This window comes from Coregonus lavaretus (assembly GCF_964263955.1).
Source record: "Coregonus lavaretus genome assembly, chromosome: 8".
Classification (NCBI taxonomy): Eukaryota; Metazoa; Chordata; class Actinopteri; order Salmoniformes; family Salmonidae; genus Coregonus; species Coregonus lavaretus.
This window is the reverse complement of record NC_139995.1, coordinates 17,896,681-18,040,859: the sequence shown is the minus strand read 5'-3', so window position 1 is coordinate 18,040,859 and position 144,179 is coordinate 17,896,681. Positions and strand designations below refer to the sequence as shown.

The 144,179-nt window shown below is 43.5% G+C and overlaps 3 protein-coding genes across 6 annotated transcripts; all 3 read left to right on the top strand.

Moving 5' to 3' along the window:
* Positions 1 to 55,077: 55,077 nt before the first annotated feature.
* On the top strand, positions 55,078 to 71,118 carry LOC311133139 (extracellular sulfatase Sulf-2-like; the record flags this gene model as incomplete). 2 transcript variants are annotated; one of them, XM_084166575.1, is made up of 19 exons in its annotated part: positions 55,078 to 55,252; positions 55,806 to 56,045; positions 56,147 to 56,298; positions 56,633 to 56,802; positions 60,803 to 60,953; positions 61,204 to 61,379; positions 61,545 to 61,673; positions 61,773 to 61,833; positions 61,997 to 62,122; positions 62,242 to 62,458; positions 64,732 to 64,993; positions 65,278 to 65,374; positions 65,468 to 65,622; positions 65,737 to 65,906; positions 66,058 to 66,200; positions 66,333 to 66,441; positions 66,599 to 66,632; positions 68,680 to 68,733; positions 69,417 to 71,118. In XM_084166575.1, 19 exons carry the CDS (start codon positions 55,078 to 55,080, stop codon positions 69,445 to 69,447), a joined length of 2,652 nt encoding a protein of 883 aa, XP_084022701.1. In that variant the 3' UTR covers positions 69,448 to 71,118. The 2 variants fall into 2 exon arrangements, with proteins under 2 accessions (XP_084022701.1, XP_084022700.1); XM_084166574.1 differs by having other exon boundaries at positions 64,708 to 64,993.
* Positions 71,119 to 71,980: 862 nt separating this feature from the next.
* Positions 71,981 to 127,669, top strand: LOC311133959 (rho GTPase-activating protein 39-like; the record flags this gene model as incomplete). Its single annotated transcript, XM_084167588.1, is given in 12 exon segments — positions 71,981 to 72,082; positions 72,085 to 72,128; positions 100,597 to 101,029; positions 101,291 to 101,655; positions 115,488 to 116,877; positions 119,239 to 119,878; positions 120,097 to 120,186; positions 122,755 to 122,828; positions 123,221 to 123,420; positions 124,196 to 124,287; positions 124,362 to 124,531; positions 124,760 to 127,669. Coding segments are annotated over 12 exon segments (3,795 nt in total). The 3' UTR covers positions 124,955 to 127,669.
* Positions 127,670 to 129,856: 2,187 nt separating this feature from the next.
* LOC311133604 (PHD finger protein 20-like) lies at positions 129,857 to 143,957 on the top strand. Of its 3 annotated transcripts, none has more exons than XM_084167121.1 (17): positions 129,857 to 129,989; positions 132,452 to 132,552; positions 132,758 to 132,929; positions 133,100 to 133,184; positions 133,415 to 133,491; positions 135,008 to 135,629; positions 135,863 to 135,913; positions 136,016 to 136,285; positions 136,363 to 136,572; positions 136,805 to 136,906; positions 137,735 to 137,890; positions 139,611 to 139,792; positions 140,500 to 140,599; positions 140,892 to 141,087; positions 141,200 to 141,659; positions 141,853 to 142,036; positions 142,252 to 143,957. In XM_084167121.1, exons 2-17 carry the CDS (start codon positions 132,467 to 132,469, stop codon positions 142,392 to 142,394), a joined length of 3,096 nt encoding a protein of 1,031 aa, XP_084023247.1. In that variant the 5' UTR covers positions 129,857 to 129,989; positions 132,452 to 132,466; the 3' UTR covers positions 142,395 to 143,957. The 3 variants fall into 3 exon arrangements, with proteins under 3 accessions (XP_084023247.1, XP_084023249.1, XP_084023248.1); XM_084167122.1 differs by having other exon boundaries at positions 129,871 to 129,989; positions 132,449 to 132,552; XM_084167123.1 differs by lacking the exon at positions 137,735 to 137,890.
* The last annotated feature ends 222 nt before the right edge of the window (positions 143,958 to 144,179 follow it).

Genomic DNA, 144,179 nt, shown 5'->3' with positions numbered 1-144,179 from the left:
CCCCCTGTATATAGCCTCCTTACTGTTATTTTATTTTACTTCTGCTCTTTTTTTCTCAACACTTTTTTGTTGTTGTTGTTTTATTTTACTTTTTTATTAAAAAAGAAATGCATTGTTGGTTAAGGGCTGTAAGTAAGCATTTCCCAGTAATGTCTACACCTGTTGTATTTGGCGCCTGTGGCAAATAAAATGTGATTTGATTTGATTTGATTTATGGGTGAAAAGGATCAGGCGGTAGTGAGTGCTCTCTGAGTGATGAGATAGAGGGTGCTGGTCGTGACCTGGACCTGAAATATTTATTGCTGAGACTGGATGGCTGCCTGGCTGGCTGCTGTTTACTGACTGGAGGGATGAGGGGATGGAGGGCCTTTGGTTAGCAGTGGCAAAAATCAGTGGTTAAGATATTCATTATTTATTGTGCGCTCCGCAGCTGGAGGCTGGATCTAACCCCCAGATCAACTGGCCTCTTTTCTCTACTAGACGGTGGACTGGAGGAGGCTGCTCATGTTTTGTCTACCTGTCAGCTAGCCCCTAGGCACTCCGCTAGTTCACGCACGCACGTGCACAAACACAGATGCACGCATAGGCTACATACTGTACACACATGCATGCACGTACACACACACGCGCACACACACAGTAGACATCCCATTACGTTGTATGATCTTTCTCTCTTTCTCCTCACACACTCAGAAGGAGTCTTGACCTGGAGACCAATGTGTCTCAGTGTGAATGCATAAAAGGACTTATGGACTCCACAGAGAGGGTTGCTTGTGTAGGCTATATGTAAAAGGAGAGAGTGTGCTTGGAGAGAGTTTGGTTCAAAGCTGTGCACACGTGCATTCATCTAGAATGTTCTGTAGGTTCTGCATATAGAGGCTGTAGCATTGACCGTTGTTGTACAGGACACGTCTGGTGTCTCCCAGCCAGGGGGAAGATATATTGGCAGGCCATGACACACTAACCACAGAGCCAGCCCACATGGGCACACACACACACACGCACGCACACCACACACATAGTGACAGGAGGCAGATTTCGGTGACAGTGACAAAACTCAAGGTGACATAGCTGGCTGTCTGACTCCTGCCTTTAGTGTGGCTGCACACTTTACCTCCGCTTTTCATTAGGCTGGTTGGGTCAAACATAGGCCTACCTAGAGGATGAAAGGGGTGAGGTGATGAAATGATACTCAAAGACTGAGATGCAAAGAGCATGATTCAAATTGGAGAATGATTTGGAGGATGGTGGAGGATTATGACTGTCTACACCCTGATACAACTGATCATCTAAGAACATATTTTGGATAATGTAATGAGTGAGGCCTGTAACTAGTGCTCCTGTTCCCCTCTGAGTTTCCTGTTCATCAGTATGAGCTGCTGTGAGCTGGGGCCTGTGATGAGAAGGTATCTGGAGATCACTGTTTTAATCTCAACCTGCAGCTCTACTCTCTAATGATAGTGGCTGAGATGGCCTCATTTATTTTATTTTGGGGGGAGGGGGGGTTACAGGTCAATTGTTCCTTGACTTGCACCATTCATTCTCGATGTTCATAATTCTAATGTTAGAATTTCTAATAGTAACTGTATCCACTGGCAAATTGAGAGACAGTGAGGTGATTGCCATTTAAGAGCCAACATATTTTTTGTGGCAGTGCTGCCTGCCAGCAGTAATCGTCTCTGATTCATTGAGATATTCAAGGAGCTATCATTGTTAATAGATGCAAAGCATTGAATATCTACATTCATGCACTTCTAAATGAATTTAGTAACTTTGCCCCAGAAGCGTTTAACTGCAGGGCACTCCCACATCATATGGAGGAATGTGCCTACCTGATTTATGGGACACAGTGAACAGTTGGGAGTTGGGGCCAGTTTCATCAAACAACTTTTCCTTGGTGTTAAATAGTCTGTGAACAACCTTAAAATGTATATGTTGATGGTTTGGATTATGGGATGCCAATGTCATATTTTTCCATATTCTGTTCCAGTTAAAGGGTTGTTCAGATTCCATTAGATCTGTGGACCATACCTTTTTAATGGCTATCTCAGGATATAAGCTTTCCAGAAGTTGTTTATATATTATAGAGATCAGCCCTTTCGGGAGTCCAGAAAATGTATAAATCCCATCATTTGATTGTTTAGTAGTTGGGTTACCCAAGGGACTCCACAGGCCGGCATAGCTGACCTAAGTTGTAAATATAGAAAAAAGGATTTGCCTGGTAATGTGTATGTCCTTCAAATCTTGGAATGTTCTCAAGCCATTACTGTCGGCAAGGGTAAGGATTCCACATTTAGACCATTGGGGGATGCAAAAGGCCACCCTACAGATTGCAAGGCATTATTGTGAAATATTGGAGTAAGGGCATGCCATTCTGATTCCAAGTTACACTGTTTTTCAATTTTGAGCCAAATAGAAATTGTGTGAGCTATAATATGATCAAAGCAAAGTTTACATTGTTTAAAAGGGATATATCATTGAAGACCACTTCTTCCAGGGCAATAGGAGATTTCTCTCTATACTCAGTCAGGCGGCGGAAGAATCATGTCTAAATCAATTTAGGATGGGACTAAATGCTAGTGTCTGGGAATACAAATAAAAGTTTAATATGGATAGTCATCCTACATCTTTCCCTCTTTGCAAGTTTGTTAATTTTATCCGGGCTCGCTTACCTTGCCATATACATTTTGAAACCGCACACCGCACAATGGATTTTATCCCAATAGCCAGAAGGTGGAGACAAGGGAACCATTGAACTACAGAAATTCAACCGTGGCAATATATTTATTTTCACAATAGATATTCTGTTGGTTGAAGCAACTGCATGGGATCTACTGTCCATCTACATTTACATGTACATTGTAGTCATTTAGCAGACGCTCTTATCCAGAGCGACGTATCTACTGAGATCGGATTGAATTTATTTGATAATTTGAGATGGAGCTGAATTTGTCTATGATCTTCAAAGCTTTTGGGAGGGATTGAGATAAATTGTCTAGATAAAGTAAGATATCGTCGGCATATAATGAAATGACGTGATCTGTAGAATTGAGAGATATTGGTGTATTTTCTTTTGATTGTCAAATTACTTGGGCAGGGGCTCCATAGAGAATAAAACCGCTTTGGTCCAGATGTACCAATTTGGGTAAGTAAGTTTTGTGACGGGACGACAGAATTTTAGAAAATAGTTTAATATCTGTGTTTATCAAAGATAGAGGGTGATAAATATAAAAAGCTAAATTCGTGCTGTATTTAAATTCCTTCCAAATTAACCTTTGTGAATGGCTGTGTTAATAATTTCAAGTAAAAGTGGACCTAATTGGTTACAAAATGGCCTCTTTGATTAGAGTTTTGAAGTGTCACTTTTCTGATGAACTGATGTCCAAAGAGAGAAGAGTGAGAATGTGTAAGAGAGGAAGAGATAAAGAAAATAATTTATGTGTGTTTTTATACCCTCACCGGACAGTTTATTAGGTACATCACCCAGTTCACGAAAATGGATGAGTCACGTGGCCGTGGCATGCCATATAAAACAGGCAGACAGGCATCGAGGCATTCAGTTACTGTTCGATTGAGCGTTAGAATGGGCAAAATGAGTGACCTAAGCGACTTTGAGCGTGATATGATCATCAGTGCCAGGCACGCTGGATCCAGTATCTCAGAAACGCCCTCCTGGGCTTTTCACACACAAAGGTGTCTAGGGTTTACCGAGAATGGTGCAACAAACAAAAAACATCCAGTCAGCGGCAGTCCTGTGGGCGAAAACAGCTCCTTGATGAGAGAGGTCAAAAGAGAATGGCAAGAGTCATGCAAGCTAACAGGCGGGCCACAAACAGACAAATAATAACGCAGTACAACAGTGGTGTGCAAAACGGCATCTCTGAACATACAACTTGTCGAACCATGTCATGGATGGGCTATTGCAGCAGACAACCACGCCGGGTTCCACTCCTATCAGCTAAAAAAAAAAGTAGTGGCTCCAGTGGGCACACGATCACCAATTACGGGACAATTGAGGAGTGGAAAAACAGCACCTAGTCCGACGAATTTCGGTTCCTGTTGAGTCATGCTGATGGCAGAGTCAGGATTTAGCATAAGCAGCATGAGGTGTACCACCTTCCAGTCTGCAGCAACTGTGTTATGCCATCGCGTCAGCATGGACCAACATCCCTACGGAACATTTCCGACTTGTAGAATCCATGCCCCAAAGAATTCAGGCTGTTCTGGAGGCAAAGAGGGGTCCGTCCCGGTACTAGATGGGTGTACCTAATAAACTGGCCAGTGAGTTATGTGTGTGTTTGCAGTCTTCTGTGTGTGCTGTATGTCTGGAGGCTTGTGCAATGTAATTTCAATCTGCAATCTATGTGAGCGGTGGTGCTGAAGTGTAGGTATCCTGCATTGAAATGTAATTACACCCATCCAGTCAGCCCCAAAGTGGAGACTTCAGAGTCCTGCATCTTTCACAGGACATATCAATCACTAGTGTTGCCAGTGAGATTCAAGCCTTTGATTTCAACTAGATCTCTGCTTTTGTGACGTCCTCTGACCAGTTTTGCCTTGGTGTCATGGTGTTGAATTATTTATGAAATAAACTTTAATAGTTTCACTCAAAAAAAATTCAAGAGCAGAAATCTTGAGATGCTTTTGTTGAGGCCACAAGGCACAAGCATCCTTATCATCATCCCAATTACCATCATGGTCATCATCATCCTCTGCATCACTGCCAACCCCATTTTGAACATTATGTTCCTCTCTAGCTACCCATCTTCATCATTAGTATTTCATACCTCTCTCTCTGCATCCTGACCACTGTCCCCATTAGGACAGTAGCACCAAACAAACCAGGGTCGGGGTCAATTCCACAAATTCAATTTAAATTCAATTCTCTCTCCCTGTAAATTCCATGTCATTCAATTCAAATTTCATGTCAGTCTTTGAATTTAGAGATAACTCAATTCCTCTGAATCCCAATGTTAGCCAAATTCAAATTATTAAATACCCAATTCAATATTATCCCTAACAATTCCAATTCTATTCCCTTAGGCTTTCAGGCTGACCATGCCACTGTTAATACAACCTACGTAGCTATACTGGAAATATAGGAATACAGGTTGAAATGATTAGAAACATATATTTCAGTCAATGTTTGATACTATGTGCATTAACTCCATGAACTGGGAAATGTAGAAATATTGAATTCCAAAGATTAAATGTTTTTACAATTCCAATTCCATAACTTGAAGAGTTTTTAAAATACAAATGTAATTCAACAAAATGTTACACTTCATGTGTAAATTCAAGAATTGGAATTGACCCCAACCCTGAAACAAACACACCCTCCCTCCTTCCCTCCTCCCTCCTGGGCAACAGGGAGGGACAACAATTGATGTCAGCTCTCAGATAACAGTGGTGCTAAGTGGCCCATTGATGCAATGATTAAATGAGTACAGGATGCAGTGGTGGAATTGGAACCAATATTAAAGGCGCCATGGTAAGCAACAGGGAGAAGAGAAGAAAGGTGATCATATTAGGACACTGGTGTGAGTGATGTTACTGACAGAGGCAATGAGTCCCCCATGTTTTCTAATGTTTGAGCATTTAAATGGTCATTTGGGGTGCTGCTGGGTCCAAATGATGGCATTGCTGAAACCTATATTTTAACTTCTGCTGCCTGAAGATATTGTAACATACCAAGTGAGGGTTTGTCTATTTTCATTACAACTCCATGTTATGATGACTGCAGATAAAAAGGTAAATGATGAATGAGTTCTTGTAATGATTCAGTGATTAATCATTTAGACAGCTGTAGGCCTACTTACATCTACATATCTATTTGGAAGCATTCCTGAGGGGCCCACATCTAATTCTCAGCAACTTGTAGGATTAACAAGATTGCAACTTTCATCCCAGGCTATGGACCTGTCTAAATCATTTTGACACTATTTTCTCCAATTGCTCATCATTCATTTGAGCCTGGTCTCATAGACTAGACGTAACATAGTAAATTTAAATCCGGGACATTCAAATTTGTAGGATATGTTACGTAAGACAGATGGTTACTTAAGGCAAAAATTAAAGTAGGTTGGTTGATCGGGGTGGATGAGTAGGCGTATAACGCAAATGTCTAGTAACCCAAAGGTTGCGAGTTTGAATCTCATCACGGACAACTTTAGCATTTGAGCTAATTAGCAACTTTTTAACTACTAATTACTTTTTAACTGCTTTGCAACTACTTAACCCTTTAACTTAACTCCTAAACTTAACCCTAACCTTAACCCTAATCTCTAACCCTAACCCTTAGCCTAGGTAACATGAGCCAACTAGCTAACATTAGCCACCTAACCACCTAGCTAGAATTCGTAACATATCAAACATTTTGCAAATTCATAACATATTCTACGTTTTGCAAATTCATTACATATAATATGAATTGTAATTCGTAACATATTATACGAAATGGGTGATGGACAACCACAAATTAATAGATACCATATGAAACGTAACATATCATACTAAATTGAGTGTCTCAGATTTACATAAAGAATAATACGAAATGCTATGAGACCAGGTTGTTCATTTCCATTTCTCCCTTCTCTCCTCTCTGTTGAGAGGTCCCTGCCCTAGCCTGTCCTCTCCTTCCCTGTTCCCTCCTTTCTACTCCCTCCCCGGTCCAGCCATTGTGGTGCCTAATAAGGTTTATGGAATTACAGATCTCTGAAATTTGATTTTTCACTCCACTAAAGCATGGGGATTAGTGGTTTAGTACTTGGTGCATTAGGGCCTCATTGACCTGTAACTGAACTGCTTTGGTTAAGGGCCCCCAAGGTGGACAGATCAAGGGACGGACCGATGTGGGCTCTCATCCCGTCCCACTGTCTGTCTAATCTTCTCTGTCTGATCTACGCCTCACCATTCTTGGATCTGCTTGGTTAACACGTAGGCTAGTTAGATACACTCTGATATTCTGTCTTATACATTCAAATGTCTTAGATTAGTTTGAAAACTGAGCTTCAGGTGTTTTGTTTAAAATGAATCATCATTAGGTCAAGAGATTAGGAATTCCTCCCCCTGGTTGTGTTTAATGAAGTGTGAGATCCACTCGTTAACCTTGTGATCATCAGGCCACCTGAAGCCATGTTGTGCTTCATCACAGACACTATAGTTGTTGAACTATAATTTAGCAATATCTGGGAATGGATGGAGCGATAGAGGCAAAGAGAGAGTTGGTGAGGGAGAGAGAGGAACTGAGAGACTGAGAGAGAGACAGAGGGAGAGAGAGAGTGAGGGTGGAATAGTGAGGGAAGGATTGGCATGGAGACATGATTAATTGAGCAGTCCAGTCTCAGCTCTGCTCATTGAACTCTTAATTGGGGGAGAGAAAGGGTTGTGGAATCAATAGGAGAGGAACAACATTCTACTCCACTGAAATCAATCAGGGGTGTGGTTGAGAAGGATAACATACCCAATCACAGAAACATGGCTTGAGGCCTCCTCTCAGTCAGACCTGATCACAATCAAACTGCTGAAAGACAGCTGTGTCGGGCAGTTATACTCCAAAGTCACTACACCTCTGATTACATGTAGGGGATTGTGCACTTCATTTTTTTTTATTCCTATGTGGTTTTAGTCCTGAAAATATGAGAATGTTTCTAACAATGAGATCTCACGTTGCAGTGCAGTGAGGGACAATAATTGAAGGAGAATAATATTTTTACTTGAACTACAAATATGCTTTTCTTCTCCTTCTCCCCTTCCTCGGGGTAATAACCATTTTTCCCCCTGTCACTTTGTGATGTATCATCCTTTTATCCAAATCAAGGACGAGGCCAGGTGTCGCATTTTCTCTCTGCGGTTGTCACATCGCCTTGTCACCCTCCGTACACTAAAACCGCCTCTCTCTCCTGTTATTTATATTAAAACTGTCAATCCTTTTATTTTAGTGAGACAAGGGGAAAATAAATAATTTTTAAGCTACTTTTGAAAGTGTGTTTCGGTGGATGTCTGCTAAACACTGGATTTCTGTGGGTGTCTTTGTTGGCCAAATAAAACAATACCTTTGGGTATATGGGTTTGTGTCTCCTCAACCAGACATGAGTAATATGTTTGTGTTGTGAACACCCTTTCCCTTTCCCCTGTATCTATCAGGTATGTGTTAATCTGCCTCATATCACTGCCTTTGAGAACACAGCATAGGGTGGCATATAGAATCTTGAGAGAGTTCTGTCCTTTTATCCCTCAGATGGACAGACAAACAGACAGACCGGTGCACTGCCTCTCCTCTCTTTGATGCCCATGAGTGGCTGGCATGCCCTGGCATTGAGCTCCATGGGTGCTTAGGTGGTATTCTTAGAATATCAAACACCCCCTGACACACGCAGGCACGCGCACACACACTCCCCAAAATGATACCCTTGCTTAGTGTCTGTGGTGTAAAGTGTTATCTACTTTAGGACCACAGTATTATTTTACAGAGAACAAACAATTAAATGTTTGTTGAGTCATATCATTACTGAGAGCTGTCGGTCAGAGTCCGGCATGATGAGAATAGAATGTTTGGTGCGGTGTTCAGTGTTGTCTTTTATGGAGATAAGAGGATGGTTGTGCAACATGGATGAGTGGTTTACACACTGGACGTTGACACCCAGCCAATCATAACAAAGAGCAGATAGCTTCAACACTGTCAACACGTCTTGTCTTCACAGCCAGGCACAGAACAAAGCCTTCAAATATAGAACATTTTAGACATACAGACACTTTTAGACATAGAGACAGTTTTAGAAGCAGAGACAGTTTTAAAAGAGCTTGCTGATTGAAAGAGCTTGGTGAGTTCAGAGACATTTCGGTTTCTCAGACATTTTGACAGGTGCATGACGTTAGAGTTGGTCTATTGAAAATAGTTGTTTTGTATTTGATGATATTGATAGTGAAATAGTATCTAGATATAAAGCAGATGTTTGATCCACCTCTCTGTCATCTGGGAGGGAGGAGTGGTGGTTGTGAGTGTCATCTGCTGGGAAGGAATCATAATGGGGGAAGGCATCTGTTCATGAGGAACAACAATAGAGTATGTCATCTGTTGGGGATGAGCCGTAATGGAGTAACACCCAAAAGAGCCAGAATAGAGTATTTATACCATAGTATACTATAGGCTGCTTTATGTGGTCTACACGCATCCCAGATCAGGAATATGCAGCATGAACAGAGTATAATGCATTCACTCACTTTGACATCCGAACAGGGAGACAGTTGTTTTCTAACTACCCACATGCGAAAATACTACAGTTTACTATAGAATACTACAGTACTTACTACAGAACTCTGTAGTAAACTGTAGTATACTGTACAATAATATACTACACACTGTAGCATCCCACAATCATGTGTAGTACTTACTATTGAATGTTGTAGAATACTATAGTAAATATTACAGTATTATCGGAAAAAAACACTGTAGCAAATAATACAGTAATGTCGGCAAAAACACTACAGCTGTAAAAAACACGACACTTTTTAAAATCTATAGTCAATACTACAGTATTTAATTAGCATACACCCTGCCTAATCGCCTCCCCCATATCCCAATTTCTGCCATCCATAAGTGAGAAACCTACATGCCAAGTATAGACCATATATTGTGTTCCCAACAGGTTATAGAAAAGAGCAGAAGCTCTATCTGTTCAGACTCCAGTCCTATCTACATACAGTGAGGGAAAAAAGTATTTGATCCCCTGCTGATTTTGTACGTTTTCCCACTGACAAAGACATGATCAGTCTATAATTTTAATGGTAGGTTTAATTGAACAGTGAGAGACAGAATAACAACAACAAATCCAGAAAAACGCATGTCGAAAATTTTATAAATTTATTTGCATTTTAATGAGGGAAATAAGTATTTGACCCCTCTGCAAAACATGACTTAGTACTTGGTGGCAAAACCCTTGTTGGCAATCACAGAGGTCAGACGTTTCTTGTAGTTGGCCACCAGGTTTGCACACATCTCAGGAGGGATTTTGTCCCACTCCTCCTTGCAGATCTTCTCCAAGTCATTAAGGTTTCGAGGCTGACGTTTGGCAACTCGAACCTTCAGCTCCCTCCACAGATTTTCTATCTGATTAAGGTCTGGAGACTGGCTAGGCCACTCCAGGACCTTAATGTGCCTCTTCTTGAGCCACTCCTTTGTTGCCTTGGCCGTGTGTTTTGGGTCATTGTCATGCTGGAATACCCATCCTAGACCCATTTTCAATGCCCTGGCTGAGGGAAGGAGGTTCTCACCCAAGATTTGACGGTACATGGCCCCGTCCATCGTCTCTTTGATGCGGTGAAGTTGTCCTGTACCGTAGCAGAAAAACACCCCCAAAGCATAATGTTTCCACCTCCATGTTTGACGGTGGGGATGGTGTTCTTGGGGTCATAGGCAGCATTCCTCCTCCTCCAAACACGGCGAGTTGAGTTGATGCCAAAGAGCTCGGTTTTGGTCTCATCTGACCACAACACTTTCACCCAGTTCTCCTCTGAATCATTCAGATGTTTAATTGGAAAACTTCAGACGGCCCTGTATATGTGCTTTCTTGAGCAGGGGGACCTTGCGGGCGCTGCAGGATTTCAGTCCTTCACGGCGTAGTGTGTTACCAATTGTTTTCTTGGTGACTATGGTCCCAGCTGCCTTGAGATCATTGACAAGATCCTCCTGTGTAGTTCTGGGCTGATTCCTCACCGTTCTCATGATCATTGCAACTCCACAAGGTGAGATCTTGCATGGTGCCCCAGGCCGAGGGAGATTGACAGTTCTTTTGTGTTTCTTCCATTTGCGAATAATCGCACCAACTGTTGTCACCTTCTCACCAAGCTGCTTGGCGATGGTCTTGTAGCCCATTCCATTCTTGTGTAGGTCTACAATCTTGTCCCTGAGATCCTTGGAGAGCTCTTTGGTCTTGGCCATGGTGGAGAGTTTGGAATCTGATTGATTGATTGCTTCTATGGACAGGTGTCTTTTATACAGGTAACAAACTGAGATTAGGAGCACTCCCTTTAAGAGTGTGCTCCTAATCTCAGCTCGTTACCTGTATAAAAGACACCTGGGAGCCAGAAATCTTTCTGATTGAGAGGGGGTCAAATACTTATTTCCCTCATTAAAAAGCAAATCAATTTATAACATTTTTGACATGCATTTTTCTGGATTTTGTTGTTGTTATTCTGTCTCTCAATGTTCAAATAAACCTACCATTAAAATTATAAACTGATAATTTCTTTGTCAGTGGCCAAACGTACAAAATCAGTAGGGGATCAAATACTTTTTTCCCTCACTACCTACTGGTTATGGAAAACGCTCTTTTACTATTTCCTCAAGGAAAAAGCCTCCACTTCTTTGTCAAAGATAATAAAACAAAAACACTATAGTAAATACTACAGTAATGTCTGCAAAAACACTACAGTAAATGTTACAGTATACTACAGTCCGCAAGAAAACTACAGTAAATACTACAGTATACTACAATCCCCCAAAACAGTACATTAATTCACTTACAAAAGAAGATTACAGTTTTAAAAGTGCAGTAACTGCAGTCGACTGTGGTATTTTGGACGCAGTAATTGCAGAAAAACTGCAGTGTACTGCACTCTAACTGCAGTTATACTGCAGTGTACTGCAGTTATATTGCACTCTAACTGCAATCTTTTTCGTAAGGGTTACTATAGTATGTACTACAGTTTTATTTTACTACAGTAGTTATAATATAGTTAACTGTAAATTCTACAGTGAATACTACAGTAAAGTCTGAAAAAACACTACAGTGAATACTATAGTATTTATACCATAGTATACTATAGTATTTTTTCATGTGGGGAACACCAATAATTTGATGGGTTTATTTTCAGCTCTCTATTGATGTTGTGTCTGACTCCTGATCTTCCTAATCTTCTCTTGACTTTCTGTGTTTACTTCCAGACCTTGGTCTCTGAACACTGCGAGAGAACATTTGAGAAGCATTGTTTGGAAAGGAAGGTAAGACTTGTTTACATCTTGTTATTGACTTCTATGAGTTTGTTTGTGTCTCTGTGCGTGTCTATGCGCTATATCTTTGATGTGAACATCATAAGCCTGTCAGTGGGTGGAGTGGAATCTTAACTGAGTCTGATGTTCTACTGGACTGTTGTGTAGCTGCTTACACATCTCATGGAGCAGAAATCGCATCAACTCTTATTAGTATGACATTACCATGGCTGCTGTAAAGAGACAGCTGCACAGCAGGCTACTGTCAACACCACAGCCGTGTACCATAGGGAATAGTCTATCAGCGCCAGACAGAACTCACACATTCAAACCACTTTATTCAGAGTTACATATTTCACCACAAATACTTCTCACTGTGGTTATTTTGTGTTAAACCACAGTCCACTGAATAGTGTAGGTTTGGGGTTGATTGTGTGGTCTCAGTAAGCGGTGATCGTTGGTTTTAACCACAACACAACCCCTCTGGTGGACTCATCTGTCCATCTGCCACTCACCCTGAATAAAGAAAGGATCAGGGGTGTCAGAGGGGGACAGCCCCCCAGGATTGATGTCCAACCTAAGAGTTAAAAATCATTGACTGAAACAGCAGAACCATCTGTGGTTTGGGATTCCCTCAACGCATAGATTTATACCACAAGCTGAGCTGTTATTCTGATGATGCTACCAACACTGATCACATACCTGATACATTCATAGCAACATGACACTGTGCTGTTTAAATTGACTGTAGACCTATTGGAAGACCTGTCTCTTTTCAACCGATAACGCTGAGGTAACCGATGAATCTATTCTAGTCCATATGAACAGTTTGGAAGCTGTATGAGCAGCAGTGAGCAAATGTAGCCATATGTGCACAGCTGCCTACCTCTCACAGCCTTGTAATCATTTGTAAAACTATAGCTGACATTCATTTGTCTGTCACCTACAGTACCAGTCAAGATTTGGACACACCTTCTCATTCAAGGGTTTTTCTTTATTTTGACTATTTTCTACATTGTAGGATAATAGTGAAGACATCAAAACTATGAAATAACACATATGGAATCATGTAGTAACCAAAAAAGTGTTATATATTTTATATTTGAGATTCTTCAAATAGCCACCCTTTGCCTTTATGACAGCTTTGCACACTCTTGGCATTCTCTCAACCAGCTTCACCTGGAATGCTTTTCCAACAGTCTTGAAGGAGTTCCCACATATGTTGAGCACTTGTTGGCTGCTTTTCCTTCACTCTGCCGTCCGACTCATCCCAAACCATCTCAATTGGGTTGAGGAGGCCAGGTCATCTGATGCAGCACTCCATCACTCTCCTTCTTGGTAAAATAGCCCTTACACAGCCTGAAAGTGTGTTGGGTCATTGTCCTGTTGAAAAATATATTTGATATTTGAGATTCTTCAAAGTAGCCATCCTTTGCCTTGATGACAGCTTTGCACACTCTTTTGACTGGTACTGTATATACACCTTCTACTGCCTTCATTCAGTAGTTTACGGCAGTGTCACTGAAATGCAGCTCAGGTACATTTCTGTTACCTAAAGAGTGGCCTGAAAGAAGAGGCTTAACTTTCACTTTCTGCGTGTCTGTAAAGCCGGAGAGGAATGACAGGTGAATGATGTCCCTTTGGTGAGTTATTCCGTTTGAAGCCTGATCTCCACATCAACCCCAGGGTGCACAGGCAGGCAGGCGGGCACTGTTCACCTCTCCCTTTCTTCCCCTCCTCTCTGCCAGAAGAGGCCTGTGGCAAGGCCGGATAACACTGAGAAAGAAGTCTTAAAGAAACTTTTCAAAGGAAGAGATCAGCCTCAGCCATCTCAAAACTTTAAAGTGGTTTGAGTTTTTTTTTTATCACTGTCCCTTCACAAAGCCTGATTATTTTCTGACTCGAGAAATGTGTCATCTTTACATTTCTTGCAGGTAGTTGCATAAGGTGCTTTTCATAGCTCACCACAAAGGGCCTCTTATCTCTCAGCTCCCTGAATCTGCCCGTTGTGGTGCTAGTCTTTCCTCGTAGCACATTCAGATCAGATCCCCTCTCATGTCGGAAGTAGCACTATGTCTGTTTTCTGACTGTATTTAACCAGATCACCACCACTCACCACACTGGCCTGCTTCCTCTCTCCATGCCCCTGCTCTCCTCCTGCACACTGATTAAAAGTCAAATATAAAAGTGGTCTGTTGTAGGACGGCCTAATTGATTCTTTCCAGTGGGTGCACCCAGAATGGGGTGACAGCAGGCCATACCAGGCTTTGTTAACATTGGGCCCAGTGCCCCCCTCTCAGGAAGGCATCCCAGTAAAGCCCCTGTGTGTGCCAATGTACAGGCCACACACAGAGGCACTCCTCAGTGTGCCAGCCTGCCAGCCTGCCAGCGTGGCATTATGGGACAGACAGATGGATGCAGAAGCAGCTCCTTCTCTTTGTGTCTCTAGCTCTGAGCTCTCATCAGCTGGATGTGAAGCATGAACCAGGAAGGTCTATGGGAGGGGGGCTGGCAGGTGGTTGATTTAAATGTGTTTGAGGGAGGCACTAGGCAGTTTCTTACCTTCTTACTAAATCGCTGCAATACCCACTTGCATTACCACTCATCTTACAGACACATTTCTTGAGGGACGGTGCTGAAATGTCTTACATCTGGATTCTCACAAAATTCTCCAATCCCCAACTCTCCTGCTGCTAACATCATTGCTTTAATGTTTAAATGCAGTAATGATTAACTTATATGAAGCATGAAGTGGCAGCAAATAAACCTTTGCTGCTGTGCTCTCTGGAAGCTTCAGTTTAGGGAGCCTTCCATTTGACTTCAAATGTAAGGATTATACAGTACATTGTATTGCTTTTATATAGCGGTCATTAATCATTTAATCCCGCTTTAGTAAAACATAAATCTCTTCCTATAGAAAGGCAGTTTATCTCTGTGTATGTGCCTATAAACTATGGATTTATGGCACGTGTCAAACTAATTCCATGGAGGGCCGAGTGTCTGCGGGTTTTCGCTCCTCCCTTGTACTTGATTGATTAAATAAGGTCACTAATTAGTAAAGAACTCCCCTCACCTGGTTGTCTAGGTCTTAATTGAAAGGAAAACCCAAAAACCAGCAGACACTAGGCCCTACATGGATTGAGTTTGATACCCCTGATTTATGGGCTGATTTATGGTGGCTTAAATTGGCTCCTCCACTCCCCATTTGGTTTTAGTGTTTTTTTCTTGCTCCACATGTTAGAGTGGCACACTGCATTACATGCTGTTCATTACCAGAGGACATCCTTCCGCTACGCTCCTTTTCTTCATGAATCTAATTGACCTTTAGCGCAGTGTGATACACAGTAAAAGGTGATAGGCCTCTATAATTTCACATGCTTGAATAGCTGGGTGTATGTCCTGTCCTGTGCCTGTTTTATCACCCATCTGAGCAGAGGGAATGGGGGAATGGAGAGAGCTCATAAAGAGAGGGGCAGGGAGATGGCCATTGGTCTGGTGATTACTTCATTAGGGGGATAGGGATGTGCTCTACCCTTTGATGCTGTGTTAATTAACAGGCAAGGCTGCTGATCTTCATCAAAGCTCGTCTAATTCCTATTTAATGGAATGAAGAGAGAGTGGTGATCGGAATGATATGAGGGGAATATATATTTAAAAAAATAAGACTTCATTGAATCAGCATTTATGTATTAATTTATGGCATTATGTAACTGCATTCATTACTGTAAAGGGTTATTGCCTTATGCAAGATTCATGTTTGCATTGTGTCATTACATTGCTTTGTGACAGGTAATTCTGTCTGAGAGTAGCCTAATAGAAATGTGGGCTAGCTGGAGGGCATGCTCTCTCTCTCTCTCTCTCTCTCTCTCTCTCTCTCTCTCTCTCTCTCTCTCTCTCTCTCTCTCTCTCTCAATTTCAATTCAATTCAATTTAAGGGCTTTATTGGCATGGGAAACGTATGTTAACATTGCCAAAGCAAGTGAAGTAGATTGTAAACAAAAGTGAGAGAGAGAGAGAGTTAGTGTAGCAGGATCAGGACCACAGCCACAGGGTCCTGACAGCTGTGTGTGGTTGTGACACAGGGCTAATGGATGCCTAATTAGAAATGCAGGAGTCCCACCCCAGACCTGACCTTGACATGGGCTGTGGTTACTTCTGAGCTGGGGGTGGGGGTAGTGGTGGCGGTATGAGGTGGTGGTGATGACACAACATTAGAGGGGTGAAAAGTCACTCTGATTCTTAGGATTCAGCACAAATATCTCTCTGGATCTTTCTCTGGTCTCTCTTTCTCAAGTTGTCTTCCTTCCTCAACTTCTTGTTTTTCTCTTTTTCGTGTTGACAGGTGGTTGATACTTGTGTGTGCGCATGTGTGTGACTGTGGTGCGTGTGCATGTGCACTTGGCTCCCCAATATAGATTACATGCCAAGCTCTGCAGGGAGAAACAAATGATAGCAATCAGAATGATCCAGAGGTCCACTGATGCATGATCAATCTGACCCTTCATTAAAAGCCTGCTAGGCAACCCTATGCAATATCAATACTGCAGCGCCACAGAGAGATGTCTGGGTTGGGCTATTAGGGAGGGAGGCTGCTGGCAGCCTGACTGACTGCCGTTACACTGTGGGAAGTCAGCCAGAGGATCAGTTGGACTGGAACACTTACCCTCATGTGCCAAAACACAGGTCAGGACAGACAGATGGGGTGTCTGGGCTGCTGCTGTAAGGAGGGAGGGGCTGGAGATGGACCTGTACCGTTAGAGAGGGGAACAGTGACTGTTAACTATGGGATCATATGAGTGGAGACAAAGGGTTGTGTGTTGAGTTTATGTTGCTTCACACTGTGTGTAATTGTACATTATGGACTATTAAGCTACCATTACTATGACTATGGTCTGTTAGTCACATCCCTGAGTCTGATAGGCAAATATTCAAATAGAGCATTACCAAAAACTCAGAAAAACACTGTTATTGAACCATTATTTTCGGTGGTTCGCTAGTGGGGCTAAGGAGGCATTTGTATTTATTATGGATCCCCATTAGCTGCTGCCAAGGCAGCAGCTACTCTTCCTGGGGTCCAGCTATATTAAGGCAGATATACATTTTAAAAACATTAGAATACATTCATAACAGATTTCACAACATATTAAGTGTGTGCCCTCAGGACTCTACTCTACTACCACATATCTATAACACAAAGTCCATGTGTACATGTGTGTATAGTGCATATGTTACCGTGTGTTTGTATGCATGTGTCTATGTTTGTGTTGCTTCACAGTCCCCGCTGTTCCATAAGGTGTATTTTTATCTGTTTTCTAAATCTAATTTTACTGCTGGCATGAGTTACTTGATGTTGAATAGAGTTACATGTAGTCATGGCTCTATGTAGTATTGTGCGCCTCCCATAGTCTGTTCTGGACTTGGGGACTGTGAAGAGACCACTGGTGGCATGTCTTGTGGGGTATGCATGGGTGTATGAGCTGTGTGCCAGTAGTTCAAGCAGACAGCTCGGTGCATTCAACATGTCAATACCTCTCACAAATACAAGTAGTGATGAAGTCAATCTCTCCTCCACTTTGAGCTAGGAGAGATTGACATGCATATTATTAATGTTAGCTCTCTGTGTACATCCAAGGTCCAGCCGTGCTGCCTGTTCTGAGCCAATTGCAATTTTCCTAGGTCCCTCTTTGTGGCACCTGACCACATGACTGAACAGTAGTCCAGGTGCGACAAAACTAGGGCCTGTAGGGCCTGCCTTCTTGATAGTGCTGTTAAGAATGCAGAGCAGCGCTTTATTATAGACAAACTTCTCCCCATCCTAGCTACTGTGTATCAATATGTTTTGACCATGACAGTTTACAATCCAGGGTTACTCCAATTAGTCTCCTCTACTTGCTCAATTTCCACATTATTCATTACAATATTTAGTTGAGGTTTAGGGTTTAGTGAATGATTTGTCCCAAATTAACTTATTCCTTGCCACCCATTCTGAAACTAACTGCAGCTCTTTGTTAGGTGTTGCTGTCATTTCAGTCGATGTGGTAGCTGACGTGTATAGTGTTGAGTCATCCGCATACATAGACACACTGGCTTTACTCAAAGCCAGTGGTGTGTCATTACTAAAGATTGAAAAAGTAAGGGTCCTAGACCAAGGGAATTCCTGATTTTACCTAGATTTTGTTGGAGAGGCTTCCATTAAAGAACACCCTCTGTGTTCTGTTAGACAAGTAACTCTTTATTCACAATATAGCAGGGGGTGTAAAGCCATAACACATATGTTTTTCCAGCAACAGACTATGATCGATAATGTTAAAAGCTGCAATGAAGTATAACAAAACAGCCTCCACAATATATGTATCATCAATTTCTCTCAGCCAATCATCAGTCATTTCTGTAAGTGCTGTGCTTGTTGAATGTCCTTCCCTATAAGCGTGCTGAAAGTCTGTTAAAATGTGTTTACTGTAAAATAGCATTGTATCTGGTCAAACACAATTCTTTCCAAAGGTTTACTCAGGGTTGCTAACAGGCTGATTGGTCGGCTATTTGAGCCAGTTAAGGGGGCTTTACTATTCTTAGGTAGGGGAATAACTTTTGCTTCCCTGCAGGCCTGAGGGCACACACTTTCTAGTAGGCTTAAATTGAATTGATGGCAAATAGGAGTGGCAATATCGTCCGCTATTATCCTCAGTAATTTTCCATCCAAGTTGTCAGACCCCGGTGGCTTGTCTGTCACGCTCTGACTCAGGGGACGCTTATATGTTGAGTCAGGGTGTGTATATTCCTTGTTGTGCTTGTTCTATGTATGAGGATCTAGTATGTCTAGTTCTATGTTGGCCGGTGTGGTTCCCAATTTCAGAGGCAGCTGTCGCTCGTGTCTCTGATTGGGGACCATACTTAAGCAGCCTATTGGCACTGTCTAGTTGTGGGATCTTGTTCCGGGTAAGGTTCGTTGTATGTACAACCTTAGGACTTCACGTTTAGTTTGTTTGTTGTTTTGTCGTGTGTTTATTCAGTGTAAATAAACATGTACGTATATCACGCTGCGCCTTGGTCTGACCCGTCATTAGACGAACGTGACATTGTCATTGTTGATAGACAACAATTATTTGTTCACCTCTTCCACACTTACTTTACGGAATTCAAAATTACAATGCTTGTATTTCAAAACTTGGTCAGATACACACTACCAGTCAAAAGTTTGGACACACCTACTCATTCAAGGGTTTTTCTTTATTTTTACTATTTTTTACATTGGAGAATAATAGTGAATATATCAAAACTATGAAATAACACATATGGAATCATATTGTAACCAAAAAAGTGTTAAACAAATCAAAATATATTTTAATTTGAGATTCTTCAAATAGCCACCCTTTGCCTTGATGACAGCTTTGCACACTCTTGGCATTCTCTCAACCAGCTTCATGAGGTAGTCACCTGAAATGCATTTCAATTAACAGGTGTGCCTTCTTAAAAGTTAATTTGTGGAATTTATTTCCTTCTTAATGCGTTTGAGCCAATCAGTTGTGTTGTGATAAGGTAGGGGGGGTATACAGAAGATTGTCCTATTTGGTAAAAGACCAAGTCCATATTATGGCAAGAACAGCTCAAATAAGCAAAGAGAAACGACAGTCCATTATTACTTTAAGACATGAAGGTCAGTCAATATGGAAAATGTCAAGAACTTTGAAAGTTTATTCAAGTGCAGACGCACAAACCATCAAGCACTATGATGAAACTAGCTCTCATGAGGACCGCCACAGGAATGGAAGACCCAGAGTTACCTCTGCTGCAGAGGATAAGTTAATTAGAGTTACCAGCCTCAGAAATTGCAGCCCAAATAAATGCTTCACAGGGTTCAAGTAACAGACACATCTCAACATCAACTGTTCAGAGGAGACTGCGTGAATCAGGCCTTCATGGTCGAATTGCTGCAAAGAAACCACCCCTAAAGGACACCAATAATAAGAAGAGACCTGCTTGGGCCAAGAAACACGAGCAATGGACATTAGACCGGTGGAAATGTGTCCTTTGGTCTGGAGTCCGAATTGGAGATTATTGCTTCCAACCGCCGTGTCTTTGTGAGACGTGGTGTGGGTGAACGGATGATCTCCACATGTGTATTTCCCACCATAAAGCATGGAGGAGGAGGTATTATGGTGTGGGTGTGCTTTGCTGGTGACTGTCTGTGATTTATTTAGAATTCAAGGCACACTTAACCAGCGTGGCTACCACAGTATTCTGCATCTATACTCCATCCCATCTGGTTTGGGCTTAGTGGGACTATCATTTGTTTTTCAACAGGACAATGACCCAACACACTTTCAGGCTGTGTAAGGGCTATTTTACCAAGAAGGAGAGTGATGGAGTGCTGCATCAGATGACCTGGCCTCCACAATCCTTTGACCTCAACCCAATTGAGATGGTTTGGGATGAGTCGGACGGCAGAGTGAAGGAAAAGCAGCCAACAAGTGCTCAACATATGTGGGAACTCCTTCAAGACTGTTGGAAAAGCATTCCAGGTGAAGCTGGTTGAGAGAATGCCAAGAGTGTGCAAAGCTGTCATAAAGGCAAAGGGTGGCTATTTGAAGAATCTCAAATATAAAATATATTTTGATTTGTTTAACACTTTTTTGGTTACTACATGATTCCATATGTGTTATTTCATAGTTTTGATGTCTTCACTATTATTCTATAATGTAGAAATTAGTAAAAATAAAGAAAAACCCTTGAATGAGTAGGTGTGTCCAAAGTTTTGACTGGTACTGTACTTGGATGTGTAGTGTCAGCGTTTGTTGCTGGCATGTCATTCCTAAATTTGCTAATCTTTCCAATGAAAAAATCATTAAAGTAGTTCGTAATATCAGTGGGTTTTGTGATGAATGAGCCATTTGATTCAATGAATGATGGAGCGGAGTTTGCCTTTTTGCTCCAAAGCTTTTTACTATCATTCTGTATGTAATATATCTATGTTTCATTGTGTCGTTTCTTGGAGTGGGCATGGGGTGATTGAGGTCCGTCTCTTATTCCCCTCTTTATGTTACCATCTCCCCTCCAGTCTTCACCCCCTGTGTGGTTCTGACAGGGTTTGGGGGGGTGTTTCTAAGCTAGATAATCTACCGACAAAGGCTAAGAAGGAGAGAGAGAAGGGGGGATTAGGATGGAGAAAGGGAGTGAAGAAGAAAAGAAGTGGTCTTTGCCTCTCCATTCCCCAAGGGAAAGCTTAACAGCAGATAAGACAGTCCCCACTGCGCCCATGTTCCCATTATCAGGCCCTATATGAGACAGGCAGGCTGGGCTGGGCTGAGCACTGGAACACTCTGGACCTGACAGGAGATAATCCTTGTCCCTGTGGGAAGCTGTGGTTGCTACAAGTGCCCCCCTGGGAAGAACATGGGACCCCCAAAGGACCCAGGAGAAGTTGGAGGCTAAAATAGTCCAGTATCTTTGAGAGCTCTGCCCAAACTTGTGTAATTCTGTACTGTAGCCTATTGATATATCTGTAGCCCACCGTAATTTATTATCCAGCAGCCAGTGGCTGTTTACTGAAAGGCGAAACCAATATTGTCTCATTAAGTCAAGGCCATTAGGAGGGGCCTCTCCGTGCACTAATTTGATGACAGAAGAGAAATGGGCAGTAATTAAAAGAAAACAAATGACAATATAAACCTCTCTCCTGTGGCTAGAAATAAACAAACATTAAGCAGTGGGGTCTCATGACCATCACTTATGTGGTTCTACCAGTGAGGTTCAGGCTGGGATGGTAACACTTTTTTTGGATAGTCCATCTGTAGATGCTCTACAGACTATCTACAGACTACCAGTAACATTTAAGTAACTATCTATTAACCCTAAACCTAACCTTAACCCTTATCTTAACCCTAAACTCACCCTTTCTCTAACTCTAACCTTAACCCTTACCCTAACCCTTATTCTAAACCTAACCCTAGCCCTAACCTTAGCAAGTAGTTGCTTATCAACAGATAGTTTGTTGATATTATGACCATCTGTAAAGCATCTACAGTTGGACTATCTGGACTATCCAAATAAAGTGTGACCACTGGGCTCTATCAAGCTCTCTATAATGTGGTTCCCAACAAACGTTCCCACAACTTTAGAGAACATTCCCTTCAGAGTCTCATTAAATCATTAACTAACGTTTTCATAGGAATGTTCCCATGATGGAATGTTTCTAAGATACCAGAACGTGGTTACCATGTTCTCAGAATATAAGATATTAATTTTCTAGACGTGTTAAATGAAAACATTGCAAGAACATTCACGTTTTCTGTGGGTTAGGAGAATATTCCATCAATGTCTCGCCAAACATACACAGAACATGGTTGCCATGTTCTCAGAATATAATATATTAATGTTCTAGACACATTTCATGGGAACGTTGCAAGAACATCCATGTGTCCAGTTTTCTGAGGGTTAGGAGAATATTCCATTAACGTTCCACCAAACATACACAGAACATGTGTCACGATGTCCACTGAGGCTGCCCCTCCTCCTTGTTCGGGCAGGCTTCAGCGTTCGTCGTCACTGGAGTACTAGCTACTGCCGATCTCATTCTCATCACTCCACTTGTCATGTCTTGTCAATCACACACACCTGGTGCTCATTCCCCTAATTAGTATGTGTATAAGTGTTCCCTCTGTTCCCCTTGTCTTTGTGAGTGATTGTTTATTGTGAGAGCATGTTAGCTCGGTTGAGCTACTCAACATTGTATTTATACCAAGGTGGATGTTTTCCCTTGAGCTTGTTCCTTTTGACGCTTGGGGCGTTTGATATATGTGAACGCATTAAACTCTGGACTTCGGTATTTTACCTCCTGTGCCTGACTCCTTCATTTCACCTCGTCACAACATGGTTGCCATGTTCTCAGAATACACTGCTCAAAAAAATTAAGGGAACACTTAAACAACACATCCTAGATCTGAATGAATGAAATAATCTTATTAAATACTTTTTTCTTTACATAGTTGAATGTGCTGACAACAAAATCACACAAAAATTATCAATGGAAATCAAATGTATCAAACCATGGAGGTCTGGATTTGGAGTCACCCTCAAAATTTAAGTGGAAAACCACACTACAGGCTGATCCAACTTTGATGTAATGTCCTTAAAACAAGTCAAAATGAGGCTCAGTAGTGTGTGTGGCCTCCACGTGCCTGTATGACCTCCTGGGCATGCTCCTGATGAGGTGGCGGATGGTCTCCTGAGGGATCTCCTCCCAGACCTGGACTAAAGCATCCGCCAACTCCTGGACAGTCTGTGGTGCAACGTGGCGTTGGTGGATGGAGCGAGACATGATGTCCCAGATGTGCTCAATTGGATTCAGGTCTGGGGAACGGGCGGGACAGTCCATAGCATCAATGCCTTCCTCTTGCAGGAACTGCTGACACACTCCAGCCACATGAGGTCTAGCATTGTCTTGCATTAGGAGGAACCCAGGGCCAACCGCACCAGCATATGGTCTCACAAGGGGTCTGAGGATCTCATCTCGGTACCTAATGGCAGTCAGGCTACCTCTGGCGAGCACATGGAGGGCTGTGCGGCCCCCCAAAGAAATGCCACCCCACACCATGACTGACCCACCTCCAAACCGGTCATGCTGGAAGATGTTGCAGGCAGCAGAACGTTCTCCACGGCATCTCCAGACTCTGTCACGTCTGTCACATGTGCTCAGTGTGAACCTGCTTTCATCTGTGAAGAGCACAGGGCGCCAGTGGCGAATTTGCCAATCTTGGTGTTCTCTGGCAAATGCCAAACGTCCTGCACGGTGTTGGGCTGTAAGCACAACCCCCACCTGTGGACGTCGGGCCCTCATACCACCCTCATGGAGTCTGTTTCTGACCGTTTGAGCAGACACATGCACATTTGTGGCCTGCTGGAGGTCATTTTGCAGGGCTCTGGCAGTGCTCCTCCTGCTCCTTCTTGCACAAAGGCGGAGGTAGCGGTCCTGCTGCTGGGTTGTTGCCCTCCTATGGCCTCCTCCATGTCTCCTGATGTACTGGCCTGTCTCCTGGTAGCGCCTCCATGCTCTGGACACTACGCTGACAGACACAGCAAACCTTCTTGCCACAGCTCGCATTGATGTGCCATCCTGGATGAGCTGCACTACCTGAGCCACTTGTGTGGGTTGTAGACTCCGTCTCATGCTACCACTAGAGTGAAAGCACCGCCAGCATTCAAAAGTGACCAAAACATCAGCCAGGAAGCATAGCAGAACCACTTCTTTATTTGGGGTGTCTTGCTAATTGCCTATAATTTCCACCTGTTGTCTATTCCATTTGCACAACAGCATGTGAAATGTATTGTCAATCAGTGTTACTTCCTAAGTGGACAGTTTGATTTCACAGAAGTGTGATTGACTTGGAGTTACATTGTGTTGTTTAAGTGTTCCCTTTATTTTTTTGAGCAGTGTATAATATATTAATGTAAACAGACAAGTTAAATGAGAATGTTGCAAGAAAAAAATTTGTCTTGTTACTGTTGCCGAGCCAATGAAGGCCCTGATTGGTGAACCACTGATCCATTCATAGCTCTTTGTCTGTTGGCAAGGTTAGGGATACTCACACTCACACACTGTGCTTTTAACATACAGTGTTTTCAACTTACATATTTGACATACATTAACATATATTGATAAGAATGTGAGAGTAGGGTGACTAATGTGAGAGTAGGGTCCAGAAAAAAAACCTAACCATTCCTCCCTAGGCACTTGCGTAAATCTGAAACACCTTGATAGGTGTAAGCAATTGGGTGAATGCACTCTGAAGTAAATCTCAGCTCTTTTAAAAGTACACTCAAGAAGAACTTGTATTGATCATAGTGATTCATGAGTATCATTAAAACAGGTTAACATACCTCAAAGTACAAAGAAGTACTTGCTTCATGTTTTTGTGTGTTCTCTGTTAAATGTTTGATCAGCCTACATATGTAATGTATACAATAGCAATGTATTCATACTTTGACTCTTCCACATCCATAGGATGTCCACCGCCCTCATATGACGTCTGCTAAAATGTTTTATCTGGTTCTTCAATGACAGACGGAACACACAAGGTTAACTTTGATTCTATACAAGTAAAGAACAACCAAATCCATCTTATTACATGGAATGTGCTCGGGCTTCATGATGGCAAAAAAAGTACAAGGTTCTTCAACATTTAAAGAGATTGTCAGCAGGTGTGTTTTCTCTGCAAGAGCTACTACACTTCAAAAAATTAGAAATATAATATTTAAAGAGGAGCTGGGTTGGAGAGGCCTATGCTGCCACCTACTGTAGTAACAGCAGAGGTGTAGGCATCCTGATAAATAAGAATACATCATTTTCCCTTATATCCCAGCATACAGAATTAGACGTTTTCTAATTTTGAATTGTACCTTACATGGAAAAAATACATATTGATTTCATTGTATATCCCCCCCAGGGGCAAACCTGGTGGTTTTAGATAGAATTCAAGCTATATGTGACCGACCGGCTCAAATCGGTCTTATGTAGCAACATTTTAAATTATGTTTTTTAAATTGGATAAAGGTAGAGCTACAAAATGGTATATCATACACTACGGTTTGGGAACAATGGGAACGTAATTTTGCTTTGAAAGTTGATAAAAAAAAAAAAATGTATGCATGCATGACTGTAAGTCGCTTTGGGTAAAAGCGTCTGCTAAATGGCATATTATTATTATTATTATTATTATTATTATAAACTTGTAAACTCACTTTTGAGAAAAGAACTACTATTGGAGAGCCCTTCTTTGTCTACACCCATTCAGCATCATTCACACCCTCTTAAGCTTTAGTCCCACCCATCTCTTTAAGGGTTGATCCGAGCATTGTGTACTACCTTGCTAGCTACTTCCAGACATCTGTCACGTTCGCTTATAGACGGGACGGACCAAGGCGCAGCGTGATATGCATACATGTTTATTTATACTGAATAAACACCACGACACAACAACAAATGAAACGAAACGTGAAGTCCAAGGTAGACAAACAACATACCTCACACGGAACAAGATCCCACAACCCACTAGTTCCAATAGGCTGCCTAAGTATGGTCCCCAATCAGAGACAACGAGCGACAGCTGCCTCTGATTGGGAACCACACAGGCCAACATAGATCTATACATACTAGAACGACAACATGGACAAACACAGCAAGGAAAATACACACCCTGACTCAACATACAAGCGTCCTCTGAGTCAGGGCGTGACAGTACCCCCCCCCCCCCCCCCCCCAAAGGTGCGGACTCCGACCGCACAACATAAACATAACAGGGTAGGGGCCGGGTGGGCATTCCGCCTCGGAGGCAGATCCGGCTCAGGGCGTGACGACCACTTACTCTCCGCCTCCCTGTTGCGCCCCTGGTCTGGTCTGGACCTCGGCGCGCTGCTTCCCCTCTCCTTCCTCCCACGAAGTACCAAGCCCTGTCTGGACCCTGGTGTGGGAGACCCCGAACCTGGAGAGGGGCTGACATCTGGGTCTGGACTGGAGCCGCTGACTGGAGCTGGACCGGGCACCGGTGGAGCGGACTGCACAGGCTCCGGACTGGAGCCGCTGACCGGAGCTGGACTTGGTACCGGTGGAGCGGACTGCTCTGGCTCTGGAGTGGAGCAGCTGACCGGATCTGGACTGGACCCCGGTGGAGCGGACTGCTCTGGCTCCGGAGTGGAGCAGCTGACCGGAGCTGGATCAGGCACCGGTGGAGAGGACTGCGAAGGCTCCGGTGGGTAGCCGCTGACCGGAGCTGGACTGGACCCCGGAGAAGCCGGTTTTGCTCTGGCTCCGGAGTGGAGCAGCTGACCGGAGCTGAACTGGGCACCGGTGGAGCGGACTGCTCTGGCTCCGGAGTGGAGCAGCACGGCCGTGCAGGACTGGAAACACGCACCACTGGCTTGGTGCGGGGAGCAGGAACGGGCCGTACCGGACTGGCGACGCGCACCACTGGCCTGGTGCAGGCAGCAGGAACAGGCCGGGCCGGGCTGGCGACGCGCACCACTGGCTTGGTGCGAGGGGCAGGAACAGGCCGGAACGGGCTGGCGACGCGCACCCCTGGCTTGGTGCGAGGGGCGGGAACAGGCCGGGCCGGGCTGGCGACGCGCACCACTGGTCTGGTGCGGGGAGCAGGATCAGGCCGGGCCGGGCTGGCGACGCGCACCACTGGCCTGGTGCGGGGAGCAGGCACAGGCCGGGCTGGGCTGGCGACGCGCACCACTGGCTTGGTGCGAGGGGCAGGAACAGGCCGGACCGGGCCTCCTGTAGAGCCTCCCTCTGACCGAATAACTCCTGCTCCCTCTGAACCAATAGCCCCCGTAACATGGTGGCCTCCTCTCCTAACCTGCAGATCCGCCCTGTCGCAGCCTCCTGCTGCCTCGTCGTCCACACCGTGTGCCCCCCCCAAAAAAATTTCTTGGGGTTGCCTCTCGGGTCTCCGTCGTCGGCACTCCTCTTCCCGTGAGGACTCCTCCGGGAGTTAGGGAACAGAAACTCGTCGTCGTCGTCGTCATCCTCCGACTCCTCAGTATAATACTGTTCCCACTCCTCTTCCCAAGGTCGTAGGGACCCAAACTGAAAACCAACCGGGTGCAGTGGTCGGGGCTCTTCTCTCACGCTCCCCGACCACCCCTTTAGCCCCCCCAAAAAGTTTTATTGGGGCTGCTTCTCGGGCCTCCTCCTCGGCCGGCTTCCGTGTTGCCGTTGCTCCTCTCCTGCCTGGGCATCTACCTTCGCCCATGGCCCTTTCCCCACGAATATCTCTTCCCATGACCACAATTTGCCCACCTGTGCCATGGCTATTCGCTCCTCCTGGGCACGCTGCTTGGTCCTCGTTTGGTGGGATCTTCTGTCACGTTCATTTACAGACGGGACGGACCAAGGCGCAGCGTGATATGCATACATGTTTATTTATATGAATAAACAACCGACAAAACAACAAATGAAACGAAACGTGAAGTCCAAGGTAGACAAACAACATACCTCACACGGAACAAGATCCCACAACCCACTAGTGCCAATAGGCTGCCTAAGTATGGTCCCCAATCAGAGACAACGAGCGACAGCTGCCTCTGATTGGGAAACCACACCGGCCAACATAGATCTAGAAATACTAGATTCACAACATAGAACAAAACACAGCAAGGAAAATACACACCCTGACTCAACATACAAGCGTCCTCTGAGTCAGGGCGTGACAACATCTAAGTGAGAGAAAACAGCTCACTGAACATTACTCACCCTAGCAGAGCTAGTTAGGCTGTTATGTTATCCAGAGCGTTGGTGACTGCAACTGTGCTGTCAGATTGTCTGTTCGTAAATTCACAGCGTTTCGCGTTCAGAGTGCACACTGGACGCTCTGCCCAATGAGTAGGGTTGATCCGAACGTTCTGACTTCACAACGACAGTAAAGCACCCAAGCTAACTGGCTAACATTGGCTAGCTACTTCCAGACACATAATGTGAAAACACCCCCACTCTGACCATTTTACTCGCCCTACAGAGCTGGTTGGGCTGTTTTCATGTTATCCAAAGCGTTGGTGACTGTAACTGTGCTGCTGGCAACAATTTAATTACGCTTTTTTGCTGACGTTTACTGACATCGACCATATTCAACGGGTGTTGAGCATTCGTAAATTCATCAGTTATTCTGCGCTCTGGCACACTAAGACGATAGTATTTTGTTAAGACATGTAGCAAGCTAGCTAGCTAAACAATTAACCATAATCACAACTCATGACATTACTACCCAGCATGAATCTGCAGGTAGCTAACCAACCAGGTTCAATGTTAGCTAGCTAACATTAGGCTATAACTAGCCAAGAAAATGTGTCTGAGATACGAAGAATAAGATCATACACATAATGTTAGCTAGCGAGCCAGCCAGCTAACGTTAGCTAGCTAACAGTACACTTTAATTTGAAATGAAACCACTTTCTGTCAAAATTAGAAATGTGTAATTTCTGAAAGATGTAGCTAGCTAGACTATCTTACCGTATACATCATGGTTGGATGCGTCTCATGTCGGATGCTATGGTTGCCCTTAGTTTGAAGATATAATCCGGACAGGTGTTTTCTCCATCTCCTTAGCTATCATACTCGAATTCCACTGATTTCAAAACTCGGTCCTCCAGAAAGTGGAGAGCATACACATAACGTTAGCTAGCGAGCCAGCCAGCTAACGTTAGCTAGCTAACAGTACACATTAACTTGACATTAAGTATATGCAGTTTTACTACGCGATACATTTAGAAAATAGATAGAAGCGTGCTACAGTTGAAGTCAGAAGTTTACATTCACCTTAGCCAAATAAATTTAAACTCAGTTTTTCACAATTTCTGACATTTAATCCTAGTGAAAAATCCCTGTTTAGGTCAGTTAGGATCACCACTTTATTTTAAGAATGTGAAATGTCAGAAAAATAGTTGAGAGAATGATTTATTTCCGTTTTTATTTCTTTCATCACATTTCCAGTGGGTCAGAAGTTTACATACAGTGAGGGAAAAAAATATTTGATCCCCTGCTGATTTTGTACGTTTGCCCACTGACAAAGAAATTATCAGCCTATAATTTTAATGGTAGGTTTATTTGAACAGTGAGGGACAGAATAACAACAAAAAATCCAGAGAAACGCATGTCAAAAATGTTATAAATTGATTTGCATTTTAATGAGGGAAATAAGTATTTGACCCCCTCTCAATCAGAAAGATTTCTGGCTCCCAGGTGTATTTTATACAGGTAACGAGCTGAGATTAGGAGCACACTCTTAAAGGGAGTGCTCCTAATCTCAGTTTGTTACCTGTATAAAAGACACCTGTCCACAGAAGCAATCAATCAATCAGATTCCAAACTCTCCACCATGGCCAAGACCAAAGAGCTCTCCAAGGATGTCAGGGACAAGATTGTAGACCTACACAAGGCTGGAATGGGCTACAAGACCATCGCCAAGCAGCTTGATGAGAACAGTTGGTGTGATTATTCGCAAATGGAAGAAACAGAAAAGAACTGTCAATCTCCCTCGGCCTGGGGCTCCATGCAAGATCTCACCTCGTGGAGTTGCAATGATCATGAGAACGGTGAGAAATCAGCCCAGAACTACATGGGAGGATCTTGTCAATGATCTCAAGGCAGCTGGGACCATAGTCACCAAGAAAACAATTGGTAACACACTACGCCGTGAAGGACTGAAATCCTGCAGCGCCCGCATGGTCCCCCTGCTCAAGAAAGCACATATACAGGGCCGTCTGAAGTTTGGCAATGAACATCTGAATGATTCAGAGGAGAACTGGGTGAAAGTGTTGTGGTCAGATGAGACCAAAATCGAGCTCTTTGGCATCAACTCAACTCGCCGTGTTTGGAGGAGGAGGAATGCTGCCTATGACCCCAAGAACACCATCCCCACCGTCAAACATGGAGGTGGAAACATTATGCTTTGGGGGTGTTTTTCTGCTAAGGGGACAGGACAACTTCACTGCATCAAAGAGACGATGGACGGGGCCATGTACCGTCAAATCTTGGGTGAGAACCTCCTTCCCTCAGCCAGGGCATTGAAAATGGGTCGTGGATGGGTATTCCAGCATGACAATGACCCAAAACATACGGCCAAGGCAACAAAGGAGTGGCTCAAGAAGAAGCACATTAAGGTCCTGGAGTGGCCTAGCCAGTCTCCAGACCTTAATCCCAAAGAAAATCTGTGGAGGGAGCTGAAGGTTCGAGTTGCCAAACGTCAGGCTCGAAACCTTAATGACTTGGAGAAGATCTGCAAAGAGGAGTGGGACAAAATCCCTCCTGAGATGTGTGCAAACCTGGTGGCCAACTACAAGAAACGTCTGACCTCTGTGATTGCCAACAAGGGTTTACCACCAAGTACTAAGTCATGTTTTGCAGAGGGGTCAAATACTTATTTCCCTCATTAAAATGAAAATCAATTTATAACATTTTTGACATGCGTTTTTCTGGATTTTTTTGTTGTTATTCTGTCTCTCACTGTTCAAATAAACCTACCATTAAAATTATAGACTGATCATGTCTTTGTCAGTGGGCAAACGTACAAAATCAGCAGGGAATCAAATTATTTTTTCCCTCACTGTCACTCAATTAGTATTTGATAGCATTGCCTTTAAATTGTTTAACTTGGGTCAAACGTTTCGGGTAGCCTTCCACAAGCTTCCCACTATAAGTTGGGTGAATTTTGGCCCATTCCTCCTAACAGAGCTGGTGCAACTGAGTCAGGTTTGTAGGCCTCCTTGCTCGCACACGCTTTTTCAGTTCTGCCCACAAATGTTCTATAGGATTGAGGTCTGGGCTTTGTGATAGCCACTCCAATACCTTGACTTTGTTGTCCTTAAGCCATTTTGCCACAACTTTGGAACTATGCTTGGGGTCATTGTCCATTTGGAAGACCCATTTGCGACCAAGCTTTAACTTCCTGACTGATGTCTTGAGATGTTGCTTCAATATATCCACATAATTTTCCTTCCTCATGATGCCATCTATTTTGTGAAGTGCACCAGTCCCTCCTGCAGCAAAGCACCCCCACAGCATGATGCTGCCACCCCAGTGCTTCACGGTTGGGATGGTGTTCTTCGGCTTGCAAGCAGCCCCCTTTTTCCTCCAAATATAACGGTGGTCTTTATGGGCAAACAGTTATATTTTTGTTTCATCAGACCAGAGGACATTTCTCCAAAAAGTACGATCTTTGTCCCCATGTGCAGTTGCAAACCGTAGTCTGGCTTTTTTATGGCAGTTTTGGAGCAGTGGCTTCTTCCTTGCTGAGCGGCCTGTCAGGTTATGTTGATAAAGGACTTGTTTTACTGTGGATATAGATACTTTTGTGCCTGTTTCCTCCAGCATCTTCACAAGGTCCTTGGTTATTGTTCTGGGATTGATTTGCACTTTCCACACCAATGTGTGTTCATCTCTAGGAGACAGAATGTGTCTCCTTCCTGAGCGGTATGACGGCTGCGTGGTCCCATGGGGTTTATACTTGCGTACTATTGTTTGTAAAGATGAACGTGGTACCTTCAGGCGTTTGGAAATTGCTCCCAAAGATGAACCAGACTTGTGGAGGTCTACAATTTTGGGCTGATTTCTTTTGATTTTCCCATGATGTCAAGCAAAGAGGTCCTTAGTTTGAAGGTAGGCCTTGAAATACATCCACAGGTACACCTCCAATTGACTCAAATGATGTCAATTAGCCTATCAGAAGCTTCTAAAGCCATGACATCATTTTCTGGAATTTTCCAAGCTGTTTAAAGGTACAGTCAACTTAGTGTATGTAATCTTCTGACCCACTGGAATTGTGATACAGTGAAATAAGTGAAATAATCTGTCTGTAAACAATTGTTGTCATGCACAAAGTAGATGTCCTAACTCATCTCTCGGCATGTCCAGCCCACTCATTATGTTAGTCAATCATGGCTAGCGGGAAGGTTGCTGTCTTTTTCTCTGGTTAAACCAACTAGGCTCGTAATTTAACAATTTTATTTGTATTTATAGATGGCATACAAGTTTGTTATTAAGGCACATGAAAGTTCACATGTTCGAGAAGACATTTCTGCCCAAACACGCATTTTGATTAAAAAAACATTTACGTTCAAACGGCTCTCCTGTGAAGTAGTGACCCGCGACATATGCCTAGTTTCCTGAAACGGGTCACATATTAGATCAAACCCAGACAGGAACTATTATTTGAGCAGATTACCTAAATCAAGCATTCAGCAAGTTAGACAGACAGCAATAAAAAAGGGAAATTCAAAGAACCTCCAAAGAGTCTGAAAAATGTAATCTCTACAAATATTTTACAGGAAACCTGGAGATTATTATTCCCAACTACAAAAAAAACTACATTTTTTTTCTCAAATATTGAAAAGTTATTCAAGAATTGACAAAAAATATATATTTTTTTTATGCACTGAACAGTATACTGGGTTCTAAAATCCATGATATATTGAAATTCTGATAATTCTCCTGTATCATGCTCAATTACACCAACAGAAAATACATTTAGTGACAGAATATGGAGAATGAACAGAGTGCATATTCAAGACCCGAAATGTATTTAATACGTATGTAAACGATAAACTAAAGACCTTTACCATTACAAATGTAGACATAGAGGACAGGGAAAAGATAACCCCCGACATAATTTTGGACGCTTTTAAGGCGTTTATTAAGGGAATAATAATCTCATACTCTGAAAAAGTTAAATCTGAGTTAGAAATTAAAAGGAAAAAAAAAATATCACTATCTTACAAAAAGTCCATAAAAAATCTTTACTAGGTAAAGAAGAAAATAGAATTTTCGAACTTAGGCAGGAATATGATCTTTTACTTTTGAAGAGAGCCAACAACTACAGGCTAAACTCAAATAAAGCATACTATTTAATGGCAAATAAACCTGATAAACACCTCGCAGCCCTCACAAAACGAATACCCGCCAAACCAGTTATAATTTTAAAAGATAAGTATACAAATGCTTTAATTAGAAACAATTTAATAACAATTTATAAGCTTCTATGAAAATCAATATAAATCATAATTAAATAACAGTTGGACCACTCCTACAGCCTTCTTAGACTCAACAACCCTGAAGCAACTATTAGCAGATAAAACAGAATGACTAAAAATGGAAATCCCCCCCCCCCTCCCCCCCCCCAAAAAAAAAAATTGTAGACACTGTTAAAACATTCACACAGAGAAAAGCACCAGGGATCCCATATAATTTTATTTGATATTCTGGAATAAAGTAGAGCCCCTATTTATGCAAATGACATCACTCAATTCAATGCTTCAGAGTTCCATGTATCAAACAGTTATTTCAGTTATATTAAAACCAGGAAAATCTGGAGAGTCCCCTGCAGATTACAGACACATAAATGTAATAAATTGCAACAATAAAATTATAACAAAACTCATAAGCAACAGAATAGTAAAAGTATTACTAGACTTGATACATATTAATGAAAACGGGTTTATTAAAAATAGACACTTACAAACAAATACAATAACATGTTTTAGTATAATACAATACGCAAAAAAACAATATAATAATGGCTGTTGGTGCTGAAAAGTATTTTGACCATCTTGAGTGGCCTTTTCTATTCAAAACTTGGGAAGCATTCAACTTTCCAGCTAAAATAACTAATTTCATACAAATATTATATAAATATCCTAAAGCAAAAATATATACAAATAATAAATGTATTTAGAAAGTGGTACGAGACAGGGATGTCCTCTCTCCCCCCCCCTGTTTGCACTGGCAATTGAACTTGCATAAAGAATTAGACAGGACCCAAACATAACAGGTATCAGTATTGGTAAACATGAATATAAACTAAACTTATTTGCAGACGATCTCCTGATATACCTGACTAATATTGAAAACTCAATGCCCCCTGTTAAAAATATTTTCAGAATACTCTAAAATCTCAGGATAAAAAATTAACATGGACATTTTTTTAAATAATGGCAATAGGAAAAATAAAAAATAATAACTCATGATCTACAGCAATCCTTTAAGTGGACCGCAACAAATAATAAATACTTAGGATGCTTGATAAGTGACAACAAACAACAAATATATAAAGATCACTTTATCCCATTACTCAACAACTCTAATTAAATGGCATAATCTCCCCATAAATCTTACAGGTAGAATAAACCTATTTTGAATGGCATGGCTCCCAAAGTTGTCATCTTTATATTCGGTAATACCAATTACACCACCGAAGACATTCCTTGAAAAACTATGCTCTGCCATAACAGAGTTCATATGGGCAAATAAAACTCATAGAAAAAATTGGAACATTTTACATGTCCCTAAATCTGAGGGTGGTTTTAACCTTCCAGATTTGGAATTGTATCAACATGCCACCCAAGGCTTTTACTTGCGACATATTGTAAATGCATTAAATAGGAACAATGGGTACATATCGAAGATGTGCATGCTCATCCTCAGAATATTTTCATGTTTTTGTTTTCAAAGGATGGAGCTAAGAACATTAAGAACTTCATAATTAAGAACACTACAACCATATGGAAGAAAATGAAACGTGTTCTACAAGAACCAATCTCACTCCCTAAAAACACACCCCTATGGAACAATCCTTGGATAGCGTTTCAGAATTCACTGATAAATTGGCCCACATGGAAAACTAAAGGCAAAGAAACCGTAAATGTCGTAGTAATAGAAAATACAATTGTACTCAGAAAAAGATACTCATATGATACACTACATGGCCAGAGGTATGTGGACACCTGCATGTCTCATTCCAAAATCATGGCCATTAATATGGAGCTGGTCTCCCCTTTGCTGCTATAACAGCATCCACTCTTCTGGGAAGGCTTTCCACTAGATGTTGGAACATTGCTGCGGGGACTTGCTTCCATTCAGCCACAAGAGCATTAGTGAGGCCGGGAACTGATGTTGGGCAATTAGGCCTGGTTCGCAGTCGGCATACCAATTCATCCCAAAGGTGTTCGATGTGGTTGAGGTCAGGGCTCTGTGCAGGCCAGTCAACTTCTTCCACACCGATCTCGACAAACCATTTCTGTATGGACCTCGCTTTGTGCACGGGGGCAACACAAATTTGGAAGCACAGAATCGTCTAGAACAGGGGTGTCAAACTCATTTTAGCTCAGGGGCCACATGGAGGAAAATCTATTCCCAAGTGGGCCGGACCGGAAAAATCATGGTATATATAACTTTAAAACAACAACTTCAGATTGTTTTCTTTGTTTTAATACGATCAACATACAACATAAAGCTGGAGCCTGAGGACAGTGTGTCCAAAATAGTACAAGCACAACATCACTATTAATCATAAAACACGTCAAGTTTATTTGAAAATTCTAAAGAAAAAGAACACACAAACACACAATGCCTCAGTGATTAACAGAACTGTTTCACAGATCACAGAACTATATCAGGGTGTCATTTCTCAGGCAGAAATGTAGATAAAAAATAATGAAATCCTGTTCCCCAAACAAGTGCAAGAACCACAGAGTCAAGAATAGGTTAAATATACAAATAAAATAAAATCAATTAAAAACAATAGCACATCAACATAAAAACATATAAACATAAAGCTGGAGCCTGAGGACAGTGTCCAAAAGCACAACATCACTATTACAGTTTCTCAGTCGCTTTGGTGCATTTTTCACATCATCCCTAACATGTGCAAAATAATAAGTGCATTTCTCAGAACAATTTGTACAAACTGCAATATACAATAGATATGTTTCTAAAGCTAGTCAGTCACTAAAAATCCTTAGTACATCTCTCAAAAGTAAATATTCATGCCAATGATCATGTCAGTGTCATCAGAATGATAAGTCATTGAGTCATTGTTCACGAACAAGGTTGTCAAAATGTTTAGGCATGTTGTCAATGGAACTGTGTACTTTGACAGTATTACCTGATGTAAACTTAGGCTACAGTTTGGATGACAGTTACTGTATTGAAAATGCACAAGGCTGCACTTCTATGGCATATATCAATTTCAACAGTACTATTTACATATTACTGTATGTGGGTTATTGATTGAAAGAGACTGGACAACCCAAGGGGCACAAAGGAAAAAAAACTAAATTAGAAAGAAACACAGGAAACCACCCCTAAGGCACAACTTTGCCCACAGCACTGTTCTAGTGCTGTCTCTACACATCCAGACGTTCCTGTCTGTCAGCCCACATATTCTCATCCACATCACACCGGATATTTTCCCTTCCAATGCAACGTGGAAAGAATCTTTTGGAATGCCTTATTCATCCTCTGCAGGCGTCTACTGTGGTGTCCTCACATGCTGCATCCATGGCAGCCAGCAGGGTCATCTGTGTGTGTGGCTGACGATCGTACACCTTCCACCTCCATGCTGAAAAGAACTCCTCAATTGGGTTAAGGAATGGTGAATAAGGTGGGAGGAATTCTATGAGCATCCTCGGGTGGGTCACAAACCATTGCCTTATGATGTTTGATCGATGGAAACTCACATTATCACAAATGACCACATACTTTGGCAAATCCTCTCTAAACAGACCCCTCTCATCATCAGGGATGAGAGCCCTGTAGAGAGTCTCTAAAAAGTTGAGTAGATGCTGGGTGTTGTATGGCCCTAAAAGGGGGATATGGGTTAGGACACCATGCTCCGAAATAGCAGCACACATGGTGATATTTCCTCCCCGTTGGCCTGGCAAATCCACAGTAGCTCTGTGACCGATGATATTCCGACCCCGCCTTCTGCATTTGGTCAGGTTGAAGCCAGCCTCATCCACGTATACAAAGTTGTGAGAGGGTTCACTTGATTCCAACTCCATTATACGCTATATCCCAGAACACACAGTTGAATTTGTTTTGGTAAGGAAGAGTGACATAAAATGTACATATATTGCATGTTCCTTCCACAGCAATGGAAATGTGTGCAGTTTATGCTTACTGTACTATGTAACACTATAAAATGTTGCTGTAAAGTAGTTACATAGATATATGTTTTACCTGTACATACTGGTACCGTAGCTCCTTAACTCTGTCCTCATTCCTTTGGAATGGTACACGGTACAGCTGTTTCATACTCATCTGGTTTCTATGCAGCACCCTGTCGATGGTTGAGATGCTAACCGTATGGATGTTTTCAAAGACATCGTTGTCTTCTATAATGGTCCTTTGTATTTCCCTGAGTCTCATGGCATTGTTTGCTCGGACCATGGTGCAAATAGCCTCCTCCTGTTGAGGTGTGAAAAGGCGTCCTCTGCCACCGGTTTGAGGTAATCTTGCAGTCCTATGTGTGGAAAAATGCAGTGATGCATCGCACACTTTCACATAGACAAAAACTATGCGAACACACATTTTACTGTAAAACATACAGGTGGGTGCATGTAAGGTGCAGTATGTATCTGTATAGAGTATATTTCTGTATGCTGTGAAATACAAGTGGACTACTGTAATATGAAGCATTGTAGGAAGTATACAGTATACTGCTTATATACAGTAACAGTGCACTGTACATTGGTGGACATACCTGTTCTCTCTTCGAAACGTTTGTACTATTGAGGACACGGTTGATCTCCCAATATTCGGCTGCACCCTTCGACCCGCCTCAGCCATTGTAAGGCCATGATTGACAACATGGTCTACAATAGTGGCCCTTATGTCATCAGATATGCGCCTATGTCCTCTTCTGCCTCTTCCTCTGTTTTGCCTTCCACCACGCATCCTTGCTCCTCTTCTTCCTCCTCTTGGCTGTTGACCCTGTTCGTTTCCTGGTCCATCCATTATTGGAAAATTGCAACTCTGTGTTGTGGTCTGTCTATATATGCTTGCCAATTGATTCTTCATGAGATGCACCTTTGAGCAATTTAGACAACTGGTTGATTGTTGGTTGAACTAACACTTTACATTCCTTCATGAGTGAGGGTTAATTTCACCTGCACGATTCAGCAATTTACGTTTTTGTACAAAAGGTCTAATAGAAATGTGTAAAACTATGCTTGACAGTTTATGACAAATAGTTCAACAATTTTGCATGTAATGGCTTATGCAAGGAACTAATGCCTAGATGTTTTGAGGGGTAAGACTATTCAACAGAGAACCATCTACTATATTTTGATCAACATGACATGAGCAATTGAAAATGTGCAAAAAAGCTGACACTTGTACATTATCAATTGCAATATGTACAAAAGCAATTGCAATTTGTTCAAAGGAATAAGAAATTGCTTTAATGATGTGCACAAGTGACTAGATGATTTGGAATTTGTACAAGTAGTATCAAGAATTGCACTTTTGATCTAAGAAATGCACCAAAGCGACTGAGAAAAACTGTAATCATAAAACACCTCAAGTTATTTGAAAGTTCTGAGGACAAAGAACACACAAACACACAATGCCTCAGTGATTCACAGAAGTATATCACAGATCACAGAACTATATCAGGGTGTCATTTCTCAGGCAGAAATGTAGATACAAATAATGAAATCCTGTTCCCCAAACAAGTGCAAGAACCACAGAGTCAAGAATAGGTTAAATATACAAATAAAATCAATTAAAAACAATAGCACATCAACATAAAAACATAAACATAAATCTGAAAGCGTTGCTCAAACTCCCGTAACAGTCCCGTTATTTTATCTTTGAACCGCTTCATGTCTGCCACATGTTGGGTCGCGCACACATTTTTCAGACAGGGGAAGTGAGCTGCATCACCACCGGCAAGTTGCGTCTCCCACAATGACAGCTTCAACTTGAAAGAACGTATGCTGTCATAATACTGCGTGACAACTTTGTTGCACCCTTGCAGCTGTTTGTTCAAGTTATTCAGGTGCTCTGTAACATCCACCATAAATGCAAGGTCCTGCATCCATTCTGCGGAATGAAATTCTAACACTGTTTGCCCTTTTCTTCCATGAACTGTTCAATTTCTTCTCGTAAATCAAAGAAACGCCTCAGCACAGCACCTCGGCTTAACCATCTTACCTCAGTGTGGTATGGCAGGCCATAGATGTGGTCTTTCTCTCTGAGAAGGCTGTCAAACTGACGGTGATTCAGGCTTCTGGATCGGATGAAATTAACAGTTTGGATGACCACCTTCATGACGTTATCCATCTTTAATGACTTGCAACACAAAGCCTCCTGGTGCAAAATACAGTGAAAAGTCAAAAAATCACGTCCTCCATTTGCAGATTGCACTTTCTCTCTGAACTTTGTCACAACGCCTGCTTTTTTCCCGATCATTGAGGGCGCACCATCTGTAGCCAGGCTGACAGCGCGGGACCAGTCCACTCCGACCCTGTCCAGCGCGCCGACGAGTGCGGTAAAAATATCAGCTGCTGTCATTGTATCTGTCATCGGCACCAACTCCACGAACTCCTCGGTGACGGTCAATGTGTCATCAACTCCGCGGATGAAAATGGCCAGTTGTGCAACATCTGTAATGTCCGTGCTTTCATCAATTGCAACCGAAAACGCAATAAATGACTTTACTTTTTGCTTCAACTGGCTGTCCAAATCCACTGAAAGATCGGAAATCCTGTCTGCAACTGTGTTTCTTGTCAGGCTGATATTTGCAAAAGCCTGCCGCTTTTCAGGGCACACAATCTCCACTGCCTTCATCATGCATGTTTTTACAAATTCACCCTCACTAAATGGTTTTGAAGCCACTGCGATTTCATTAGCAATGAGGTAGCTAGCTTTCACTGCAGCGTCACTGATGTCTCGGCTGTGAGTAAACACAGACTGCTGTTTCTTCAGACCCGCCAACAGTTCATTCACCTTCTCTCATCTCCGCTGTCCTTGAAAGTTGTCATATTTGTCGGCATGAAGACTCACATAGTGGCGACGAAGGTTATATTCTTTCAGCACTGCAACATGCTCTGAACACACCAAACATACAGCTTTCCCATTCAATTCCATGAAAAATAGGATGACCATTTTTCTTGGAACACTCTGCACTCTGCGTCCACTTTTCTCTTTTTTGACAGAGACATATTGGGGCAATGAGGGTGCCAAAGCACATAATGTTAAAAGTAGAAGCCGTAATAAATATCGCGGGCAAAACAAAGTAGCTCATTGGCTGCACGTGCTTGACCTACTTGCTCTGCCCCGGTATAAACAGTTTGCTTGCTTAACACAATTGCTATTGCGCCATCCAGTGGACGCAATTGGAACAGCAGTTTATTTTATTGAAAAATTGCAGCGCATTTTTATACTTAAAAAAATAAATAAAAAAAATGTTTTTTTGTTTTTTTTTCTCAAAATCAACTTGCGGGCCAGATTAAACCCGTTTGCGGGCCTGATCCGGCCCGCGGGCCGTACGTTTGACACCCCTGGTCTAGAATGTCATTGTATGCTGTAGCGTTAAGATTTCCCTTCACTGGAACTAAGGAGCCCAAACCATGAAAACAGCCCCAGACCATTATTCCTCCTCCACCAAACTTTACAGTTGGCACTATGCATTCGGGCAGGTAGCGTTCTCCTGGCATCCGCCAAACCCAGATTCTTCCGTCGGACTGCCAGATGGTTAAGCGTGATTAATCACTCCAGAGAACGTGTTTCCACTGCTCCAGAGTCCAATGGCAGCGAGCTTTACACCACTCCAGCCAACGCTTGGCATTGCGCATGGTGATCTTAGGCTTGTGTGCGGCTGCTCGGCCATGGAAACCCATTTCATGAAGCTCCCGACGAATAGTTATTGTGCTGACGATGCTTCCAGATGCAGTTTGGAACTCGGTAGTGAGTGTTGCAACCGAGGACAGACGATTTTTACACGCTACGTGCTTCAGCACTCTGCGGTCCCATTCTATGAGCTTGTGTGGCCTACCACTTCGCAGCTGAGCCGTTGTTGCGCCTAAACATTTACACTTCACAATAACAGCACTTACAGTTGACCGGGGCAGCTCTAGCAAGGCAGAAATTTGACGAAATTACTTGTTGGAAAGGTGGCATCATATGACGGTGCCACGTTGAAAGTCACTGAGCTCTTCAGTATGGGCCAATGTTCAGTACTGCCAATGTTTGTCTATAGAGATTGCATGGCTGTGTGCTCGATTTTATACACCTGTCAGCAACGGGTGTGGCTGAAATAGCCTAATCCATATCTTACTTTTGGTAAGATATTCAAAACTTTGCAGAGAGCCTTTCCAACTGACAATCTCTTAGAAAAAAATATAAACTATTAGAATCAAGACTTAAAAATGGTAGTCAAATATCGATCATCATGTCACCAGAATGAAACCCTCAAAATGTATAGCTCCTTTCCAATAAATGTGAAGGTGTCACGACTTCCGCCGAGGCTGCCCACCCTCCTGGTTCGGGCAGGCTTCGGCGTTCGTCGTCACCCGAGTACTAGCTACTGCCGATCCAATTCTCATCACTCCACTTGTCATGTCTTCTCAATCACACACCTTGTGCTCATTCCCCTAATTAGTATGCGTATAAGTGTTCCCTCTGTTCCCCTTGTCTTTGTGAGTGATTGTTTTGTTGTGAGAGCGTGTAGCTCGGTTGAGCTACATTTCACTGTGTTATTGCCAAGGTGGATGTTTTCCCTTGTACAGTTTCGTTAGACGCTTTGGGCGTTTGATTTATGTAAACGGAATAAACTCTGGACTTCTGTATTTTACTTCCTGCGCCTGACTCCTTCTTTCACACCTCGTCACACAAGGGTCTAATTCTGTTGACATGTTGATCGATGCTTGACTATCATTTTGACAAATAAAAACATTCTCGCTCTTATCCATAATCTCATCATGTTGACTAGCCTACCCACAGAGCCTACCCACACTGTTTCTGCGAGCTGTTGGCTAGAGCGCAGGTGCCAAGACCAGAGTAGGCACATTATTGAAAATGCGATGGAAACACATTAAACATTAGATTTGTATTCGGTACATGAAAAAGTACATTTTGGGTGCACTATGTCATCACGCACAGATTTTTATCTGCAACAAGTCAGTTGGGTGGAAACACACCACTGGTGGGAAAATGTGTTTATTTACTTTATGCGTATTTTTGAATATTTGCATGAAAATCTGTCGCCAATTGGATGGAAACCTAGCTACAGATAGAATGTTTCCCTAACTAATGGAAAACTGGACACTCAAACATCAGGGGAACATTACGAGTAACATTACAAAAACGTTCTCTCTCCCTAGAATTGTTAGCTGGGTTGTTACTGGTAGCAGGACAAAACCAAATGTCTAATCCGTTTAGTTTACATGTGACAAATTGTGGGGGGCTTTGCTTCTGGTAAATAAGTGCCAATAAGACGGCCCGATCACTCAGCAGGTTGTCTTGTCGACCAGCTCAGTCACTTGTTTCAGCCGTCAGCATCCGTCCCAGTGAAATAAACAATGGTGCTGCACAGTAGGACACGCCCCCCTATGTCAGCTCTCCCTTACACAACAACACAATATACTATAGCAGGGGAAAGCAGAGAGCACTCATTGACTCTTAATCAGCTAGAGTTTTACCCACCGCTAGAATAAACCCATCCAGACTGAAACAGATAAGCGTTTACAAAATACCATTTACATTTTTCATTTTCTTCATCAAGGCCCAGAGATGCGGGGGGGTTGAACCCCTCTTCGGCACAATCAAGACTCTGTTTCTGTTTTTTCTACCACCTCCATGTTCTTTTTGGCGTACCACTGGGAGCGCAGAGGGGGACTAAGTGGCCTGACCCTACCGGGTCACCTCACACAGTAGTGGCCTCTGTTGGGAAGGCCCCAAACTGCAGCGCTCACATCCCACCCTGTTACCGATAGATAAAACACTGGTCCCCAAGGGATGATGACTGAGTTCACTCCTTCTATTATTCAAAAGAATATCCCTGCAACAATATTGTTGTTGTGAGATTACTGAATTACACAAAAATAAGCACATGTAAATGTGAGAGGTGTCAAATGCAAGATTTTTTTTGTTGTTGTTGAGGTTAGGGACAATGCAGAGTGATGTCCCTCTAGAGATGTGTTGAAGTCGAGACAGGGGAAAAACATCTTGAGCAGTTGGGATCTTCTCATTTTCACTCCAGTGAGTGTGGCTAGCTAATTAGATGTATCTCTGTGCCTTTGTACTGTGTCTTGTGTGTATTGCACATTTCTAGTCCGCAGGGGTCTGTCTGAGCTCTTTGTTATTATGACTGGATCTTTTGTCTTTAGTAAGACCATCACACATTCGTCTTCTCCTCATTTATCCAACAACCCAATCATCAGGCATCTTATCTCTCCCTGTCTCATCAGATGAATAACAAAAAATATATATAATATGGATGATGGGAAGGGGGATGGTGTTTGTGTGGTGTGTGCGTGTGGTACTCACAATTCTTCTATAACAGCCAGACCACATCACCAATTCCCTTTCCTCTTCAAAAAGAAAGAAAAACAGACCCATAGCAGGATTAATGATGTGTTAAGTACTAAATGTATACACATTCATATCGCACTGTCTGTGGCTCTCTCTCAGACTGATATGGAGAGCTGTGGATGAGTGCCCCTGTGCTGCACAGAGTGATACAAGCAGGAGAAAACACTGCCTGATGTTTCCACTGACACATACATACACACACACACACACACACACACACACACACACACACACACACTGAGACTGTCTAACACATAAACATTTTCCTCAGCCATAAATCACTTATCTGTTTTTCCTTCAACCTGGCAGAGACTACTACTGTACCTGGTCCATTGTGTCTGTGTATTAAAATGGGAAAAGGTTGTGCTGATTCTGATTGTCAGGTTTTATAACAAGTACGCAGAGCTCATCAGAACTAAATTAAATATTTGCTGTGATTGTCTGCCAGACACTCTGGGCTATTTACATACTGTACTATAGGTTATTAGCACTCCTGCAGTAAAATAATTCCTTTAAAATGATGTGTGTTTTGGTACATGGGCCCTGCCCAGTGTTATTGAATGACATGTCAGGGTTATGTGCTTTGGGCTTGACTGGTGACGGTTCTCTGCATTGACTTAGTAAGGGGTCATTGTTTTAGAGGTCATTACATTAGTGTTTATTGATTGAGAAGTCATTGATTTACACAGAATTGGCATTATAATCCATCTGCAGCTGACTCGCCAGCAAGTTTTTGTATTGCAGCTTTATCTCAACACCTGACTATTATGAATAGCGTGATGTCTGGATGCCATGGCATATACTATGTGTTAATGTATGGATGTGTGAGTGGAGAATAGATTATGAATAGCAATCACTGCAACGCTCGATACAGTAGCTACACATTATCATGCAAAAGGGGGTTCCAGTTCTGTACAGTATTCAGCATCCCAATCTCCACCCATCCCCCAACACGCACTAAATCATCTTCCAAACATACTCTCTCCCCTCAGAGAAAAAGTTACTCTAACATAGAGGCAGGACGTTTCAGAATTTGCATCTGAATACCAACTTTCGATGGTAAATTCAAGGGTCCTTGGAGAGTTTTCACATTCTGTCCAGATGCAGCTTTACAATCCAATGGGAACAAAGTCACACATTCTCAAAGCCCTGCCAGGCTCAATTATGACCAAAGGAATCTGAATGATAGTGTTGCCAACAGGCTGCATTCAGGACTGGGATATGTGTTTGACATTCTTAGGTGTTTCATTAGTTTGTTTTTGCTTGTTGGGTATGATGTGGATGAGTGGAGAACTTGAGTGTCACAAATGTGAAATTAACAGTGAAGTGTTCTATTTTATTCTATTTCATTTGACTCTATTCTATTCTATTTGAAATCCTTGCAATGGGAATCTAGTTATTTTGTTTAAAAAAAACTGCCTGTAGCATACACTCATGCTTTGTACTATTCAGACAATTCCTTGAGCTCTCTCTCTCTCTCTCTGATCCCTTTTATATCTAGACAAAACCCCACAATCTTTACCATACCGTCTTCTTAATACCGCCTTTTCTTTATATCTGAAAGGTGTAGCCAGTAATAAAAACGGTACATTAAATTCCCCTCTGGACCTAGCAATCGTTGAGGTATTTTCTTAACAAATTCAGTTTACGGCTCTGTGAGAAAACCGATCCGTGAAAACGTGTCCTGGTTTTCGGACGCTCACTTGGGTCAACCAATGGCTACACTCCATTCCCTTGAGAATATCACTGGTCACTTCTCTTCGCATGTTTTGCTCCGACCGTTTGCTGTAGATAATGTCTGCTGCTACTATTATAAATCAGTTGGCGAGGACGGTTTCTAGCAAGCTATCAATGTGCATAATATCAAACAAGCAGAGCGAGGGTAGGAAAAAACAATGAAATGCCGAGAAGCGTTTTGACAGCAGATAATCTGCTCACTGCAACTTCTGAGAACACGCACACAGACACACAAGTCCGCTGCTCCTGATCTGCTGCTCCTTGTTTAATATAAACGTGCAGGGAGATGATTAGCCTATTAAGCATTTTAAAATACATTCATTTTTCCAATTATGAGTAGGCTACCATGCGTTCCGAATTTCAAATGTCAATTACGAATATAATTTCCAATTCAGTATAGGTTATGGCCAGATTCCGCCTAGGCTACTCCCACCCCTCGCGGTGCTAGCTATTCACTGGGATGTACTGTATGTATGGGGATATACCTGCAAGAAAGTGGCATTTAAGGGACTGTTTCAAAGGGAACATAAGCATTGGAATTCTGTGTGAAATAGGTCTGGTTCTCCTCATTTTCTCACATTCTCTCTTTTTAGCCCTCTCTCCCTGGGGCATTGCTTGCATGCATCAGATGGTGCTCATTGAACGTCCAAATGTATTTTATTCGTAGGAAAACTGCATTAACTCCCCTGCTAAATCTTTTGGGGATTTCTATTATGTTTAGATGTTTTTGTCCAAACTGAGAAGTTTCTGTTCAACTTGCTAGGTGTCTGTCCCTCTCACCTCTGGTGAAATCATTTGGACCCTACACTCCCCTCTGTTTCACCACAACGCCGTGTGACACAGTTCCGTTGTCATGACATTTATAATTCATCTTTATCAATAAAACATACAGCCATCATTAACATTTAATGCAAAGATGGAGTGTTCAACATTATATTTTTCAATGACCTCTACATTAGGGGGATTTCAGTATGTAACAGATTTTGGTGACGCACTTCCATTTTTAACCAAGATACAGATCGCACTGATATACAGTCACATCCAAAATTATTCACACCCTTGATAAAGATGAGCAAAAAATACTATAAAAGAAATAATACAAATACAGAGCTATATTGTATGCGCAAAACATTTGGGGAAATTATATTATTTTATACTAATACAATTTATTTTTTTGTGTCAAAATTATTGGTACCCCTAAATATATATTTTTTATAAATAAAACGAAACAAAATGTAATCTGCATTAATATTCTACTTTTTTTTAAAAAGTTAATCTAATTTTAAGGAACTGTATTGTGGCCTTTGATGGCTTCCTGTTTCACTGGGGTATAAAAATGAGGTAACACTCATGTAAAATCCCTTTGTCATCCGTCACCATGGTAAAAGGTAATGAACTCACAAATGAAAATGGACAAATTGTTGTTGATGTTCATAAATCAAGCAATGGGTACAAAATAAGTGCTAAAAAATAAATACCACTTAACACTATTAGGGCAACAATTAAGAAGCTTAAACCCACTGGAAAGTGGTAAACATGCCTGGTAGAGGTCGCATATGTATCAAATCAAATCAATTTGATTTATAAGGCATCAGCAGATGTCACAAAGTGCTATACAGAAACCCAGCCTAAAACCCCAAACAACACCAAGTCTCCAAATGTACAATTAGACGCCACCTCCGTGTTAAAACGCTATTTGGAATGGTTGCCAGAAAAAATACTATTGAGAGCAACCAACAAATGTAAATGTCTGGAATTTGCTAAACGGCATTGGCACTGGGATTGGAACCAGTGCTATGGTCAGATGAGATGAATATAGAGCTCTTTGGCCACGCAGACCAGTGGTAGGGTTGGCATCGAAAGAAGGATGCATATGCAGAAAGTACCTCATACCTAATGTAAAATATGGTGGTGGATCTTTGATGTTATGGGTCTGTTTTGCTTCCACTGCATCTTCCATTAAGACAATGACCCCAAGCACACATTAAAATCCACAAAGAAATGGTTAATTGACCACAAAATCAACATTTTGCAATGGCCATCAGACTCCGGACTTGAACCCCATTAAACACCTGTGGTTTGAATTGAAGAGGGCAGTCCATAAGCGCAGACCGAAGGATATCAAAGATTTGGAAAGATTCTGTGTGGAGGAATGGTCTAAGATCCCTCCCAATGTCTTCTCCAATCTCATTAAACAGTATAGAAAAAGGCTCAATGCCGTTATCCTCGCAAGGGGAGGATGCAAAAAGTATTAAACAGTTGTGCCAATCATTTTTAGACTTATCTGTTTTATTAATGAATTCATAATTGTCCCAAAAATGTGAGCATACAATATAGCTTAAGTATTTGTATTATTTATTTTATAAAGTATTTTCCCCCTCATCTTTATCAAGGGTGCCAATTATTTTAAAAGTGACTGTAACTTTGGATGATGGTCATTGATCGTCAATCAGGCTTACAAAAATGTGCTGTGTTTGCTCTCGCTCTCTCTCTCTCGCTCTCTCTCTCGCTCTCTCTCTCTCTCACACAAACACACACACACACACTCTTACTATTATTCTTCAGTGTTTAAGGAGGTCTGCTCAGATTAATATTTACTCATGTTGTGATTTGTGCTTCTGTCTAAATGGCAAATTTCTGCCTTGATTCGGTCTCAAATCAAATAAAGTGTTATTGGTCGCATAAACATATTTAGCAGATGTTATTGCGGGTGTGGCGAAATGCTTTTAAAGATAATTGCCCTATATGGGATTCGAACTCGCATCCATTGAACTATGGCTAACTGTTTTAGCAGACTGTGCCACCAATCAGTCATCAGACTTTTCTTTTGACTAATTGACCTGTATTTTTATATTGTCATGTATTTTTTGCATCTTGGAGATATACACAATATGTGTTATGAAAGAGATAAAAGAGAGCGACAGATAGAGGGAAAGCGAAACGAAAGAGATTGTGATTGTGTCCATGTAACTAGGGTTGCAAAATTCCCTGAAATGTATTTAAAGTTCTTGGAATTTTGCAACCCTACATGTAACTGATAAAAGCCATTAAATCCAGTCTGACTTCCTATCAGGGGAAACACTGAGGTCTCAGTAGAATAATACTGGAGAGTTTTCACTGCTCTAACTCGTCAATACGGTCACATACATGTTATCTATTGATGTATCAAGGCAGGGTGTGAAATTGAGCTGGACGTTTTCTCAACTGTGTGGATATACAGTACGCTTCCCTGACATGATAACCCAGTGTTGTTTGGATCAGCTTTTTAATACTTACTGAACAGGAGCAAACATAGTTAGACAATTAATGCTGTCCGCTACAGTGTACATATACTGTATGTCATACAGCACTAACACTCACAGTGGAGAGGAGAGGGAACCATCCATTCTTTATAGATTCTCAAAGTCCTGGCAGCAGTCAGCCAGCCATTTCTGGTGTTTGGCAACAGAGCTGTTTAATTAAGTGGCTTTTCACCAATGTTTTTGTATAGTGTTCCTTGTTGTTGCTTTGGTTTTCATCCCATGCCAGCGATGGGAGGATAAGGGAGATATGGAGAGGGGGACAGGAGGGGCAAAGAGTGGAAGAGAGAAGCAGAGGAGTTGGGAGAATATAAAACAGCAGAGCCCACCTGGTCAGAACCTCATCCATTCCTCAGAGAGAGAACAATGCCCTGAGAGACAGAGACAGAGAGGAGCTGGAATAAAAGCAGAGAAAAGGCAGCTGTGTGTGTGTGTGTTTGTGTGCATTTGTGTATGTGTGCATGATGTCTGTGGGTCCATACTTGCATGCAAAGAGGGTGGGGTGGATGCACATAATATGTGTGTGTGAGTTTGTGCTTCCGAGGGATGGGGAGGTGGATGCATGTCTGTGAGAGTGTGTATGATAGAGGAGCTTGAGTGTAAAAGAGAGAGGGTATGAGTGTGTTATAGAATCAGGACGTACACAGATAGAAGGGCCTGCTTGGATACAGTGACAGAAGGGCCTGCTTGGATACGGGTACAGTTTGGCACCTAGAGGTCTGTTTTCCATGAGGATATCCCTGGGCATCAACACTGTGATGAGGTAGGGGGGAGGAGGGTGACAGAAACAGGGTGGCCACCTTTCCTCTGGAATAGTAACATACCCAACTGACATATCTACTTTGTGTTTGCTTGAGATTTATGGATGTGGTGAAATTGTTTTATTAACAGCCCTCATTCCACGCCTTTGATTGATTTGGCTCTGTAGGTTATTTAGTTTGGATGTGAAGTGTGTGTCCACGTGTGCATGCATTTGTGTGTGTGTCTGTGTATGTGTGTGTGCTCTATTGTCCCCCTAAACAATAGCATCCCAGTGAGGTTATTGTTGTTGAGGGAGTTATCTCCCAGCAAGGGGAGACTGGGGTTGGGCTGTTGCTGTGGGCTGTTTTGTGTTCATACAGTTTCTATACTGGGAGGCATACACTCCCTGTAGATCCACAGAACACTGAGCAAACACAGGCCATTCTAACAGGGGGGAAACCTGTCAATGCTCTTAGTCAGTGGTGCTGTTGATTAATAATTTTTGTGAGGAGGCCTTGTGACACTCTTTTATACAGTGGTGTAAAGTCACTATGTACAAATGTGTTAACAAACCTCCAAACGAGCTTCAATGCCATACAACACTCCTTCAGTAGCCTCCAACTGCTCTTAAACACTAGTAAAACTAAATGCATGCTCTTCAATCGAACGCTGCTGGCACCCGCCCACCCGACTAGAATCACCACTCTCGACGGGTCTGACCTAGAGTATGTGGACAACTACAAATACCTAGGTGTCTGGTTAGACTGTAAACTCTCCTTCCAGACTCACATTAAGAATCTCCAATCCAAAGTTAAATCTAGAATCGGCTTCCTATTTCGCAACAAAGCCTCCTTCACTCATGCTGCCAAACATGCCCTCGTAAAACTGACTATCCTACCGATCCTTGACTTCGGCGATGTCATTTACAAAATAGCCTCCAACACTCTACTCAGCAAATTGGATGTAGTCTATCACAGTGCCATCCGTTTTGTCTCCAAAGCCCCATACACTACCCACCACTGTGACCTGTACGCTCTTGTTGGCTGGTCCTCACTACATGTTCGTCGTCAAACCCACTGGCTCCAGGCCATCTATAAATCACTGCTAGGCAAATCCCCGCCTTATCTTAGCTCATTGGTCACCATAGCAGCACTCACCCGTAGTCTGCGCTCCAGCAGGTATATCTCACTGGTCATTCCCAAAGCCAACACCTCCTTTGGCCGCCATTCCTTCCAGTTCTCTGCTGCCAATGACTGGAACGAATTGCAAAAATCTCTGAAGCTGGAGACTCTTATCTCCCTCACTAACTTTAAGCATTAGTTGAGCATTAGTTGTCAGAGCACCTTACCGATCACTGCACCTGTACACAGCCCATCTGAAATTAGCCCACCCAACTACCTCATCCCTATATTGTTATTTATTTGCTATTTTGCACCCCAGTATCTCTATTTGCACATAATCTCTTGCACAACTAGCATTCCAGTGTTAATACTAATTGTAATTATTTTGCACTATAGCCTATTTATTGCCTTACCTCCATAATTTGCTACATTTGCACACACTGTATATATATTTTCTGTTGTATTTTTTTGACTTTATGTTTTTTTACCCCATATGTAACTCTGTGTTGTTGTTTTTATCGCACTGCTTTGCTTTATCTTGGCCAGGTCGCAGTTGTAAATGAGAACTTGTTCTCAACTGGCTTACCTGGTTAAATAAAGGTGAAAAAAAAAAAAAAAAAAAAAAAAAACTTTGAAGTACTACTTAAGTAGTTTTTTGGAGTATCTGTACTTAACTTTACTATTTACACAACCGGTCAAAAGTTTTAGAACACCTACTCATTCAAGGGTTTTTCTTTATTTTTACTATTTTCTACATTGTAGAATCAAAGTGAAGACATCAAAACTATGAAATAACACATATGGAATCATGTAGTAACCAAAGAAGTGTTAAACAAATCAAAATCTATTTAATATTTGAGATTCTTCAAATAGCCACCCTTTGCCTTGATGACAGCTTTGCACACACTTGTCATTCTCTCAACCAGATTCACCTGGAATGCTTTTCCAACAGTCTTGAAGGAGTTCCCACATATGCTGAACACTTGTTAGCTGCTTTTCCTTCACTCTGCGGTCCGACTCATCCCAAACCATCTCAATTTGGTTGAGGTCGGGGGATTATGGAGGCCAGGTCATCTGATGCAGCACTCCATCACTCTCCTTCTTGGTAAAATAGCCCTTACACAGCGTGGAGGTGTGTTGGGTCATTGTCCTGTTGAAAATCAAATGATAGTCCCACTAATCCCAAACCAGATGAGATGGCATATCAATGCAGAATGCTGTGGTAGCCATGCTGGTTTAGTGTGCCTTGAATTCTAAATAAATCACAGACAGTGTCACCAGCAAAGCACTCCTACACCATAACACCTCCTCCTCCATGCATTACGGTGGGAAATACACATGCGGAGATCATCCGTTCACCCACACCGCGTCTCACAAAGACACAGCGGTTGGAACCAAAAATCTCTAATTTGGACTCCAGACCAAAGGACACATTTCCACCGGTCTAATGTCCATTGCTCGTGTTTCTTGGCCCAAGCAAGTCTCTTCTTATTATTGGTGTCCTTTAGTAGTGGTTTCTTTGCAGCAATTCGACCATGAAGGCCTGATTCACGCAGTCTCCTCTGAACAGTTGATGTTGAGATGTGTCTGTTACTTGAACCCTGTGAAGCATTTATTTGGGCTGCAAATTCTGAGGCTGGTAACTCTAATGAACTTATCCTCTGCAGCAGAGGTAACTCTGGGTCTTCCACTCCTGTGGCGGTCCTCATGAGAGCTAGTTTCAGCATAGTGCTTGATGGTTTTTGCGACTGCACTTGAAGAAACTTTCAAAGTTCTTGAAATGTTCCGTATTGACTGACCTTCATGTCTTAAAGTAATGATGGACTGTCGTTTCTCTTTGCTTATTTGAGCTGTTCTTGCCATAATATGAACTTGGTATTTTACCAAATAGGGCTATCTTCTGTATACCCCCCTACCTTGTCACAACACAACTGATTGGCTCAAACGCATTAAGAAGGAAAGAAATTCCACAAATTAACTTTTAACAAGGCACACCTGTTAACTGAAATGCTTTCCAGGTGACTACCTCATGAAGCTGGTTGAGAGAATGCCAATAGTGTGCAAAGCTGTCATCAAGGCAAAGCGTGGCTATTTGAAGAATCTCAAATATAAAATATATTTTGATTTGTTTAACACTTTTTTGGTTACTACATGATTCCATATGTGTTATTTCATAGTTTTGATGTCTTCACTATTATTCTACAATATAGAAAATAGTAAAAAATAAAGAAAAACCCTTGAATGATTAGGTGCTCTAAAACTTTTGACCAGTAGTGTATATGTTTGTGTAGCGGGTGATGTTGGATGGAGTCAGGCGCAGGAGAGGAAATCACAGAATAAATTGTTTATTCAAATAAACAGAGGTACGCAGCAATGCGTAATATACACCAGTGCGGTAAACGGCGCCCTGGGGAAGACAAGGCACATGGGTGAATATCCCGGCGATACACAATACAAATCTAGCTCCATCGATACACACAAGACAAGGGGGCAGAGGGAACACTTACAGGTACTGATGAGGGGATATGAACCAGGTGTGTGTAATAAACAAGACAAAACTGGAATGATGAGATGAGGAGTGGCAATGGCTAGAAGGCCGGTGACGACGAATGCCGAAGCCTGCCGGAACAAGGAGAGGAGGCAGCCTCGGAGGAAGTCGTGACAGTTTGACAACTTTTACTTTTACTCCACCACATTCCTAAAGAAAATATGTACTTTTTACTCCCCAATAAATGTTCCCTGACGCCCAGGGCAGCAAAATCATCCAATTCATGCACTTATCAATAGAACGTGCGGTCATCCCTACTGCCTCTGACCTGGTGGACTCACTAAACACAAATACTGGGTTTGTAAATTAGTGTGCCCCTGTGCTGCCTCATTTGACTTATATAAGGAATTTGATGTATAGCATTTGCTTTTACTTTGGATACTTAAGTACATTTAAAACCAGATACTATTTTACTCAAGTAGTATTTTACTGGGTGACTTTTACTTCAGTCATTTTCTATTAAGGTATCTTTACTTTTACTCAAGTATGACAATTTGGTATTTTTTCCACAACTGCTTTTACATTTGACCAGTGATTCTGAACTCAGAGACAGTGATATGTTGTTGAAGCAGTGTAATAATAATGCTAATACTATTCTTTCTCAATCTCAAAGCTGTGAGAAGAAACACCACACCATCTTTCTATTCAGGAAAGTCAAGGCAGTCTTTTATAAACATTTACAGCAAGTACATTCAATTGCTATTTCATGTACTGTGAACATATGTAATAAACAGTTTCCATGACAACCTCTGTTGGGGTTCGTTTGTAAAAGTCAGAGGTGTACTTGCATTATCAAATCAATATAAAACAAGTATACATTTAGCAAATGACGCATGAAGCTATAATTTAGAGGACATTGTACTAGCAGAGCACTGTCAGTGTGATGTCTATTGTTTTATGAGGAAACGCAGTGTGTAAAGCATCAGTGAAGTTTACTGCATCTACATCATTTTCAGATAATGCACCATCACATCACCACGTCTACGTTGTCTGAAATCAATCTTATGAGCACTTTGTTATCCTGCCCTGAAACACTTTCTCAACACACTTTTTAACTATTTGAGAGCAACAACATTCTGTATTTTGAGCTTTTTCTTTCCTCAAACATTCACCAAAACATCCCATAATGCCCTCCTGCTCAAAAGCCTCTGTCTCCTCTGGTACATCTCATCCCATCTTTAAACTCTTTCTCCTCTCCTTCACCTCCTCCCCGCTCCATCCCCCTGTTATCTCGGGTAGACGAGGGAGCATTGGCCCCTGGCCCAGGCCCATTAGCCCAAGACTGGGAGCCATGTGTTCATCAGCAGAGATCATTACACTGAGGCAATGACACCGCTCTAATGCGTCATTAATGATTGATTAACGAGAGGAGCCTAAATGGGTGCATTTATATGGAAGAACACCCTGTAATTGCTCTGCTCACATCTGCCTGTTATTTTCTTGAGTGTGTCTGTGAGAGAGAGAGAGAGAGAGAGAGAGAGAGAGAGAGAGAGAGAGAGAGAGAGAGAGAGAGAGAGAGAGAGAGAGAGAGAGAGAGAGAGAATTCACACAGAATTCACGGAGAGATATTCTTGATGACCATAGACCACAGACTTTCTCACTTGTCAATATTACATGTTTTATAATTGTCACAGCATAGCTACCAGATTGTAGCAGTTTGTATGTTATGGATCGTTTCGGTCTGGTCTCATCCTTGTCTCTGTGTCTGTCAGGGTGAGTGAGGGAGCTGTGCCAGCAGAGTGGCCCGTGCTGCAGTGAGAAGGAGGTGAAGACAGGGTAGAGCCATGGCAGGACGGGGCCTCCTTCTCCTCCTCCTGGGGGTGGTCTCCCTGGCCCAGGGCTCGTCCTTCCTCTCCGGCCAGCGCCACCGGACACATCTGCAGAGGGATCGCCAAGCCCGCAACAATGTCCGACCCAACATCATCCTCATCCTCACTGACGACCAGGACATCGAACTGGGTAAAACACAGTGTGTGTGTGTGTGTGTGTCTGTGTGGTGCTTGTTCAGTGTCTGTCAGCATGTTAGTGAGAAAGTTCATGTTAATGCTTCCTCTTGGCACCATTCTTCATTTGCCCACTCGAAGTCAAGTACCCCATGGCCAACTTCACTATTGGCATAGAGCGAGTGGCCTATGGCATCCATTGTCTGAGTGCCAAACCCTGGCCATCTCCCTACCCATTTAATCCGTTAAACTGCGTATTGGACTGGAGTGCCAGTACAATGGCCTCACTGACACCCCTTGTCCCGCTCTGATTGCTCGTGAGAATACCATTGAAAACCAGGAATTATGGTCGAGCATCTGTTTCACTAAACAATCGGCATCAGCCTGAAAAGCCTTTAGTACACATTAATTGAAATGGGCAACACTTCACAGAAAATAATTATTCTCTCTCTCTCCTACTCTCTCTCACATCCCTCACCCCCTTCCATCTTCATGCCTCTCTTCCCCCCACCCTTTCCCTCTCTCCCTCCTTCCCTTCTCTCTCTTTTACTTGTCTCTCTCTCCTCCAGGCTCAATGCAAGCCATGAATAAGACACGGCGTATCATGGAGCAGGGAGGCACCCATTTCTCTAACGCCTTCTCCACCACTCCCATGTGCTGCCCGTCGCGCTCCTCTATTCTGACAGGGAAGTACGTTCACAACCACCACACCTTCACCAACAACGAGAACTGTTCCTCACCCTCCTGGCAGGCCTACCATGAGCCTCACACCTTCGCTGTGCACCTTAACAACTCAGGTTACAGGACAGGTGTGTGTGAGCTGTGCAGCATATATATACACACACACACAGACACACACAAATTATTGCATAGAGAATCGCTTTGTACTTATCCCCACCTCTTGTCCCAGCCTTCTTTGGGAAGTACCTGAATGAGTACAATGGCTCGTATGTGCCCCCTGGCTGGAGGGAGTGGGTAGCACTGGTGAAGAACTCTCGCTTCTACAACTACACTCTGTGCAGGAACGGCGTACGGGAGAAGCATGGCAGCAACTATCCAAAGGTTCCATCCTGTTTCAGTTTTCACTCAAATATTGGAGTAGTATCCTATGATGATGAATAACCCTGATTTAATCATTAAATTCTTTAAAATGATGATAATATTGTTGTACAGTAGTATACAGTAGTAACCGTAGTAAACAGTAGTATACAGTAGTAAACAGTAGTAAACAGTAGTATACAGTAGTAAACAGATGATCTCAATCTAAATGCTGTTATAAGGCAGCCATTATGAAATGCTTTATTGCTCTATACACATTTTTCTTTCCCTTTCTGGGAGGAAGTAGCCTAATATTAGAGTTCAGAACCTTATGTACAGGTGATTCTTGCTTCCACAGGACTATCTCACAGACATCATTACCAATGACAGCATCAACTACTTCCGCTCCTCTAAGAGGATGTACCCCCACCGACCAGTGATGATGGTCCTGAGCCACGCTGCCCCTCATGGGCCGGAGGACTCAGCACCACAGTACAGCACTGCCTTCCCCAACGCCTCACAGCACATGTAAGAATATACTATACAAACACACACACAGACACACACACACTAATTTGACAGAAGATGCAGTGTGCTAGTGCACGCTGAATGTAGGGTCAGTAATGATCCTTGCTAATTGCATAATTTAGATTGGCATCGTTGAAGAGGTTCATGATAGATAGGCATCCATAGATTATGATAACACACTGTGGGTCCCAGCCTTTGTCTGCTTGGCACAGTACCCCGAAGATAAGCACTTGGTCCTGGGCTAATACCACCTCTCCCATTCGTCCTGTGAGAGACAAACAGGAAGGCAGTAATGAGTCTGTGTCTTTGGTCGATCATCCTCTCCTGTAAAAGTGAATCCCATAAGCATAATTAAAGTATTGAATAAAAGTGCTACACAGGGATTATGTTCAGCCCATGCTGTTTTTATTTTTTTATTTTTTTGTAGTCATTTAGCAGATGCTCTTATCCAGAGCGACTTACAGTTAGTGAGTGCATACATTTTCATACTGGCCCCCCGTGGGAAATGAACCCACAACCCTGGCATTGCAAGCGCCATGCTCTACCAACTGAGCTAGCTTTTTCTCAGAAATCTACACACACTCCTTCGGTGTGAGTTCATAGATTATCTTACTTTCCCTTTATGGAGGAAAAGAAAATGGCTCCCCTCTTACTTCATCCTTCCGGAAAACCCTTTTCACGTCCACATTGCAGTGACTCATCTTCATCTTCTGTTTAAATCTGTTGTCAGGGCCTTGTGCCCCAAGGCCATAGATGATTAACTTATTTCCAAGTCAAATCGATATGCTGTTAAATATGCCTTGCCTCCAAGACCTCATTAGATATTTAGCAGTGTGTTTATTTTTGAAATAATTAAGGTTCCATCTGCCCCTGAGTTAATATTGATAAAATGGTCCTCTCCATGTTAGCTGATATTGATCAGTATAGCAGCTGGTTGCCTTTTCTGTGGTTTATATGCCTCCAATTCAGCATACACAACAAGTTATGAGGTCAGTTTCAAAGGTGTGGTTGGAGCCATTTGCAAGCACTGGGAGAGCCTATTGTTGTATATGCCAATCATAAAACAACACAGGGGTTGGAACCGGTTCAGGGAAAATAACAAAACATTTAGAGGAACGGAAACAGAACCGGGAACACTTCAAGCCAAGCTTACTCTTTCACTAGTAATATGCTCTATCCGCTCTAATTGTGGAGTAAATCAATTTGATAAATGTAAAAACTATGTTGATTTGACGTGTACATTTTTTTACAAAAAGGAACTATATGAACCGTTCTTTTTTGGGGTTCGAAACGGTTCAGAACTTTATTATGCTGGTCGGAAAACTGGAACTGAACGAGAAAAATACTGGTTTTGTTCGGAACAAAACGATTGGAAAATAATTTTAGTTCCAACCCCTACATCATGAAGCCAATCACAGCTTTGTATAATCCGATTTCTATTGGAATTCATATGACAATGCAATTCAATGCAACACAGGACAATATGCAATACAACACAATGCAATACAATACAATGCAATATAACAATGCTTCCTTCACACCAGAATTTCACATTTAGGCTATTCAGCTATGCATATTAAACACTCTACCATGAATACTGTGAGCACTATTACAATGTCCTCTACCATAATAATATTCAGTGTTCATTCAAAAGATATGTCACCTCTATAGAATGTGAGCTCTAAAATGCTTTCCGTAAAGGGGGACACAGAACCACTGTTCACCCCAGCGCCTTACATTTTATAAAAAAATTTTTTTATGAAACGGAGGAAGGAGAGGAGCATCGTGGTAAAGAAAAAGTCGTAGTACATATTTCTGTTCTATTGTAATATTGTAAACAAAGGACTTCACGTATCGTTTGGTTTGTTGTTTAGATCGTGTATTCAGTACAATAAAAGTATGTACGCATATCACGCTGCGCCTTGGTCCGCTTCTTGTAACGATCGTGACAGAAGATCCCACCATAAAAGGACCAAGCAGCGTGCCAAGCAGGAGGAGTTGGCGATGTCCCAGGTGGGCGAATGGTGGTCTTGGGAGGACATATTCGCGGGCAAAGGGCCCTGGGCAAAGGTACAGGCCCTGGCAAGAGAGGAGAAACGGCACCAACCGTGCCGACGACGGACACGCGAGAGGCAACCCCAATACATTTTTTTGGGGGGGGCACACGGCATGGACGACGGGGCTGCTGGAGGCAGCTACAGGGCGCATCGGCGATTTAGGAGAGGAGGCCACCAGGTTTGGGGGGCTGGAAGGGTGGTTGGCGGAGCCTAGAGGTAGAGCAGAGCCAACTCCCCGTACTCAGGCTAGGCAGCGTGAGACTGGGCAGGTTCCGAGTTATGCGGAGCTACGTACTGTGCCGCGAGTGTTCCGGCACAGTCCTGTACGTCCTGTGCTAGCACCACGCACGTGTCGTGCTAAGGTGGGCATGCAGCCAGGACGGAGTGTGCCGGCTCAACGCTCGTGGCCTCCAGTACCCCTCCTCGGTCCCGGATATCCTGCGCCAGTGCCACGTGCTGTAGTGTCAGTACGAGTGCACAGCCCTGTATGTCCTGTGCTGATGCCTCACACAGAGTGTGTGGAAATAGGCATTCAGCCAGGACGGGTTGTGTCAGCTCTCCGTTCCAGACCTCCAGTCCGTCTCCACAGTCCAGCCCGGCCTGTTCCTGTCCCTCGCACCAAGCCTGTGGTGCGCGTCGCCAGCCTGGTCCGGCCTGTTCCTGCTCCCCGCACCAAGCCAGTGGTGCGCGTCGCCAGCCCGGTCCGGCCCGTTCCTGCTCCCCGCACCAAGCCAGTGGTGCGCGTCGCCAGCCCGGTCCGGCCTGTTCCTGCGCCCCGCACCAAGCCAGTGGTGCGCGTCGTCAGCCCGGTCCGGCCTGTTCCTGTCCCTCGCACCAAACCAGTGGTGCGCGTCGCCAGCCCGGTCCGGCCTGTTCCTGCTCCCCGCACCAAGCCAGTGGTGCGCGTCGCCAGCCCGGTCCGGCCTGTTCCTGCTCCCCGCACCAAGCCAGTGGTGCGCGTCGCCAGCCCGGTCCGGCCTGTTCCTGCTCCCCGCACCAAGCCAGTGGTGCGCGTCGCCAGCCCGGTCTGGCCCGTCCCTGCTCCCCGCACCAAGCCAGTGGTGCGCGTCGTCAGCCCGGTCCGGCCCGTCCCTGCTCCCCGCACCAAACCAGTGGTGCGCGTCGTCAGCCCGGTCCGGCCCGTTCCTGCTCCCCGCACCAAGCCAGTGGTGCGCGTCGTCAGTCCGGCACGGTCCGTGCCTGTTCCCCGCACCAAGCCAGTGGTGCGCATCGTCAGTCCGGCACGGTCCGTGCCTGTTCCACCGGTGCCTGGTCCGGCACCGGTCAGCTGCTCCACACCGGAGCCAGAGCAATCCGCTCCACCGATGTCCAGTCCAGCTCCGGCCAGCAGGGCCAGACCAGACCAGGGGCGCTACGGGGGGGGGGGGGGGGTAGAGAGAGAGTAGTGGTCACGCCCGGAGCCGGATCCGCCTCCGAGGCGGAATGCCCACCCGGCCCCTACCCTCTTGTGTTTGGTTGGCGCGGTCGCAGTCCGCGCCTTTGGGGGGGGGGGGGGGTACTGTCACGCCCTGGCTCTGGGGACTCTTAAATGTTGAGCCAGGGTGTGTAGTGTCTATGTTGTATTTTCTATGTTCATGATCTAGATTGTGTAGATCTATGTTGGCCAGGGTGGTTCCCAATCAGAAGCAGCTGATTCTCGTTGTCTCTGATTGGGGTCCATACTTAGACAGCCTGCTTGGCACTGTTTATTGTGGGATCTTGTTCCGTAAGGTTTGTTTTGGTGTTATTTAACCTAGGACTTCACGTATCGTTTGGTTTGTTGTTTTGTTCGTGTGGTGTACTAAAATAAAAGTATGTACGCATATCACGCTGCGCCTTGGTCCGCTTCTTGTAACGATCGTGACAGCTTTCTTCTTCTGAGATTATTTCCCCCATTTACTGGCTTTATCTTCAACCTCGTTTTCCATCCATTCCTTTCTCAGAACCCCGAGCTATAACTATGCTCCTAACCCAGACAAGCACTGGATCCTGCGCTACACAGGCCCCATGAAACCCATCCACATGCAGTTCACCAACATGCTGCAGCGCCGGAGGATGCAGACCCTGCTGTCTGTGGACGACTGTGTGGACAAGGTGGGTCAGACAGGCAGACTGACAGACAGATAGGTAGGAAGACAGACAGACAGACAGACAGACAGACAGACAGACAGACAGACAGGCAGGCAGGCAGGCAGGCAGGCAGGCAGGCAGGCAGGCAGGCAGGCAGGCAGGCAGGCATGCAGGCAGGCAGACAGGAAAACAGGCAGACAGGCAGGCAGAAAATAGTCTCTCATGCTCAACTAAATCTACTTCACTACCTGTCTCACTGTGTCCTCCTCCTCAGGTGTACAACATGCTGGTGGAGACAGGTGAGTTGGACAACACCTACATTGTTTACACATCAGACCACGGCTACCACATTGGTCAGTACGGCCTGGTCAAGGGCAAGTCCATGCCCTACGAGTTTGACATCCGGGTGCCCTTCTACATACGAGGCCCCAACGTGGAGGCAGGAGCCATGTGAGTGCAACTTTGGAGATTTGTACAGTACCTTTTTTAGAATATGTTTTTTCAATGGAAATGGTTAGCTTTTGGCTCTCATCTCACTGTTACTACTACTCTCTTGATAATATCTCTTATGCAGCACTCATCTCTCTCCCCACCTGCTCTTGTGTCCTTCTGCAGTAACCCTCATGTGGTGCTGAACATTGACCTGGCTCCTACACTGTTGGACATGGCCGGTGCCGATGTTCCCTCTGATATGGACGGCAAGTCCATCCTCAAACTCCTGGACACAGACAAACCTGTCAACAGGTACAGAGGGTCACAACTTAATTTGCATGGTTTGAACTTAACACAATGGACACTCCATGTCGCTTCAGGATGACTTAAAATGTCTTGCTTTTGTTGCAGGTTCCAGGTGAACAAGAAGGGGAAGATGTGGAGGGACTCCTTCCTGGTAGAGAGAGGGTCAGTATGTTACATTCATAATCAAGTCATTAATCAAGTGTAATTAAAGGGATCCAAAAATTTCAGAATTACTTCATAATTCCCCACAACCAAGTGGTCAAAGTTTGATGTATGTTTGGTCTATGTTCTATTGCTCTCATCTGAGTCCATCCTGTTCACACAGGAAGCTGCTCCACAAGAAGGCTGATGGGAAGGAGGTGGCCCAGGAGGAGAACTTCCTCCCCAAGTACCAGCGGGTTAAAGACCTGTGTCAAAGGGCAGAGTACCAGAGCTCCTGTGAACAGCCAGGACAGGTAAGAGTTCTGTACAATACCCACAGGCACACGCACGCACACACACGCGCACAAACAATTATACATTAGCAAAAATATAGCTAAATCTCTCCCCCCTTTTCCCCTCTCTATGTGTGTAGAAGTGGCAGTGTGTGGAGGACCCGTCTGGTAAACTGAGGCTGTATAAGTGTAAGGGCATAGCCAGTCTCTATGCCCCACGTATGCAGGCTCTGATGGCCAGCAGCGGGTCCCAGCAGTGGGTTGGACATGTCTCCAATGCTGGAGACAGCTGTGATTGTGGCCCCCTAGGCCCCAAAATTACACCCCTGAAGAGGAAGAGACTGCTTACCAAGAATAGTGAGTAGTCCTTTCAGTGGTTTATAGATTTACTTATTATCAAAGGCTTATAAATTGTGCTTGCAAATTATAGGACAAGTGTTTGCTGCCACCCAGTGGCAGATTAGAAAACTTTACACAAATTGTTTTTTTTTATTGAATGTTTTATTTGTATTGTATTTATTTAATAATAATAATAATATGCCATTTAGCAGACGCTTTTATCCAAAGCGACATACAGTCATGCGTACATAAATTTTTATTTGTGGTCCCGGGGATCGAACCCACTACCTTGGCGTTACAAGCGCCGTGCTCTACCAGCTGAGCTACAGAGGACCACACATAACCTTTATTTAACTAGGCAAGTCAGTTAAGAACAAATTCTTATCTACAATGACGGCCTACCAAAAGGCAAAAGGCCTCCTGCAGAGACGGGGACTGGGATTTAAAAAAGAAATATAGGACCAAACACACATCACAACAAGAGAGACAACACAACACTACATAAAGAGAGACCTAAGACAACAACATAGCATGGCAGCAACACACGACAACACAGCAAGGTAGCAACCCAACATGAAAACAACATGGTAGCAACACAACATGGCAGCAGCACAACATGGTAGCAGCACAAGACATGGTACAAACATTATGGGCACAGACAACAGCACAAAGGGCAAGAAGGTAGAGACAACAATACATCACGTGAAGCAGCCACAACTGTCAGTAAGAGTGTCCATGATTTAGTTTTTGAATGAAGAGATGGAGATAAAACTGTCCAGTTTGAGTGTTTTTTGCAGTTCGTTCCAGTCGCTAGCTGCAACGAACTGGAAAGAGGAGCGACCCAGGAATGTGTGTGCTTTGGGGACCTTTAACAGAATGTGACTGGCAGAACGGGTGTTGTATGTGGAGGATGAGGGCTGCAGTAGGTATCTTAGATAGGGGTGAGTGAGGCCTAAGAGGGTTTTGTAAATAAGCATCAACCAGTGGGTCTTGCGACCCGTATACAGAGATTACCTGTTTACAGAGGAGTATAGAGTGCAGCGACGTGTCCTATAAGGAGCATTGGTGGCAAATCTGATGGCCGAATGGTAAAGAACATCTAGCCGCTCGAGAGCATCCTTACCTGCCAATCTATAAATTATGTCTCTGTAATCTAGCATGGTTAGGATGGTCATCTGAATCAGGGTTAGTTTGGCAGCTGGGGTGAAAGAGGAGTGATTACGATAGAGGAAACCAAGTCTAGATTTAACCTTAGCCTGCAGCTTTGATATGTGCTGAGAGAAGGACAGTGTACTGTCTAGCCATACTCCCAAGTACTTGTATGAGGTGACTACCAGTGGGGAGAGGGGCATTCTTCATACCAAACCACATTACCTTTGTTTTGGAGGTGTTCAGAACAAGGTTAAGGGCAGAGAAAGCTTGTTGGACACTAAGAAAGCTTTGTTGTAGAGCGTTTAACACAAAATCCGGGGAGGTGGCCAGCTGAGTATAAGACTGTGTCATCTGCATATAAATGTATGAGAGAGCTTCCAACTGCCTGAGCTATATTGTTGATGTAAATTGAGAAGAGTGGGGGGCCTAAGATCGAGCCATGGGGTACTCCCTTGGTGACAGGCAGTGGCTGAGACAGTAGATGTTCTGACTTTATACACTGCACTCTTTGAGATAGGTAGTTAGAAAACCAGGCCAAAGACCCCCCAGAGACACCAATACTCCTTAGCCGGCCGACAAGGATAGAATGGTCTACCGTATCAAAAGCTTTGGCCAAGTCAATAAAAATAGCAGCACAACATTGCTTAGAATCAAGGGCAATGGTGACATCATTTAGGACCTTTAAGGTTGTAATGACACATCCATAACCTGAGCGGAAACCAGATTGCATACCAGAGAGAATACTATAGACATCAAGAAAGCCAGTCAGCTGAATATTGACACGTTTTTCCAACACTTTTGATAAACAGGGCAAAATAGAAATTGGCCTATAACAGTTAGGATCAGCTTGATCTCCCCCTTTAAATAAAGGATGCACCGTGGCTGCCTTCCAAGCAATGGGAACCTCCCCAGACAGGAGAGACAGGTTAAAAAGGTCAGAGACAGGCTTGGCGATGATAGGGGCTGCAACCTTAAAGAAGAAACATAATTCAATTTCAGTTTCAAGTGACCTCCTGTGAGTCATTTAAAAACAGTGACAAATGCTATGTACTTTAACACCCTCTCTCTCTTGGGTCATTGACTTTGCAATACCTTTGTAATAATAACATTGTAACTAATAACTATTGTAACCCCATCAGAGGTAAAGTCCAGTAAGAGTCTGACTAGGAACCGTTGGGCCCGGTCCATTCCCTTTGAACTGGATGGAGACCTATATGCTGTGGACCTGGAGGAGGGCTACAGGCCTGTGGGCCTCAGGAACACCAGCAGGCCTGGGGAGAAGAGGAGAGGAGCGGTCCTGCAGGAGGACGACGATGAGGAGTTCAGTGGCATGGGAGTCACAGCCAGACCCACAACCAGCAACAGCCTTACACCACCTGCTGCTCTTAAAGTCACCTACAGGTGTGTGTGTGTTGTGTGTGTGTGTGTGTGTGTGTGTGTGTGTGTCTTGTGTGTGTATGTCTGTGAATATGTGTGAATATGTGTGTTGAGTTTCCATGTTAGTGGGTCTTTGAGTAGTAGTGTGATTAATCTTTATGTTCTTGTGAAGCACAGTAGCCCTACAGTAATTCAATCTCAGGTGTTGAGAGGGTGCTGTAAGAAAGTGCTAACTGCTGTAAACTGTGGTAAATGCAGTTGTCAGGTAAAGGTGCTGATACAGTAGCTGGTGTGTGTTTACCCCACAGGTGCTCCATCCTGATGAATGACACAGTCAGGTGTGATGGAGGACTCTACAAATCCCTCCAGGCCTGGAAAGACCATAAGCTCCACATCGAGCATGAGGTACTGATCTAGTTGATCCTCAATCTGACCTGGCTGGTCTGTAGCCTTTCCTGCCATTGCGGGGGTTAACTATTTTGTATGTGTTGTGTGCAGATTGAAACCCTGCAGACGAAAATAAAGAACTTGCGTGAGGTCAAAAGTCACCTGAAGAAGGTTCGGCCTGAAGAGTGCCAGTGTAACACCCCCAGTTACCTGTCCAAGAACAAAGGGATGTTCAGACTCGATGCAGGCCGCATTCACTCACTCAAGTAATGATTGTGAGATGGTGGTGTGTATGTGCATGTGTTTGTGCGTGTGTGAGAGAGAGATCCTCACAAACCTGTGTAGCTCTCTTTATATGTCCTCTTGTGGTGTGTCCTCAGCAAAATGCCCTCTAAGCAGAAGAAGCAGTGGCTGATGAAGGAGCAGAAACGTAGGAAGAAACTCCGTAAACTGCTCAAGAGGCTCCGCAACAACGACACCTGCAGCATGCCTGGTCTCACCTGCTTCACCCACGATAACCAGCACTGGCAGACTGCCCCCTTCTGGACAAGTATGGAATGACAGAATGCAGACTAAATCAAATGCAAAACAGTAGTAACAGTTGTAGTAAAAGTAAAGAGACATGGGATTCCTGAATTTTTACCACTCTGCCATGCATCTTTTTTAAATAACTCCCTCTGTCTCTTTCCATCCCCTGCCAGTGGGTCCATTCTGTGCTTGTACCAGTGCCAACAACAACACTTACTGGTGCCTCAGGACCATCAACGACACACACAACTTCATATTCTGCGAGTTCGCCACGGGTTTCATGGAGTACTTCGATCTGAACACTGACCCATACCAGGTCGCTCTCTCTCTCTCTCTCTCACTCTCCCTCTCTCTTTTAAATCTCACAAATGAGCTATAGCCTCCTATTGTGATTTTTTTACAGTGTTTGGTAACATATCCTGTCCTCTGTTAATTTGTTTGTCTATAGTTGATAAATGGGGTTAGCACCCTGGACCGCACTGCCCTCAACCAGATGCACCAGCAGCTTATGGAACTGCGGAGCTGCAAAGGCCACAAGCAATGCAATCCAGAGACGGGTGAGTCAGAAAGACACACACACACACACATACACACAGATACACACACACATACATACATACGTACGTACATACATACGTACGTACATACATACGTACGTACATACAAACAAACCACTGCTACTTCGGTTCTTTAATAAAATGTTCTCTATTTCAGGTGGTAAAGACAGAAACTCTTTAAGTGAATACAGGTACCCTAATTTGTCAGGCTTTATGTATTTTTGTCCTTTGTTGTCTTATTGTACGTTTTTTCACCAACGACCACCAATCAGGAACACCTGTGAATAGGGCAGAATGAGAGGAAAAACACAAATACACATACAGGATACCTGTATCCGTAACAAGGATAAATAAGACTAACAATAAATCATTCAAGTTAAAGATATACAGTACGAGTCAAACGTTTGGACACACCTACTCATTCCAGGGATTTTCTTTATTTTTACTATTTTCTACATTGTAGAATAATAGTGAAGACATCAAAACTATGAAATAACACATATGAAATCATGTAGTAACCAAAAATGTGTTAAACAAACTAAAGATTCTTCAAAGTAGCCCTTTGCCTTGATGACAGCTTTGCACACTCTTGACATTCGCTCAACTAGCTTCATGAGGTACTCAACTGGAATGCATTTCAATTAACAGGTTAAAAGTTAATTTGTGTAATTTATTTCCTTCTTAATGCATCTAAGCCAATCAGTTGTGTTGTGACAAGGTAGGGTTGGTATACAGAAGATAGCCCTATTTGGTAAAAGACCAAGTCCATATTATGGCAAGAACAGCTCAAATAAGCAAAGAGAAATGACAGTCCATCATTACTTTAAGACATGAAGGTAATTCAATCCGGAAAATTTCAAGAACTTTGAACGTTTCTTCAAGTACAGTCGCAAAAACCATCAAGCGCTATGACGAAACTGGCTCTCATGAGGACCGCCACAGGAAAGGAAGACCCAGAGTTACCTCTGCTGCAGAGGTTAAGTTCATTAGAGTTACCATCCTCAGAAATAGGCAATTAACTGCACCTCAGATTGCAGCCCAAATAAATGCTTCACAGAGTTCAAGTAACAGACATATCTCAACATCAACTGTTCAGAGGAGACTGCGTGAATCAGGCCTTCATGGTCGAATTGCTGCAAAGACACCACTACTAAAGGACACTAATAAGAAGAAGAGACTTGCTTGGGTCAAGGAACACGAGCAATGGACATTAGACCGGTGGAAATCTGTCCTTTGGTCTGATGAGTCCAAATGTGCGATTTTTGGTTCCAACTGCCGTGTCTTTGTGAGACGCAGAGTAGGTGAACGGATGATCTCTGCATGTGTGGTTCCCACCGTGAAGAATGGAGGAGGAGGTGTGATGGTGTGGGGGTGTTTGCTGGTGACACTGTCAGTGATTTATATAGAATTAATGGCACATCATCATTTTTTATTTATTTTTTATTTATTTTTGTTATTTAGCAGACGCTCTTATCCAGAGCGACTTACAGGAGCAATTAGGGTTAAGTGCCTTGCTCAAGGGCACATCGACAGATTTTTCACCTAGTCGGCTCGGGGATAGACAGCATCTTGGCTATCACAGCATTCTGTAGCGATACGCCATCCCATCTGGTTTGCGCTTAATGGGACTATCATTAGTTTTTTAAAAGGACAATGACCCAAAACACACTGTTTAAGGCTGTGTAAGGGCTATTTTACCAAGAAGGGGGGTGATGGAGTGCTGCATCAGATGACCTGGCCTCCACAATCACCCGACCTCAACCCAATTGAGATGGTTTGGGATGAGTTGGACCGCAGAGTGAAGGAAAAGCAGCCAACAAGTCCTCAGCATATGTGGGAACTGTTGGAAAAGCATTCCAGGTGACTACCTCATGAAGCTGGTTGAGAGAATGCCAAGAGTGTGCAAAGCTGTCATCAAGGCAAAGGGTGGCTACTTTGAAGAATCTCAAATATAAAATACATTTTGATTTGTTAAACACTTTTTTGGTTACTACATGATTCAATATGTGTTATTTCAGAGTTTTGATGTCTTCACTATTATTCTGCACAAATTGTAATGTTGTTGATTCTATTAATGAACAACTTTTTAGCACAAGGTGAATTCTAAAATGCAAGCATGGTACTGTAGCAGCTTCTGTTCCTCATTTTGCAATGAATCCTAATTGCTTGTTTCCGCTGTTTGTATGTGTGTGTTTCCCCTGCACGTGCGTGTATGTGTCGGCTCTGTACATGCTTCAGGCCAGTTCATCGTCGAAAGAGGCCAAAAGTGAAGAAGCCCTCTTCCAAATCGCTGTGAGTTTGTCATAACCCATCTGTTCCTCTCAGTTCAGCCAACCTCCTTCATCCAGATTATCTTGCTTTGTCAGATGGCCCAGCAGCATGCTTTTCAACCTTCTCGTTCCAGGCTTTTCATGTAACTAATACTTACCTGCATTTCAGTGCCATGCCGTTAAGGTTTAGATAGACTCACTTTTCAAAGTCAGGTATTGTGGTATTGTGCTGATGAGGTGTCCTTTGTCTTTGGTATTTTCTGGTCATTTCTTGTCAGAGTCATCTTCTAGTTTTTTCTTATTAGTTGCTGGAACTACTGTTATCAGCAATGTATACTATTGAAACACTGATATATAACCTTCTATGTGTGTCCCCGAGTGGCTCAGTGGTCTAAGGCACTGCATCGCAGTGCTAGCTGTGCCACTAGAGATCCTGGTTTGAATCCAGGCTCTGTTGTAGCCGGCCGCGACCGGGAGACCCATGGGGTGGCACACAATTGGCCCAGCGTCGTCTAGGGTAGGGGAGGGAATGGAATGGCTGACAGGGATGTAGCTCAGTTGGTAGAGCATGGCATTTGCAACGCCAGGGTTGTGGGTTCGATTCCCACGGGGGGCCAGTATGAAAAAAAAATGGGGAAAAAATGTATGCACTCACTAACTGTAAGTTAGTGACTAAAATGTAAAATGTATGTGTTGTTTATACAGAGGGCAGATTTGGGAAGGATGGGTTGGTTAACAACCTGTGTCCCACAACCATCCCACCACATTGCAGTCTGCCAATAGAGGAGGACCAGAACTACTGGAGAACCTGATGACTTTGTACAGACTTCATGGGAATGTAACCTGATCTACCATTATTGTATGAGTTTATGGAGGATGCTCCTGCTCATACCCAGCAGATACCTCTGATCATCGCAAAGCAAACTGAACTATAACCTCTCTTTTTCTCTCACACACACTCATTCACTCACAGAGGAATGTCCTCCTTTTCGCACCAAAGTATGTTCATCTCCTTCCTGAGTGGTATGACCGCTGCGTGGTCCCATGGTGTTTATATCTGCATACTATTGTTTGTACAGATGAATGTGGTACCTTCAGGTGTTTGGAAATTGCTCCCAAGGATGAACCAGACTTGTGGAGGTCTACAATTATTTTTCTGAGGTCTTGGCTGATTTCTTTTGATTTTCCCATGATGTCAAGCAAAGCACTGAGTTTGAAGGTAGGCCTTGAAATACATCCACAGGTACACCTCCAATTGACTCAAATGATGTAAATTAGCCTATCAGAAGCTTCTAAAGCCATGACATCATTTTCTGAAAATGTCCAAGCTGTTTAAAGGCACAGTCAACTTAGTGTATGTAAACTTCTGACCTACTGGAATTATAAGTGAAATGATCTGTCTGTAAACAATTGTTAGAAAAATTATTTGTGTCATGCACAAAGTAGATGTCCTAACCGACTTGCCAAAATTATAGTTTGTTAACAAGAAATTTGTGGAGTGGTTGAAAAACGAGTTTTAATGACTCCAACCTAAGTGTATGTAAACTTCCGACTTCAACTGTACCTTACATTAACATTGATCAAATGTCATGCAAGGATTCTTTACACCCCCCCCAAGGATGAGACAGGAGTGAGGACGACAACACACCAGACTGTATGGGGATGGAGCTGGTTAGGACATGAAAGACACATCACATCACCACCTTGCTTATCCCCCCTAGTTCACTCCAAACCCAGGATGGGTCTTCTCTAATCACTACCCCACTCTCCTAGACAATGGTACAAACAAGACTACCAAACAAGCATCTTCACACCAGCAGAATGCTTACATTTCATTAGTGGATGTCATTTTACTCCTTTGTATTGCTAATGCAACCTGCTAGATCCAATCAGGTTAGTTTGTTCAGCTTGCTATTCATGGTGCTATGATAACATTGCGAAAAATAAAGACTTGCTGTACAGTATGTATTTGAATGTATGTTGTGCAATTAATATAAATGTTTACAATATTTTTTATAAAACAGAAAAAGAGGCAGACCTCTCTTTTGTGTTTGATATCAGTTGACAAATATTATATTTTAGATAAGAACGTAGCCTGATGAATTTTCCTAGCTCTGTATTTGTCCATTTGTCCTGTCTTGAAATCTCTCTGAATTTCTTCTCTGCTCTGTCAAACCCCACTTTAGTTAGTATTTAAGATGAGAAAGCATTTAGAAAATATTCACTGTGAAAAGAAGTCCCTGTAAAATGACTCTAAATGTACACAAGAGTAAACAAGTTACACAACGATGTAATGCATCTTGACATGCATATTCATTTATTGCCTTTATGTTTTGCTTTCTTTGTTTTGTAGCAGTGAGACTCCCATAGCAGAGTTCTGGTTGTGAATAAAGTGTTGATTGCCCTCATGTCTGTTTACTACTTTAACCTTTAACCCTGCTATGTATTGGTCAACTCTATGTTGTTGTCACTGCTACAGCTATACATTAGTGGGCTCTCAGGATGAGAGATGAGTGAGAAAGTTCTGTGCTGAGAAACTCAACCAGCAGGTGTCTCTGTTTTGCTTTCTTGTTGCTGACCCCGTCTTCCATCCAGTTCACTCTTATGACTGTGAGATGCTAATCAAAGATATACACTAGAACAAGGATGGGCAACTTTGATGTGGGTGGGGGCCTCAAAAAATCTGAACTCATCATGAGGGGCCTCATCATTTCTACACATTTTGCCATGGGATGTAGAAAACATGATGCTGTTTTAAAGCTAGTTTGCTGCAATTCTACTCATTTTGCCATGGGGCGGAGAGGGAAATGAGCAGTTTTACAGCTAATCCCCCCCCCCCCCCCCCAAACACACACACACACACACCAGTGGAGGCTACTGAGGGGAGGACGGCTCATAATAATGGCTGGAACTGAGCTATTGGAATGGAAACCATGTGTTTCATGTATTTGCTACCATTCCACATATTCCGCCCCAGCCATTCACACACACACACACACAAAGGGGTGACGGGCATCCAGTTGCCCATCCCTGCAGAACCAACAGCTAGTGGCCTGTTTATAATGTTAAGCCCTTAGGTACGCCTACATTTACAATTCCCATGTGGGGGGGCAAATGTATTTAGGACTCTCAAAACTTCAATATTAAAAACTAGCTCCACTGAAGAACTGAAAAATGAGACATAAATCTAAAGCATCAACACTGGACCAAGAATAGCCTCATAATTGTGTCGCATGTCCTGTCAGAGGTAGCTCTGTGGCCATAGCAGGATGAGCGGGAAGGGAGGAGGTGCGGCCCGGACTCCCGAGTCGGGGCGGGGGGGGGGTGATCCCCATCGTATGACTCACGTGCAGAGGCGGAGACTCCATATCGAAATCACTACAGGAGAACGGTCTCTTGTTCAGACCGTCCAACGCCGTGGGAAAATTAACAAGAATAAATCAACATTACATTAAAATTTCAAGACCAAGGCAACGCAATGTTAACAATGTGAAGAAAATGTCCGGGATAAGGTAAGATAAATTATAGGCGAAATTAAACCTAAAAGGCAACATTTATAACAGAAATAACTTTCACTCAACCAGCACCGCAGGATTTGTTTGGCAGACTATGGTATTTTGAATGTCGAGCACCAACTAACCGCACTTAAGTTTACTTGACAGACGGATAGGCTACGATTGTTTCAATGTAGCCTAGGTTCTTCAACTTAAATTGAAGTCTAGAGTTTGTACTGTCTTATCCAATATCCCTGTGAAGATGAGGAATGGTGGAGGAAAGTTGTATTGCAACGCTATGGACCTAACTTTTGTTATAGTGTATGTCTGCTGTCCTGTTTATACAGGTTAATGCTGTAAGAAATTGTCAGAGATGGATAATCATTTAGAATACTAGTTACCAATACGTTTCCCCCATGTCATCTGGTGGTTGTTTGAGAGCTATAACCGATATGAATAACATATTTCAGTATCCTATACAAGACAATTATTAGCCACTAATCTTGTTAAAAACATATTTTTTTATTTCAACATATTCACCCAACATCAAAGCATGATTGAACTTGTTCTCTATTAAGGAAGTATTTCCCATAGATGCTGTATCCTTTTTGGGAATATTTAGTTTGCCTTTTGAGTTTCCTTTAATTGCCAGTTCCCAGTATGATTCATCTTGAACTGATTCGCAAATTGGCTGTACTGGCTCTTTACTATGGTTAACAGACCAATAACCAAGGCGGAAGACAAATGTTCCGTATCCCATTTGTTGCACTGCTGTTTCACTCATGTAGGTTAGGATGGCTGGTGCAGTTAGCTTGACTTGGTTTATTCACACATGAATATTCTCTAACATCTGTCTCTATGCCTTAAGACAGATGTGCAGTTGCTCATTAAAACCCTTTAGCCTCTCTCTTCTGCTTTCATTTTGTTTCATGAAAAAGATGGTTCAATGGAAATAAGTCTTTGCCACAAGCTCAAAGAAAGTCTTAGGTGAATGTACTCGATTTTTACTTCTCAAAAAACTAATTATCAATGAACATAAATTAAATTGTGTTTATGTATTTGAATGTGTTATTGGGTGTCACTGGTTTAAAGCAAGCATTTCAGTGATGATGTGTTTAGCCAACCCCTGCAGTCTCAACAGCCTTGATGTCTCAGTTTAGAGTGGTTCAAGGGGACATTCTAGACTCTTTTGATGACTTTTATTCCCTCACTGGTGGTGGAACCCTCAGACATATGAGTCACTCCAAGGTCCTCAGGAGCAAGCTGTCTGCAAAAGATGCCATTTATATGGCCTGGAGTACTAGGGAGTAGACATCTCACAGCGCAGCAGTATTTTACCCCTCCCTGTGCAGCTGGTGGTCCTGTCCAACGTTCAGAAAATTGGTGACAGCGTGAGATGGGGAGCATCTGTGTGGTGTTGGGTTCTGCATACACACTCACTTTTCAATCCATCCCTCTCGATCTATCACACACTACACAAGGATAAATCCCCCCCATCGATACATATTGCTAAATACTGCACAATTTAAACACTTGCCCCCAATCCCCCCTTCCCCAAAACATGTGTAAATAAATTGTGCCTTGCTGTATTATATTTATGCTAAAAGGTTTATTCTATTCTACTGAGCCATTTACTTTATGTTCGTATTCATATTGTTTCTTATATCTTATTGTTGTTGCATTGTCGAGAAGGAACCTGCAAGTAAGCATTTTGTTGGAAGGTGTATACCATCTGTATGCCGTACATACGACTAATAAAACGTAAAACTTCAAACATAAGCTTCACAGGGATGTCCACTGACTCCTGGAGACTTTTGAAACTAATTAATATGGGCAATTCCATGGCAACGGAATTACGCTTTGACTGCAATAGGTATGTTTTTGGGCGTCCAGACCAAATTCACATAGAAATGTGAGTTATATATCTGTCATTGAATGCAAGTCTAAGAAGCGGTAGATTTGTTCTGTGTGTGCAATTTCTATGCTTCCTGTTCCTAAGTTTAGTTTTAGCATTTTTTACTTTTGGTTTTGTATATAATATATATATATATATATATATATATTATAAGAGGTCTGCAGAAAGAATGGGGTGTCAGCCATGTCATGGCACCCTGAGTAAAAAAACATGTATTTTGGTTATTGAACTAGACAGTGGTTTAGAGGTGCCTGGAGAAATGGTTATACTTTAATTTGGGGCCAAAAAAAATCAAATTGCCCGCCCGGCGAAGGAAAGTCGCCCTGTGTGAAAACTTATTTGAGAAACAGTGAAATACACTCTGAATTATCTAAAATTATAAATCCCATATTGTTCAATTTTCTGAGGTCTTCATTCTCAACGTCACTTTTTTTAACAGGAAAAACATCAAAATTGTATGTTCTAAGTACATAACAATGCTTAAACCACATCAGGAGACCACTTTTGAGGTCTGCGACGAATCAAATAAATTTAGATTTTTGGGAGTTGTTACCCTTTAATTCAATTGTGCAGGCACCTAGCACTATTGTTTGATTAGCTGTGTTTCTGGAGCACATGAGATGGAGTTTGCAAAATAAATGGCCACTGGATTGACGCAAATAATCATGTTATCATTCTGACAGGTACTTTGTAGCTAGTTAACATTTAATAGAGAAGGTTTTTGGGAAAGCCTTTTCCATCTACCAGAAGACGGTTAGGCCTATCATTAGAATCGTTATATATTTCCTGTTTCTTAATTGTTTGAAACCTGGATATTTTACTTCGTATTATGAGGCATGTCTTACCTTGCTTCAAAGTAGCCTATAGGCAAAATCCCACCTAGAAACCTGGAGGCAATTTTTTTAATGAAGACTTACTCATTATGCGTTCTGCTGTTCTATTGGTTTTCTTTCACCTTTCTTTCATTGTCTAGCAGCCAAATGCATTATGCTAATCATTTTTAGCAACCCATGATAGTTGTTGCGTCTTTAAATCCCACCTCTTTCTAATGGATATTTCCATCTCTGTCCATGAAACTGCTGGCATGTGTGGTGTGCATTTTAGAATGGTGTTTTTCATAAATTGCATTTTGGAATTCATGCTTAGACCTACCTCTGTGTGTACATTGCTGTGCCTAAAATGTGAAGAACTAATAGTTTATCAACATTTTAAGCTAAACATTGATATCAGTAAAATAACTAATTGGTCTACCATTAATTGTTACTTCTGTGAACTTTCCATAATTTTGTTAGAAAATATCTTAAAGATATTACAAAGCACAAGGTAAACAATTTCTCCAAATCAAAATATGTGTTGATATTAGTTGGCAGGGGTCTTTACGTCAACATTATTGTGTTTTGATGTATTTCTGATACTTTTGAAGACTTTTGCTGGTAGATGTTTTCTAAGACCCCTTTTCCATCTGTTTATCCAGAAATCAAAGCCTTTACTTATACCAAATTTTTAAGATGGAACATCCATTTTTTTTAGCAATGCCTTCATTTCCCAAAATATAGACTCTTAGCTTTAATTTGACACCCAATTGATATGCTCCTATGAACATCACATGTTGATGCTCATGGGTCCTTTTCGATGGAAATGCCCATATGTAAAGAAGTAAGAGTCAGAAAAGCCCCTTTCTATGAAATGATGTAGGTTTATTGTAGGACTGATATGGCCAAAATATCACGCTATAATTTTTTGGGGGGGCAGTTTGACTGTATTTTAAATTTGCTTTATGAGTAGTGCATGACCCTACTTTCAACACATACATTCTAAGTGATTTCAATGGGTCTTTCTCATTCTGATTGTTTTATACTGTTCAATTCAACTTTCACCCCCCCCCCCCCCCCCCCCCCACAAAACAAATCTGCATTTTCGTCAACCTCTGCATTTCCTGCACTTATTAGAGATAATTTCCACACTGCCATGTAGGGCTGCACAATATGGGCAAACAATCTAGGCCTTATTCTTAACCAAATGTTGCAATTGCCATTTGACTTGCGATTTAGGGCAAAACATTTGGGTGAACTGTTGGAATCAATGATTATTCTAATTCTATAGTTAGAATATAATAGTGGGAACTTTTGAATACAGTGTTGTTTGACATGACAACGAATGAAAATGCCAGGGAGGAGTTATTGTGACAGGGTAGGAACCAAAGTGTTGATAAGTGTTTCCTAGGGGACCCTATAATCTTTGGCTACATTGAATGTTTTCTCTTAGCTACTACATGTAGCTAACATATTTTTGCTTCGCGTATTCCTCTTTGATTTGAAGATACTGTTGCACAAACAACATGCTGATTTAGGTCTACACCATCACTGGTATTATCAGGCTGTATAGCTAATTACATTTCTCTGACTCAGTACATTTATTAGCTAGCTAGCGATTAGCATAACTATTAGCATTAGCGGCTAACATTTAGCTATGAATTAGCTAACTTGCTAAGAAAATACAAACTAGCTGTTTGCAGATGTAAGAAACACAAATTAATAGTGTAATTATAGAATGCTAGTGGATTAATATTAAGAAGCAAAGTGAAAACAGCATCATTGTCATCAACATTGTTGCATGTGCTGCATTGACCATGCAGACTGAACGCAAGCGTCTCATCATCAAGGAACAACAAGTGTGCTCCTTGAGTGACGAGGGGTGGGGCTAGGTCTGTGTGGAAAGCTGCGGAGAGAGATGACTAAAGTAATGAAGTAAACTATAAAAATGGACGTTACACACGGCTTATCACATTTAATAAACCAAACATTCAAACACCTTTTTATAGAAGGTCAATTAAAATCCGAACATCAATACCGGTATATCGTAACATACGGTATACCGCCCAGCCCTAGTTTATTGTAACAAATCCCAGATGTGTGTTCACAGAATGGGAAGAACCTGCGTCTTGGAACAGAGGAAAGTTTAACACAAAACCAGTTTGCCTCACTGTCTGCTCTTTCTGAGCTAAACATACTTCCAAAAACAACTCTCATATTGGGGTGGACCGAAATACTCCCTTATTAAAAAGCATTCTTGTTGGAGAGGGCCTAAATATAGTCTAGCTAATTAACCTTACTTGGGCTTTTTTAATTTGTAACATACTTTTAGCAGGTCAGGGTAGGATATGATTGTGAGCTGCTGAGACGCCTCACAATAGGATGTTGTCCCCCTGTTTACTCTGTAGACTCACAATGGTCTGCAGACAAAGGAGGACAGGACACTGCATTCCTCTAGCAAGGTTACCCCAGTGCAAACCAGCCTGCCAGGCCTTTTGGGACAAACGTGACAATGTGAAGGCAGGATCTCCGTCACACAATGAATGGCTTTAATGATGGATGTGTTGGATTGGGCCGTTAAGGGCTAGTGCAATGAATTATGCCTCGTTGTTCTGTGGTGCTGATGGGTTAAAACGTTAGTGAAATATCACGTTCTTTCATCCTAACACTCATTCACCCCTCTGTGATTTTCTTAGGCTTTTACCAAGGTGATGGAGCTCTATTTTTTCCATCCAAATTTGTTTGCCCCATTCCAATCCAACCTCTGACATTTGGAATCCTTCTTAGACAGGGATAAAGGGCTGGCTTAACTTTCTGACCTTAGCTGTGGTAAACATGGTTTAGTGTTTTAAGTGCTCATGCTCCTTGCATTAGGGTTACATTAAGACTACCAGTCCAAAAGCTACAGAGTATCATGATTTAGAGAGACCAGACCTTCACCTGCATCCTCAGGTTTTTAGGTAATAAAATGAAGTTTGAGATCATCACTGAGTCGCCAAAGGCACTAACTGTTGTGTTTCCTATTGTTACACATGTGTTGGAGGATGTCTTCATGTTTGATCGGAACAGCCGATTCCATTCCTCCCAGTCCTCTTTAATTCTGTGGTGATTAGATATCTGTTAATCCGATTCTCCACCCTGGACCCCTGGAGAGGACATTATCCTTCCTGGCCCTCTCCTTCTGGAGTCCCAGTGCAAACGTTAACAGTTTAACTAGCTTGTGTGTTAAGTCGTCCGCATGTTTCCCATCCGAAACAGTTTGGAACAGTGCGTGCATTAATTATGACGACATTTTGTAATAAATGTACAAAATAAATAAAAATTTGGTTTTCGGCAAGGTTTCTTTCCCGGCTGTTCGTGCACACAAAACATTTTCTCGAAGCAAGCCAAAGTTCGGAGCCTAAGTCTACGCCCCTTCATTGGTCAACAGTAGGGATTATTCAATGAAGTGTCATCATTCAATGGTTGACCACTTGTTTTCATGCACATTTTTTCACCTGAGAAATACTGCTCCAAACATCTTATTTAGAAGTACAATTGTGCAATCTCCTCGGCAAAAACGTCAAAATAAAAAACAGATTTCTTGAGTTATCTTAGATTACTTCTAACTATTTTGAGGAAGTGTATACTGGCTACGGCATCTCAAGATGAACCGAAGCATGCAGAAACTTTTAGTCTGATCCAGAACCTGCCTGTCTGCCATCAGCAGCCCATTTCCTTAGGGGGGATCACCCAGACGGATACCTCTTTCCTGTGTGACTCACTGGCCACCTCTGACCCCCCTCTCACCCCGTACCTTGGCCCTGGTTTAGACACTGGGGTTGTTATCATGTCAGCAGGAGATGGGGGACAGAGGCGGCAGGCGCAACTCAAAATGCAGTTACATACAGAGACTGTCCAACTACATAGTTAAACAGGAACATCGAACGGAAAGGGTATTGTTGGACAATCCTCCAAGCAGTTGGCTGAGGTTAACTCCTTATGGCCTTTTTTAACCTCCACCCTCAGCAGAAACCCATCTCAGCCCTAAATGTTGGTTTATGTCCTCATTTGTTACATTTCACCTCAGATAATCTGATGAGATAAAGAATGGGCAAAGAAATAACAAACATTAATCAGAGTTGCATCCAGTATGAAAAATGTATGCACAAACTAACTGTAAGTCGCTCTGGATAAGAGCATCTGCTAAATGACTAAAATGTAAAAATGTAATCGGTTCATTTATCTCCATAATTGTTTGGACAAGTGACCCCGTTATTCCTGGTATTGACAGCTGGTGTACCAGACCGACATTGAGTCCTGTATTTGGTTAACACCCTGTACTCTGTCTCTATGTCCCTCAGTCCCACATGCTCATTCTCGTCCAAAGGCCGTTTGACCTGATAGTGTTCATTTGTTTGAGGATGGGAAGAGGAATAGAGGAGGCCTGTAGGGGGTAAAGGGGGCTGCTGTTGGTCAGGCTTGCCCCCTATAAAATAGGATTTATTGTGGTTTGACCCTGCTGCTGCCTCATGTCTTAGAGAGACAGTCACTGGGCCTGTCCTGCTGGGCTATGAGGGGCCGGAAGTTCCCAGCATTACATTAGTGGGAGGAAGAGCAGGATGGTGGGCGAAGACCAAGACAAAAGCCTCCATACAGCCACCATAGAGCACTGTTTCTTCGTAGTTATTTTGGAGGCGGGGCACAAAGTAAGCCTGTGAAGGTGGCCTGCCAACATTAAAATATTCCACATCTAAACCAATAGGAAGGTCTTGTTTAATCTTGACTCGCACACATAGCGCGTTTGTTGCAGGGGCATTGGGTTGAGAGTGGGACCCTTGTATGGTTTGGGAAAGAGCATATCCTATCTGGTAATGTAAAAGTGTGAGTTGGAAATAACGTTGGAAAGCCAATCCATTTTCAAGGGCCACCTTGTCAACTCTAAAATTCCATCTTAATCCCAGGGCAGGAGAAGTGCAAACTGTTCATGTTTTGGATTATCGCAGCTGTTGAAGGAGTTCACCCCAAATCTCCTAAACATGTCCCAAGCTCCACCCACTGGACTCCGATGAAGGGTATGATTGGCTGGCGGCCCTTGTGGGAATGGTAATAGAGACAGTTCTAGTTGAATGAAGTCTGGTTGCTGATCTGACAATAGAGCCCATTGTCCATGGCCATCAGGCATTAGCATAGGGTGCAATGCATACACATTGTAATGCATATGATTGTGACTCATCGCTCAGTTTTTTATTCTTTCACAGAGACCCTCTGGGTTTATGTAGCACCAGAAACCTCTCAGAAGATAAAACAAGTTATGATACAAGTTACGATATTCTCGAACTGTTGATTTTTTTGTTATGATTTAATTTCTTAATTTTTGTTTTGTTGCAGAGACACAGGGAATTTCCCTTTCTACAGTTATGAAGAGGAACTGACAGCTATGTGTAGAGGGCAAAAGGCAAGTTGCGTAATGTCCACTTTGGGCTGGACCAATGATTTGGAACAGACAGACCCCAGCTCCAATTTTGACACACCTTATGGCTCCCAGACAGACAAACCAGACAATCAGGTTTGGAGGTGTGCAGTGTCACTCACAGGTGATACTAGAGCGATAAAGGTCACTTAATAGCAAACTGGTGTTATATTCCCTCGCCAAGGAATTTGTGCATTTTATGCTGGGGCTACCCAGTCATCATGACCCTTGTGGAGGTGACCCTGCAGGGTGGCAGCATGTACAGTATAGTACAGGCTCCTGTCCCCTCCCTGCTAGCCAGGCAGTATGTGGCCCCAGGGCTGCTGGACTGGCTGGGGCTTAAAGTGCTTTACCTATCTGATCCTCCTTGGCAACCTGCCCTCCATGCCTGCCCGCCCAAAAGCTTCCTAGTCTGAGGATTTCACGACTCCATCAATGTCACCATCACATGAGCTCCTTTCCTGGTCCCACAAGGGGAAACCCTATGCCCCAAAGGCTAGGGACAGATCCCATACTTCATTCACCTCCTCACCACAATTACCTATATCCTCAGGGCACTCCTGCAGTGGGGAAGAAGTTTAACAGGCTACTTAGCACTACAGTAGAATCAATGGCATGGAAAATAAACCCATTCACATTCTAAAAGGGCAGACAGTATGCAGCCTTCAGGGCCTGATATAAAGCACATTGCTGTTAGGCCAACAGAGGTAACGAAGCACCAGGTTTTAATCCTACCATTTATAGTGTTGCCATGAGGAGAAATGCCAATGGTTGCATACCCCCTAATCTATTGACTGGGTATTCAGTGGTGCTCACACTGGTTTATCAGGTGTTACACCTGTTGTTTACGAAGCATGTGCCAAATAACATTGGATTGATTGATTGACACATGCAACACACACACACACCCCAATTGTGCCGTGGGTTTATGTAACCCCTGCCACTGGTGGAACGGTTGGAATTAGAGGTGACAAACAATAAAGCAAAGAATGTGTGTGACAGGTGCAGGGCTGTTCTATGTCATCTGAAACATGTGCACGCTCTCCTCTCCCTCTGATTGTTCTCTCAAGCCTGGATGTGGGTTCCTGCCTGTGTCTGTCCAGTACAATGGTGACCCAATACTCTGTATCCTATTCCTAACTCAGAAATAGTGTGTCTAGTAGGCTTCGACAGTATACCGTATACCGGGGTATTTGGAAATGGCCACGGGATGGTTTTTCAATACCATTTAAACGACTTCTTTGAAGTTTGTTTTTATACGTTTGAATATTTGTAGCTACTTTTTAAGGAAATACCTGCAGTCAACTTGTGCAATATGTTAGGAGATTAAGCAGATTGCGTTCTTCATTTCACCTGTCACATGATTTTACATTATGAAGCTTATTGGTAGTCCCCAGTCACATGTACTTAGTTTACAAGCAAACAACCATGAGAGAACAGAGCCTTGTGAGTCACTCACTGTTGTGCGGCACACACCAGGTTATCTATATACTGATCTATAGTTACAGTATGGAATTCACAACTAAATGTTTGCCAGCTAGATATTTTATAATTAAGTTTACTGTCTAAAATGCTCTAAATGCTGTGCAGTTATGCATTTGTTTTGCTAACTTAGTAGCTAGTTATCTAGCTAGCTAAGTGGTTAGCTTCTTGCAATCAAGCTCCACTTGGTAACAGCAGAAAATGTCCTCCTTGATCAAGAGCCAATATTTGTTTTGTGCGTGCAGCAAACTTTGACTAGCATTTTTGAGTTACTTGTATATAATTTATGAGCTGGGATGTCTGTCCTGCAAATAGTTTGTCAAAGACTGTGTCGTGACATGTCTTTCATTATTGTGATGACTATTATTTGTCGATATAATTACCTACTATGTTTAATTGTTACTAGATTAAATTAATCATGTAACAATTAACTCATTAGGAATTTGGGGCACCACGGGAAAAGTTGTTTAACGAGTTACCGTTTCCTGAATTAACTTTAAAGATATCTAGATATCTCATCATTTAACAGTCATTTATTAATAATTTACCTCATATCAGTCTCATTCTGAAAGTCGTAGGCTCTTTAAATCTGCATGAACCCGGGTCTTACTAATCATTTCATACCACACAAATTGATTTAATCATTTATTTACTAACTAATTAAAAATGATAACACAAGATGCAAACACATACACGGTATAGGTAGGGATTAGAAACTTAATACAATGAAAACAGGTCCCTAGCGGACTAACACAATATGACACTTGTTACAAAAGATGGCGAGTTAAAGAGGGAGAGAGAGAAAAACACTTGGATACACATGGACCTACGCTCATAGTAAACCTAATACTTTGCCCAGAACTGCCGCCCGTTTGGTAAGAAGTAATGCATGTATTTACGTGTTTTTCTTCTTCGTCTCTGTTGGACCCAGGCCTTTGTGGGAAGGGTCGATTGGGCCTTCTCTTTTCGGATGGCCTTTTAGATGTAAGGCTCAGATGTAAGGCTCAGATTGTCCACAAGAGGTCACAATGTCCTTCTTAGTCGTCTGTTTACTTTCACTTGTTCTGGAAGTGGTCTTCTCAGGACAACTAATCAGCCTTGTCGATGATCCCCTGTGGGGTGATGAGAGCAGTGTACTAGACGATGGATTGAAGAGAGTAACAGGATGAAAAAATGTATGCACTCACTAACTGTAAGTCGCTCTGGATACGAGCGCCTGCTAAATGACTTAAATGTAAAATGATGGTCCCACTTAAATTCACCTTCTTAGATACAGTACTTAGATCAGCTACTCAGCCGTAACTTTGATTGTTAGTGGAGGCAAATTTGTCGTCTTCACCTCGTGTTGATTTACAGGGTCGGGACCAGAGCATATGAGCGGAGTGGAGCGGTGAGAATCTCAGCTCCTCGCTCACGGAGTTGTTCACCCCTCCACTCCCCCCGCTCAAAGCCACATCAGGCCAGTCCGCTCATTATCGCTCAGCGCTCAACGCAGTTTGCATCGCGCTCCACTCAAATCGCCCCCGCTCACTCCAAAAAAGGAACGAAATCTGCATGTATTTCACTTTTAGCTTAAACCACAGCCTTACTTTATCTCCCCGAATTTGTTGCATACAGACTCATCTCGGATTATCCATTCTGTCTTGAAACGGGGATCTAACACTGACGCTAAAATGAGATGTTAATCAGTATAGTATATTCCATAGCGAATTGACACGTTGTTTGCCAATGTTTCTGCAAAAGCAGCGATGCCCATTGGAAGTGCAGCGTGAGTGTAATCGGTGAGCAGGGATTTGATTTCTGTGACAGCAGGGAGGATCATCCCCAGGTTCCCCAGCTCCTTCTGCATTTTGTCTGTGAGGTCTGCTAGTGGTGTCAGCACACGGACAAGGTGCGTCAGCTGCGGTACTTGATTCAGGGTGATGTTAGCAACATTAGACTTGAGTTTGTTTTGCCATAACGGGTCTTTTTGGAACAACCGGATGAACGACTGAATCATCCGCCGCTGGCTGCTCCATCGAATGGCGCAGGCATTTGTGGGGCGGACACCTAATTGGTCGGTTTCCTCTGTGCTCTTGCGTACACTTTTCACCAGGTGCCCGACTTTCACTAACAGCCTATTAATGTTGTCGTGCTCGTTAACGGCGTTTTTGATCGCCAGCTGAAGCATGTGAATGGGGCATCTCAGATGTAAATTTGACAAAGTAAAGTACTGATTTATCATAGTTTCTTGGGGGGGGTGTAGCCCGGTTGAGCTGCGCTGGCGACGTGTTGCATCCCTTCGCGTTCTCCTTTACTCAGCGGTTCATAGTCCATGAAAATCATTTTAAAAAATGCTACATCCAGCTCTCTTTTTCTCTCCCTTGTTATGGTTGGGCCTTTGCCTGCAGTGAATAAACTTTTGAATTCCTCAACGCTTTTCTCTTGTTGCTGCTGCTGCTCCTCGCTCTATAAAATACAAATTCTTGGACGACACAAATTAAATTAAACAGATGGATTCTGGGTCAGGCTTGAGCATGCTTCAGACTCTTGGTGTGAGCGAGCGAAATTGGAGCGGGACATAGGGCGACGCTCCGTCCTTTTAAAAATGCCGCTCTGCGCTCTGTTCAAAATCCGTCCGCTCACGCTCCACGCTCGCTCCCGCTCCACTCCGCTCATATGCTCTGGTCGGGACCAAAATGGACAAAAGCTGCAGCTTGAGGTCCGTCTGCTCTGATAATTCTTATCTCAGTCTTTTATGCACTCTGGTAAAGAGGGGCATTTCCGTCATACTGACACGCTCTCTGAGCTACCTCGGGCTTGGCTAGTTACGAGGCAAAAGTATTATTATCACTATGATTTTGTTAGTAAGCTAAAATCACATTCCTATCTTCACGAAAACATTGTCTTCCTCCTTGATATTTTCTACACAATGTAAAGTATGTAAACCTGATATACACAGTGTAAAAGCTCTTCAAGTCACAATGTTTTCGTTATAACGCCTTTATACAATTTGTAATGACATCACAACATAGACATTAATTTTCCATATTCCATTTCTCATCATTCCCAACGTTTGGATGTTGAAATATATTGTCCCAATGTTCATTTTTGGATGTTGAAGTTTTTGGGCGGCAAAAGTCTTTGAAACAAAGGACATTCCTTTCACCATACTAGAGGGCCAGAGATACAGTTGAAGTCGGAGGTTTACATACACCTTAGCCATATACATTTAAACTCAGTTTTTCACAATTCCTGACATTTAATCCTAATAAAAAGTCCCTGTCTTAGGTCAGTTAGGATCACCACTTTATTTTAAGAATGTGATATGTCAGAATAATAGTAGAGAGAATTATTTATTTCAGCTTTTATTTCTCATCACATTCCCAGTGGGTCAGAAGTTTACATACACTGAATTAGTATTTGGTAGCGTTGCCTTTAAATTGTTTAACTTGGGTCAAACGTTTCGGGTAGCCTTCCACAAGCTTCCCAAAATAAGTGTGAATTTTGGCCCATTCCTCCTGACAGAGCTGGTGTAACTGAGTCAGGTTTGTAGGCCTCCTTGCTCGCACATGCTTTTTCAATTCTGCCGACAAATTTTCTTTAGGATTGAGGTCAGGGCTTTGTGATGGCCACTCCAATACCTTGACTTTGTTGTCCTTGAGCCATTTTGCCACAACTTTGGAAGTATGCTTGGGGTCATTGTCCATTTGGAAGACCCATTTGCGACCAAGCTTTAACTTCCTGACTGATGTCTTGAGATGTTACTTCAATATATCCACATAATTTTCCTTCCTCATGATGCCATCTATTTTGTGAAGTGCACCAGACCCTCCTGCAGCAAAGCACCCCCACAGCATGATGCTGCCAACCCTCATGCTTCACGGTTGGGATGGTGTTCTTCTGCTTGCAAGCTCCCCCTTTTTCCTCCAAACATAACAATGGTCATTATGGCCAAATAGTTATATTTTTGTTTCATCAGACCAGAGAACATTTCTCCAAAAAGTACGATGTTTGTCCCCATGTGCAGTTGCAAACCGTAGTCAGACTTTTTTATGGTGGTTTTGGAGCAGTGGCTTCTTCCTTGCTGAGCGGCCTTTCAGGTTATGTCGATATAGGACTCGTTTTACTGTGGATATAGATACTTTTGTACCTGTTTCCTCCAGCATCTTCACAAGGTCCTTTGCTGTTGTTCTGGGATTGATTTGCACTTTTCGCACCAAAGTACGTTCATCTCCTTCCTGAGTGGTATGACCGCTGCGTGGTCCCATGGTGTTTATACCTGCGTACTATTGTTTGTACAGATGAACGTGGTACCTTCAGGTGTTTGGAAATTGCTCCCAAGGATGAACCAGACTTGTGGAGGTCTACAATAATTTTTCTGAGGTCTTGGCTGATTTCTTTTGATTTTCCCATGATGTCAAGCAAAGCACTGAGTTTGAAGTTAGGCCTTGAAATACATCCACAGGTACACCTCCAATTGACTCAAATGATGTCAATTAGCCTATCAGAAGCTTCTAAAGCCATGACATCATTTTCTGAAAATTTCCAAGCTGTTTAAAGGCACAGTCAACTTAGTGTATGTAAACTTCTGACCTACTGGAATTGTGATACAGAGAATTATAAGTGAAATAATCTGTCTGTAAACAATTGTTGGAAAAATTACTTGTCATGCACAAAGTAGATGTCCTAACCGACTTGCCAAAATTATAGTTTGTTAACAAGAGATTTGTGGAGTGGTTGAAAAACGAGTTTTAATGACTCCAACCTAAGTGTATGTAAACTTCCGACTTCAGCTGTAGATTCTCCTATCTCTAATTTATGGCAGTATTAAGGTGTCAAGACTGGCACAGCCCCCCCTGTGGGTAAGAGGGTCTGGTTGTTGTCGACCATTTGCCAAGCTGATATGAGGCCTTTGATCCTCACCCAGGGAGAGTCATGACAACTGTATAAAATGTTTGCATGCTTTCGATAGCATTTAGCTAGCATTTGCTATGGGATTTTACATGTACTTGTTAGCATTGCTGAAAATAGCGCCCCTTGTATTCAGTGCCGGTATTACCGAATATCCCGGGATGGAACAAGATCGGTATGACAACCTGGATACCGCCCAAGCCTAGTGGTTAGGTGTTAGAACTTTAATCAAACATCACTCTAAATGTAATTTATGGCCATAAGCCTACACCTGACATCCATACATACATCATCTTTGTTTACTTAAGCTGGTAGCTCCTTTGTGTTCAATGCAGATATATTGATATGCTGTGTGTTCTGGGGGCCCCTAGATCTAGCACACACTGTACGCTAAAGGGGTCATGGTACAGTCTGAGTTAGACACTGCTAATTCGGGGTGTTAATGTAAAAAATCACAATCAGAAAAACGTTCTTCCACAAAATCACAGTTCAGTTATAACATAACTACCACTAACAGGTCCCGATCACACATCATCGTCATGTTGGAAAAATTTGACTAGTTTCAGAAAACTAGGCGTATGTCACGCGTCACTACTTTACAGGAGAGTCATTTGAACGTAAACTTTAAAAAAAAAATCAAAATGCAGTTTTTGGCAGAAGTGCCTTCTGGAACATGTGAACTCTCATGTACCTTAATAACAAACTTGAATGCCATCTGTAAATACGAAATAATTGTTAAATTACAAGCATAGTTGGTTTAGCCACAGAAAAAGACAGCAACCTTCCCACTAGCCATGATTGGCTGAGATTGGGTGGGCTGGACATGCCGAGAGATGAGTTCGGATTGGTCTGCCATGTAGCAGGCTTCTGTCTATAATATGAGCTGGTCAGTATGTGTAGGTAATCCTTTCTAACGTGGCTTTTTTGAGAGATATCACATAGTAGAACTGCATAAGTGTTGCTCCACTTTCTGGAGGATCGGGTTTTGAAATCAGTGGAATTAGAGTATGATGGCTAAGGAGATGGAGAAAATTCAGGCGATTGATTGCAAATATGGAGAAACGCTATCCATGTATATGGGTAAGAGAGTCTAGCTAGCTACATTTTCAGATAGCTAGCTAACATTCCATCCCTGTGTTTGTCAGTGAAGCTAGCTAACATCAAATGTTATTTGACACATGCGCCGAATACAACAGGTGTAGACCTTTACAGTGAAATGCTTACTTACCAGCCCTTAACCAACAATGCAGTTCAAGAAATAGAGTTGAGAAAATATTCAACAGTGAAGAGGCGACTCCGGGATGCTGACCTTCTAGGCAGAGTTGCAAAGAAAAAGCCATATCTCAGACTGGCAAATAAAAAGAAAAGATTAAGATGGGCAGTCTGAGATATGGCTTTTTCTTTGCAACTCTGCCTAGAAGGTCAGCATCCCGGAGTCGCCTCTTCACTGTTGACGTTGAGACTGGTGTTTTGAGGGTACTATTTAATGAAGCTGCCAGTTGAGGACCTGTGAGGCGCCTGTTTCTCAAACTAGACACTAAAATATTTGTCCTCTTGCTCAGTTGTGCAACGGGGCCTCCCGCTCCTCTTTCTATTCTGGTTAGAGCATGTTTGCGCTGTTCTGTGAATGGAGTAGTACACAGCGTTGTATGAGATTTACAGTTTCTTTGCAATTTCTCGCATGGAGTAGCCTTCATTTCTCAGAACAAGAATAGACTGACGAGTTTCAGAAGAAAGTTATTTGTTTCTGGCCATTTTGAGCCTGTAATCGAACCCACAATTGCTGATGCTCCAGATACTCGACTAGTCTCAAGAAGGCCAGTTTTATTGCTTCTTTAATCAGCACAACAGTTTTCAGCTGTGCTAACATAATTGCAAAAGGGTTTTCTAATGATCAATTAGTCTTTTTTAAATGATAAACTTGGATTAGCAAACACAACATGCCATTGGAACTCTGCACTGATGGTTGCTGATAATGGGCCTCTGTATGCCTATGTAGATATTCCATAAAAAATCTGCCGTTTCCAGCTACAATAGCCATTTACAACATTAACAATGTCTAGACTATATTTCTGATCAATTTGATGTTATTTTAATGGACAAAAAAATTGCTTTTCTTTCGAAAACAAGGACATTACTAATTGACCCCAAACTATTGAACGGTAGTGTAGGTAGGGGTAAAGTGACTATGCATAGATAATAAACAGCGAGTAGCAGCAGTGTAAAAACAAAATAAGTTACAAACAAAAACACACAAAATAGCACAGTTAGTTAGGAGCCCGTAAAACGGCAGCCACCCCCTCCGGCGCCATTATTATCTTGTTGTAGCAGGAAAGCTACAACAAGCTAAGTCAGCTTCTGAAATCACTGGCGACCGATAGATTTGCACATATTTTTGTACAGGAGTAGAGAGATGTGTTTTTTTGTTACAACTTACTCACTTTCTATCAGAGTATGCGTCTGTCTGCCCCAGTGCCTGTATTTCAGAGCGAGTGAGTCATGCACAAACGCGTCGTGGGAGACAATGCACGCAAATAGATGTAGAATTTTTTAATATTGATGTGGCAGTTGGGACATCGAGTGAGCATCGTCTCAATGTTCATTTTGGCCAAAACACTTGCAGACTCGAGTGGCCACTTGCTTAGGGGCCAAGTGTTCGGTTTGAGATTCAGCCTATGACTGCGGTACATAGAACTTCATTGCCCCCTATCGGTCCTATGCAATAGGACCACCATATGCAATAGGACCAAATTCTGCATTGAGTTCACATTACATTTTTTATTATTTTTGGTTTTAAAGGAAAACCGATAAAAAATGGCAGTTTAAACATTAAGATAAATTGTCCATTTGTTGTCACATCACTACTGCTAATGGAGCTACTGCCGAGCACAGCACACTCAGTCCATGTCTTTACAATACATTACAATGTTTTACAATATTTGGATAAGCAGGTTGCCTGGCAGCTATGTTGTATAGACTTTGAACGTAATACATAATCAAACAGAAGGCGGCCTTTGCTAGATTATAACAAATGTTATATTGAGGTGTATGCCACTGCTCGCACGGCTGGGCGGCATATAAAAGAATGATTGATGTCTTTATATTGTCTGATTCCAGCCTCCGACACATTTCCAAAGACCTCTGTAAACTGTTTTGCAAGGTGAGTAAAGAGGATTTTAACTCTGAATTTAGCTGAGTTTGTTATTTATAAAACCAGTATCTGAGGAGAAAGAATGTTTTATGTCTTAAGATAGGAAATAGCAGGTCTGTAAATACATTCAGGCCGACTTAGTTTGGCACTTGTTGCTGGCGGACGGAGTGCTAGGTTAGCTAAATGAATGGCAGCCCCTGTTTGAAACATCAGCCTGGGCCGGTCCTCAGGAGACAGGGCAGAGTCTCTCTCAGAATAACCTGTTGTTAGGCGAGGTTAGAGGTTGGTTTACGAGGGCAGTAAACGTTAAATGGCTGTTTTAAGTTGGTCACTGATGGCTTTATTCCTCTTTCCAAATGAATTTAGAAACACACAAATGCAGTTATAGCCTATTGGTTTAGATTTCTGTTCATCAGCCGTTAGCTGACTATCTGTCTTTACATCAACTTGTATGGCTCCTGTTAGCCCTGTACAGAACACTGTCTCTATAGGCTCCTGTCTGTTCACTTCATTGTGGCTGAGGTTTTTCACAATAGTTTATCTTTGAGGGAATCGATTTAAGCTATACTGGAATTTGAATTTGATTGAAAATCTAAACGAAACAATGACAGAACTGTGTTGCCCTATTTTCAGACAATGCAATGTCCACTCCTATGTTGTTCGCTGCTGGGAAAACTGTCATTTACACTTTGGGTAGTTTTAAAACAATGGAGCAGATTCCATGAGCAGAATGCTGTTGTTCTGCCTTCTGGGAAAACGCCATTCAACATCTCAAGTTATTTTGGGACAAAACTGTAAATTGTGGGTGGTGGATGAAGTTATTATTGAGAATGAGACCTCTGACACATAGTGGCTAGGAGAAACAGGATGGAGAGAGTCTACGTGTGTCTTGGTGCAACGCTCTGCTCTATCGCGTATTGTGTTTTTGTATTTGACTATTTTTAGTTATCCTAGAATAACCATGTGGTGCATAGACGTCTCCTTGACCCAGATGGGAGATAAAGAGCCAGTGTGCCTTCCATGGAGAGAGGGAATGTGTTATCAGATCTAGAGAATCATAAGCGCAAAACACCAGTATTATGAGGATATATTTTACCAATGTATCTTAAGCACTGTCTTACCTCTGGCATAGTAGGTGTATTATGTCTATGTTTCACATACAGTAGTGTCCGTTCTGATGTTTACTGTAGTCAGTGAGGTTACTGGTGTCAGTGTCCGGCTAAGTGCCTCTCTCAGTAGTATAACCAAAGCACTCTCCCAATGGACGTCTGCTTCAATTTAGAATATGTTGTCCTAAAGAAAATCAGGTGCCACTTTCATTGGTCACACGAGCACGTGTAACGAGTTCATTTCAGATCATTATGAAACATTTAGAGTAGTGTTTTTAGCTTTACTGGGGTTATGCAGACCGCATTCCAAACCATTTGTAAACATTACACTGGGCGAAAAAGGGTCAATATCAGGGGATATCTTTATCTATATATTTCCGGATATCTGACATTTTATTAGATATACTGTAAGGAGTAGTCATGCTCCAGATACCCATGTCCTTAATTTCATATACAGAGCTAGGATATTCTCTGTAATGGGACAGTTTCTACATGCATCCAATCCGGACCTCAGAAATCTCCCTGCTACCGTATGAGTCCAGGGAGATATCTGGGGTGAGACTCATGAAATATCCACTGCCCAAATTACTTTACCTGTTCAGGCGCCAGAAATCATCATGCTTCTTCACATGAAGTTGACATATCTGAGCATACATTTGCACCATATTCAGTAGTAGGCTATACAATGCATGTAAAGGCAAACGTCTTTATATTTAATCCAAGTTGCTATTTCCAAAGCACATCTCTGCTATTTCTGTAAAAAAATAATGCAGCATAGCAAATCCAGAGTTCCAATCACAACACATGTTCTGTAAAGATGCAAACGTAGGCCAATCCTTGCTAAAACATTTTTTAAAATATATTTTCACAGAAAAGAAAAGTTGCACACCCTCAATACTCCATGCCTGCCCTGTTTTGTTATGGCGGATGGATGCGATGGGTGCAGATTGGGTCGTCATCAGCGGTCACTCGCAGTCCAGACCCAACGTGATGGTAGTGTTGGTCTGTGATCCACTCCAAACTGTCAATGCATAAACCATGAATCAAAATTGTGTCAACATTGCAAGAAAATGTTGTAATTTCACATAACCATACCACAAGGTAGCTACTCTACCTGCTTCATTCATGATGAGACAACGAACTGGAAGAACCTAGCTAGCTAGCCATGTTGCTAGCTAGCTATGTTGCTAGTTAGCTAGCTAACTAAGGTAGTTAGCTAGCTTATATTAACCAGTCATACAAAATATGTCTAAACTTTTTAAAACGTTAGCTGTCACCTTGAGGCTTGATAACGGGTTAAAAAAAATACCTGAAGGGGAAGGAAAGTTCGTTATTTGGCTACTGGCTACGTTCTTGATTATAGTTGCTAAGATAAATAAATAAAACATCTCAAATTAGCTGCTCACTTATGCGTTAACTTCTTCAAGGTATTTTCTGAATAGCTTCTCACTTCGTTGTTTCTCCAGTTGTCAGTTCAACCACACACTGTTTACACACTCATTTGTGGCGCCCAAATTCAAAAAATGACAGTTGGAACTCACCAGCAGAAGATATGTGATTCTTGTTGCTAGGCTACCAGTTAGTGCTTTTAGCTTGCAGTTTGCCTGTGCCTTTATCCAGAGGGAATACAAAAATTATAGATGGTGTCTGAAAGAACGATATGGATTTAATATTTGTCCAATTATTGAGCATGTCCTCAACTCAAATAAGCATCAGAAACTGTCCTTATTTAGCATATCAAAATGCATATCAAGATCCTGATGTGGACCTCAGTCAAGAGCATATACTATGTAGACCTACTGTCAGTATTTTCCATCATGTAGAGAAAATAAGATGTTCACATAGGCCTATCTCAGGACAAATTTTATTGGTCACATACACATATTTAGCAGATGTTATTGCGGGTGTAGCGAAATGCTTGTGTTTCTAGCATCAACAGTGCAGTAGTATATAACAATTCACAACAATACACACATCTAAAAGTAAAATAATGGAATTAAGGACGAGCAGTTGGAGTGGCATTGACTAAAATACAGTAGAATAGAATACAGTATATACATATGAGATGAGTAAAGCAGTATGTAAACATTTATTAAAGTGACTAGTGTTCCATTATTAAAGTGGCCAGTGATTCCAAGTCTATGTATATAGGGCAGCAGCCTCTAAGGTGCAGGGTTGCGTAACCGGGTGGATGCCAGCTAGTGATGGCTTTTTAACAGTCTGATGGCCTTGCGATATAAGCTGTTTTTCAGTCTCTCCGTCCCAGCTTTGATGCACCTGTACTGACCTCGCCTTCTGGATGATAGCGGGGTGAACAGGCCGTGGCTCGGGTGGTTGATGTCCTTGATGATCTTTTTGGCCTTCCTGTGACATCGGGTGCTGTAGGTGTCCTGGATGGCAGGTAGTTTGCCCCCGATGATGCGTTTGGCAGAACGCACCACCCTCTGGAGAGCCCTGCGGTTGCGGGTGGTGCAGTAACCGTACCAGGTGGTGATACAGCCTGACAGGATGCTCTCAATTGTGCATCTGTAAAAGTTGTAGGGTTTTAGGGAACAAGACAAATTACGAAGAGGCGCTGTTGCGCCTTCTTCACCACACTGTCTGTGTGGGTGGACCATTTCAGATCGTCAGTGATATGTATGCAGAGGAACTTGAAGCTTTCCACCTTCTCCACTGCGGTCCCATCGACGTGGATAGGGACGTGCTCCCTCTGCTGTTTCCTGACGTCCACGATCAGCTCCTTTGTTTTGTTGACATTGAGTGAGAGGTTATTTTCCTGGCACCACTCTCCCAGGGCCATCACCTCCTCCCTGTAGGCTCTCGTCATTTTCAGAGTAATCTCAATATCATACAGTTGAAGTCAGAAGTTTACATACATTTACATTTAAACTCAGTTTTCACAATTCCTGACATTTAATCCTAGTAAAGATTTCCTGTCTTAGATCAGTTAGGATCACCACTTTATTTTAAGAATGTGAAATGTCAGAATAATAGAGATAATTATTTATTTCAGCTTTTATTTCTTTAGTCACATTCCCAGTGGGTCAGAAGTTTACATACACTCAATTAGTATTTGGTAGTGTTGCTTTTAAATTGTTTAACTTGGGTCAAATGTTTCGGGTAGCCTTCCACAAGCTTCCCACTATAAGTTGGGTGAATTTTGGCCCATTCCTTCCTGACAGAGCTGGTGTAACGGAGTCAGGTTTGTAGGCCTCCTTGCTCGCACACGCCTTTTCAGTTCTGCCCACACATTTTCTATAGAATTGATGTCAGGGCTTTGTGATGGCCACTCCAATACCTTGACTTTGTTGTCCTTAAGCCATTTTGCCACAACTTTGGAAATATGCTTGGGGTCATTGTCCATTTGGAAGACCCATTTGCGACCAAGCTTTAACTTCCTGATTGATGTTGCTTCAATATATCCACATAATTTTCCTTCCTCATGATGCCATCTATTTTGTGAATTGCACCAGTCCCTCCTGCAGCAAAGCACCCCCACAGCATGATGTTGCCACCCCCATGCTTCACGGTTGGGATGGTGTTCTTTGGCTTGCAAGCACCCCCTTTTTCCTCCTAACATAACAATGGTCATTATTGCCAAACAGTTTGATTTCCGTTTCATCAGACCAGAGGACATTTCTCCAAAAAGTACAATCTTTGTCTCCATGTGCAGTTGCAAACCGTAGTCTGGCTTTTTATATGGTGGTTTTGGAGCAGTGGCTTCTTCCTTGTTGAGCGGCCTTTCAGGTTATGTCGATATAGGACTCATTTCACTGTGGATATAGATACTTTTGTACCTGTTTCCTCCAGCATCTTCACAAGGTCCTTTGCTGTACGTTCATCTCTAGGAGACAGATCGCGTCTCCTTCCTGAGCGGTATGACGGCTATTGTTTGTACAGATGAACGTGGTACCTTCAGGCGTTTGGAACTAGCTCCCAAGGATGAACCAGACTTGTGGAGGTCTACCATTTTTGTTTTTGGAGGTCTTGGCTGATTTCTTTTGATTTTTCCCATGATGTCAAGCAAAGAGGCACTGAGTTTGAAGGTAGGCCTTGAAATACATCCACAGGTACACCTCCAATTGACTCAAATGATGTCAATTAGCCTATCAGAAGCTTCTAAAGCCATGACATAATTTTCTGGAATTTTCCAAGCTGTTTAAAGGCACAGTCAACTTAGTGTATGTAAACTTCAGACCCACTAGAATTGTGATACAGTGAATTATAAGTTAAATAATCTGTCTGTAAACAATTGTTGGAAAAATTACTTGTGTCATGCACAAAGTAGATGTCCTAACCGACTTACCAAAACTATAGTTTGTAACAAGAAATTTGTGGAGTGGTTGAAAAACAAGTTTTAATGACTCCAACCTAAGTATATGTAAACTTCCGACTTCAACTGTATATGTCTAAAAGACACATCTGGATTCAGAATTTGTCAGTATATGCTGCATATCCACAAAACTCAATATGTATTGGAAATTGTCTGTATTCTCTAGAATATCCAAAACGTGTCATGTAAAGATATCCCCTGATATGGACCCTTTTCTCCCAGTGATTTCTATTGAGTAGGCCAACTACAGTTGGGAGAACTGTGTTGTACTCACACACTTCTAACTCAGCGAATGGCTCTAGTGGAACAGATTAGTTTGACCATCAGTTCAACCCTATCTCACCAACCATTTGAAAGAGGGTCATTCTCTACTCTTCACAGTGAAGTTGAGTGGCTGGGTGATGTTACACATCACATAGTTAGATATTGGGAGGGTGTTGATCTTGTATAAGCGCTCCCAGAATACATCTTCCAAGAATTCCAAAACTGACCGCAAGGCCATCTTCCAGCTTATCAGCGGCTGTCAGCGAGATGCTGGTTCCACTTTGTGTCCTAACTACTGTTTATTTACCCTGGAGGAAAGGCCCTTATGCAACCACTGTACCCCATGCTGCTCCTACACAGCTAACTATGGCCTTCGCACATGACTTCTAACCCCTGGTGTCCTGTCAGTACGTTCACATGGTGGTGTCATATGCACGTGTTCACAACGTCTCTCCGCTGCTGCGTTTTCTCTTTCAGCTTTTTTTCTCTTTCATTACAATAATGTAATGCCAAACACGTGACTTTGACAGGGTTGAACCCAACGTGAAGTGCTCTGCTTTAATGCTGGGAATTGCCAGGGACCTCACGATACGATATTGTCATGATACTTAAGTGCCGAAACTGCAATTCTTATTGCGATTCGATGTTCCAAGCATATTGCTCACCATGTCTGCTGCAGAGGAGCACGAGAGAGCCATAAGAAAACAAATTGGCTTACTATTTAAAAAGAAGATGAAGAACAAGCTATGAAGGAAAGTTTGGAGTTTTGGTGCAGTTTTGGTGCAGGTACAACTGACTAGAGCAAAAATAATATTGTGATATTGTCAAAAATAATATTGCGATATATCGTCATAAATACTACTCTGCTTGCTGCTGTAAGGGAATGCCTCTTTGGGAGACTGTAATCAGTGAGAGGGAGGCTGAAGGGTGGGTGTGTGGGATAGGACTATTGACCCCCCCCCCCCCCCCCCCATTCTCTCTCTCTCTGGCTCTCGCTCTCGCTCTCTCTCTGGCTCTCTGGCTCTCTGTCTTTGTGTCTCTGTCTCTCTCTCTCTCCGGCTCACACACTCACTCTCGCACTCACATAATGATGTATGTGGACACTTACATACTCTCATTGCAGATGCTCAGAAGAAAACAGGGCTAAGTTACAGATTAGATACAGATTTATTCATCTCTCTTCTTGAAGAGGTTGGTCATGTTGATTACAGTCTTGAGCTGTGACATGGAATTATGTGTCGTTGTTCAGAGTGGGAGCCAGATGGTCTCCCAGCAGACAGCAGAGACACTCACACTGACACCACACAGGCAGGGATCATGTGGAGGGCCCCTGTCCCCCTGTATGTTAACCTGGCAGTGAAGAATGGAATACATACAGATCGTTTCCAGTTTCCACTGAGCTTTATGCCCAATGCAAAGGCAGTCCTGTCGACTTGGCTGGCATTCTTCTCTTCTGAGGCTATTTTGAGGTTGTGGGTGCGGGTGGCTTACTTGGCAGGATCACAAGGAACAAATGTGGGCATGTGTTGGGTACTGTGATCCGTGCCAGATACCCTGCTCCCCCTATCCACCACAGGTACCCTGGCCATGTGTCCCAACTGTAGGGAAAGGGAAAAATACACTCGGCCCATGATGATCTGGGAGTGCAGTTGAAAAAGAGAAACCCGGCTCTACGCATTTACTGGTCTGTGACCCACTGACACCGCCCCCAGTTAAAGGGGAATAAAGCAGCCCAAGAGTTAACACACACAGGAACTTTATTTACACACAGAAAAATTCAGGTACATGGGGATGTAGTGGAATGGTAGTGGTTCTGTAATGGACAGAAACAGAGGTAATGAACACACTTGACATAATGCAATAACTAATAGCACAAGTAGAGCAACAAAGCTATTAACAAAGGAAGGAAATGTCAACAAGCTCTCACCGTCTCACTGCAGAATTAAACGTTCATCCACATTCTCCAAATGTAGCATTTAGAAGTCGCTCCAAACGTCAAATTTCAAATAGTTTTGTTGCTCTGTATCAAATAGTCCTGCTGCTCTGTATTGTTCCATTTCTCCAAACGTCAAATTTCGAAGTTAAGGATTAAGTTGGTTAAGGTAAGGGTTAAGGTTTGGGATAGGGTTAAAACCAAAAATAACAAACCTGTGTCCAGGACTGGGATCGAACGCACAACCTTCTGATCCACAGTCATGGGATTACGCCCATCCACCACCCCCGTCCACAACACCCTAGCAAAACCCAAGCCTACTTGATGGTTATAGTGCTCACTGTTGCCCCTACCCGACGTCCTTAGGACGTGGATAGACATCCAATTCCGACTTCAATCTGGAATGACCTGGCTGATAAATGTATATGCTACCTGCACACATTACATAACAAAGTAAACACAGAGGCAACATACAATAGGCAATATACAACTAACTATGAAGAACAATATACACGTGTCACACAACTCACTTTGTGCACGCACAACATCCCAGTCCACAGAGATATGGAGGAGTCCAGTTGTGTTGGGCAGGGCATAGGTGTAGGAGCTTGCTGCTCTCTCCGCAACTGCTTGGAGGAGACTGAGAAGTGTGTGACCTGGAAAGTCAGAAGGGTATCCGGCACCCTTGCAACTGCCATGGCAACCAGGACTCAGTGGTGCTACGTCCAGGAAGTCAAGCAGCGGCTGGACCAGGACTGGAGCTGGGTCAGGTGGTGCATGTTGGGCAGGGGCAACCTGGGCACCCCAAATGGGGCCCAGGGCAGGTGAGGCAGTGATATGAGTGGCTGGTGACAGTGGCGTGGCCAGGTCCCCGGAGGGCAGGTCAGGGCTGGAATGGTCAGCGGAGGTAGCAGCAGGCAGGTCAGGTGCTGCTGGAGGGTCCCCTAGTTCAGAGACAGGCATGAAACCAGGGGCAGGCAGAGCCCCTGTTGCTGGAGAAGGATCACCAGGTAGCTCTGGCTGGTGATAACACGGTGAGTGCACTTGAGGCCCCCGGAAAGGCTGGGATTCTGGCTGAGGCAGCGGCTGGAGTGCAATCTCTCTCGTCGCCTGCAGTGTTGGCAGGAGCACCAAGGGCGACCAGACTGGCTGCAGTCCCGGGGGTCGACGATCCAGCCTAGGCGACCGGATTGTCTGTAGTCGCGGGTGCCGCTGGACTGGCCTGGGTGCTGCCAACAGGGCCGTGGCAGAGGAGCTGGTACCGCTGCTGGCTGAGCTGGCTCCCACACAGGTGAACACTGGACTGCAGGCTGGCAGTAGAATTGCAGGGCCACCTGTGGAGCTGGTAAGGGCGAAAGAGTATGTTATTCTGCAATATAGAGCCTGGGTGGCTGCAGAATCTCTCTGCGGCTGCCACCGGTTCACCCAACGTTGGGGCCACCCTCTTGTGTTCCAGGGACGGGGAAAGTTGAAACGGCTCAGGATGATATGTCACCGGCAGGAAATGTGTAACCACAGTCAAACCTGGGCTGGATTTTTGGATCACCCGTTGGACATATCAAATCATATTTTATTCGTCACATGCTTCGTAAACAACAGGTGTAGACTAACAGTGAAATGCTTACTTACAGCGTCTGCTAAATGACTAAAATGTAAATGTAAATGCAGAGAGAGAGAAAATAGAGAAATAATAGAAAAGTAATAACACGTGAGTCAAAGTTAGTGCAAAAAGGGTCAATGCAGATAGTCCAGGTAGCTATTTGGTTAACTATTTAACTAACTATTTAGCAGTCTTATGGCTTGGGGGTAGAAGCTGTTCAGGGTCCTGTTAGTTCAGGATTTGGTACATCGGTACCACTTGCCATGCGGTAGCAGAGAGGGCAGTCTATGACTTGAGTGGTTGGAGTCTTTGACAATTTTTAGGGCCTTCCTCTGACACCACCTTTTAGGTCCTGAATGGCAGGGAGCTCAGCCCCAGTGATGTACTGGTCGGTATGCACTACCCTCTGTAGCGCCTTGCGGTCGGATGCTGAGCAGATGCCATACCAAGCAGTGATGCAACCAGTCAAGATGCAGCTGTATAACTTTTTGAGGATCTGAGGGCCCATGCCAAATCTTTTCAGCCTCCTGAGATTCTTCTCCTATGCCCTGTCTCTACCTCCTGCCTAGTCCCCAGCCGGGTTCTCAGCCCACTATAAGGACACGACAGGCTGGCTGTGGGTCCCTCATGGATTCATTGGCACACTTGAAGCTGCTCTGCATCAGAGAACTAGATCAAAAGAGACCAAATAAGGGATTTCTCATAGGGAAACATGACCCAAATGTAGCTCCTGTAGTTTGGCCTTGTCATATGCACTCATAACATCATCATTCATCATCACACTTAGATTGATATCAGAATGAGCTATGTAGATCTGTACCACTTTTCACTTCAATTCAGTTAAGTCAGGAACCCATTTCACTCAATCTGACAGGTTGCTCCCCTTCTCAATGACACATTCCTCTGTACCCTGTCTGTGTGTATGTGGGCCAGTCTCAAACCCCTCCCCACCCCTTCCCAGCCCTCTGTGTTCTGCTGAGTTAGCTGCTAGTGTTCCTCATGCCATGCCCTGTGTGGTGCTGCTGGAGCGGATGGTGCTCTCCAGGCCTGCCGGCTGTGGTCCTAGTGTCGTACAGCGCGTGTCCACCTGTCCCTTAGTCAGATCACAGACACACAGCGCTACTCCCACTGCTCCTCAGCCCACCAGAGGGATGACATCACTGCTGAACCAGCGTTCTATAGCACTCACACACAGATGAACACGTGTTGTGGTCGCAAACATTCGCTATCCATATGGGTCGTGTAAGGGTGTTTGCTTTGTAGTCCGTTTTTGACTTTGTAAGTTGTGTACAGGTTGTTTGTTGGATAAGCATTTAACAGGGATGGTCATTTCAGTAGGATTTCCAGACTGAACAAAGTGTTTGTGTTATTAATCGCTTGAAAGCTGTTTGCCTCTTTCTTGTTACTCTCAGTCCTAACGCCACTATTTTCTGTGTCTGTTTTTTAGTCCTGATTGGGTGGAGATCCTGGAGCCACGCTCTCGGGAGCGCATGTACGTGAACCTGGCCACCGGCGAATGCGGCTGGGACCCTCCTTTAGGCGCTCCTGTTCGTCAGGCTGACGGAAACCAGTGGTGGGAGCTCTTTGACCCCCAGAGCGGCCGCTTCTACTACTACAACTCCGTGGGACGCCAGACTGTCTGGCACCGACCCCAAGGGGGCGACATAGTTCCCCTCTCCCAGCTACAGGCTATGAAGCGCTGCTCTGAGGCCAAGCGAGCCGGGGGGACTGGAGAGAGGGACAGGGAGCCTGGAGCAGGGAGCCTGGAGAGTACAGGGAGCCAGGGACGTGGCACCGCTCTTCCAGAGCACCATGGAGTGGGAAGCCTGGGAAGTACAGGCAGCCAGGGACACCGCACCCCTCGTCCAAAGCATTATGGAGTGGGGAGTACAGGCAGCCAGGGACACTGCACCCCTCGTCCAGAGCATTATGGAGCGGGGAGTACAGGCAGCCAGGGACACTGCACCCCTCGTCCAGAGCATTATGGAGCGGGGAGTACAGGCAGCCAGGGACACTGCAACCCTCGTCCAGAGCATTATGGAGCGGGGAGTACAGGCAGCCAGGGACACTGCACCCCTCGTCCAGAGCATTATGGAGCAGGGAGTACAGACAGCCAGGGACACCGCACCCCTTGTCCCGAGTATTATGGAGCGGGGAGTACAGACAGCCAGGGACACCGCGCCCCTCATCCAGAGCACCTTGGAGCAGGGAGCCTGGGGAGTACAGGCAGCCAGGGACGCCACACCCCTCTTCCAGAGCACCTTGGAGCGGGAAGCCTGGGGAGTACAGGCAGCCAGGGACGCCGCACCCCTCTTCCAGAGCACCTTGGAGCAGGGAGCCTGGGGAGTACAGGCAGCCAGGGACGCCGCACCCCTCTTCCAGAGCAGGGTAAGCCCGTCCCCAGAACCCCTGAGAACCCAAGCGAGAGAGAGACCACAGACACAGTGGTGGACAGCAGACCAGCTCAGGAAGACAACAGCTCGGACGAAAGCAAGGAGTCACTGAGGTACGTCTGATCTCTGTGTTTTACTGTTGAACCAAATGACTGTTGATAGGGAGGACGTAGTTGTATTTAACTATTAGAGGATCACGTTTCAGTAAAGAGGACATATGGTAATAGCAAAAACCTATTTGTTATCCCATTGTGGTATACTGCTTTGGGCATGAGAACTTTATTTTGACATTTGATCAGTAAGGCTACCTCAGAATCCTTTATTTTCATTCTCACTTATCTTGACATTCCACATGCACCACGTTTCCATAATTTTCTCTGTGAATCACACCGTGACCGTTTAAAGCAAATTGCTACCAAATGCGAAGACGGGTGCAGTCATAAAGTGCATGACATTCACCTCTCCCTTCACATTGGTAGAAAGGCGCCTAACAGTAAGGACCATTCAAAGACCCCGTCGTGTGCTCAGCGCTGTGGCAGAATCCAAACCAGCATCTCGACTTGAGAGGAAGATTCCAGACATACCAGCGCTATTTCCCCTGGCCCTCGGCCCCTAGTGCTGTCTCAGTGCCCCTGTGTGCTGCTCACTGCCGCTATGCTTCACTCCAGCCCCATATACGCTCATTTATTTTTCATAAAACAACACGAGGCCCCTCGCCATCAAAGACCAATGGGGGTCTCCGGTGGGGGAAGCCATACCACCGTAGTCTGAGTAGAGATGTGAAGGAGTGTTGTCTGTTCTTGGGTAATAACATGCAGAACCTCTACATTCCAGTTAGTTCTAAACAGGAGACCCTGCTGTTCTTAGAGGTGTCTGTGTCTCTTCACTTCCCCCTGGCCCCTCTGCTCTCTGCCTGGGTCCTGGGTTTCAATCCTCAGCCATGTGGAGGACCTCACTTCGCCGGGGCCAACAGGACTCTCCTACCCTCTGACCTCCGACCCTGATTGCGTAAGGTAGAAGGGGAACTAATTGCTCACCCCTTACTGTCCGAGGGCCCTGGTGGAGGTACAGCCTGCCTGACTCTTTGACATTCCATCCTTTAGAAGCGTTTACTCCCCAGGGATCTCCACCACTCTGCGGTCATCCCTAATGACTCAACGTTTCCCAGAAGTCTCCATGTCGCCCCAAAACAATGGGCATCTGTGTCTTTGGGTGGAGCTGAAGAGTCTTAAACTCTTCTGGGCTTTGCACCCCACTTAGCCATATGGTGGTTTTCACTGGTTTCTCTCTGGGCTTGTAATTAGATCTCACCATGCAATGAGGAGAGAAGCTGGAATGTGACAAACAATAAATGGATGAAAACAGAGTTGGTTTCATGTTTGGGGTTGGAGAGGAGAGGAACCGTTCGGACCTGTGCTCTTCTCCTCTTCACCTCTGTCTGGCTGATTGATCATGACTATGCTCAGCTATTAAAGGGACATTTCAAGCATTTTCAAATTCATATTCATCTCCAGCACCACCCCAACATCAACATACAGTATGCAAATGATGCGTTTCTATGTTATGGAGTAATAAAGATAGAGGAAGGTAAGTGTTTCCAATTACATCATCAACCAATTAGTAGGCCACACCTACTCATAATAGGTTAAAATCACATGATGCATACTGATGTCATTGGAAACACTTATCTTCCTCTCTTTTTGTTAATACAAAACCTAGAAACTTGCAGTTTTCACATGTTGATGTTGGGGTGGTGCTGGAGATGATGAATATGAAGTAGCATAAAAATAAAAATAAAATGTCCTACAAGAAACTATGCCAGTTCTGTAGTGAGGGAAGGCTCTGAGTGTGGTATGGCACATCTGGCATGTAGGGGTCTTTTGAAAGAGTTACACCAGATAGCCTTAGTTTGTTCAAAGACTTTTCTTGAAGAAAGTGTGGGCTCTTTTTACAAGAGCGTCATTCATTTCTATTCCAGGACAGAAGTGCATCACCTGTGGGCTGGGCATTCATGTATCCCATGCTGAACATAGGGTTTCATGACATTCAGTTATGTTCCTCTAAGTTGTGCATAATGTCTACTTCAGTTTGACCAAGTTCCCTTTTTTTACTTTGCTAATATTTGTGGTATTTCAAAGAATCTGTTCAGAAATCCATGTGTATTTCAACAGTTGATGATGACGTTTGAGGAAAAAGTGTTCAGAGGAAACTTGACAGTCAGTTGTTCCAATCTCAGTTTCCTTTTAGTTCTATAAATACATCTGAGGAGTGGTCATACAATATCTATCTGCCTGTTGGTGGTCATACAATACCTATCTGCCTGTTAGTGGTCATACAATATATATCTGCCTGTTAGTGGTCATACAATATCTATCTGCCTGTTGGTGGTCATACAATACCTATCTGCCTGTTGGTGGTCATACAATACCTATCTGCCTGTTAGTGGTCATACAATACCTATCTGCCTGTTGGTGGTCATACAATACCTATCTGCCTGTTAGTGGTCATACAATATCTATCTGCCTGTTAGTGGTCATACAATATCTATCTGCCTGTTAGTGGTCATACAATACCTATCTGCCTGTTAGTGGTCATACAATATCTATCTGCCTGTTAGTGGTCATACAATACCTATCTGCCTGTTAGTGGTCATACAATATCTATCTGCCTGTTAGTGGTCATACAATACCTATCTGCCTGTTAGTGGTCATACAATATCTATCTGCCTGTTAGTGGTCATACAATACCTATCTGCCTGTTGGTGGTCATACAATATCTATCTGCCTGTTAGTGGTCATACAATACCTATCTGCCTGTTAGTGGTCATACAATACCTATCTGCCTGTTAGTGGTCATACAATACCTATCTGCCTGTTAGTGGTCATACAATACCTATCTGCCTGTTAGTGGTCATACAATACCTATCTGCCTGTTAGTGGTCATACAATATCTATCTGCCTGTTAGTGGTCATACAATATCTATCTGCCTGTTAGTGGTCATACAATACCTATCTGCCTGTTGGTGGTCATACAATACCTATCTGCCTGTTAGTGGTCATACAATATCTATCTGCCTGTTAGTGGTCATACAATATCTATCTGCCTGTTAGTGGTCATACAATATCTATCTGCCTGTTAGTGGTCATACAATATCTATCTGCCTGTTAGTGGTCATACAATACCTATCTGCCTGTTGGTGGTCATACAATATATATCTGCCTGTTAGTGGTCATACAATACCTATCTGCCTGTTAGTGGTCATACAATATCTATCTGCCTGTTAGTGGTCATACAATATCTATCTGCCTGTTAGTGGTCATACAATATCTATCTGCCTGTTAGTGGTCATGCAATACCTAACTGCCTGTTAGTGGTCATGCAATATATATCTGCCTGTTAGTGGTCATACAATACCTATCTGCCTGTTGGTGGTCATACAATATATATCTGCCTGTTAGTGGTCATACAATACCTATCTGCCTGTTAGTGGTCATACAATATCTATCTGCCTGTTAGTGGTCATACAATACCTATCTGCCTGTTAGTGGTCATGCAATATATATCTGCCTGTTAGTGGTCATGCAATACCTATCTGCCTGTTAGTGGTCATGCAATATATATCTGCCTGTTAGTGGTCATACAATACCTATCTGCCTGTTGGTGGTCATACAATACCTATCTGCCTGTTAGTGGTCATACAATACCTATCTGCCTGTTGGTGGTCATACAATACCTATCTGCCTGTTGGTGGTCATACAATATCTATCTGCCTGTTGGTGGTCATACAATACCTATCTGCCTGTTGGTGGTCATACAATATCTATCTGCCTGTTGATGGTCATACAATACCTATCTGCCTGTTGGTGGTCATACAATACCTATCTGCCTGTTGGTGGTCATACAATATCTATCTGCCTGTTGATGGTCATACAATATCTATCTGCCTGTTAACACACCATCTGTGTTATCCTAGGCACTGTTTCATTTATTCAGCTTCCGCTCTCTCTCTCTCTCTCGCTCTCGCTCTCGCTCTCGCTCTCTCACTCTCTCTCAAGCAGAGTGTTAAATATGTTACTCTTTGGCTAACTCTTATCACATGGCCTGGGAATATCCGGGTATTCTGACCCTGTCCAGCTCATCAGAAAAATACCTTAAACTCCCCAGGTAAACATGTCCAGAAGTAATAGAGCAAGGGATTCTGATCTTTTTAAACGATAAAGAGTTTGCGATCACCTTGCTTACGACATCTGTACTGGATTGTGGATTTCACAACATATGCAGTGTTTCCGCTGCAGTCCATTTAGTTGTGGCGCTGCGCCATGGCAAGCTCATTGCCGCCACGGTAAAAAAAATATGGAACAGCCGAGGCGCACTTTGAAGATGCTAGAACAGTCCACATTTACTTTTCCTCTGCAAAATAAATGAGTAATGAATAGAAAAGTCCATAGTAGAATAGTTGATCTATTTACCTAGTCAGTTTGTTGTTGTGCGTTCTATGCGAGATGAATATTCCTCTCAAGGCACATTCAAGTTGTGAGTGCCATAGGAAGGGAAACGTGCATTCTGACAAGCAGTCAATGCACAAGAATTCATAATGCAATCACAGGGAAAACAGTTATTTTAATGCCCTTTGTTAAAAAGAGGGGGTTCCCAGCATCCCATTACAACTTTATTTATCAACTCCTAAATATGCGCAAACTGCACCATTTTAAACCCAGAGGAGCTAAATGGTTAAACACCTTACTGCTCCGCAATTCGCTGTGAGTGTATAAAGGAGAGTGGTGCTGAATATGGGTCAATTGTAGGGTAGCTTGGGGTAAAGTGCATTCCAGTTAGTTTTAAATAGGAGACCCTGCTGTTCCTAGAGGTGTCTGTGTCTCTTAACTTTCCTCTGCTCTCTGCCTGGGTCCTGGGTATCAATCCTCAGCCATGTGGAGGACTCTCCTACCCTCTGACCTCCGACCCTAATTGCGTAAGGTAGAAGGGGAAACACTGAACAGATGACCTGTGTATGTATGTGGAGTGGGTGCATGAGGGGATTCATGTGGGGTAGAAGTTGGGGTAGCTTGCCATGTAGCTTGTCCTGTAGTGTTTTGAAGTTCCATGGGACAGATGAAGTGTAGGGGAAGTGTCCTACTTGTTGAAGGCACATGACAGAGATGAGGTGACCAGGTGTGGTTCACATACGGGTCATAGCACTCCATTATCCTGTGGGCTGGCCCCATGGTTAGAATTGGCTACTAAAGGAAGAAAGGCCCTCAGTTAAGCACAAGTGTCCCTAGGGGCAACTGATCTGTGAGCTATCTCTGAGGAGGAAGTGAAGGTATGGTGAACTGAGGTACCAAATGACTAGTATGTGCCTTTTCATTAGCCACTAATGATATAGCTACACTCAAAAGACTGACAGGATTCAATCCAAGGCAGTCAGGCGAAGATCAAACACACTTTAAACTTGTTGTTCCGGATCGGTGTGCAATCACCATTGCACAATGTGTGCAATTCTACCTAGAGATTCTCATGAAATAGATATGCATTATATAGACATTTCTATGTTGACCTATAGCCCATAAACACATTATTTCTGTGTCAAGATATTGCTCATGGGATCCAGATTTCAGGCGATATTCATTACGTAGCGAAATTAATGAAGCCCTGATTCTCTTATTTTGACAAAATGCTCAACTTCTGTGACAAGAGAACCCTATGAGACTGTGTTGTGATGATAGAGAACCCTATGAGACTGTGTTGTGATGATAGAGAACCCTATGAGACTGTGTTGTGATGATAGAGAACCCTATGAGACTGTGTTGTGATGATAGAGAACCCTATGAGACTGCGTTGTGATGATAGAGAACCCTATGAGACTGTGTTGTGATGATAGAGAACCCTATGAGACTGTGTTGTGATGATAGAGAACCCTATGAGACTGTGTTGTGATGATAGAGAACCCTATGAGACTGTGTTGTGATGATAGAGAACCCTATGAGACTGTGTTGTGATGATAGAGAACCCTATGAGACTGTGTGGTGATGATAGAGAACCCTATGAGACTGCGTTGTGATGATAGAGAACCCTATGAGACTGCGTTGTGATGATAGAGAACCCTATGAGACTGTGTTGTGATGATAGAGAACCTTATGAGACTGTGTTGTGATGATAGAGAACCCTATGAGACTGTGTTGTGATGATAGAGAACCCTATGAGACTGTGTTGTGATGATAGAGAACCCTATGAGACTGCGTTGTGATGATAGAGAACCCTATGAGACTGTGTTGTGATGATAGAGAACCTTATGAGACTGTGTTGTGATGATAGAGAACCCTATGAGACTGTGTTGTGATGATAGAGAACCCTATGAGACTGTGTTGTGATGATATGAGGTCAGGAAGAAGTTAGGTTTTGAGAAGTGGAAGATTCAAACATTCCCTCCTCAGCTCTGCAAATGAAAGCAAAAGTAAATCCAACCTGGTTATCATCACATGTGCTTTACTCTATGAGTCATTGTAAATAAATCACCAGTAGATTGATTTAGGAAATGAGGAGGAGTCTGTGGTTGAAATAGTTGAGTTTAAATGAGTCACACGTTGACTGGATGTTTATAGGTCTGACACAAGCTCTAACACTTTCATCTGTCTGTGCTATCGGTGTCTGGACTAACAGCTTTAAAGACATTGGGAATAAGACTTGTTCTCTTTTTATCTCTGTGCGCCAGGCTTGGTAAGATCATTTCTTGGTTCTTGCCAGATGTTGACTTAAGTCAGACTCTTATGGTGTCGTTTTTCCAGTTAGAAAGTGTTACTTTAACTTTAAACATCTGGTTAAATGGGTCTGGGTGGCTGGTACTTGTTGTGACAATGTCCTTTCTCTCTATCCCTCTTTCTCTCTGTCACAGTTTTCACTCTCTCCCTTGTAAAGTTTAAGTTTTATGGTGTCCTCAGAAAACTAGATTACAGACCTACTGTTTTATCATTATTTTAACTAGAACAGCAAGTCCAAGCTCTATGGTATTATTTTAGACCAGCTTTAAGCATTACCATGTTACTGGACCTAGATGTCTTCATATACACATTGCTATGCTGAGACACCTTCCATTGCTCTGATGAAGGGCCAGTGCCACCATGTGCACTAGTCTCTGGCATGACAAGCACGCTGTATCAGTTGACCTAAATTATCCATTAACCTTAACTATGAGAATCAGTGAGCAATGTGAGCATGTTGTTTCTGTGGCTCCCGTGGCGCACCTCCAGATCAGTGTTAATTGAGAGGATGTGTGATTTTATTACTGTAATCCGAGGAGTGTGTTCTGATGCTGTATCTGGTTCCATATGAACACATGTAGAAGAACAGTTCAGATTCCATAGGCGTTTTTCTCTGACCCCATGCTGGGATGGTCTCTCTCTGTCACCATGTCCCACAGTCTGGAGACTAGGGGTCCCGGTGGCTGTCCCCAGCCCAACCCCAGTGCCTCCTAGCTGGGTTGGGAGACGGTGGAGGGTGGGGTAGGGTAGGGTGGTATTAGGTGGTATGTGCAGCTGGTAGACATGGTGTCTCAGAGCAGGGAGATGCATTCAGCTGTCTCATGACAGCTGGGTCTTTAACCTCAGAGGTGGCCCTGCAGGTCCCCCATCTCTCATCTCAGCCCTCTGCCACTCCTGCTTTTAAAAAATTGAGTTGTCTCTGCTATGGGGTTCCAACACTAGATGACCAAAATTATGTGGATACCTGCTCGTTGAACATCTCATTACAAAACCATGGGCATTAATATGGAGTTGGTCCCCCCTTTGCTGCTATAACAGCCCCCACTCTTCTGGGAAGGCTTTCCACTAGATGTTGGAACATTGCTGCGGGGACTTGATTCCATTCAGCCACAAGAGCATTAGTGAGGTCTGGCACTGATGTTGGGCGATTAGGCCTGGCTCGCAGTCAGCGTTCCAATTCATCCTAAAGGTGTTCAATCGGGTTGAGGTCAGGGCTCTGTACAGGCCAGTCAAGTTCTTCCACACCGATCTCGACAAACTCTTTCTGTATGGACCTCGCTTTGTGCACAAGGGCATTGTCATGCTGAAACAGGAAAGGGCCTTCCATTTTTTACATTTTAGTCATTTAGCAGACGCTCTTATCCAGAGCGACTTACAGTTAGTGAGTGTATACATTTTCATACTGGCCCCCCGTGGGAAACGAACCCACAACCCTGGCGTTGCAAGCGCCATGCTCTACCAACTGTTGCCACGAAGTTGGAAGAACAGAATCGTCTAGAATGTCATTGTATGCTGTAGCGTTACGATTTCCCTTCACTGGAACTAAGGGGCCTAGCCCGAACCATGAAAAACAGCCCCAGACCGTTATTCTTCCTCCACCAAACTTTACAGTTGGCACTATGCATTGGGGCAGGTACTGTTCTCCTGGCATCCGCCAAACCCAGATTCGTCCGTTGGACTGCCAGGTGGTGAAGCGTGAGTCATCACTCCAGAGAACGCGTTTCCACTGCTCCAGAGCTTTACACCACTCCAGCTGACGCTTGGCATTGTGCATCGTGATCTTAGGCTTGTGTGTGGCTGCTCATCCATGGAAACCCATTTCATGAAGCTCCCAACGAACAGTTATTGTGCTGACGTTGCTTCCAGAGGCAGTTTGGAACTCTGTAGTAAGTGTTGCAACTGAGGACAAACAATCTTTACGTGCTTCAGCATTCGCCGGTCCCGTTCTGTGAGCTTGTGTGGTCTACCACTTCGCGGCTGAGTCGTTGTTGCTCATAGACGTTTCCACTTTACAATAACAGCACTTACAGTTGACCGGAGCAGCTCTAGCAGAGCAGAAATTTGACGAACTGACTTGTTGGAACGGTGGCATCCTATGACGGTGCCATGTTGAAAGTCACTGAGCTCTCAGTAAGGCCATTCTACTGCCAATGTTTGTCTATGGAGATTGCATGGCTGTGTGCTCGATTTTATACACCTGTCAGCAACGAGTGTGGCTGAACTAGCCGAATCCACTCATTTGAAGGGGTGTCCACATATTTTTATATATATAGTGTACATCACTTTTGCATTGGGATATTCCTCCAATGTTGGTTTCTGATTGCATATGTGTCAAACCATATGGTCAGTGTTGGGTAAACCTGAGTATAGGCTGGTAGTATCCATGCTGTTGGATTGGCTGTGAAATTGACCTTGAGTGAATCTTCTTTGTCTTGTATCCTTCTTCTATGCAGATCATGATGATCTCATTGGCCCAAGCTCTGAGGTGTTTGTGTTCAGAGCCTATAGGACCTAATTCCCTCTTCCTGTCTGACGGGATGATAATAATAGCCCCTGTTTCGAGACCCCTACTATTCCAAGGGGCTGTATTTTAAGGGGTACTTCCCAAGCCATATCCCTATCCGCCAAAAGTGACTCAGCTGATAGGTTTTCCAACCATGGTTATTCCAGGAAGGAAAGAAATAACATTTCTTGCAAATAGCTTAATATGTATATTTAGCTGGCTTTTCCTACCACAATCACACTCCGTGCAGGAGTGGAGGTAGTAGCAGTGGTCAGGGGCGTGTGACACCGGAGCTGCCGAGACAAATTAAAATTTGCTGACCGTTAAGTTGATTTGCTACTCCATAACCCAATCGAATTACCCAGTTGGGCTCCAAAGGATTCTAACTTCATTTCAACCTTCGGCGTTACTCAACGTCTCACATGGCCTTAAAGAATGTGTGTGTGTGTGTGTGTCTCTGTGGAAAACGAGTTAATGTTAATGTCTTTTTCATATTCCGTGTGATAAATTGTGGCATATAATCATTTATTTGTTTACATTATTTGAAAAGTACCCAACAGCCAATGTGGTCGGTGTGATGAAACACAGGCTCTTTTTATGATTGTGGTAGCGTAATCATGTTGACAGTGTCAATGAGCCAGTAAACTCAGGACTGCCATACTGATGTTAGGTAAGTGTTTCTGTCTGCTTTAGAGAATCTGTAGATAGTCTTCAGATGGGACTCTGCTCCATAGAGGGGCGTTGCCATGACAATAGCAGAGCCAGGCATTGTCTAAAGGCTCCCCGGCCTGCTACCCCTGGGGCCCCTGAACGAGAACTCTGAGGAATGCCAACGTTCCCGCTCATTCCCTGACGGCACTCTCCCACGACAAATCCCCTTCTCATTCTCTCGCTCTCTCTTTCTGTCCTCCCATTTTCACTCCTATTTTCTCACCACTGTGCTTTCTTACTCTGTCTCACTGTTTTAGAAGTGAGATCATTCTGGTTGGGTGTTATAGGTTGTTGGTGGTAAATATAGTTGGATTAGGACTGCTACAGTGAGGAAAGCTTGTATATAACACTACTGTGGGCATTGGCATCAAGCCAGATGTGAGTGGGATAATCATCTATTGCGCACCGAGTGTTTGTGTTAAAAAACAACAATGTGCCGATACTGAAGGGCTGAACACACTAGCCTGACGGTGCCACCCTGGGTGTGGTGTGACAATGACAAGTGAACAACGGACACAAAGCCAGATTAAATCCCCAGCTAGACTCAGCATGTCCAAAGTTCCTCTCATATCGTTCTGTTGTGTAGCTCTGGTTCCACCTCAAAACAATATCCAAGCAGAGGATAGTTTCTGTTGTTACTGGTCACATTAAAGAGGACTGACATCATTTAGCATGTAGATAGAATTAGCACTCAGGTGTTATGGGGATGTCGAGTGCAATGGCAGTGATGCTGTGTAGGGACCTAGAAAATGTTATTTCATATATGGTTTGTTTTTGTTTTGTTTTCATTTCATTTAGCAACATGTAAACCCCCTATAAGTGAAGGTCACCCCTCTCTTCCGGCCTTACTCCAGCGTGAATGTTACATTTGTAATTTCCTGTTTGTGTTGTATGGGAGGCCCTGCTGGCCCCTCCTCCAGGGGGCTTCAAGGACAGGAAGTAGAACCTCACCCCCCTTCTCTCTCTCTCTCAGGGTCATCAGTGGTGAACCAGACCACTCACCACTGGAGAATGAGACTAGTCATAAGACCAAACCTGTTGTTCATCCATTAAGTACATTTACCAGTTCCTTGTCATGAGTAGTAACCTTATAATATGTGGGGGTGTACACTCACCCGGACAGTTTATTAGGTACACCACCCCGTTCACGAAAATAGTTTGCTCCTACAGACAGTGATTCACGTGGCCGTGGTTTGCTATATAAAACAGACATCAAGGCATTCTGTTACTGTTCAATTGAACGTTAGAATGGGAAAAACGAGTGACCTAAGCGACTTTGAGCGTGGTATGATCATCGGTGCCAAGGCGCGCCGGATCCAGTATCTCAGAAACGGATGGCCTCCTGGGCTTTTCACGCATGACAGTGTCTAGGGTTTACCGAGAATGGTGTGACAAACAAAAACATCCAGTCAGCGGCAGTCCTTTGGGCAAAAACAGCTCGTTGATGAGGTCGAAGGAGAATGGTAAGAATCGTGCAAGCTAACAGGCGGGCCACAAACAGGCAAATAACGGTGCAATACAACAGTGGTGTGCAGAACAGCATCTCGGAACGCACAACCCGTCGGTCCTTGTCACGGGTTCCACTCCTATCAGCTAAAAACAAGAAGAAGCGGCTCCAGTGGGCACGCGATCACCAACACTGGACAATTGAGTGGAAAAACATTGCCTGGTCAGACGAATCCCGGTTCCTGTTGCGTCATGCTAATGGCAGTCAGGATTTGGCGTAAACAGCATGAGTCTATGGCCCCATCCTGCCTGGTGTCAACGGTACAGGCTGGTGGCAGAGGTGTAATGGTGTGGGGATTGTTTTCCTGGCACACGTTAGGTCCATTGATACCAATTGAGCAACGTTTCCATGGCCCAAAAAATTCAGGCTGTTCTGGAGGCAAAGGGGGTCCGACCCGGTACTAGATGGGTGTACCTAATAAACTGGCCACTGAGTGTATAATGTATTTAGCATGTGATCATTGTGTTAGGTTACATGTGGTCTTTTTCCTTTTGCATAAATTCCTTCTTGCCTCTTTAATGGTTACTGTAATGTAGCCCATTCGGTGCCATATTAAACTGGCTGTTTTAAAACAGTAATTTTTCATGTTTGTCTTTTTTTGCAAGTCAATTCACAATTCAAAGGTTAGTTCCAACATCAGACCATAATCCTTGATCATAGAAATCTCCTTGACACTGCCTCTGTTATGGAGGTAACATCACTGACATCACCAACCCCTGAACATAACGGAAGGAGGACTTCCTCTGAGTCCCACATTTCAAAGAGTTCAGACAGCAGCAGCACGTTTTCAGCAGTCTCCCACCTCAGTTTGTCACACTCTGCTGAGAACTAAAGCAGCCCAATCACAGCCGGTTTGAAGTGGCTTCTGTCCACTCTGCAGCGTGTCACTAGTCTCCGCTCGTCTGGATCCACGTGTGGGGCAGTAAACAGAGGCGAGGCCCTGGAATGTTCCCAACACCACAAGGACAGGGCTGGCTGTGCTGGGAGGCTGCCAGGTGGCTCAGGCCCAGCTGTTTATGGGCTGTGGAAGCTATATCTGCTCAACCGTTTGAAGAGCCTGTTTACATTCAAATCACTGAGGTGGCGTGACTGTCTGAGGGAAAGAGAGAGAATGCAGTGCAGTGGGTATTAGAAGGATGTGAGGAAGTTTGCCATTGGTCCGAGAAGCTCGAGCCCCAGGGGAATTATTGTATTGTTACAAACTACAGAAGGTTTTCTCTGTCCTCTTCCTACTCTTAAGCTCCCCAGTAACTCCATTCCTGAGACTTAGGAGGAAGCATGTGGGTCAGTCTGTTAGATGTCTGGCTGCAGAAGGATAGAGGCATTCAGGTTCAATAGTATTGGTTACAGTGTGTTGTTGGCTATACGGTATAGAGGGTGGAGGGCAGAAGGTAAGTCTCTGCTTTTCTAATCCTTGGTCTGTATTGCTAGTACTGTAAAGCATTCTCAACCTTTGATTCTTGAAGTTAGCAGATTACTCTTATATGCTGTATGATAGGAGTTGTTTCAGTCACAGTTGGTCAGATAGATAGAAGTGTTTATTTGCTGAACCACGGATGGATGGCAGTGAGATCTAAGTGAGATATTGTGGAATGAATGAGGCCTGATACTGGGGCCACATGGATTACAGGGTGAGAGAGCGGTGTAAACAGAATAATGCCAGATTAGTTCCCAGTGCTGGGATTAGCATTCTGACATCGTCTGAAGTTAGCCGCAAGGGAGGAGTGTCAACCTCCAGTCCTCAGGGCAGATGGACACTCTTCTACTGTAATTCTGCTCTCCAAATATGTTCTCATAAACACTCTTCTCTACTACTCTACTCAGTCTCTGAGTGTTTTGGAACTGTGGCAGCTGGGACCTTAGGTCTGATCATGTTTTGTCATTTCGCAAATGTTAACCAATTGGTTCACAAGGTGTTTTGAGTCCATGTAATTAATGGGTCACTACTCTTGGGTGTAGGGGTGGGGGGAGGTACTGTGTTATAGTCCAGAGCAGGAGAATACTTAACACACTTACGTAAGAAATGTTTTCCACTCCTCTAACCCAGACAGTAATGAGAAGTCTTCTTAATCTGCCTCAGTCAGAAGTGCAGTGGTAATTGTGTATTTTTAGGAGGTTGGTTTGCACAACACACACTGGAGTTATTGTCTTATGACTTAGAAGGCAGTATTTTGGCTGGCTGGACTAAAAAATGAATAGTCTTTGGAGGGTCAGTGAAATGTTTGGGGAAGAATGCGAGGAATCGGATCACGGTTGTTTTCCCAACTCTATCTGAGCTTGGAATGTAAATTTGTGGAGCATTTTTTGATGGTCACAATTTAGAAGTAACCACAGGCTTGAAGAAGTTTGGAACAATGCTTTGCTTGTTCGGGTGACTGTCATCTGATGTGTGTGTTTTTATCTGCAGTTATCTCTTTAAATCCAAACCCAGATCTCATCATTTCCCTCATTCTCTTTCTATTCCAGGGAGCGCTCTCAGAGATGGCAGCCTTCCCCAGGGTCTAAGGCAGCCATGTTGGTTAAAGTGAACAGCGTCAGTCGGATCCAGCCTGGAGGCCCATCTAGCCCGGACCTGCAGCTCCGCCACCACAACACACACACCCACACCAAGCCCAACGGCCACCAGGCCTTCACCCTCCTCCCCGTCAGCAGCAAGCCCCCGGGGGCCCACGCCTGCTCCACCCACGGCTACAAGACCGCACCCTCCGGCAAGATGGCCACGGACGCCCGGCAGGCCCACCACTTGAGAAAGACCGGCAATGGCAGCTTCTGTCTGGTGTCCTCTGACCCTCCCCAAACCCCAGGCAGTCACAGGTCCCAGCCCAGCACCCCCAGGTCAGTGTCACCACAGTACGCCTCCACACCTCCCCTCTACGACAACCCGGGAAAAGAGTGTCCCATCTATGATGAGCCTCCTGTGGACATGGAGGTGGAGGGGGCTCACCTCCATAATGGGCCTGGTGGTCTATCCCGCCTCACCCCCACACACAGCCTGCAAAAGCCCAGGCTCCCCCAGCACCCTGGCTCATCTCACTCAGAATCCAGGCACAAGAGGAACCCTTCTGCCTCTGACTACAGCCCTGCTGGCCTGGAGTGCATCAAGCACATGGTCGTTGTGGATCCCAAACAGGGCCTCCTGTCCACCTCCCCCTGTCCCACCCGCATCCCCTCCCCCACCCCACGATCAGACCCCCTCTTGGCCCAGCCCCAGTCCCAGCCCCGGGGGCAGCAGAGGGAGCCAGGGACCCTGGAGAAGAAGCAGACATGGCGGGCCCTGGAGGCCAGTGTGTTGAGGGCAGTGGAGGCTCGCTACAGCAGGCAGAGCAGCCAGGCCTCCCAGGACTTCCCCATACCTCCAGGCCCCCAGACCACCGCCACCTACCAGGACTCCGGCTACTCCACTGGCCCCTCTCCGAGCCTGAGGAGGAAGAGCCGGCGGAGGGTGGGGGCCGGTGGCCGGCCTGGCTCAGTGGGCAGCAGCGGAGAGCTGTGTGCCCTTAACGAGAGGCTGATGGCGGAGATGAGGGAGGTGGTGAGCCGCTCCAACACCATGAGGGAGATGAAGGCTGGAGGCCTGGGGGCAGAGATTGGCGAGAGGGGCGCAGTGCCCCGGACACGTTCCCCTGTGGACTCCCTGAGGTGGTATGGAGGAGGAGGAAGGTGTGCGTCGCGAGAAGACATCCCCTCCGCCAGCCGCTCGCTGAGCAGGGTGGGTAATCATGGCAATCCGGCCCTGCCGCCGCTGGAGATGCCTGGTAGGCAGAAGAGGACCTATGAGAAGGTGGACACCTTGGAGAAGAGCATCACCAGTCAGGCCGGCCTCTCCTCACCAGACACCCCCGGACCCCCCTCAGAGGTACGCATACGCTCCAGTGTTTGTCTCTCTCTGTCTGTGAGAGAGAGAGGTGAAATATGGGTAGACCTGGGAAGTCCTGATAAATGGAAAGTTCTGGTTTGTCTGCTTAGTTAAAACTCGGACTAGTGCCTGTTGTTGTGTGGGCGTAGGGCGGCAGGTAGCTTAGTGGTTAAGAGCGTTGTGCCAGTAACTGAAAGGTCGCTGGTTCTAATCCCCGAGCCGACTAGGTGAAAAATCTGTCGATGTGCCCTTAAGCAAGGCACTTAACCCTAATTGCTCCTGTAAGTCGCTCTGGATAAGAGCGTCTGCTAAATAACAAAAATGTAAATGTAAAATGTGTGGTCTGTTTATGTGGAACAGTTTGTTCTTTTTCTTTGGATTCTGTTTTAGTCAAATTGCTGGTGCCTTTCCAGGACTACTTTTATTGCTAGATTACTGAGGACGTCTCTATACCAAGTTAAATACATAAACAAGTTTATAGTGTTGTGTTTATGTCTCCCGTTTTCAGAGGTTAAAAAAAACCGAACAGAGTAAGGACCGATTAGGTCATTAGGCGTATTATATAAGCAGATAAATGTGCTAATGGTAGTTTAACTAGGCAGAGTAATACATACAGATGGGATGGACAGAAGTGATAACTTGCTTGCTGTCAGGAGGTTGAATTATTAGGCTAGTACAGGTGCACATGATTTGTGCAAAGCCTCAGCGCTATGAGACCTACCATTTTATAATCCCAAAGCCCTTTCAACAATGCACTTACTTCACCCACCCCATTCCATATGTCTTTATAAAGAAGTTCCAGTAATCCAATGAAACTATAGAACTAAAAAGTCTGTGGTTCAGTTGAAATTTAAAATAAGTCCTGAAAACAATAAGATAGTATCTGAATGAGAGAAACAGAAGGTGCTGGGAAGGTGTAACGCCTTAAACATTCCAATCAGGAGCATCAGGCTCAGAGGCCCCACTGGTCCAATACATGGTCCAGGCATGGTGCCTGTGAGCGCAGTGCTACCTGTCACCCTCTGACTGTCCTACACCTGGCCAACGCAGCAGGCCCCTGTCCCCCTGTGCCAGCTCTGCCTTGGTATCAGGAGCCCGGGCCAAGCGTGGAAGATCCACAACATGGCTCCCCCTGGTCAGGAAGGAGGGCCACTGTGGCCCAGATGGCACAAGGTTGGCAGGGAGAGCTGGGTACGGTTGGGGTTCAGAGGCTGGTGCCATGAGGGGTTGGTACTGAAGCAATCGCATTTCAACAAATATTGGAAACGAGCCCCTAATCCTGTCCTGAAATGTTCCACAGACCTTCTGTTATATCATGATACACACATATATGCTCGTACAGAATGCACACAAACACTGTTGGTTGTTGACTATACCTCATGAAGCTTTGCCTGCATTTGTCTATCCTTTCAGAAGCAGAACATTTGCTTATTTTCCCCCCTAAAAAACAGTGGTTTAAAGCCAGTACAGAAATGTGATCTGTTTTCACTGTGTAATCTATACAACCCTGAATGTTTGATATTGAAATCTGTTTTAGAGACTTATTTTATTGAACTCTGCTGTTGAATTACCACCATGTCATGGGGCATCTGGAAGCTATCTGTATAAAAGAGAAGAGGAATTATAGAAAGTATAATTCATACTGTAAATGTTCCTTTGCCTAGTTAAACTTGCCCCTGGTTCCATTTGATCTCAAACAGTGACCCATACCACTCATTTAAGACCATTAAGACCATATGACCATAAAGAAGTACTGCCAAACCCAAATCTGGAGATCTACACTATTTGATCAGGAACCATACATATAAGTTCCAGGCTGTCTGGCACACTTTAACCCTATATTATTACATCATAATCAAATGAAAGAGATATGCTGAACGATTTATATTCAGATAGTACATTCCTGCTGTGAATTGGTCTGGGTGTCTTGTTGTTCCTGGATGTTTCTCTGACCAGAGCTGGATTACTGGTTTGGTTTTCACTGTGAGGGGCGGTGACTGTGTACAGGGCTCCGTATAGGCAGAAATCCCACTTGGGATCAGACACAGGATTTGCACATGTAGTCTTAAAGGAGCGGTGGGTCGGGCAGAACAGAGGTAGGGCCTCTCATGTCACTCTATGCTCCTCACCTGCTCCTGACGAAAAGGTCCATTTAAATATTGGGGAATATTATTATTGGGGAATGTATGTGCCGATCCTGCAACAATTCCCACTCGAGCCCTCACACTGCAGAGCAAAGGGAAAGTAGCCTGGTCGACACTGAGGAGACTGCAGCTGTGGACATACATACATACTGCTGCACTGATGCGTTCTCTCTCCCTCTCTTCTCCTCTGTCTTCCCTCTCTCTGTCTCTCCTGAAGGCGGGGACCCTGGAACTGAAGGCTCAGTTGGACAGCAGGAAGAAAGGTATAGTGGATGGCCGAACAGGCTCACTGGGCCCACATCACCAACGCTCCGTCTCCCATGACAACAGAGAGGGAGTAGAAGGAGGAGGAATAGGAGGCTCCTACCACCAGCTCTCTTACGCCACTCTGCGCCCGCCCCCAGACACCTCAGGCATGGCAGACTGGGCCAGCAAGCACCTGAACATGCACACCCAGGGCCTGTTCCGCCGCCGTGTCTCCATCGCCAACATGCTCTCCTGGAACCGCGGCTCCATCAAGAAGCCCATGCTGGTAACCAGCGACCGCGCCGTGAGGAAGGAGGCCTGTGAGATGTTCAAACTGGTCCAGGCCTACATGGGAGACCGGCCCTCACGGCTGGACCGCCGCCACGCCGCCCTGCTCATCGTCACCAAGTGCTGGGGCATGCAGGGCCTGAGGGACGAGCTGTACGTGCAGCTGGTGAGGCAGACCACGGGCAACACCAGCCCTAGGAGCCTGGCTGCAGGCTGGGAGCTGATGGCCGTCAGCCTGGCCTTCTTCGCCCCCTCTCCCAAGTTCCGCTGCTACCTGGAGGGATACATCCAGAGGCACACGGATCCGAGCAGTGACAAGAAACGTGAGTCTCAGACTGAGCAACATGGTGGGTCACCTTTCTCTCTTTCTTTTGTCACTATGTCTGTTTGTCTGTCAGTATCAGCATGACAGGTCTAGCTTGATGTGTGTGAGGATTTGAAGTGGGTTTTACCTCTCCTCTTCTCTCCTGTTTGCTCTTCAAGGATGTTATTTGATTTTCTGAATAGCCTTTTAACCTCTGCCTTATTTCCTGATTTCCAGTGGCTCAGTTCATACTAGACCAGCAGGACATGAAACTGAAGAAGAACTCAAAGTCCAGAAAGAAACGGAAACAGAACACCGATGAAGAGGGTAGGTCTGAGATCACTAAGGCAACATTATAAAGATTTATGTTTAGTTTGGGGAGTGTTTTCCAAAGGAGGAAGTCTGATGGAGAGTGCTGAAGTGAGAGACCAATCATTTATTTATTATTTCCTTATGGGTAAGAAACCATTACAAATCAAACATGGTTCATATCTCACTGCAGATTAAGTATTTGGAGTGAAATTGAATTTTTTATGATTGACTACCATGCCAATATGCAGAACTTCCCTGGTAGATGTATTAAATGTTTTTCAGAAAATACCTGTGGAGGTGGTATGAGAGCTGAATCGATAAGAATTTCTATAGAGATACAATAGGGAGCCATGTTAGTGGGCCCCTCTGGCAGCCCCACATTGTGATTTAGGTAGCCTACTCACTGCACTGACCCCAATAGACGGGTTGCCTGACAACGGCATGAAAATGATGCGTGCGCATCGCAGGGGTAAAAAGGCTGTGTGTTGTTATTATTCTAGATGGTAAAATAGCGAGCAACAATGACAAGAAGCTGCAATATGGGGAATCGTAGGTGGCTCGTTTCAGTTCGTTGTATTGTTATTGATACCATGTCTTGTTTTCACTGATGTCATGTCTATGCTAATATGGCTAAATTTCACTAGCTAGCTAACCAACAACTGTAACGATGTGTTTGAGAGACAACAAATGCTCATTGTACAAATGCATTTATGTTTCCAATAACCATTCGAAGAGGAAATATAGTTTACATGTTGTCAATAATCCTTTGATTCTAAGTCAATCCTGTCTGTTTTGCCCCAAACCTGCACACTCATTAGTTTTGTTGCTATAGGGAAACCCTATCATCAGAGAGGAACCTACCCGTCTTGTGGCAGTGACCACACTGGTGAACCCACACACATTGTACATCAATGACTGTAACATCAACCTATTGTACACACTGGACAACATCAGTGACTCACAGGCCATGAGGAATGGCTACACTTCATGGGAGTGACTCACTGTAGAGGTCTTCAGATAGAGGCTGGAATAATGACTTGAGGGAAAGGGCTATTGCATTGCTCACGATGTGGACCCACCAGCCAACCACAGGGGAAAGCCTCCTCACGAACAGCATAATGAGAGCTGCTGTCTGAATAGACGAGCTGAAATGAAGTGTGGTGTTGTGACCACGGCACAGAGCAGCTGTGAGCTGAGTGGTGGGAGGGAGTCGCGTGTGGGAACTGGAGATCTCTTGTCTGGGCTTTGCCTAGGCAGGGCTTGGAAGGGCTTTTCTTGGGCCTAGGCTGGTCTGCTTGCTTACTTGGGTTTAAACACTTTGCTGAGACTAGGCTGAGGTAGCGTCACTAAACTGATACCTGGGAGAATCTAACAGATATAGGCAGACAGAGTCTGGACCCATTTGTTAACAGGTGTCATCATTACAGTCTCTGCCTTGTGCTCTTAATCTTCTAATGAGTGGTGATTTATCATGGGTTCTGGTAGCGTCGTTGTTTTTGCCTTATCGAAACAACATGTTCATTTGGACCACCGCTGGTGTTCAAACCTGCTCACAGGCTGGGTAAAGAAAATAGCCCAACTCTTGCTTTTCTTCCCCTAATGATTAGTTAATTCAGAGAATCTTGGGGAAAACCGTGTGTTTTCTCTGAGATCAATGGGAAATTATCGTTATGATCTCTGTAATTAGCTGTAATTACAGTCAAACTGGGCCAGATTAACGATGGCTGTGTACATGCATGAGAGTCAGTCACCTGTTTGCTATAAATCCAGGGGCTTTCAGTCTAGAGAACATTCCAGGAAGGATATTTTTCTGTACAAAGTTCTCCATCTGGCCAAGGCTCAGCCACCTGAGAGAGAGTTCTCTGGGAAGGAAGGGAGATAGTTGGGATCCCATGGGTGTGATAGGGAGGCTCTGGGAAGGAAGTGGAGACCTGTTTTTATGTGTAGATTTGCGTTACCACAGTGACAATGGCCTGTAGTATGGATATTATGTGATTCTCTTAGGAAGTGGCTCATACATTTGGAGCATGATTGTTGAGTGCCTTGTTCGATTACTTTTCGAGGCCCAGTCATGATTATTTAATTCCTCAAATGTATCTTATTTCAGAAAAGACACCCAAGTACAGGGAACGGGGCAGACAGATAGAGTTGGGGTGTGTAGGTAGGGGTACTGCTCCCTCCATTGTCCTAAGTGTCTGTCTGATGCATCAGCAGGGACAGGATGTGCTGGCTGGCTGGCTCCATTCTCCCAGCTTTTCTTTCTATACGTGACTGTTGAGACATGTATACTCTGTTCCCCTTATGCCAGAATCACACAGCGAACATGTCTCCCCAATTACTGCCTCGGAAATATCTGACATCTATGGGAACAAATTGCGTGTCCATTTAGTGAGGAATTGTTCAACCCTTTATCTGTTGTTTTGGTTGAAAACTAAGGTTCCTTAGAGGATTGACTCACTGAGCAGATGGATATGTGAAGGTGTGACCTGCAGCTACAATACGAGCGGTATTTCCCATGGTGTTGGGTTACTGAGTCTCATTCCTCAGTGTTACAGTGGCCCTGTCTTCCTTCTCTCTTAACAGGTCTGCCCATCAGCACGTATGCCAAGTTCTGCTATCGCAAACTACAGAAAGTGGCCATAACTGGAGGCAAAAAGGTGATTTGAGAAGTGAGCATGGCAAAGGGGCGGGGAATGACAACAAGGGGGGCAGCCTTGGGAAAATAGTATTTGTCCCAAATACAGAATGCAGTCAAAACACAACCCCACCCTGAATTTCCCTATTTGTTTAATACCCACAGGGGTCCTAACCAATACAGATGTTGATAGAGAGATGAATAATACTAGAAAGATAAACATGGACATTAGTCAGAAACATATTATCATGGATAGACATGGATAGATTCTTAGACAGTCACAGGGCTTAACATAACAGTCTATTTCAGATATAATCTTTGATGTTAACAGTCATAGACATAATCATAGACATAGTCATACATTAACAGTGTAAAATATAGTCCTAGTAGTCACACTCTGAACCTCCCCTGCAGGGTCTTCGTAAGCCCACTCTGGAGGAGATTGACCACAGCCGACGGGCCATCGTGACCCCCTCCCTGTTTGGCAGCTCCCTGGATGAGGTGATGGAGCGCCAGAGTGAACTCTTCCCAGATAGGAAGCTACCCTGGGTACAGGTGCAGCTCTCCCAATACGTCCTGGCACTGGGAGGGGCCCAGGCTGAGGGCATCTTCAGGTGAGACGGATGGACAGGGTCAGCAAATCACCTCATTGGTGTATTCAGCAATGAGGTGTGGGTTTGTGTTGTGTGTTTAGCAGGGTAGCAGTCAAAAAAGGAGATCTAGTGAGGATCTAGACAAATGTATGCCAGCCTTGGTGGGTGGTCTCCTGAAGTAGTACAGTTTAAAGCAAACATTCCCTGTGTAGCCTACAGTACAGAGATAGACAACAGAGCAAACATTGCATACCACTGCTCAAGAGCCCCTGAAGACCAGCAATGTTTAATTTGATACTTTATAAAATGTGTTTACATTTTTGTTTTTGCATGAGGCGATGGGCTTTCAATCACGTTGTTAGAGCTATGCTCATATCTGTGATTGTGTGTAAGTATTTTTATTTGGTCTGTATTTCTGTGGATTATTCAATTCCATTCGATTTTAATTTGTTTGGAGGAGTATTTATTCTCAACATAAACGTTATACCCCACCCACTACAATGTTTCATGAGCGATAAGGAGTTTGGTTATTTTTTTCCTACTCCAACTAATACAGAACAGGCCTATTCGCCATGATTATTATCACGGTCAGTCCCTAAATCCAAACAAATTCCGCAAATTAACAACATGATACTCCCAGTGCCGTTCGAGTCATGATACTGTTTTACCATGTAATAATGGGTTTTCAAGCTATGCCACTGAACATACCTGGAGATTGGTAATAGTGGTGGGTTACAGTTCCCCCTAGTGGCCATGCAGTGTAACTGAATACTGAATTAGAATGCTTGTTCTGTAGGGTGCCTGGAGATATCGATGAAGTCAACGCACTGAAGCTCCAGGTAGACCAATGGCGGATCCCAGAAAACCTCTCAGACCCCAACGTACCTGGTGAGTTAGTCTGTACCTCTGTTATTATCTGTGTGTGTGTGTGCTAGTGTTAACACTGTCCCCATCTCCTCCAGCCTCCCTGATGAAGCTGTGGTATCGTGAGTTGGAGGAGCCTCTCATCCCCATGGCCTTCTACAAGCAGTGTGTCAGTAACTATGACGACCCTGTGGCAGCCATTACTGTTGTCCAGTGTCTGCCTGAGCTCAACAGACTGGTGCTGTGCTACTTCATCCACTTCCTGCAGGTAATAACCACATGACACAGAACACCACAGCTAATACAATACAGTCATACTGACACAACTATTATCATATTCAACCTTGGAGACATGGTCGTTGGTCAGGAAGTTGAAATAGAACAAATCACTACGAACTCACTAATTTGTCCTTAGTCAATCTCAGTTTCAAGATACATACTCTGCCTTCAGTCCCTAATGATTTCTCTCCCTCTCTCCCACACTAATTATCCCCAGGTGTTTGCTCAGCCTGCCAATGTGTCTGTTACTAAGATGGATGTCAATAACCTTGCCATGGTGATGGCCCCAAACTGCCTCCGCTGCCAGTCTGATGACCCACGAATCATCTTTGAGAACACACGCAAGGAGATGTCTTTCCTGCGCATGCTCATTGTTCACCTGGACACCAGTTTCATTGAGGGCGTTGTGTAGGCTGACTCCCTTGACACCACATGTGCCCCAGGGTCACTGAGAGATTCACTCTGCTCTGCTGTATGAAGCCTGCCCCACTCTATTGACCAGTCACAAAGCACCAACACACACACACTGGAAATCATACTGTAACAATACAGGGTTGATCATTTCTGTCTTCAAAGGCAGGGACATAAGAAGATAAGAGAGAACCCCGATGTCTCACCACTGAGTACTGTACGTAACACTGTCACTTGACATTGGACCCATCCTCTGTCCTACTTTCTGACTGCAGAACAATACATCTGTGCCGACTGCATAGGCAACATTGTGTTCTGTGATGGAACCCCACAATTATTGCACCCAAAAAGACTACAAATTACTTTACATCATAGGGACCAGTTTTTATCCAGTTCATTTTGATGACTTATTTTTAAACTGCATGTAAAATCTGATTTTCCTCCTAAATGTATGACTGAATGTGAAGTGCCATTGTTTCGTTGCTGGATATGTGGGCTGTGCAGGAGTCTCATATGGTTTGTACAGGATGGACATTCTCGTCAGGAAACAGACCCAGGATCCCCACCTTATATCTACAAAGAAACCATGTTGCTATTTGGCCTCTTTTATCTGTCTGTCTGTATTTGTATGTGTGTGTCTGTATGTGTTCGAGTTTAGAGACTCAGCCTCCAGTTCTTATTTACAAATTAGAAGAATGAGGAAAACATTTATCTCGTTTAAAAATAAGCTTTCCTGTGATGTTTTTTGTAGTTGTATCAACAAGAGACTGCATCAGTCTCACTGCTATGTTGGTGATTTTATCTGGAGAGAAAAAACTATACCACCACAGCCATTTTGAAATTTCCGACCACAGTAGAGCTATAGTCTATAGTCCGACTACAGTAGAGCCACAGTCTATATTCAGACTACAGTAGAGCTACAGTTTATAGTCAGACTACAGTAGAGCTACAGTCTATTATCAGACTACAGTAGAGCTACAGTCTATAGTCTGACTACAGTAGAGCTACAGTCTATAGTCTGACTACAGTAGAGCTGTAGTCTATAGTCCGACTACAGTAGAGCTGTAGTCTATAGTCCGACTACAGTAGAGCCACAGTCTATAGTCAGACTACAGTAGAGCTACAGTCTATAGTCTGACTACAGTAGAGCTACAGTCTATAGTCCGACTACAGTAGAGCTACAGTCTATAGTCTGACTACAGTAGAGCTACAGTCTATAGTCCGACTACAGTAGAGCTACAGTCTATAGTCCGACTACAGTAGAGCTACAGTCTATAGTCCGACTACAGTAGAGCTACAGTCTATAGTCCGACTACAGTAGAGCTACAGTCTATAGTCCGACTACAGTAGAGCTACAGTCTATAGTCCGACTACAGTAGAGCTACAGTCTATATTCAGACTACAGTAGAGCTACAGTCTATAGTCCGACTACAGTAGAGCTACAGTCTATATTCAAACTACAGTAGAGCTACAGTCTATAGTCCGACTACAGTAGAGCTACAGTCTATAGTCAGACTACAGTAGAGCTACAGTCTATAGTCCGACTACAGTAGAGCTACAGTCTATATTCAGACTACAGTAGAGCTACAGTCTATAGTCCGACTACAGTAGAGCTACAGTCTATAGTCCGACTACAGTAGAGCTACAGTCTATAGTCAGACTACAGTAGAGCCACAGTCAGAGCTTACATTTCAAAGTACAAACTGGAAGCAATAAGACCATGTGTTTTGGAGTTTGTGTTAAATGCCCTTTTTAGTGGTCTGCTCAACAGAGTATGTTCTGCAATAACAACCCTCTGATGTTCAACTGCTGAGGAAGGATGTTATAAATGTATACTGGTACATGTATGTACTGTGTGTATGGGAGATCTATTCGGCAGCAGGTAGCCTAGCAGTTCGAGCTTTGGGCCAGTAACCGGAAAGGTCGCTGGTTCGAATGCCTGAGCCGACTAGGTGAAAATCTGTCTGTGCCTTTGAGCAAGGCACTTAATCCTAATTTGCTCCAGGGGCGCCATACTATTATGGCTGAACCTGTAAAACAACACATTTCACTGCACCAATCCAGTGTGACAATAAAAATAAAACCTATTTTATTTATTTATAGGGGACAATGCACATTAATCAACATCAATATTACAATAATGCAACATCATGTAAATGTGCTGGGGTTAGCCAAAAGCTAATTTGCAGCCGTAGTCCCAGGGCAGGTAAAGGCAATTACACAGCCACAATATAAATACACACTAAAACAATACATTGTTATTTTTTGCAATACACCAATATCTAATTGAAAAGAGGCATAAACAAATGTGTGAAGTACTAGCACTATCCCGTCTCTTCGCCATTGATATTTTGGCTCAGGTGTTCTGTTAAAACGGGTGTAGTGATAACTGCTCTCTGCTTCCCTCGCTAACTGAAAGTCTGATTTTCACGTGTCCAAACTATGATGTAGTAAACTGATGTAGATAAGAGACACTCCCTGGAGGCTATGCTAATGTAAATAATGCTTGTAAATAGTAAGCTCTCTGGCTGTATTTTCAAATGATCCAGGATAAAGGTGAACCTTCCTGATTTTTGTAATTACTCTAATTTCCCTGCTGCAAGCTTGCCTTTGAAAATAGTACTGATTCAACCACTCATTGTGTGTGTGTGTATTATGTGAACATACCCTCTGTTATTCTATGGAATGATTGTTCAAGAAAAATAAAGGTTTGTTTCATTGTAGACTGGTTATCAGCCATTTACTGGATTAAGTGTATAAAAAAGGTATATATTATTGATTGAGCCTATTGCCCAATGGCATTCCCTATATTAATGTCTTGTCCAAATGTGTTGTATCGTCTGTGTTTGTTCTGTTTGAGTATTGTCACGTAAGCCGACATGGTCCTCAGTTCTCTATGGTTGTCATGTCCTTGTCGTCCTGGAAATTAAAACAAATACAGTGGATATTTTTGTACATAAGAATGTAGTGCAGAAGTTGCAGGAAATTAAATTAACAATATGATGAGGATAGAAATACGTCTTTGTCTTATAAATAAAGACAACATAGCCTATTTCGGATTAAAATATAGCACTATTCAACAAACAATACTCTGATGTTGCAGCCAGCCAGCAATTAGCTAGTGGGGGAAAAAAGTATTTAGTCAGCCACCAATTGTGCAAGTTCTCCCACTTAAAAAGATGAGAGAGGCCTGTAATTTTCATCATAGGTACACGTCAACTATGACAGACAATTTGAGAAAAATAAATCCAGAAAATCACATTGTAGGATTTTTAATGAATTTATTTGCAAATTATGGTGGAAAATAAGTATTTGGTCACCTACAAACAAGCAAGATTTCTGGCTCTCACAGACCTGTAACTTCTTCTTTAAGAGGCTCCTCTGTCCTCCACTCATTACCTGTATTAATGGCACCTGTTTGAACTTGTTATCAGTATAAAAGACACCTGTCCACAACCTCAAACAGTCACACTCCAAACTCCACTATGGCCAAGACCAAATAGCTGTCAAAGGACACCAGAAACAAAATTGTAGACTTGCACCAGGCTGGGAAGACTGAATCTGCAATAGGTAAGCAGCTTGGTTTGAAGAAATCAACTGTGGGAGCAATTATTAGGAAATGGAAGACATACAAGACCACTGATAATCTCCCTCGATCTGGGGCTTCACGCAAGATCTCACCCCGTGGGGTCAAAATGATCACAAGAACGGTGAGCAAAAATCCCAGAACCACACGGGGGGACCTAGTGAATGACCTGCAGAGAGCTGGGACCAAAGTAACAAAGCCTACCATCAGTAACACACTACGCCGCCAGGGACTCAAATCCTGCAGTGCCAGATGTGTCCCCCTGCTTAAGCCAGTACATGTCCAGGCCCATCTGAAGTTTGCTAGAGTGCATTTGGATGATCCAGAAGAGGATTGGGAGAATGTCATATGGTCAGATGAAACCAAAATAGAACTTTTTGGTAAAAACTCAACTCATCGTGTTTTGAGGACAAAGAATGTTGAGTTGCATCCAAAGAACACCATACCTACTGTGAAGCATGGGGGTGGAAACATCATGCCTTGGGGCTGTTTTTCTGCAAAGGAACCAGGACGACTGATCCGTGTAAAGGAAAGAATGAATGGGGCCATGTATCGTGAGATTCTGAGTGAAAACCTCCTTCCATCAGCAAGGGCATTGAAGATGAAACGTGGCTGGGTCTTTCAGCATGACAATGATCCCAAACACACCACCCGGGCAACGAAGGAGTGGCTTTGTAAGAAGCATTTCAAGGTCCTGGAGTGGCCTAGCCAGTCTCCAGATCTCAACCCCATAGAAATTCTTTGGAGGGAGTTGAAAGTCTGTGTTGCCCAGCGACAGCCCCAAAACATCACTGCTCTAGAGGAGATCTGCATGGAGGAATGGGCCAAAATACCAGCAACGGTGTGTGAAAACCTAGTGAAGACTTACAGAAAACGTTTGACCTGTGTCATTGCCAACAAAGGGTATATAACAAAGTATTGAGAAACTTTTGTTATTGACCAAATACTTATTTTCCACCATAATTTGCAAATAAATTCATTAAAAATCCTACAATGTGATTTTCTGGAATTGTTTTTCTCATTTTGTCTGTCATAGTTGACGTGTACCTATGATGAAAATTACAGGCCTCTCTCATCTTTTTAAGTGGGAGAAATTGCACAATTGGTGGCTGACTAAATACTTTTTCCCCCCACTGTATCTGAGTAATACGATGTCATATAGCCTAGCCTACTATTGATGTCAATTTGTCATTGGAAGTACATGCAGTATAGGCAAGCCTATATAAAAGTAATTTACTTGGGTATAGCCTACAAATTGCCTCTACCATAGATGCAGCTCTGTGATGCGGGAACAGAAGGTGTATTTAATACATGCGTAGTTGCTCGCCGGTAGTGCAAGAAATTCAACTGCGTGCTCTCGAATCCTACGCGGAGGCAACACATGAGAGGATTTTATCGCACACTGTGCACATCACCATCGGAAACGGAGTAACGTTATCCAGAAATCAAGGTAACATTTGATATCAGTTTTCTGCAACATTTTAGTCATTAGTATTTGCGACAGAATATGAAAAGCTTTTATGCATCAATAACACAAAACATTGTGTATTCTGAATGCGGCATGCTTTCTTTTTTATGCTTCCTAAACAAATAACGTTCAAATACTTGTAATGTAGATTTGTTTTGGCTTATGGATATCTTATACAGTTTATACTGTTTGGCGTAAGGTTGACTCGTCATTGTTTCGGTGGCTTCAGGGAAGTTTAAAGTGCTCTATTTCCATGCGGTATTTACGGTAAGAAAAAGTGTGGCCAGGCCTAGAGGCCCGATCCTCTTATGAATGACAGTCTGAATGGCCTGTAAGATTTCTCAAGCCCGCCCCTATCAGACCGCTTAACCAACTAGCTTTGTTCAAGTCACTGACAAACTACAGTTAAATATATTCAACACTCCTTATAGAATATCGGACGACAAACTGTAAGAAACTAATCAATAAGGCAGCTTTGAATTGTATAAAATCATATGCTTCTTATTTGAGCCTTACTTTGGAGTGGATGCAGGGTGACTGCTGAAATATACGACATGCAAGCAGAGCTGCCAAATAATGGAGAGAAAAACATGTCCAAGTACAGGATTAGGCTATATTTCAACATTTGATCAACAATTAGCCTTCTATGGTTAGGTTACATAGTTAATTTAAAGCCATGGACTATAGTAGGCCTATAGTTGAAGCGGAGGTCCAAGTTGAAGATTATTTTCACCCTTCTCGGGTCTGGCATAAACAACTGATGCTTATTGCGCGTCCTTTGCGTCATTGAGGTCGCTTCCGTCAGTTTTGAGCCACAGGCTCCAACAGAAAGAATTATTCCCTATTCGTTCACAAATGCTTTCTCGGAGTATGTGCTTATGGAACCTACATAACGTAGGTTCATGTTATCCATGTATGTTACATAAGCAACTGGCCTACATAACTAGTTTAATCTAATTTCAGAGACCATTTCCATTGCAATTGTCTTCCATTGTTTCAATATGTGCAATGTTCGCCTGACTAGAAAACACGTGGGTTGCCAAGTAGTGTGAAGATATCCGGCTACTGTTGTTACATTTAAATGGAATATGCTCAAAGTCTCTTCCCAAAGGTGAGTTTTGCCTCCCCAAATTAGGCTAATGTATTGCATATATATGTTTAGAGTCTTGTGTTTCCCGGTATTTTCGGGAATTTGTTTGACAATGCTAGAGGATACAAAGTATTCAGGGCGCGAGTCACAATGTAACGCTCTGCAATGGACCAGACAATGGACCTTTGAGTAGAATATATTTTATTTGAACAGATTTAATAATCAAAAGCAACATTTTAGTCAATTTGACAGAATTGCAATCCAGTCATGAATCATCACACTTTGTGATCACTCCAGTTGGACAAAAGGATACCGAATAGACAGTGTCGGAATTTGTCAACGTGCTGCCCACGTCTTTGAAAGCTGTCTGGCTCTTGACCTCGTTTTTAGGTACTGGCTGCACAAAATGCTCGAGACATGGATTAGACAGTATTGCTATAAAATAGATGGAGTAAGGGTTACATGAAGATGCTTCAAAGAGGAGGGTTTGCGTGCGGTTTCAACTCAATTTATGTAGCATATTTTGGGAAGCAAGCAGGTGGCCATAGGTTATGAGATCTGAGGATTGCCTTAAGCATATAGGGGTTTCTTTGCTAAGTGTTTTCGTTGGATAAACACTGGAGCCTGATAGCCTAAATGATGGAGCAGTTATATTTGGTATCATAAATGGTTCATAAACCCTTTATAAGAAATATGCTTCAGAAATCCTTGATAAACGAACGTCAATCCATTTTAAGGGTGTCAAACGGGTTATGCCATCTTTGAATGAGCACCAGATGTAAGGGCCTTTTACATCGCTCATTATGTAGTACTTATGATTATGACTACTCTATGGATGCTCTATAATGCCTTAAATTGTTCTTTCCTAGTTTTTTTTATTTAGATTATTATATACACTACAATGTTCACACCTATCTTTGGATGCAACAAACTAAGATCATACAGTAGTTATTGTTGGATACACACAGTATTGTGTTATGTAATAATTCCCTTTCCCCTCAGCCATATAGACAAGCCTCATCCCCTGTTCTCTCACCTCTCTTCCTGGCAGTCCCCTCACCAAAATGACTAAGACCCTTAGCATCATTGTTTGCTTTCACTTTCCACCACTATGATTCATTATGTAACAAGTAAATGCTGATCAAAATAAATGGAGAACTAACTAAATTCTCCACTGATTATGGAGTCAGACCTTTTTTGTATCTAAGCCAGTTCGCTCTAAGCCATTCTCTAGCAACTCTGGTTATTAAAACCAGTATGACCTCACGTAGGAGCCCCGCCATGACAGTTTTAAGAACTAGAAGTGTATGTGTGTCTGGTCTTTAACCAAGTAGAACTGTGTGTCTGTCAGCAGGAGGTGGATGTGGGCATGATGGGCAAGACGCCCCCTAACAGAAGAGGGATAACCTTTGAGGTGGGGGCAACGCTAGAGGCAAGAGACACCCTCAAAAACTGGTGAGTCATGCTTCAGTCCCTCCATCACTCTTTCTCATTCTCAGTACAGTATGTCTTTCTCTGCCTGCACTCTCTTTGTTGCTTTCCTCAGCAATTTTTCAGTCATTCTTTGTCTTTCTCTCTGTCTTTCTGTTATCATCTGTTATCCAGTTCAGTTGCTTTGCTCCAATCTCAATCACCCCTCTCATATATCCCCTGCTCCTAGGTATCCGGCCAACATAGAGAAGGTTGACTATGATGATGAGAAGATCCTGATCCACTACCGTCAGTGGAGCCACCGCTATGATGAGTGGTTTGACTGGACCAGCCCCTACCTGAGACCTGTAGAGAGGATCCAGCTGAGACGACAGGGACTGCAAGATGACTATCCTATCCCTGTAAGAGATGGACTCTACTTACTTACTCTCCCAACTACTGTATATCCCTACTGATTGCTCTACTTAGCTTTACCTGGTCTTCTATTTGCTCCACTTACTTCTATTTGATTTCATTTGCTCAGGCTGAGACTGGATCGATGTGTGACACTTAATTTAATCTGTCTCTTCAGGGATTTCATGTGAATGACAAGGTCCTCGCCAGTTGGTCCGATTGCCGCTTCTACCCTGCCAAGGTCTTAGCAGTCAATAAAGATGGTGAGTGGTTTGGAAGTACACTCATATGCATATTGAAGAGATGTATGTATTCTATTATGCAGAATAGAGGACCACAATGGAAATAAGTCTCTTGACATTTTTATGTATGTATCCTCGATAATTTTGTTATATGTATCTGTTGCCTGGTGTAACATTTAATATATTTTGAATTGTCAAATAAAATAAAATCAAGCATCAGTCTGATCCATCTGATCTCCATTTGCCCTCAGCATCTTACACCGTGAAGTTTTATGATGGAGTCGTCCAGACAGTGAAGGGGATCCATGTGAAGCCTTTTGTCCGAGAGGTGAGCTCTTTGTTTCCTTCTCTCAGCAGGGACTGTCAATTATTGTTTCTACCTGCTCAAATGGCACATACATTGCCTTCAGAAAGTATTCACACCCCTTGACTGCATTTAAAATGGATTAAATTGAGAATTTGTGTCACTGGCCTACACACAATACCCCATAATGTCGAAGTGGAATTATGTTTTTAGAAATGTTTACAAATTAATTAGAAATGAAAAGCTGAAATATCTTCAGTCAATAAGTATTCAACCCCTTTGTTATGGCAAGCCTAAATAAGTTCAGGTGTAAAAATGTGCTTAACAAGTCACATAATTAGTTGCATGTACTCACTGTGTGCACTAATAGTGTTTAACATGATTTTTGAATGACTACCTCATCTCTGTACTGCACACATACAATTATCTGTATGGTCCCTCAGTCGAGCAGTGAATTTCAAACACAGATTCAACCACAAAGACCAGGGAGGTTTTCCAATGCCTCACAAAGAAGGGCACCTATTGGTAGATGGGTAAAAAGTTTTAAAAAAAAAAAAGCAGACATTGAATATCCCTTTGAGCATGATGAAGTTATTAATTACACTTTGGATGGTGTATCAATACACCCAGTCACTACAAAGATACAGGCGTCCTTCCTAACTCAGTTGCTGGAGAGGAAGGAAACCGCTCAGGGATTTCACCATGAGACCAATGGTGAATTTAAAACAGTTACAGAGTTGAATGGCAGTGATAGGAGAAAACTGAGGATGGATCAACAACATTGTAGTTACTCAACCTAATTGTCAGAGTGAAAACAAGGAAGCCTGTACAGAATATGTTTGGGGAAAATCCAACACATCACTGAGTACCACTCTTCATATTTTCAAGCATGGTGGTGTCTGCATTATGTTATGGGAATGCTTGTCATCAGCAAGGAATACAGAGTTTTTTAGGATAAAAATAAACTAAAATTCACCTTTCAGCAGGACAATAACCTAAAACACATGGCCAAATATACACTAGAGTTGCTTACCAAGACGACATTGGATGTTCTTGAGTGGCCTAGTTACAGTTTTGACTTAAATCAGCTTGAAAATCTATTGCAAGACTTGAAAATAGCTGTCTAGTAATGATCAACAATCAACTTGACAGAGCTTGAAGAATAAAAAAACAAAACAATGTGCAAATATTATACAGTCCAGGTGTGCAAAGCTCTTAGAGACTTACCCAGAAAGACTCACAGCTGTAATCGCTGCCAAAGGTGATTCTAACATGTATTGACTCGGGTGTAAATGAGATATTTCTGTATTTCATTTTCAATATTGTGTGTAGATGGGTGAGTTTTTTAATTTATTGACTCCATTTTGAATTCAGGCTGTAACACAACAAAATGTGGAATAAGTCAAGGGGTATGAACACTTTTCTGAAGGCACTGTATCTGTTCATATTGTGTTGGCTTGCCATGCAAAGGGTCACATTTATGTGAGTCATACTTTGCCTTATTTCCCTCTCTTTTCATCCCCCTCTCTTCTGTAAATAGAGAGGAGGAGGGAAGACTCGGTCTTCTGAGAGGAACGGAGTCAGGAAGCCCCAGAATGGCAGAGACAGGAGACCTCAGGAAAACGTCCCCAAGAGTAAAAGAGCCAGACACAGTATCTCTGACCAGGAGGGAGACGGTGAGACAGAGGATGATAATGACGTTGATGAAGATGAATGGGACGACAGGGAGGGGAAGGAGAAGCCCAAGAGGAAGGACGGTGAGGGGGACGTCACCAAAGAGAGTCCACCCACGATTAAGCAGCAGGAGGAGGATACAGAGCAGCATGCAGGACAGAACAACCTCAAGGATCACATGACAGCCACTGTGGGCCCGAACGGAGTGAAAGTGGAGGAAGACCAAGTACAGAGTGAGGAGAGGTCTACTCAAAATGTAAATGGAGGGATAAAAAAAGAAGAGGTGGAAATGAAAACTGAGGACACAGTCCTGAGCTCATCCAATGAACCTAAGCCATCCACTGAGTCACCCAATCAGATGTCAACACAGACAGGGCCAGTTTCTATCCCATTACCCTCAGCTTTGTCCACCAATGACAGAGTGGAGCAGAAGGCAGCGAGCCAACCGGATAGCTCCAAATCTGCACCACTGGGCCTCCCAGTGAAACGTAAGACAACACAACTCCTCAAAAAAATCACTATCCAAAACGACTTATATTTCCAAATAATGGAAGCTGTCACTTAACTTATATTCTGTCCACATTTCAAGTCGTCAAAATAGTATAGAAGGTTTGAATATATTTATGAGAATTCTGAGAGAGTGGAGTGTTTTTAATTTGTTGTTGAACGTTGTCAGTCAGTGATTGTCAGTTTATATGGTCTCATTGTGTCTTTGTTCCAGCAATAAGGAAGCAGGGTTTTCACAACCCCAACAGATTCAGCAGAGAGCCATGTGAGTTCTCCCCCTGCACTCTGTTAGATCAGTTTACAGAAGTGTCTCTCCACTCCTAGCTGTTTGTCCTTCCTCTCTTACACCCCTCCATTGTTTTTTCAGTGTACAGAGTGATCAAAAACCAGCCTCCCCCAGTCCTGTCCATTAACTTGGACCACAACCCATTTAAATGCAGCGCTGTGGGCTGCACCAAGTCGTTCCGCAAGGCCAAGCTGCTTCACTACCACATGAAGTACTACCACGGAGAGGACCAGCAGCTAGAGGACAACCTCAGCCCCACCAGGAGCGTCCAGACCCAGGCCTCAGAGAAGCACCCCTCCCCTACCACTCTGGAGAGTCCTAAGAGGAGACGCACCATCTCTGCCTCAATGCGTACGTGTAAGAAAAAGGTCTGTAGATAGATTTACCCAAAGTATTAGTCATAATAAAGGTTTTTCTATACCTGGCAGACTCAACTGTGCACAGTCCTACCAGAACTCCCCCGTCTCCACGTAGTGAGGCCAAGACAATGAGCAGACGCACGTCAGTGCCACCTGCTGTCAGCACAGAGCCAACACAGAGCCAGCAGCAGAGGGAGAAGAGCAAAGAGAACCAGCTGGACAGGAATGGACCGAGACCGGTGGTGACGGAGACGTTTTTAAGCAGTAGCATGGACATAGGTGTGTATAAGATGGAGACATGTGGAAAGACCTAAAGAGAGGGCTTAAATACGTCAATAGATGTGAGCAAATGTGTAGCTATCGTAGCTTATTTCTGATCAAAGATTCACTTTCACTTTCTCTAAACATGACACAACAGGAATATTGTGAAATTGGGCATGCTCCAGTATTTGTAATGCGTTCAGGGTCTACAACACTCTCTTAACTCCTGGTTCACTCTGTGTCACTCCAGGATTGGTGAAAGAACGAGACCGGCTGAAAGATAAGAAACGGACTGACTTCCTTCGCATTAAACTGAAGAAGAAGAAGAAGAAGAAGAAAAAGGCCAAGTCTGGTAAGAAGGGGACTCTAGTCACCCTACTGTTCTGCATGGTGCTCCTGTCCTGGAGCTCAGCTGCAGGTGCAATGTTTCATTCAGGCCGTGGGAAGGCCCTTTAGCACAGAGACATCCTACATTCCTCTTGGTGTGGTGTGGTGTGTGTGGGATTAGCACTACAACTGCCTGTGTCCTCACTATCCGGGCCTATATCACTTCATCAGTCAAATAGCCACTGCTCATTTCATTTGCATCAGCAGTCTTGTGCTTTTACCACTTTTTCACTGACTTTAATGATTTGCACATCTTTGGCTCATGTTTGGTTCATATAATAACACATTAGGCTAGGAAGGCCTTTATTATGGTTTTATTAACCATCACATTAATCTGTGTGAAAAGTCTAATGCTAAGCACAAGCCACTGTGACAGCACTTCTCTAACCAAGTTTGAACCACTATTGGTCTATTGAGCTAGTTTAAATTAACTCTGTGAGTGTGGATGTGTGGATCACACTTGTTATAACACACCTTTTAGGAGGATGGTTTATTCAATAACACATTCTGACACAATTATACTTTTTTGACAGTGTTTTGGCCTGTTCACCTCTCAGAAATACTCAAGTAGAGGTGTTTTATGGATACAAGTTTACCATTTATGGTTTATTTGTTATAAGGAAATATTCTCACACCAATAATAGTCTCTTTAGCTGTAAACATCAGAGTTCTGTTTCATATAGTGTCTGTTTGTCCCCCCAATAGAGTAGCTCTTGTTTGTCCTCATCAGCAAGTCCAAAGTTGACATATTTTGTTCTGCGTCTGCTTCCCCCTCCCTCCCCTTTATTAACAGAGTACACAGGTAGTGAGGAGAATATTGACATCTCAATATTCGCTCTTCAGTCCAAATTGAATTTGCCACTCAAATTCCCCCTCTCACACAATCACAAGCCTGAGTCATACCACTGCAGGCCTGGATACAACCAGTCAAAGCAGATAAACGTGGATGGTGGGTATCAGTGTGTGTCGCTCTCTCCCTTTTGCCATTATTTGCCTGGTTTCAATCCATAAGTAATTTGTTCTTAGCTTCGACCTGTATCTTTTCGATTCTGTATCAAACCGATCTTGCTCATCATTTTCCACACTTTCTGGGGTGAAAAGCAAACAAACTGTTCTCACAGTTGAGGACTGATTCTATGGTTTACTGATATAATCCAGGGCCTTTTTTTGCTGCTATGGCTTGCTTTATACTCATTATTGTGCACCATATGGTTGGTGGGCGGCAGGTAGCTTAGTGGTTAAGAGCGTTGTGCCAGTAACCGAAAGGTCGCTGGTTCTAATCCCCGAGCCGACTAGGTGAAAAATCTGTCGATGTGCCCTTGAGCAAGGCACTTAACCCTAATTGCTCCTGTAAGTCGCTCTGGATAAGAGCGTCTGCTAAATGACCAATTATTATTATTATTATTATTATTATTATATGTTCAACCCACCAAGCTATGCATAAGGGATATACAGGTAACTGCCAAAATAAAGGAAACACCAAAAAAGTGTCTTAATAGGGCGTTGGGCCACCACGAGCTTCCAGAACAGCTTCTATGTGCCTTGGCATAGATTCTACAAGTGTCTGGAACTCTATTTGACGGATGCGACCCCATTCTTCCACTAGAAATTCCATCATTTGGTGTTTTGTTGATGGTGGTGGAAAACGCTGTCTCAGGCGCCGCTCCAGAATCTCCCATAATTGGGTTGAGATCTGGTGACTGAGAGACACTTTAAACACCCTATGCTCCTTTGATACCCCTGTTTTAAAGTCACTGAGATCTCTTCTAGCCATGGTAGCCAAAATAATGGGCAACTGGGTATTTTTATACATGACCCCAAGCATGATTGGATGTTAATTGCTTACTAACTCAGGAACGACACCGGTGTGGAAGCACCTGCTTTCAATATACTTTGTATCCCTCATTTACTCAACTGTTTCCTTTATTTTGGCAGTTACCTGTATTACATTTAAATTTTAGTCATTTAGCAGACACTCTTATCCAGAGCGACTTACAGTTAGTGAGTGCATACATTATATATATTTTTCATACTGGCCCCCCGTGGGAATCGAACCCACAACCCTGGCGTTGCAAACGCCATACTCTACCAACTGAGCCAGATCCCTGCCGGCCATTCCCTCCCCTACCCTGGACGACGCTGGGCCAATTGTGCGCCGCCCCATGGGTCTCCTGGTCGCGGCCGGCTACGACAGAGACTGGATGTCTGTATGTATGTTACAATACTGTGGATGAAATTAGCTATAGTTTCCTCCTATATTTCTACCATAGAGAACACTCTCTCTGCTGGTGTTACAATCATCTATTGATCAAACACATCAGTTACATCCTAATTACATTATCTTCTGTGGACTCACATTGAGAAATATACTGTTTGGTATGAAACTAGCTCATGGAAGAACTATGTGTATGTAGTATTACAATGTTTCTAAAAGAGACTCGGGTCATCTTGAATGTCCCCTGTAGCTCAGTTGGTAGAGCATGGCGCTTGCAACGCCAGGGTTGTGGGTTCGTTTCCCACGGGGGGCCAGTATGAAAAATGTATGCACTCACTAACTGTAAGTCACTCTGGATAAGAGCGTCTGTTAAATGACTGAAATGTAAATGTAAAATCTTGACCAGGATTGTGTGTATTAGTTAACCTTTTCCATCCCTTGATTTCCCCTCTAGATGAGAATAGCATCAGTGATTGGTCCACTGACAGCTGTGGGTGGAGTGATGATGAGCTGGGGGTGGAGCTGGACATTACTACTCCACCCCTGAATCTGGGCTCTGTTGCCTTGGAGACAGGCGTTCAGGAGATTGTGCGTTGCGTCTGTGAGGTGGAAGAGGAAAATGACTTCATGATACAGGTGAGCTACCTTGGGGGTTTACCTGGCTCTAGCCCAAACCTCCCTCCAATACACATCAGTGAGACTAGTGGATTCCTACCAACTCTATTCATTTAAATCAAATAATTTGTCAAATGGCACCTAATCTCTCGGAGACAGATTCTGCGTGTAAACCGAAGAATCTGTCGCGATGGGATGGAATGCGTAGGATAAAGAGCAGCAGTAGTTCAGGTGTTATGATACTGATGGTTTGTCGATACTGATGGTTTGTCGGGACTAGATGGAGTAGGCCTACAGCTCCATCTAGTTGTCACGTCTGGACTACACTTATTGACAATTGGAGCCTTAACCTATGTTAATTCACCTAACCTGCTACGTTAATTCTACCAACTTGCCATGCTAGTTTTCCCAACTTGCCATGTTAGTTATCCTAACCTGCTATGTAAACAAACCATCCGCCTCAACAAACAATAGTATCACCACACCGGTGTTTGGGTTTTCATCACTGATTATTTGGATGCATCAGGTTTGGGGAAAGGTGGTGCTTAAACGTTAGTTCTGGGTTAACCAAGATTAAATAGCACCTAACTAAAGGCCAAGCCCATCTCTGATTCTCCATAAGCAAGCTCAGGCCAAAAGTTAGCAGCAGAGAAAAACTGTTTGATTTGCATGATTGAGTAGTTGATAGTAACTCTCTGCTCCCTGGCCTTGTCTCTTGTTTCCCCCAGTGTGAGGACTGTCTGTGCTGGCAGCATGGAACCTGCATGGGCCTCCTGGAGGAGATCATCCCGGATAAATACACCTGCTACATCTGCAGAGACTCACCAGGTGAGAGCCAGCAACACACAACTGGGCTTGATAGTAAATCCTGTGGTGGAAATGCAACACCATGTCGTGGAAATTACCACCAGATACACCTGAAGTCAATATTAAATGAATCATCCTTTATTATCAGCACGCTGGAGAGGTTCCAACCAACTCAATGCACCATGTACACGTCGGTCAGGAGCTCCGTCGGGGCAGTCCCATTAGATCTCTTATATACTGCTTACACAGACAAGTTATATTTTTCTGGATGTGTCTTATGATATCACGTGACCCCTCATGACCTTTGTTCCAGGTCAGAGGCAGAGCCTGCGGTACTGGTATGACCGTGATTGGCTGAGCAGTGGTCACATGTACGGTCTGTCCTTCCTGGATGAAAACTACTCCCACCAGAATGCCAAGAAGATTGCAGCAACACACCAGCTACTAGGAGACGTACAGCGTGTGGTGGAGGTGCTCAATGGCCTGCAGCTCAAGATGAGCATCCTACAGTAAGTAGAGGAATAGAATGGGAAAAACTATCCATCTATACACTAATATGAATCAATATCTAATATCCTAATAAAATGGGTAGAGTCTGAATGCCCCTGTGTGCCCCTGTAGTACGCAAACCCACCCGGACTTGCGGCTGTGGTGCCAGCCCTGGAAGCAGGCAGAGAGGCCCTGGAGGAGAGGCGGGACGGGGACGGGTACCGACGCAGCACCGTCTCCAGCGCCAACAGACGAGGGCTCAGAGAGGGACCACAAGAGTCTTGCCCGTGGGGGCGCAGAAGCTCTGATGTCAGCCGCCATGGAGAAGCTCAGCCGAGCCTCCTCTTCCTCCTTCTCGCCTTACCAGTCGTTCCAGGACTCGTACATCATGAGTGAGCACTGCTACCAGAAGCCGCGGGCGTACTACCCTGCGGTGGAGCAGAGGCTGGTGGTGGAGACCACACGGAGGGGCTCTGAGCTGGAGGACAGCCTGAGGAGCACTGAGGACCTGCTGGAGCGAGAGCAGCGCTATGGAGGCATGCTGGAGACAGCCATTCCCAAAGCCCACACACACCTGAACACTCACACCAAGGTTCGTTCTATTTCAGCCAGTGATGTAGTGGTAAAACAATGGGTGGGTAAACAACTGTAATCGCCGGTCCTTGTTAAAAAAGTCAAGCTCCCTATACTCTCCATCCATACATCCTGCATACACAATACTATAGTGGTAGATACTGTAAGAAGTCAGCCTTATGACTGAAGCATCCTCTTTCCCATATGTCCAGGGTTCAGATGTTGGTCGCTGGGGCCAGGCCGAGGTGAAAATGGAGGGTGTGGCCTGCGGTGTGGGAGGGGACGGAGACTGCAGTAGCCAGCAGCACCAGTGGCAGATCAACCTTCTGGATCACATAGATGCCGTACAGGAAGAGGTCACTAACAGGATGGACTTCATCGAGAGGGAGCTGGATGGTGAGGCATGCCCTTTGTTTTCTGTTAGCAAGCAAAGCGTTTTGTGATGCCACTGATTGTATATGTACAATGGAAAAAGAGAGAATTTCAAGCAAAATAACTGTCACAAAGGTGTAGCCACAATCAATACATCTACTGTATATTATAAGTTCCTCTCAACTATGCATTTGACATGAGTGATTGACAGTGTTGTCTGTTCCGTGTTTCCTCCTCAGCGTTGGAGAGTTGGCTGGACTACACAGGGGAGCTGGAGCCCCCAGAGCCTCTGGCCCGCCTGCCTCAGCTCAAACACCGCATGAAGCTGTTGCTAACAGAGCTGGCCAAGGTGCAGCAGATTGCCCTGTGCTGCTCCACATGAGGGAGCCAGTGAGCAGTGTGACGTCCATATTCACAGACCAACACAGCACTCCCAAGAGACAATGCAACCGAGAGCAGCTCTCACTGGTCTATGTATGGCATTTGGGGGTTGGACTGAGGAGAAATGACCAGATAATTTAATGAAAATGCACTTACTTTCAGTATACTGCAGACTGGTGGGAGCATTTCATGGCATGGGGTTAAATGCTTGAGGATGTCAGTTGGTGTTCCTCTATAAGGCCTATAGTCTGTACAGGGAAAAGCCCACAAAATGGAAGTGTGCTGTATCATGGTCATTACAGTAGGTAATGGATGGAGTCAACACAAAAGAGAACCAACAGGGACAGTTTATGGTTGTATGGGTTTGTTGGTGCAGACCTGCATCATATTAATGCCTTGGTTTGAGGTTTTGTTTGAAGCTTGCTGTCATGTACTCAACAAATTGCTGAGCTGTACTATGTATTCAAAGACCTCACCTGAACTTCTGATAGACACACTTTCAATATTCATGATGACAACTTTTGGAAACACTTTCCTTGGAGCCATATTTTGCAACACTTTTTCCTGTCTCAATATTGTAAAGTACTTAGTCATTGATAATCTCACATAATTGTTAAGCTTATGTTTGCTGATCATGTGGATTGTTTTACAGAGCACAACCTTAATAAGGTTATAAATAGGGTGTGACAATACAAACTATATTCTTATATAATGGCACTGTATAGATAATACTATCTTTCTGATTTTACGTAGTGAATTATGTTAAATGCTACAGCTGGTCAAAGATTGATATCATAACACACTGTGAAATAATTTTTCTCTGAATCAAAGGCTTATTAGTTAGTGTCTGTATTATAGACACTGGAGGGACAGTAAACAGTTTGATGACGAGTGACGTTTCTGGATTTTTGTTTTCATATTGTTTAAATGTGGTTTCTTTCCAAAGCTAAATGTCACTGTTGTATTATTTGTTGATGATGTATTTTCTTGTGGATATCCTTTATCCTATTCACTCGAGTTCCAGCCCGACTACATTGCAGACGTATGCCAGATCTTAGAACGCCTGTAATAGGTGTTTAACATTTTAGCTAACCACATCGTATGTTATAGCAATCTGGTGCCCGACTGCACAGTCTGACGTGGCACACAACCGTTGGTTGATGCAATGCAAAGCGGGCAGGAACTAGACCTTCAACTTTGCTTCACTGTAGCCTTTGACTTTTGGCTTACTGCAAATATTTGTGGAGATGTCAGCTACAACCTCAGCATTTTGTGTTCTGTTCTCAGTGGAAAAGACTTGTGATGGACCCATAGATTTTCCTTTTTCTTGTATTGTTTCACCTGTACTGTTTATTTGCAATATTTTGTATTATTTGTGTAAATACATCTGAATGTTCTTTTCTTGGGATGACTTTGTATTGATACTTATTTTTAAACAGTCCTCCAAAAAGAGCCATACTGTACTAGTATGTCAACCAGGTTAAGAACCAAACAAGATGTTGAAAAATGCAACAGATATGCTGGTACATAATTAAACTACTATCGCTCATTGCTATACAGTGCATTCGGAAAGTATTCAGACCCCTTGACTTTTTCCACATTTTGTTACGTTACAGCCTTATTCTAAAACTGATTTTAAAATATATCCTCAAACTACACACAATACCCCATAATGACGAAGCGAAAACAGGTTTTTAAACATTTTAGAAAATGTATTAAAAATAAAAAAACATACCTTATTTACATAATTATTCAGACCCTTTGCTATTAGACTTTAAATTGAGCT

What these genes read in the sequence shown, in the direction of transcription:
- LOC311133604 (XM_084167121.1), top strand. Translation starts at nt 132,467, where the DNA reads ATGATGGGCAAGACGCCCCCTAACAGAAGAGGGATAACCTTTGAGGTG. An exon ending in ACTGGGCCTCCCAGTGAAAC is followed by an intron (nt 135,630 to 135,862) that starts GTAAGACAACAC and finishes TCTTTGTTCCAG; the next exon opens with CAATAAGGAAGCAGGGTTTT. An exon ending in AAAATGACTTCATGATACAG is followed by an intron (nt 139,793 to 140,499) that starts GTGAGCTACCTT and finishes TGTTTCCCCCAG; the next exon opens with TGTGAGGACTGTCTGTGCTG.